The sequence below is a fragment of the Blennius ocellaris genome, assembly GCF_963422515.1.
Source record: "Blennius ocellaris genome assembly, chromosome: 11".
NCBI lineage: Eukaryota > Metazoa > Chordata > Actinopteri > Blenniiformes > Blenniidae > Blennius > Blennius ocellaris.
In genome coordinates this window covers 15,675,468-15,816,737 of record NC_137660.1, presented here as the reverse complement: position 1 = coordinate 15,816,737, position 141,270 = coordinate 15,675,468, and the positions used below count along the sequence as shown (strand labels likewise).

Here is a 141,270-nt window from a genome sequence, read left to right as displayed (position 1 = left end):
TTACTGCATTATTGCAAACAGCCCCAGTGGGAAGCCCGACAAGAGTGGCAAACTGCAGAGAGGAGATAATGCAAACCGACGCGTGTGCCCCCCCCCCCTTTTTGCTTCGGAAACACAAGGAACAGAAACACGAGTCGTAGGATCGCAAAAAATGAAGACTTGGCGCTCTTATATCCTTTAAAGCCATCCCATAAGATCGCCATCGAATGACAAATCCTCAAATCAATCTCACGCAGGTGCTAGTGGGAATCGTGACGAGGGGAGGGGAGGAAAGGGTGGATAAGAAAACCACACGACCATGAAAATTCAAATCAGGTCTCATCTCAAATGACATGCAGACACACAAACTGGAAAAATGTGGTGTCACACATCCACACACACGTATAGATAGAGAGAAAGACCCACACGAGCTGAGACTTAATAAAATATGTAGAACAAGGAGGCATTTTCAAAAACAGCTTGCGGACTGCAAGGCTCAGGCAGACATCCAGGTAGCACGCACTCGCCGTTTCTGGTGTGTGTGTGTGTGTGTGGTGTCCACAGACGTGTACTGCTCGTCAGCCAGGCTGCATAGGTTGCTATGCAACCTCTAAACCATCCATCCATACTTAGGCATCCAACAGCAGTCATGAGATACCAGTAATAGAAAGGACCAAGGGAAGGTGTGGCAGCTTTCCTTTTGAATGATGGAAACAGCAAAAGACATGACTGACACACTGCTGCTGCTGCTGCTAAAGGGATGGACATCTGGGGCTCATTTATGCCTCCATCATGTTCAAGACATTTTTGCATGAGTGCCCACCACATTCAAATGAGCGCCCTCATGCTTTACCCCTGAACATCCTCCCAGCAGCAACTAATGGCTGTTTCAGTTACTGAATCATGAATTAATCCTGAGTAAAAATTTAAAAATGGTTACAGTATTTTAGTTTTCCCACTAATAATAAAACCATTTAAAAATTTTGAATTTCTTTCTCAATAGATGTTAAAGGTTGTTCATGTCGATATGATTTGTTGTGGTGACAATATATTCAGATGTTGCTCAGGATCTGATGAAACACAGTTTAAAAGGCCCAAACAATCGATCATCTCGTCAATTAGTAAATATTACGAATCGGTAGTCGAGGTCCCATTTCACCACCAGTATTGCAATATGATGTCATTTTGTAGAAAACTGTGCCAAAGAAAATATTGTGCAGAACGTCCCAGAAATGGGACGAAGACATGTTTTGCACGGCAGAAGCCGGGAGGCATCCAGACTTGTTTAGCAGCATAGTTCGTCAAGTTATCTCCAATCCCACCCGTTTAAAAACGGACACACATTCTGGCTAATATCAACACAAAGCATTCATTTAAGCTTGTATTTTTATTTTTATTTTTATAAATCTTTTTCCTGTGTAAACTCACTGGGTTTAGTCAATATGGCAGATTGGCGTTAATCGGCCCCAAGAAATACTTCCAACTTTACGCTTGTTTTCCACGCGATAAAATGCAACTGGTCAACGGCCGTACGTAAAATTAAAGCCAATAAATGTGGCCCGCCGAGCATGTGTTGATAGTTTGATAGCGCCGACGGGGAGGGGGGGGGAGAGATTTTGTTGAGACCGTGATGTGAGACGTTGTTGAGGCTAATCCCGGGCTAGCCAGCCGAGCTAAAGTAGCACAGAAGCTAATTACTGATTTAAATGAGCTCGCTGACTCACCGCGGGACTCGAGCGGAGCTCTTCGCCCACTTCCTGCCGACTCACCCGACTTTAAACTCGAAGGGACGTGAAGAAATGGAAGGGCAGAAACTTTTTTTTTTTTTTTTGGGTGCTAACCAACTGCACACACACACACACACAAAAACGCCGAGCCATTCAAAATGTTTAGCGTCCGAAACTCCGCCGCCCCGCGACAGGAGCAAACTTTCATTTTTTTTTTTTTTTTTTTTACCGCATTTCGACACACACACACACACACACCGCGGTTAATAGTTTATACGAATGCGAGGCGGCTCGGGAGCCTTTTCCCCGGCCGACAGAGCCGACACCCCGAGCCTCCCGCGGTCCCCCCCTCACCCAGCAGCAGCAGCTTGACCTCCCGGGCTGCCTTCTCCCCGTCGTCCCGCAGGTTCCTGTCGATCATCTTGCTCCGCTCCTGCGCCGCCTTGTCGTCCGTGCTCAGCGTACACCCCATCTTCTTCTTTTACCTCCTCCGAATAAATAAAAGACACGCAGACTACACCACAACTTTAACTACCAGGGCAACGACATGCAAAGGGCTACCGACGGAGCTAGCATCCAGTGAGGAGGAGGAGGAGGAGGAGGAGGAGGAAGAGGAGGAGGAGGAGGAGGAGGGCACTCTGTCTCTCCAACACGCCCTAAAAAAACCTCGAAGCGACTTCACGGCCAACACTCCTCCGAGGCTGGGCTCAACCACAGTGTGCGGATTCGGCGGGATCTGCTGATCCGTGGACCGTGGAGAGACGCAGGCGGAGACCGGAGAGGAGTCGGCGGCAGAGGAGGAGGAAGCAGGAGGCGAGCAGGAGGAACGGGCAGCATCTGACTCCGAACGAAGAAATGTTTCGCTTCCTGCTCCTCGCGCAGCTCGGCACTGCGCATGCGCGGTGCATCAACAAGCGTCTCCCCAGTGTGAGCTTCAGAAGGTTTATTTTGGCCCCTTCACCCCTTTTTTTTTAACGGATAGTGTCGTAAGATATTCCCTTATTTAGAAAAGGAACCTTCACTCATCCGCTTGGTGGTCTTGTATTTAATCTGTCCTATTCGGGGTTAACCTTTAACTACACATGTGCAGTGCTGTAGTCCAAGACCACCGCATCCGAAAAGAGACCGATTCAAAACAAAGACTTTGAAAATGTTGTCTTAAGATCAGCAAACTCCAAACTCACATTCCTGACTCAAACACACATAATTTATCACTATGATGTCATGATGACATGCACACCATTATGGTGAATATGCTATGGCATCCTAATTCTTCCATTAAAATATTTATTTCTATATCTTCAAAGACTCAAATCTTCATAATATACATTTTTCCATTGGAATTTTAGATATTGAAATGGGGGGGGGGGGGGGATTGGTCAAGTGATTGTTAAATCCCTGAAAATATGGATTCTGCATGATATTTATATTAAGAAATGTATTTTGAAATTCATCGATGACAACACTGTTACAGTTTTCAACTGATTTTTCTGTTCACAGTTGTTTCAAATAAAATGGAGGGAAAGTAATTACCAGTGTTCTCCTCTCTTGCCAGTAAATTCATAAATACTGTAATTTATTAGACATTTCAATTGCAATAAAAACAAGCACAATCTCCACCCGACTGTAAAATCCAAATATTATAGTTCCAAAAATATTACATTTGCACTGGAATAACTTTGTTTTAGAAACTGAAAACATATTAATCTTTCATTGCTGTAATCGGTTCTGATTTTGCTCTTGTCTTTGAATAAAATCATAAATTAAATGGCAAAAAGTGAGATTCAGCCTTGAGGTGTCGTAAATTAAATGATCAATCTCATATTTGTGATATTACAGGTGACGGGATTGTGTTTAAAACCCATAATTTGAAGCCTTGGACTTAATAATTGCTGAGTTAGTTAATGCAGCTGCGTGAATTGGTGGTGGGTTGTTCTCTCACATCACAGTCCAGTCCAGTTGGAGACGTTTCTGTGGGGAGTTTCCGCGGTCTCTCTGCGCTCGCGTGGGGATTTCACCAAACACTGCATTTTACTTCCACGGTTCAAACACATGCATTTGAGGTTGTTTACTTTGTGTGTTTGAATTATGCAAAGATGTGAATCTTTTGTGGGGAGCTCCACTGCCATGATCTCTTACACTGTAATTTGACATACAAGTTTTGTCTTGTTCAATGCAAAGCTTTAAAAAAAAAAAAAAAAAAGACTCAAATATCTCAGGCATGTGCAGACAGTCTGACAGCAACTACAGATAAATCAGCTCAAATTGTTATACGGGGGGGGCTTACTTTATCACTGCTGTCAGCACTGATTTGCATCGCAGGCATCTGCCATGAGTTTCCAGGCTCAGTCACATTTAAGCCTTTTAAGTTAACATATTTGAGAAACACGATAAAGAATAGCAGTGTGTCTTTACACTGTACGCAAAATATTTTATTTATAAGGGGTCTATTTCACGGCAGATACTGGTATAAATGGCGGTGGCGGCGGCGTTCCACTGAGAGGAGGCCCGAGTTTGCATGCTGGGTCACTGTCGGGGCTTGTTTTCACACATGATGGAACCGAGCCATCTGTGGTTTCTCACCACTGACAAGTTTGCTGTGACTCAATTAAACAATGAATTCAGTCATTTCATAAGCATGAGAGCGTAACAAACTGACAAAGAAACACACACCCATCAAAACAAAACCCAAAAAAAAACCACACAATAGACTGGGTTAATTCTTCTAATAGCTTTTAACCTCCAAAAGTGAAGAATATGACACCAGTAAATAAGACCGTTTTTATGGACAATCATGTGTCAGGAAGACACAGGAACAATCGTGAAAATGATTGAAGCAACTCTGAACTAAAGCTTTTCTTCAATAATGAGTTATTGAATGGAGTCTGAATGATATTGGTGGACCTGGTGGGGAGGACCGGGGCTCAGAGGCGAGGACTACACCCTGTGGTTGAGTTTTGCCAGTGACCACATCCAGGAAATCAGGTGAGCTCGAGAGACGAAGCACCGTCAGTCTGAACTGCTGAATATGAAAACGTCCTTCACAACTGATGGAGGACTTCTACTTACTGTATATGGGCCATTTTTACCACTCCAGCGGTGTCAGAGTGCATGTACAGGCGCTCAAATTCTCTAATTCTCAATCCATGGATAAGGCGAGATGGTTTCAGCCTTGGTCGACTGAGAGATGAGTTGTTCTACCAACTAAGCCTGAGACAAAATATTGTTATTGAACTTGTTTGTTAAGTATTTTTACTGGCTTTATGAGACTGAGGCATGCATCCTCGGTACTAATATGAAGAGAGTTGGAAGAAAAAAAAAATCTGAATCTATAAGTTTTCATGCTTTCTCCCAATGATCAGAAACCTTTTAACCTGGAGTGACCCGTCTAAATTCTAAATTGTTTCATGTTGGCACAGGATGAGAGAGGGTTTTGCAGTGTGGTCAGAATTCATCTCCTCACTTTACATACAATTTCCTTTGCAGATGGCCCCAACATTATGCAAAGCATGGCCATAATTTTCCCAGTCTGCCCTAAGTGAACATGGAAAGATTTCACCTTTGCATGCAGTTTACACAGCCATTTTTTTTTATAAATAACCAGCAGCAAAACTCCAACCAGCCATTGTTCTAAATGGGCAATAATGTGTATTGTTGCTGCCATGGCGGCACCACGTCAGCGCGTCCCCCGAGCAACAGAAAATGTGTCGAGTCTTTTAAGCGACGGGGCCTCACGAACGTCGGATGAACGACGAGTGGACAGAAAAGCACGTCAGCACTCTGATGTTCCCGGAGAGATCACAGCCCCCACGTGGGACCTATTATTGTGGCGCGTGTGTGTGTGTGTGTGTGTGTGTGTGTGTGTGTGTGTGTGTGTGTGTGTGTGTGTGTGTGTGTGTGTGTGTGTGTGTGTGTGTGTGTGTGTGTGTGTGTTCCTGCTTTAGAGATTGTTGGACACAGAAACTGGTCCCACACTGCGCTGCTCTCTGGGACCCAGAAATGCAAAGCCCGGCACTGATTTACATGTGTGTGAGGAATGTGATGTGGTTTTATGGCTCCAGCCCTCAGTTGTAATGGTTCGGGTCACAAGTGGAAGGAGTCAAAGCTGGGCAGGGCGGGGTAGGGGGGGTGGGTGGTAATTCAGGGCTGACAGATGTCCCCTACCCCCGACCTGGCGTCCAGCCCCCTAAGGACTCCCTCTGGGATTGTTTGGCCCGAATTGGTTTTGGGTGACAATGTTGGTGATTCATTTGTAAATTTTGCTTGTTGTAAATTAACTAGACAATCAAGGTACAAGACATGTTTAGCTTTACAAAATAAGCATTGTTTAGATTCACAGAGAACAGAACGTGTCTAATGGGACGGAACAGGCGCCACCATACATATCCAAATATATGTATTTTAAAACAAGTTGGTAAAAGCCTGTTTAGACAAGTAATTTTCTAAGCACACTGAACTCATGTTTACTTTCTGTTGTTTAACATCATCTAATCTTTGGTCAGTTGATCCAAGTTGAATCAACACTTTACATGATCTTTTCTACCAAAAAAAATAAAAAATAAAATACAAAAACAAACAAAATAACAACCAACCACCAATCACTAGAACAGCAGAAGTATTTCAGGACAAGAGATGAGCAACATACTGGAGAATTGTCAGAGTGTTGGCTGAGAACGTCAAAGCAATCAAAAGGATGGTGACAAAGGCTGGCCAACAATCATGATGTCAAAAGTCAATCTTTCTTCCTGTCACTTCCCTCGTCTTCAGTGAAATGATGAACGCACGACTGCCTCCATGACAACAGAGTGACGGTTCGGTTGAAATGCCTCAAAAGTGCACGTAAAGTCAAGGTTTCGTCAATGAATATGCCCCGCGTCAGTGATGTGTTATACAATATGCTCACTTAAAGTGAGTATTTCAATCAAGGCACCGCACCCTAATTTTCCCTGTGCCAACTCCGGCTTTGAAGTTATTTGCAACGTGTGGATCAAGACCTCCAGAGAGCTTCAGCAGGACAAATCTGAAAATGCCTTTTTTCATGTCAGGATTTCACTTCTACTCAATCTAAAGCAACCCAAGATGAAATAAATAAATGAATAGTAAAACTATTATTCTTTAAATGCACATGCTGGATCTGTTGTAACCATAGTGAAGACTTTCTCATAGTACAGAATATGTTTTGACGTCGAGCATCAGCGACAGAACGGCAGCGGAGGATATAATAAAAACTGAATCTAAATAAAAGCGCAGAGATTTCAGATCAAAAGCCTCTGACAAACACGAGACGAGCGAAAGGGATCTCAACAAAACCTCGAGTTGGAAGGAAGGCACAACGTGGCCTGTTGAGATCAATTCAGCGTTTGAATTCTTGTAAGAGGAGCCCGACTTTAGTCCTGCAGGTGGCGGCAGAGTCATGAAGCAGCCAGGCGACAGGACACATGACTTGGTGTCACAGATATCCCCACTGGCTCGAAAAGAAACATTCGAAGAAATTAATTAAAGGAAATGTTTCACGTGATTCTGACCAAATGTTAACCTTTTTACCAGGCAACTGACCTTTTTCGCTAAGTTAACCATTTCTTCTTTATCCTTTCACACTAATAATTTCACATTGAAGGTAATAATGTAATACGTGACTAAACTGTTATGTAGTATAAACCTTGGCAAAGGTGCTGGTTGGGTTTGCCCCCAATGCTCTGGTAAAGCGCTTTTCAGTTCCATCCTGTTCGGCTGAATGCGTTTATCTTCTTGTTTCCTATTTATCTTTCTTGGAAATCATACATCATTCTGCAGGACAGCGGTGCTCAATAACATATGCCTAATCCATTAAACTCAATGAGAAATCTATCTTAGTTAGAGACTCTTTTTCCAGCTTGAAATGATGAAACACATTAAGAATAATGCTTTTTTACTGGAACATAATGGTGTTGATTTACAAAAGTTGTTTTTTTTCCAAGTATCAAATTTTCCTGAGAAAACACCTTCAATTATCATGAGCGAGGGCCGTATGAAGGGTTTAGAGTCCTCTAACACTTGGTTTTGAGGACAGTGTTTGCAAAAGCCATCTGTTCTTTCCTCGTCAAAAATTTATGTTAAGCATTAATTAATAAAATGAAAAGATTTATTGCTCCTTGTATCTGCCTATTTGATCAAATATCTAATATGAGGTACCCTCAGTGCCGATACCTGACCAGAGTCCAAATGGTCCAAACTCCAAATGGAACCCTGAACCCTATGATGAATTACAGCCGGTCCTTAATGAATCATCGCAAGAGATTATAAAGTCACGACTAGCTCCAGGCTGGATAAGGACACAGTAAACGTCTGTGGCTAATCAGAGTTATTATATCATTACATGATGCAGTATGTAATTATAGAGACGTCAACAGCATAGGAGGAAAATTGCAGTCGGCCTTCAAAGCCCCCCCCCCCCCCACACTCTACCTCTCACATTTTCATTGAGTCCACATTGTGCATCTTCGCGGATGCACCAGTAACGCTTGGGAAAATGCACTGCTGCCCTGTGAAAAGTGTTGGCATTGTGCGTGGCCCTTCTCCATTCAAATGGCTGCTGGGTGCTCCAACCAGATGACCTGATTTCTGTGCAGCTGCGGGGCTTTTCCCATACGAGGAGGAGAGAGCTTCATTGTTTGCTGTTATTTTTCTCGTACGGGTGGCGGTCGGAAAAGTTCTGAATGAGGCTGTTTGTCTTATTTTTTATTTTTTTTTGTAAAGACACTGAAATATGTAATTTCAAAGAAGAGAAATGTGGAGGGCCGTTTGGTGGGAGGGATGAAGACAGATATTTCCCCCTGTATGTCAAAGGGACAAGCGACAACATAAGGGCTTTATGTTAATGGTTGCGCCGTATGTGCGCAAAAGGGTTACGGCTTCCATCACTCATGGTGTTATGCAATAATATACACCGCATATGGCCTAAAGCAGTGCATCCATTATGACTCTATATGTCCTGCTTTCCACCCTGAACACTTTTATGAATGCACGTATATCAGTCTGTGTTGGTGTTGCTTTGAATGAAGGTCAGCCTGTGTGTAACTCCTCCAGAAAAAAAAAAAAAACGTATTCCGTGTGACTCCATAGCAGAGAAGACGAGGCGTCTGATGAAATCCAAGACGTTTGTAGCTCATTCACACATGTAGATGCGAGTTTACTGTTGGCAGAAGGAAACCTTTATGTGATGTTGCCACGTAAAGCATTTAGCAGTTGAGCGACGGGCCCTTATAAATGATACATTTAGTATCAAGCTTTAAAACCACACAAGTCATCGCCGAGAGGAAGAATCATGACAGCCGTCTTCTGCTTTTGGTTTGGCATTTCATGCAAAATGACGTGAACCATAAATAACGTCTTCACACAATCCACATGGACTAATTGCTATGATAAGGCCACACATCCACAGGAGAACCACGCAGTAAAAACAAGAGTTATCTCAGTTTGTAAATGGCAAAGAGACACAATTAATTTTTTTTCCTAATCAAAATGTATTTGTATCATATCTTTCTAGCAATGTTTTATTCAAATTGTCACTTTTCATTGGTTTTCTTGCAACCAAACTAAAGAACACAGAAGAGTCTTGGCTTTGTAGTGGTTCTTCATCTACGTGCTGTTATAGTTGCTTTATTTGAGTTAGGACATACACACACACACACACACTCACACACACACATTCACGCACACACACACACACACACACACACACACACACACACACACACACACACACACACACACACACACACACACACACACACACACACACACACACACACACACACACACACACACACACACACACACTATACAGACACAAATACAGATTCACCAATGAACTTGATATGCACCTTTACCTGGACAAAACCTGTTTGCACAGGGAAAAAACATTGAAACTTCACACACGTACTGTGAAAAAGTGTGCAAAATCTTCAACAAAGTTTGCTAATTAATTTGTTTGACTTAAGCGTGCATAATGAACAAAATGCCACAGACACAACGCTCTCAACTTCATGATTGCTGTTTTTAATATTTAAGTTCTGTTGTTCCTCTTCAACGCTCAGCATGAGGGCACACATGCGTCTCGTCCAAAAAATCATCAAATGAACTTATTTTGCCAGCCTCATCAGAGCCTTTTGTCAGTCTGGTTTAATCAGAGTAAGTATCACTTGCTCTGATTAATATAGATACTATTTCTATCATTTGAAAAACAAAACAAAAACAAAAACAAATGTAATTACTCCAAACAACAGAGCATATGCCAGACTGTCTGGGAAACTGAGATTAAGGCTTTGACGAGTCAAATGCACACACACACACACACACGCACGCACACACACACGCACACACGCACACACACACACACACATGCAAGCACAGAGAAAGAGAGAGAGAGAGCGAGAGAGAGAGAGAGAGAGAGAGAGAGAGAGAGAGAGAGAGAGAGAGAGAGAGAGAGAGAGAGAGAGAGAGAGAGCGTGGCACCAGTGCAGTCTCATTGGATATTAACTGTGATCACCACAATAAAATACCTCTACAGAGTTATATTATTGTGATTTCACCAAATTTAAGGAAGGAGGAATTAAATTCAGTGAACAGATTATTGTTTATTGGGATATAATTGTTTTTTGGGGTTTTTTTTATGTCTAGACATGCACTTGAAAGACATGTAATTTCTCATAGGGATTCACATTGGCTTCACAATCAGCTCAAGCCAAATTGATGGAATGGTCAATACTAACTTGGCAATATAGTTTTGTGAAGAAGGACCATTATCCTCAGAGGTAATTCCATCAAAGTAAGGTCATCCACCAAGTGGGGCAGACTGCGTCACTGGTTTGGTTGAAAGGTCAAAACAACAGAGTCTGAAAGGTTAACGTCCTGCCGCAAGAGAGAAACAGTGCAACCCCTTTCCTTTTGTCCTCCTTTTTTTTTTAAAGATATTTCTTTAGCGTTATATCTATTCCCATTCAGACTTCTCTCCGCTTGATTGCCCACAGCTTGTGTGATGCAGGAGGATACGGTGTGTTTGTGAAGCAGAGCTCAGAGCTCTCCATGGTCCTGAAACAAACATCTGTGTCTCTCTCTGTCTCTCGCTCTCTCTCTCTCTCTCTCTCTCTCTCTCTCTCTCTTCTCTCTCTCTCTCTCTCTCTCTCTCTCTCTCTGTCTCTCTCTCTCAATCCCTGAGTGTTGCTGTCTCGCTCATCTCTTGCTTATACAAACTCACGACCCTTAGCTTAGGGGATTCAACACACTAATAGCAGCCATAGCCCCTCCCAGTTCTGTCTGTCACACACACACACACACACACACACACACACACACACACACACACACACACACACACACACACACACACACACACACACTGGTTGTGGTCAGAGGCGGAGCAGCATCCACGTCAGGTTACTTTCTGCTTCGCTCTCTGCTCCAGTGCGCAAACAGAGATGACAGTAACATGGAAGAAACTGAAACAGCTCATCCATTTCACTCCCTGCGGACGGGCTGAGACAACTCTCTCTCTCACTCTGTGGATTTCCAGTATGCTGCAGGTAAGAAGACTTGTTTTAGTTTTTTGTTTGTTTTTTTTCCCAGAGAATCACCAAAACTTTTTAAATAACTGTGGACTGATTTTACAGCTTTGGGTGCCAATACAGCAACATATAGCTTGGAATATTGAATAACATAGATGTGATCATTTTCACCACCAACGAGGCTTGAAAGATATTAAATCAATTGAGGAAAACCCAGTAAATCAACATTACACAGCACAAAAAACCATAAATAAAGAAACAAAAATCAAAGGTCACTCTGTGAATTCTTTGTGGCTCTGCAGAAGAAATAATGTAGAAATATAACACTGGGCATCAATGCATTTCAAAGCAGATTTTTGTCAACCAGGCGCTCGCCTTTCTTGATGTGTTTATTTGCATTTCTGACCTGAGCTGAACGCTTTCCATCAGCTCTCAGAATCCGATACGACGAGGAATCCCCCGTTAGTGAAACTGAGCAGCATGTGTGTTTCACCTCTTTCCTGACAACTATACACACCTAAAATATGTACTTTTAATGTTTTCCTGCTCTTGTTTGTGTGAAACCATGGTGTTGTTTTATTTTCTCCATCCCCTCCTCTATATAATATTTCAGTTTTCTAAACAGCGTTCACACTCTCTCTTTTGTTTTGTGCACCCCCCCTTACTTTACTTTAATTTACTTTATTCCGCCGTGGATCAGTTGCAAGGGCTGCTCTGTGCACTTAGTGGGTTTCTCTTCTCCCCGTTACACCGCCGTGTGAGGCCAAAGCTCAGACTCGTGTGAAATTTCCCACTCCTCACATTCAGGACACACTTCTCTGAAATGACAACAAACCCACTTACAGTAACTTGTGCGAAAACAGCACAGGCCTCAACAGCAAAAAAAAAAAGCCCCTTTTAAAACACGTCTTTTCAGTGTTACTTTAAGAAATGACATGGCGCACGACCCCATTTGAAACTCAGCTTACTTTACCGTTCATTTCATCGCGCTCATTCTATGTTTACATGCTTTGGAGTCGGCGATCTGTTCAAACACCGAAACTGATTTACAACCCGCAGCGTGTTTGTCTTGAAAACCCGCAGTAATCTATTGAGCACATTCATGAGGTAACAGTGCACTAATTACAAACTCCAACACTTTGATCCAGCAACTTTTAAAAATCCTCCTGCTGCCCTCGCCTATGTGTCTCCGTAACCTGCTTTTTGTCCCTTCACAAACAAGCCCAGCAGTTACTACTGACCGCCGCTCCTTTCATGATATCAAACACGACGCAGAGTTTTTGAAGGCGAGCTCATCCAGTCAGAGGAGTGCTACTATACCCTAGAAGCATATTACCGGTACAGCTGTTGCAGGCAGAATCTGCTGGATCTAATTACTATGTTTCTGTGCCTGTCAAAGAAATGCTGTTTGCCTCTGTGACTCTCTCCAGTTGCCCTGAATGCCAATTAGGGAGGTCCAGTAATGTAGGTCTTATTAGTGTGAACGGAGAGAAGAAGTGAGGACAGGCATCGGTCTCGTGCCTTCTTCCCGTTGGGAACATCGGAGGACCGAGTCATACTTGTGATTCCAACCGGCAGACTCACCGACCAAGATGTTGCGGTTGTGATTGTCGAGACAGAGCTGTTGTGGAACAAAAGGGTTCGGTCGTCTCGCCACCAAACACACGAAAGGAAATCCTCCCGCAGCAGAGATTGGGACAACATATATATACCAGGTTCACCTCAAACCCCTCCGTCTGAACTCCACCCGCCACTCAGCGACGAGGACGGCCTGATCACTGAGGACCATTGTCATGCCCTCCCGCGCTGCTTCACATCACTGCCATCAGGCAGGTGCCGCAGAGCACTGCCAGCCTAAGACAATGCGTTTGCTAACAGTCTTTTATTCCATTCGCTAGAATCCACTGAGTCGGAAACTGAAACCTGTCGCTGCTGCATTGGTTCTCTTTCTCTTGAACGTCTTTAATTGTGTTTTGAAAGATTAAGAAAAAAATCCCTTTATTTTGGGAAATATGCACAGCAGTCGAGTGAGATTTGCCCTCTGCATGTAACCCCTCCTGAAGGGGCAGTGGGCAGCCTCGGTGCAGTGCCTGAGGAACATTCAGGGGCTTAATGGCCTTGCTCAAGGGGTCACAGTAGTGGCATCGAGAGTAAGGGCAAGTGCTTTTCCCCCCCGACCAAAATGTCTTGACAGTCCATTTACCTACTGACCCATCTCCCCCTCCTCAGTATAAACAGGTAGAAAAAGATACGCAGCCTTGATTTAAACAGACTTGACATAGTGACGTGAAGGTTTCGTGACCGACGCTCCTTCGAGGTTTCCACTTCCATCGCTCGTCTCCCACCGTGCCAAATCACCTGAGGTTCAGTGTCTTGGTGGGACGATGGAAATATGTAACAGTGGAAGGCACTTTATAAGTGAAATCCATTAAGTCTGAAACAGGGATGATAATAATACAGATTCACATTCACACAGTCAACATTTCTACAGCCTGCTGGCCACATACGGCCCTATGGTTTGCCCCTGACCAGCCAGCATAAGGTTAATGAGATATTATGAATCAAATTCAAATTAGTTTACATGATACATGCACTTCAACAGCTTTACTTTTACTTTGATGATGTCCGTTACATATGTTTTCTTAATATGTTTAGTTTGTTGGCCAAAATAATCAAAACAATTTGTCCTCCCCTAAAGCTGTCAGCTCATAGTGAAAAAGAAAAGATGTATGTATATAGAGGTTTTCAACCATACATGAATCGAAGCACATAAATACAAGTGGCCACTGGACAAAAACTGGCCTCGTGATGGCGATACGGGTGCAGAAGACTGGCGGCTCTCTCAAATGACTTAATGCCAGATTTTATCTGTTGGAGCCGTTTCTCACAAATTGTTGTGCCTCTATCTGGAACCGCGATCAAAATTTATAGTACAGATTTTTCAACATGCAGGGATAAACCACGCAGCATATAAGCTGACTTTAATGTATACTGTGCTTTTTGATATTATGTGGATCATGCCAAACCTGGTATGGTAACAATTATGTAAGTAGTTTGTATAGGTCTCCCACAGCTACAGGAATAAGATATTTACCGCATTTTAAAAGCACCGACAAAGTGATTCCGAGAAGCTTTCCTTGGTATTAGACATTACTGATGTATGTCTCACTGTGATCTTAAGCCTGACCTGAACATTTCACTAAGGATCAACCTTTACCTACACAACACAGACCTCAATTCAGTCCCTCGGTGTGCAGTTGTTCCCTTTAATGTAACTGTGGCAACACATTGATGCTTTATCCACGTGATTAATGCAGGCTCGCGCCTACAATCTGACTCCTCCACCAACCTTAACCTCACCCTCAATTCCTGCATCGACACAAATCTTACCAATAACTGATGTTATGAGCTGTTTGAACTTGAGTTCTGACCACGACAAGACACACAAACCCAAACGCACAACAGCTCCTCCGCGTCCGTGACAGAAAAAGCCCAGAAAGGGGGTTTGATGAGTAAGTGATGGGGTTACCGACGCTCTAATGAAGTTTCATCTGGCTGTAAGAGCAGGAAGGAAACATCTCTCAGGTACAGTATGATGTTATCATGTGGCCTAATGGAGTCACTTACAAGGTTCGAGCAGTTCGTAATGACCCTCGTGGTCCCAACTGAATGTCTTCACATCGATTTTTTTTCTAATCTGAATACATTGCTAAATCACATTGTTATGCTGAGAGTCGGGTCCTGATGTTCCCAGGCCTTTTGAAGCATCTAGTGTTTGTAAAGACGATGTACAGAACAGTAATTATGGTGTTACGCATTCAGGAGGCATCTCGAGCACAAAATCCTGTGTGAGAGAACAGATATTTTCATGTACATGTCAGATGGTGTTTGGTGGATATTTATATCTAAATGCCAGCGTTGAGTACCTGGATTTTGAGCGTGGGTGGCCTCAGCGGGAAAATCTGTTTGCACTTTCAGCAAAACATGCTGTAATAAAATAGTACAAACATCCCACATACACTGAAGAACAAATAGTAATTATAACCAAGCAAATTATCAATAAAATATGTAAATAGCGACGGGTAATGGAAAGGGTGTGCTTTTCCTTTTTCAATATATCTCGTAGTACATGAATGTTGAGGTATTTCTGGTCATGGTTATATCCATCGGGTATTTACTAGAGTGAATCAGTAGTTCAAACCAATTTCTTTCAAAGGAAATAAAACACTGTTGCTTCCACTGGCATGTCAGCACGTCATTCCAAGCATTCCAAGCATTCCAAACATGTAAATAGCAATATAAGCACAGGAGATGGTTTCAACTGTAAAAATACTAATGAATCTGTGGAAAATTAGGCATTCTTAATGTTGCAGTTATTCCATATATATATATAAATGTGTGTGTGTGTGTGTGTGTGTGTGTGTGTGTGTGTGTGTGTGTGTGTGTGTGTGTGTGTATATATATATAAATATATATGTGTGTGTGTGTGTGTGTGTGTGTGTGTGTGTGTGTGTGTGTGTGTATACCCATATATATATGTATATATATATATATATATATACATATATATATATACATGTGTGTGTGTATTTTTTCATGTCATTTGATTGTGTGAAGAAGCCAGAAAAAGTTGCAGAGGTAGAACATGCAAACTTCATGCAAAAAACAAATAAAATCAATGGTTTTGTTTTGTTTTTGCTGTGATAGACGGGTTGAAAACCACGACACCAACGTGGTGCATCACAGGATGCAAATTTCACACTAAGCCTATTTTGATGTGTCTTTACTGACAGGAGGATGTGGAAAGCTGCTGTGTGTTTGTGAGCACAGCTGCTGCAGCCTTTATTTGTTCACCTGTCTACTTTTAACACCTGATCCGAGCCATTAGCCCAAACACCTGCAAGCTGTTTATACATTTTAAAATCACTCATGATTTTGCATGTGCGCGATAAATGCACCGACAAATAAAACCCAGAGCCGCCACGTCAACGACGAGGGAGAAGTCACGACGCTGATGCTTTCGTAATTGTCGTCATCTTCAGGTCGACATGTACGGGTTGAGACATCTGTGACAAGGATCTCAGACAGGATGGAGACTCTGAATTCATCCCACACTCCGAACAGCAATGGAACCGATAACGGCAGCCTCTTCTCTGGGAGCCCGTACACGACGGTGGAGATTGTGCTCATCATCCTCGTGGCCGGATCTCTGAGTCTAATCACAGTCATCGGCAACATCCTGGTCATGCTCTCCATAAAGGTTTGATTTTCTTGTTTATTCCCTGTTTCGGTGAGACAGATAAAAGCAACTGTCCGTGGGCTCCTTGAAAACTTTACGGCTTGAGGATAAGAATGTCACATGTGCTTCTCCGTGTGAACTGATGACCTAATCAGAAAAGAGAACGCGCATCACATCGCAAAACATCAGCATCTGACAGCCTGCTCTGTGTCGTTCTTTTAAAGGTAAACAGGAACCTGCAGACCGTCAACAACTACTTCCTGTTCAGCCTGGCCTGTGCGGACCTGATTATTGGCATCTGCTCCATGAACCTCTACACGGTCTACATCGTGATCGGTTACTGGCCCCTGGGAGCCGTAGTGTGTGACCTGTGGCTGGCCGTTGATTACGTCGTCAGCAACGCCTCCGTCATGAACCTGCTCATCATCAGCTTCGACCGGTACTTCTGCGTCACCAAGCCGCTCACCTACCCGGTGCGCCGCAGCACCAAGATGGCCGGCCTGATGATCGCGGCGGCCTGGGTCTTATCCTTCATCCTCTGGGCCCCCGCCATCTTGTTCTGGCAGTTCATCGTGGGAGGCAGAACCGTGCCGCCCGACGAGTGCTACATCCAGTTCTTCTCCAACCCGGCCGTGACCTTTGGGACGGCCATAGCAGCTTTCTACCTGCCGGTGGCCATCATGATCCACCTTTACTGGCGCATTTCCAAAGCCAGCCGCAGCCGCGTGCGGCGCGACAGCAGGAAAGCGTCGGGCACCAGCCTGGGAGAAGGTCCCTCCCACAGCCAGGACGAGGGATGTGACAACAACTGCACTGCAGCAAAGAAAGTCCAGGGGGCGGCCAGAGACGTGAAGGAAAAGGAAAAGCGGCCGGTGCAGAAGCCCCAGCAGAATGGAAGCGGCCCCTGCAAAGAAGAGAAAGCGGCCCAGGTGGACTCTGCCCAGGACAACGTTCACGCTTCAACGTCCAAGGCGGCTGCTTCTTCGCGAAAGAGCTCGAGCTTCGGCAAAGATTCAACACAGCCTCCTTCTCCTGAGAACTCAGCTGCTGACCGACAAACTCTGGTCACAAAGACACTGCTGAAGGTCAGTTTGATCGTTAACGTTATGAAAATGGCTTTAGATAACAAAATGTTGGACTCAAATTAGACCACATTCATCCCCATCAGTGTTTTCGGTCACAATAGAGGAGCAAGAAAATAATGCAACTATTGTGAAGAGACTGATGGTCTGAAAGTGTCACATATATTTGAATTTATAAGGTGGTCAGAAACAGGACTCCTAAACCAAAGCCAGAAAGCCACTCTCTGTCCGAAAGACGCATGTGGGTTGTAAGTTGGACGATACGGAAAAGAGCGTGTCCATCGTGTCGCCCTTCAACAGACGAGAGAACTCTTAGTTTCTTCCCCTCGTCTCTATTCTGCTTGGCATCCCACTCAGGCAAAATAACTGAAGGTCCAACCCCTGCTGCATGATAGGTAAAAAAAAGGGTTAATGAGACGTTCTTCCCCTCCTCTCGCGTTCCAGGTCACGAAGCGTGCAGTGAGCGAGAGCGCCGTGGCCAGGTGGAAGAAGAAGGGCATTTCCTCCAGGGAGAAGAAGGTGACGCGCACCATCATGGCCATCCTGGTGGCCTTCGTGGTCACCTGGACGCCGTACAACGTGATGGTCCTGATCAACACCTTCTGCTCCGTCTGCATCCCGAACACCCTGTGGACCATCGGCTACTGGCTCTGCTACATCAACAGCACCATCAACCCGGCCTGCTACGCCCTCTGCAACACCACCTTCAAGAACACCTTCAAACATCTGCTGCTGTGCCAGTACAAGAAGATACGAACGGCGCGGTGAGGGGGGGGGGGGGGGGGGGGGGACACAGACTCGGTGTGACGCGTCTCGTGGGGAAAGATAGCAAAAATCAGAAACGTGTAGTTGTAAGTAGAATAGCTGTGGTTGCTGTGCACTTACTCGGTTTCTTTTTCCCGATGGCAGAAATGATCCCACGTCCATTAAAATGAGTGTTTTTCATTATTTGGCCCATAAACATATCTTTCAATAACTTTAATGGCGACGTAGCATTGTATATAAATATATAGATATTTATTGAGCTCAATCGACTCATTATTGTAAAAAAAAACCAAAACAAAACAAAGATAAAGACTGTCTTTGTATTATTTTTTTTTCCCTTCTGGATGTTTTCTTTTTCCCTCCTCGCAGATAGATTCGTGCAGTTTGTTGTTCATAGTCTTTGTGATTTTGATGGTTTCGTGTCAAGAAATGAAGTCGGTACAAGAAAAAAAGACATTTAGTGCATAGAGGGGACAACGTAATGGTACTGCTCAAGGAGAGATGCAGAGTAAATCAGAAGAAAAAAAAACACACATCAGCCAATGTGAAAAATCTGTCTGAATGAAGCCCGGACTTCAAATTGAATTAAGGAGAGAAAAGAGAATTAGCAGCTGTAAACTGATACGTGTGTGTGTGTGTGTGTGTGTGTGTGTGTGTGTGTGTGTGTGTGTGTGTGTGTGTGTGTGTGTGTGTGTGTGTGTGTGTGTGTGTGTGTGTGTGTGTGTGTGTGTGTGTGTGTGTGCGCGTGCGTGCGTGCGTGCGTGCGCACGTTAGATTTATTCAGTTGTATTAATCTGATGTCTGACATTAATGGCGCCTGTAATCTTTGCTCTTGTGAAATGAGTCTAAATGTGATTTTTATCTCTGTCTGCTTTTTCTGTAAATAAAATGACAGATCATTTAGTTTGGTGGTGATATTCCGGCTGCCCTGCTTGTTCATTTCTAAGAAATATTTACTCAGACAGATAGCTATTTTGTTACATGACCTTGAAGGGTAATACAAAAAAATTTAAATTACAAACAAACACAACTTGCGAACTGATTCCCTCCAACACTTAGTTGTCCTTTTTTTTTTTTCTGTGACACATAATACCAAAACAGACCTACGTCAAAAAAGAAAGAAAGAACACACACACACACAAATTAAAACATGTAAATGATGTTCCTTAACCTAAAAGCCAGACCTGATCTGGAGCACAACTTTTAACTGGACACTTTACAGGCCATTTTTACACCCGAATAAACTTAACACCGTCTTCTGACATTCCTGCGGCTCACAGAAACGACAGACTGGATGGGTCCTGTCCCTGAATCCCCTTTGAAGCGACTGCCACATAACATCCACACACAGTCTTCACACTGGATAGTGAGGGCAGGTCTGGTTGTCTGGGCTGCAGGAGGAGTCCTCTGTGTGCCTGCAGGGCTGGCAGGCCCTCTAGTGGATCATGAAGTGTGTCATTACCTGAAATGAGTAACTTTTAAGAATGAATGGATGCAACATGCATTACAATGACATTTAGAGTATATAAAAGGCTTTTATCTTTGTTTATTTCATTAACTATTGTTGATTAAGACTCTAACTTTATCATAGTGTCACAGTGGATAAACGATATGTGATTCCACTTGTCATAATTTAGTTTTATCTACCATTTAGAGCAGCATTGCCAGTTCAAGACAAGTGAACCTGACCAGTGAATGTTCTGTTCATATCCAGATATCAAACGGCGACACGAGGAATATTCCAGCGTCTCGTCTTCATCATACGAACAAACAAAACGCAGAGTTGAGGGGTTGTCTGAGCCAGCCAGCCACCAGCAGTGAAGTGTGGTTGAACATGGTTACAATAGTAAACCAAAACAACTTATCCACTTTTTTTTTTTATTCAGCATAAAGGAATTTTATGCATATGTGGTTTGTAATTCATTCATCCAGTTGATAATGGCGCTAAAACGTCCCCAGCACAATGAGCTTTTAATGAAAATAAACTAACGGGAGACACAAAAAACATTCCGAAAGTCATTAAAGTGTTTCATGAAAATACATTATATATATAATCTATTATTATCTATATTTTATATATATAACCAAAACCATTGATTTTATTTGTTTTTTGCATGAAGTTTGCATGTTATATACACACACACACACACACACACACACACACACACACACACACACACACACATATATATATATATATATATATATATATATATATATATACACACACACAAAAAGTGAAAACATGAGCGTCACGTATTCAGTCTGTACATTCATGTCCATCTAAAAATAAAGCCTTTAAAGCCAGAGCAAATTAGAATTAAAAAAATGGGATCACTTTGAGTGAGGTCACTTTTTGGCAACGCGATGCCGATGAGACATGTCATCTGGCACACACACACACACACACACACACACACACACACACACACACACACACACACACACACACACACACACACACACACACACACACACACACACACACACACACACACACACACATACACACACACACACACACCAGACTTCTCATGTTTCAGCTGGCATCAGACGAGCGTGGTGGTCTGTCACCGTGGTGCCGGCGCTGGCCGTCGGAAGGTTTAATGTAAACATGCTAATGCGCGTGTTTGTTTATGTAACTGTGTGTTCATGTTGCAGTGGTGCCTTTGTTCTCACTGTGATCCGAGCCACTGTTGTCAGACAAACATGACAAAACAAGTTGGCTCTGCGAGGTCTCGGATGAAAGTGTCTCTTTACAGGAATAACAGGAGCCTCTGTTTTGACAGGAGACCGTATGAGGGAAGATGTTGACGTCGAGCTCTGATGGAGGTAAGTAACATTCCTACAGCTCCCGGGTTCCAGTGCTCGCTTCAGTGTTTACTCTACACACACCGCATCCAGGACTTCAATCGTCCGCTTTTACATTTAGTCAAAGTAGCAGAAGCCCCCGCTGCTGTTTTGGAGTAAATATTCTCCCCCGCTAGAGGAAATTAGACGTATGCGGGCAACGGATGGCCGAGTCACACCTGGGCATGAATGTAATTCACTTCATTGCGAGCTGTCAGATGAGTTATGGCCGAGGAAAAGGAGCAGCCAGGAGCCTCCTGGGAGGACTTGGCGGGGCAGTGTCCTGAGCCACGAGAGACCTGCAGAGCTGGGATGAATGGAGAGCCGGCCGATGGAGGATCTGCCACCTCTGGGAAAAGCTGTAAAGATCAGGCCACAAAATTCAGCCCGGTGCTGCAGATGTTGAAGGCGGCAGAGAGCAGGAGCGCCGCTCAGGACCAAGACGGGGCGGAACCGTCCGAGGCCGGAAAGGGAGAGCCGGTACCCGAAGGTCTGAAGACGGACATGGTGAGGAAAAAGTCAATAGGACAAGGTGTAACTTTAAGAGTGTCACCTTCATCTGTATGGGAGAATGTGACTCTGCATCTAATCAGGCTGTTAATGATTTTCTGCTGCAATGTACAGACCTACTGAAATGAGTAACAGCACTGGTAACAGCACACACACACACACACACACACACACACACACACACACACGCGCGCGCGCGCACACACACTGTTTCGTCTCGCTGAAAATATGTTACTCGTTGGATTAAAGGACACCAAGTGTGAAGAAGTGGTGTGTGAAATGTGTCGAACTCACTTGAGAAGTTTCACCCCGATGCAGTTTGAATCCATTTTCGAAAAAAAAAAACTGAACAATTTCTTCAGCCGAGTAAGAATGTTTCACCCGTGAAGCAGAAACTGCAGAAGGTTGTCGCGAAAAAAGAAATGTTTGAACTCACACTAAACTGCTGTGGGTGAAAGAGCCATGTAAATTTGGGCTGCTGCATAACAGAGGACACATTTCACGTCACATTAAAATGATTAAATCTGAATTGAAGGCTTTGAAATATCTTAAATTCAAAAGTTAATGTTAGTTTTAACTTTTGATTTTTATATTTTGATGATTTTCATTGGTTCACGTGGACACGATCGGTCAGTAACCAGAAGTAAAAGAGTTTACCGGTTGTTTATTGAAGTGGCGCTTAGACATTCAGAACTGAGGACTGACAAACAAGGGTGTGGTTAAAATAGTTCTGACATTAAAATTTCTCTTCTTATGCTTTGTACTTGTTTGCCTAAATGGACATAAATAACTCCTTGTTGCATTTATATTGTTCTTGAAATGTGTTCAAAAGTCCTTTTCAAGCTTGTTTTATTCCATAAAAGACTATAACATCCGTCTATATAGTTCATTTTCTGCAATATTTTGATTCGTCGGTTTAAGTGAATTGAACATAGTATGTGATGAAAGGAGCACTTTCTTTACATCATTGCATTAAAATAAAGGTGACAGAATTATGTATTATTTGGATGCATTTTTTTTTTTCTGAGGATGCTGCCTCCTACTGCCAAGAAATTCTTTGTTTAAATCTGGTGGTTTTGAGTCTGATGGTGTTTAGTTGCTGGATTTTTCTTTTTGGGGTTGTAAGGGTTCTGGATGGATCTGCTGATGATTTTTTTCCTTCAACGCTGTAATATTCATTTGTGTGGTTTTTCCATATTGACGTAAGGCCTTGTTCAAGATATATGCGTCCCTTGAAGATTGTGTTGTTTCGAAGTTAAATTGAGTTGGATTTAAAAATTATTCACACAAAGTGAAGTCCGATGGGCTGTCGGTAAGTCCGCAGAGCCGTTTCCATCCTTCATTGTTCAGAAAACGACATGTTCAAGACCTTTTGTACGCTCATCTTGCAGGAACATACGCTTACGTCCTGTGTCCTTGAAAGAAATAGAACCTTGTGGGTTTTCTTTTTTCACTTGGCTGGTTCCTCGACAGCTCTTCTTTCTGTCCCGCTAACATGTTCTGTCATGAGTGTGTGTCCATGTATGTAGGCATGTCTCCCCACAGCCTGTTTAATGCATCGCCCGAGAGCAGAGTGCACTTTGCCGTGCACCACATTCACGTGTGGCCTCACGTAAGCGCTCAGCCCGTTTCTCTCTCCTTTGTCTTCAAAGTGTCGCGTCCCCCCCCCTCTCTTTCCCAGAGTTCACAGTCGCAAGGCGTCACTCAAAGGTCCCATTATTTATTTCCACTTTCCCCTGTTTACCTGTTGAAGCGAGGGCGTGGTGTCGAGCGTTGCCCTGTGAACAGTAATCAGTTCAGCAGTGTCAGCTTACAGCTCCGCCGGGCAGTGGGAGCGCTCTGCCGCCATGAAGAAAGTGTACAGTCTAGTGAACATGACAAAGGCCAAGGACCAGGAGGCTGTGCAGTCCATCTGTATAAAGGTAGCCCTGCTTTTGCTTTTTTTTTTTTTTATCAGTGAAGCACAGCAAGTCAGGACTTCAAAATTCAAAATTCAAAATCAGACCTAAATTTTTTTTTATAAAAAGCAGTTCTTATGGAGTTCACGGGGTTGATTCATTTAGACTATTTTAAGTAAATCACAAATGATTTAATAAAAATCTTTGTGCATGAACTCTCACGACTGCTCTGATTAAAGTAAATATGAGTCCTTTAGTGTAGGACTTTCACAGTGCCTGGCTTCAATTCAGTGGTATATTCTGATCTCTGTTTGAGAACATCACGTTTCATTTTCACACTGCTCGCGGTCAAAGCTTAATGTCCTTTTGTGTTAAAGATTAAGCAGCTGCTCCACTGAGCGCCAACTGGTTTTTAAAGGTTGGATTCAAATGATCATTATCCTACAGCAGTCCATCTTTGAACGGTCATTGGAGATTCAAAATGCAGCTTTATTTAAGCTGGAGGTGTGTGAATATTCACTGTGGGGGTTTTTTTTTTTCCATAGATCACGATGCAATTTTTTTTTTTTTTTAACGTTTTAGTTAACATTTCAGTCAAGACGACCATTACGATTACAAGATTTGTATAAGATTTCCCATGGCAAAATTAATCTCTTCATATAGGTCAGAAGGAGCCAATCCCAGCTGATTATGCATGTGTGTGTGTGTGTGTGTGTGTGTGTGTGTGTGTGTGTGTGTGTGTGTGTGTGTGTGTGTGTGTGACGTGTGATGGACTGGTGACCTGTCCAGGATGTTCCCTACATTCACCAATGATCAAAGTTAAAGCGAAAGCAGTACATAGTTCATAAGAGAAAGAAAAAAAAGATAAAGACATCTGATTGGCATTTAAAGTAAGCCTTTAGTTGGATTTGTAAACTATTGGCTTTTTTTAAATCCATGAAAGTCCAGAATAATTCTCTGTGGTCTGATATCTGATGAAAAAGTCATTAGCGAGGACTGTGCTGGGAAAAACACTGAGGGGAAATAAACAGATAGCCTTCTTCCCAGCACACATTTTGACCAGTTGTATGAAAAGCAGCAATACACCAGACCTGTCAAACAAACTTTTTTTTAGATTAAATTAAGGGATTACATTAAGATTATGAATATGTGTCTGTCAAATGCTGTAAAAGCAAAGCATAAAAAAAGAAAAAAGAAATGGTGTGGGTATAAGGACAAGAGTCCAACCTATTACACTGGAATATATGATGGAAATATGACGTTTGTGTTTATTAGTAATCTGAAGATGCCTACAGAGTTCTCATATCAATACAATGCTTCATGTGTAGAGTGGGGACATTTCCTCTCGCATGAGTTCCATTAAATTCAGTCCTCCACGTTTTTATTTTCATCACCACAAATATATCGGCTTCATCCAAGCATCCATCTTATGTCCAGAATCTGATTTTAATTGCTCCTAACGAGGATTCAATCAGCCGAATCACATGAAAGAAGCCTCCCTTAATACTCACTGATGCTTCCCAGCACTCATCTCACTAATCCACATGTTCAGCTGTTAGTCACCTGGGTCAAAGGTCATTTTTAGCCTGGTTGGAAAATATCTTGGATGACTCCAGTTCTTGTATTTGTTTGTCATTGTCTGATGTGATCTCATTTACTACATGGAGCTGAGATCAGTTCTTTGTGCAGTCAAAACTACCTTGTTGAACATTATTTTTGCTGTCTTGCAATCTCAAATGTATTGTATTAATGTAATTTAGAACTATAGAAAACTCTAGAGGCCTTTAGACTCTGGGCAGAGGCGGTTCGGGTTAGACAATAAGACAATTAGAGGGCGTTAGCAGCCAAAACAAAATAGCCGAGGTTTGGCAGGAGCAGTACTCGGTCTCTCTGTCGACATGATAGATAGGGCAGCATATATTTATGATGTCATTAATGTGTTGGAGAATAATAAAGCCTGTTGTATGGAATGCATTAGTGCAGAACATCTAAAATATGCCAGTTGTTGTCCATGGTGTTCTGCCTAACTCTATTATATCTATACTGTTAGTGACTGTGCTTAAAGACAAGACTGGTTATCTGAATAAGCTACATGATGTTAGTTAGAAACATTGGGGAAAAGAATTCCAGTTTTCCTCTGAGGAAATCAGATACCTCGGCCATGTCTTAAGCTATTAATGTTAAACATACTCGAGTGTTACAATAGGTGAGTTTTGAGTGTGGGTGTGTCTGCTCTGTGTTAGTGGGCGTGCACATGCATCTATGTAGTAATGGGAGAGGAAGAACAAAAGAAAAAAAAATACTGGAGAGAATCAAAGCTCGAGGCAGTAAGCCCTCAGTAAGACTGAGCCTCAGGTTGAGGCAGCGTCAAAGCCAGCAGGCGTGAAGAAGGGGGACATGGCCAAGTGGGACTCCGGTGGCGGCGGCCCAGCTTTCAGGCAGCCTCACTGGATGGTGAGACAGCATCAGACACAGGGGTGAGAATGGAGAAGAGAGAGACGTGTGACTCTGAACCGCTGTGAGCTGAGAGGTGTAACAAAAATCCGCCGCGACTGGAAGCTCAGGTTCAAATTTAACAACTGCGACGACGCCAGAAAAGTCTAGCAAAGTTCAAGAGAATGTGTGTTTTTGTCGCTGTGATGTAACAAAGATTGTTTTTTTGTGTGTTTTTTTTCTTACCCTTCTGCACCTCTTACCCTTCTAAACCTTCCTTTCTTTTCTTCAATGTCGTTTCTAACTTTTCCAGCAAATACAGCTGAGTCAGCAAAATCAAGAATTCAACAAGCGTCCTCCAAAGACTGGCCGTCGCTCTCTGTCTCGGTCCACCTCGCAGTCGTCGACAGACAGTTACAGTTCAGGTTTGGAAGCAAGAAAACACGCGCACACGCCGTTAAGTCTCCTCACATGTCTCTGATATATAGACAAAGCTGGTTTTTTTTGTGGTTTTTTTTAACCCAGCAGCACGTACAACAGGCTATGAGGATTAGCCCCTGTGCGTTCTCCTGCGGCTAAACGTTAATTAAAAAGAAAAGTCTTCTGAAGAATTAGGCCTCTTTAATTTGGTCCTAATCGGCTCAAGCATGTCAATCGCTGCCGGAGTTTCTGCAGACTTCAAAGGCTCAGAGCGAAAGACGCACGGATGCTGAAGTCTGACTCCTGGCGCTGTGTGAGGGGGCACGGCGACGGGCGGGTTGTTTTTTCACCGTGCCTGGCTTCCGTGTTGCAGTGTGCAGCGACAGCTCCGAGGACGACACTTCTCCCCGGGACAAACTCCAGAGGAACTCCAGGGGCCACTTTGACTTCTGCATCAAAAACATCAAGCAGGCCGAGTTCGGACGCAAGGAGATTGAAGTGGCCCAGCAAGGTGTGGCGGCGGCAGCAAAACCTCAGTTTGTAGCCGAAAGGGGTGCAGGGTGTCAATATGACCTGTCTCATGTCTTGTGGTTCTTGTTTAGAAATGGTGGCGCTGATGGTCTTGAGGAAAAGAGCCGGTGGGGAGAAACCTCTGACCGGCGCCAAGGTGGTGGGATGCACACACATCACTGCACAGACAGCGGTCCGTACAACACCTACCTACCCTACCGATTTACCTACAGGTGGTATCTTAAACCTTGTGTCTTTGAACGTAGACGCCTCTGAGCCTTGTTCCGCCTGCTCTTGCAGGTGTTGATTGAGACCCTGGTTGCGTTGGGGGCTCAGTGTCGCTGGGCAGCCTGCAACATCTTCTCCACCCAGAACGCTGTGGCTGCGGCGCTGGCTGAAGCAGGTACGGACCGGACCCGTCGACCTCTTCCTCAATTCCCGTTTGGATCGCCGCTCTCTCTTCCTGCCTCTCTCTCTCGCTCTCACTTTTTACAGGCGTCTCAGTATTTGCGTGGAGAGGAGAGTCGGAGGAGGATTTCTGGTGGTGCATTGAGCGCAGCGTCTCTTCTGACGCTTGGCAGCCCAACATGGTACATCAGTCGAACACCCCACTCTCTTAATTTCTTACTCTAGACATGGAAACTTGTATTATTTTCTGCATAAACTGAAATTGTTCGATCACATTTTAATGTACCAAAACAATTTTCTTAAATGAAAAACATAGGTCTTTTGGAGCACTTAAAAACTGAGGATATCCTTCTTCTTCTTCTCCTTCGCCATACAATAAGACGGAGGCTTAGTTGTGCTCCCAAAGTTGGTAGACAAGTATTAAAAGTAGAAACAACTATGAAGCCGGACTGGCTCCAGCACAGAAGCAGCAGCTGTTTCTATGGATTAAATGTGATACCAGGAGGTCAGATGTAGACGAAATGGAAAAGTACTGAAACAAAGGGGAAGTGAAACAGACAGAAACATAACAAGACACCGGAGCACAAACGACACCAGGCATGAAGGGATTTACAGCAGAAACATTGGGAACAAAGTTAACCACGAAGATGAGGAATAGCAAACTCAAACATCGGACTGAGTGCCAGGGTTGGAATAATCCGTCTTATTTTGTTTCACTCATCAGATTCTGGACGATGGCGGCGACCTCACTCACTGGATTTACAAGAAGTATCCCAGCCTATTCAAGAGGATCAAAGGGATCGTGGAGGAAAGTGTTACAGGCGTCTTTCGGTCAGTTTTACAACAAACCTCACTCGATGTTAACGTGTTAACAGTAACCGTAACCCCCGCAGTGTCCATTGTGCATGTTCATATCTGCATCTCAGGCTGTACCAGCTCTCAAAGGCGGGCAAACTGTGCGTTCCTGCGATGAACGTCAATGACTCCGTGACCAAGCAGAAATTTGACAACCTTTACTGCTGCAAGGAGTCCATCCTGGACGGGTAATGACGCACAGCGGCAAACAGGTTAGACGTGTGCCGTGTTGTCAAAGTGGCGGCGTTGAACTCTCTCTCTCTCTCTCTCTCCAGGTTGAAACGGACCACCGACGTAATGTTTGGAGGAAAACAGGTGGTGGTGTGCGGGTACGGCGAGGTCAGTGTATGGGACTGCAGGGCTCCGATGAAGCAGCGTATTTCAGCAGCTCCATCAGCCTATTTTCTCGCTCTCTTCCCCACCGTAGGTTGGCAAGGGTTGCTGCGCTGCCCTGAAAGCGCTGGGCGCCATTGTGTACGCCACAGAAGTGGATCCCATTTGTGCCCTTCAGGCCTGGTATGAATGGGGGGGGGGGGAGCTTTTATCGGCGCAGACGTGAAGAGCGTTCGCTCCTTCCAAAAGCGACGCCGCAACAAAATATTGTGAGACTCGGGTTTTTGACTCGATTCTCTCGTCCTCTCAGCATGGACGGCTTCAGAGTGATCAAACTGGGCGACGTCATCAGACAGGCAGACGTGGTGATCACCTGCACAGGTAACTGCTGCCTGGGGAAAAAGTAATACCGGCACCGTTATCAAGAGTGGCAAGAGATTATATACAAAGCTTGTGTTTATTTTGATGATGTGATTGTTTTTACGAGCCCAATTCCAAAAATGCTATCGTGTCAAATGTGAATAAAGTTCGGGGGAAAACTCCCAGCAGTCGAAACCTACAGCAGCTTTACGAGACAATGATCCAGGGTGACCTGATCCTGTTGTAAATACAAGTTTCATTGGGCAGGAACGTTTTAAGGCTATTCATATAGGCACTGATTCCACAATGAGGAATAAAAGATCTGTCTACCATAATATAACCAGGACAACATATCAGATACTGAAAGTAGTTGTTTTTTTTGTTTGTTTTTTTTACTGGTTCATGAAAAATACCAGCTTAGTTTTGACAACAGTCACAAATCTACAAAAGATGAATGCCATGTTTACCATTGTGTCGACGTTTACACCTGTTTCTGAAGGCGTGAAGGTCACAAGCATCCAGTATTGACCTTTGACCTCAAGCCTTAGCGACGAATATTATCATTGTCAATGATGGGATCTTCAGTGTTAAAAATGCCACAATTAATTTGTATATTTTCACAGAATAAACAAAATAAAAAGTAATTTACGGACACCCTTCATGTCATATACACAAATCTGGGGAAATATATAGTAAAATACTAAATATACAAGAAAACACCCTGAAAAAAAACAGCATCAACCCAACAGGACAACATGAGCTCAAGCTGACCCTCTGAGAGAGTTTTTAGTGATAAAGTTCATCAGTAATAGGCTAAATGCCACTTTAAAACGCTCTTCTTATATTTGCCCTGTAATATTACATATTACTCGTTGCCAAAAAACTTACCAGGTTTTTCAACCTACTATTAGTATGTGTGTGTAAAACCTTGTCATCAAACTCATTTCATACAACACTGAAATATTTCAGTTTTAACTCCTTCCAATTATAGTTATGCTATATTGTTAATGACATAAAGCTTTATGAGAAGTAATGTTTCACCTCACCTCAACCCTTTTTTTTTACAACTGAGAGTGAAATGTCTGTGTTTCTCTGGAGGAAATAAAAACGTGGTGGCGAGGGAACATCTGGATCGGATGAAGAACGGCTGCATCGTCTGCAACATGGGACACTCAAATACTGAGATAGATCTGGTAAATAATTTTTTTTTTTTTTTAAACAAGCTGTGCATAATGTGTCTGTGCTTCGTTTGCTGCATGTTTCGGTCATTTGCTCTTCAGGGGAGTCTGCAGGCGGCGGAGCTGAGGTGGGAGCGAGTGAGGCCCCAGGTGGACCACATCATCTGGCCCGATGGGAAGAGAATCGTCCTGCTGGCTCAGGTGACGACAATTTTAAGACGCGTAAGATCCTGTGTGCAGGTAAAGAGTGGAGAGCCACGAGCAGGACGTCACCTGAGGTCTGAAGTTGAAGTTTACTATAGATGATTTGGACCTGAAGCAGTAGGGTTCAGTCCATTTTATGATCCGTGTTCTTGGAAGATGCTCCAAGAGACGACTGGCAATTGTCTCTGAGCCGGAGGAGACGTGCCGCTTGTCTTGGGATGGCCGGCCATGATTCAATAAAACGATCTGGGTTCTCCCAGCAGGCTTTGATAAGAAAGCACAAAGACATTTCCTCCATTTTTTCTGATTATGTCACAGGCCTTTTTTTTTCCACTTTTTAACTGTACTTAACAATTTAATGTCTTGCTCAACTTTTGGATGCGTCACACTAAATCACACACACTCATCTGTTTTTCCATAAATTAAATAAATCAAGCCTGGACAGAACAAGACAAAGAAAAACACATTTATATAGTCAAATATTCTTTTGAAGGTATTAATTAAAAAAAATGTGAAATAAAATTACTTTGTATACTTAATTCTCTGGATGAAGGATTAATAAATGAATTAAGTATTTGGAAATCTGTTCTTCACTCTAATGACCACCGTCCTTTTTTTTAACTTTTACACAGGAACAAAACTTTCTGTATTTTTCATTCCTTAAATTTTCCAGACTGGTTTGTTGTTTCAGATTAAAGATGGAACAATAGCACTGCAAACACAATACTGCCATACACAATAGATTGGAGAGAAAAAAGGCACTCCAAGGTTTTGCAGTTGTCTCAGCAGAGATGAGGCCTCTTCGTCCCTGTGCCAAAGTGCCTTTTGGCAAATACTGAACGTCGCGTGTGAGAGTGACTTAATGTGTAAATGTGACTGATTATGTGAAGCACTGCATCACTGCTGCAGATGCAGATCTAAAGCCAAACAAGAGGAGAAAACATAATGTCACATTATTCAAACCGTTATATAAACAAGGGAAAGGAGCAAACGCTGGAAATGGAGGCAACTTGCTTGAATATTCTAACGAGTTTCAGGTATTTTCTTGTTCTTCCAGGGCCGCCTGCTGAATCTGAGCTGCTCCACTGTGCCCTCGTGTGTTCTCTCCATCACAGCCACCACTCAGGTGTGAAACCCTATTCTATTCTATTGCAGGTGTCCATTTTTTGGCACTTTCTCTAATTAAACCGCAGATGAAGTGTCAGTTATCAGATCTGTTTTTCTTTGTTTCTCTTATTTTAATTTAAAAGTTTTTGATCGTTAACCTCCACTGCTGTGATTCAGGCCTTAGCTCTCATTGAGCTGTTCAACGCCCCAGACGGACGATACAAGCAGGACGTCTACTTGCTGCCAAAGAAAATGGGTAATCCATCCATGACAAACAACTTCATCTGTACAATTTATTGATTATATGTTTCGAAGCCAGTGAGAGTTATTTACACATCCATGTGCGTGTTTACAGATGAGTATGTGGCCAGTCTTCACCTGCCGACGTTTGAGGCCCACCTCACTGAGCTGACTGAGGATCAGGCCAAATACCTGGGCATCAGCAAACACGGACCCTTCAAACCCAACTACTACAGGTACACACACACACACACACACACACACACACACACACACACACACACACACGAAACTCATAGATACCTTCTCTTCAACAGGTACTGAGGCCTCCAGAACTCTTGTTCCAGGTCAGAGGATCACTACCGCCACCTGCAGTCTAAAGAGAAAACAAGAAGGAGACGTTCACTGATTTTCTTCAGCGTGTCTGAGTAGAGACTGCATCTGTTTTAGGTATGAAATAGTTTTTGACGTCCTCTCTAGAATTGATTCCAAAAAAAGATTATAATGAAAAGAATTAATCATTAAAGTATGTCACACCGACAAAACCACTGTTCACAGATTATAACTGAGGATAATAAAAACGTGTTTTTACATGTGCAGTTACGTTGATGTCTAATTATTTACAACAGAGGTGGTAAAGTCATTTTAGACCATGAGCAATATGCAAAAAAAATTTAGGACTTGCTTTGGTGCCAAAATCAGCTCAAAGATCTAACGTCACCTCTGTATTCATGGCTTTCTCTTGGCCAAACAGTGTGTCACATCTGAGGTTGCACAATCTGTGCAGTATGTAGCATGTCTTAATGCTGGGGTTCCTTTTGCAATCAGGAAGCTTTCACAGCTGCATCGCTGACTTCTCTTATCTGTAGTGAATTAAAGACAGCAAAGGCATTTATTGAAGAAAAGATGTTAATGAATTTGATTTGTTTTGTTTTGTTTTGTTTTGTATTGTTTTGCGGACCAACATTTGATTTTAAGTTAAAGTTTTAGTTAAAGAATCCAAAATTAAGACACTCTCCAAAACGTAAAGCAGTTTTATTTCATTTTATTGTTTTCCTTCTTTTACACTTTTTTTGGGGGGAGGGTGTCCACAGCTCTTATTACAGGCACGTTTTAGGGGTAGCAGTCAAAAACTTACCAACAATTGTTGTCTGATAATATACAATACTAGATCAAGAACTGCAGATCCGTTTGATCTTTCTCAAAAGCAGGTTTGATAATCAAAAGCAGTATTTCACTGACCAGGAATTTCAAATTCATCCAAAATGCGCACAAGTCAGTGTTTTATGTTTAGCTTCATCAAAGGCTGGTTTTAATGAGCAAAGATAAATGGCAAGATCTGAGCAGGATTTTGTGTTTGTTCACAGCTCTAAAAAAAAAAAAGAAGAAAATATTGTGTTGTACTTGGCTTTAACCGATAGAGGGCGAAAGAGAGCTATGATGTACCAGCCATAAAGGCAGATCGTCAAGAGACTTGACCCTCAAGTATGATTTCTATTTTTATTTTGTTTTATTTCATTCTATTCTATTCTATTCTGTTCTGTTCTGTTTTGTTTTGTTTTGTTTTGTTTTGTTTTGTTTTGTTTTGTTTATTTTATTTTGTTTATTTTATTTTATTTTGTTTATTTTATTTTATTTTATTTTATTTTATTTTATTTTGTTTATTTTATTTTATTTTATTTTATTTTATTTTATTTTATTTTATTTTATTTTGTTTATTTTATTTTATTTTATTTTATTTTATTTTATTTTATTGTAAACTGTCGCCTTTTCAAACAAAAACTTTCACCTGTGATTTATTAATATTTATATATAGGCTATACTCTTCCTGTGAGGGTTTTTCCTGTTCTCCCTTTTGCATTGGTGGGTTTTTTTTGTTTTGTTTTGTTTTTTCAGGTACTCTGGTTTCCTCCCACAGTTCACAAACATGCATTTGAAGTTACCTGTTATCTCTAAAACATCCAACGTGTGTGCCTTTCTGTCTCTTGGTGAGTTTCCTCTATTGGACCGTTTCTTTCATGGTATCTCTGCCGAACATGACATTTTGCTGAGGGGACGTGTGACGACTGACGAGGGTCAAGTCATAAGTTTCATAATAAACATCTCTTTTTAAAAAGCAATGTGTTGCATGATTTTGACCATTGCACCTGTCAGATGTTTGCATTTCTAAGCTTGTTTTCACTGATGATGCTGATTGAAATTATGAACCGACAGTGGAAGAGATACACCCGGGATGTGGAACTATTGATCTATTGTGAGGATCCATCTATCTGCTGTCAAATATTGCAATAAATGAAATAAATAAATCTTCCAAATACAAATGCTAATTTCCTTTCCTATAATTTACATCGGTTCTCACTGATACCATTTCTCTTTTTATTTCATTTTTCATGATATTTGAATCAATTTTGGAGTAGTTTTCTTTTTTCTTTTTGGTTTTGTTTCTTTTAAGCATCTTTCAGTGCTTTTTGTCCTTTTTTCTGCCCAGTGGCCATAAGATAAACAAATATGAAGTGCTATCAATCCCTGAAAAACTCTTAAATTAGTTAATCATACAATTGTGGGATTATTGGTATATTGCACGTGTTGATAGCTATGTAATGATTAATGTGGGATGTTTTGTACAGTAGAAAAAGAAATATGCAGGTTCTAAGTTGAAAGCAAAACAGTCATATTGCTTGCAACACAAACACCTAATTTTAATGTCAGTTAATAAGAGTTCATCAACATTACTGTGTTTTTGATAATGCAGAGATGCTCATGTTGTGTATTTATGTGACCTGCTATTGAATCTCTTCTGATTGAATATTCACACTATTGAAGTCCTGGGAGTAACGATAATGAGAAACATATGGGCCTAAAGCTCGCTTTTTTTTTTCTTTGTTTTTGAGTAACTTTTGAATTGTGTAGATATCATGAATTATGTAGGTGTGAAAGGAGGAAAACTCTCAACAGGATGGAGACTTGTTTGGTAGTATAAAAACAGCATTACAAAAATAAATCAAAATCAGATTTCGCATCAGTTGGATGAAATATCCTGTGATAGTTGCCTACACAGGTTTAGAAGCAGAGATACTCGCTTTTGGCGTCAGCATTTGTTCCTACTGGACGCAACATATTTAACTCGGTTCCAAGAAAGTCCAGCTGGACATATGATGGTCATTATCTGTTTTCCTAGATTGTCTGCCTCTGGTCATGAAGTCCTAAAAATACTTCCCTGGATTACTGTAATCCAGTGTGTGTGTGTGTGTGTGTGTGTGTGTGTGTGTGTGTGTGTGTGTGTGTGTGTGTGTGTGTGTGTGTGTGTGTGTGTGTGTGTGAGTGTGTGTGTGTGTGTGTGTGTGTGTGTGTGTGTGTACATCAAGCGATGTCCTGGCTGAAGATCCTTGTACGCTGCGTTTCTTTTGGGCAGCAGACTAAAGATGAGTCATTATTGTGAACTACGTCTTCGGCCTCTTCATATGATGATTAAAACCTCTAATTGACTGATTCACTTCAAAACCTTTCACCCCTCCACTCTATTCCGCTCCCATACTAACAATAAGCCATCGAATCAGCAGATAAATCGTCAGTGCTTCACCTTGAATTCTATCACGTTTCCTCTGCTGACCTCGTGAACTGACGCTCGTATCCAGTTGAGCCTGTTCAGATTAGTGTATCACACCTTCATTGTGACCGACACGTTACGCAATGACGCACAATGTAAAGATGCGTTTGAGACACAGGGCAACTAAACAACCATTGGAGCGCGAGATTAACGAGAGGCCCAGTAAGCCCCACACCCCATCTAATCTAATGAGATCACCCATTCCTCTGTTTTACCTCTGGGGGGCAAGCTGACTGTGTGTGTGTGTGTGTAGAGTAAAGTCTGGTAATCCATTGGTTGGTGATGTATCTGAACAGGACAGATGGCTCGTGCTGACTATATGCTGTTGGACCTGTAAACTCTCTGTGTGTGCGTGTGTGTGTGTGTGTGTGTGTGTGTGTGTGTGTGTGTGTGTGTGTGTGTGTGTGTGTGTGTGTGTCCTTGTCTATTCCCAGTTAGGGATTCTCCCTAAAGAGCTTTGATGCCTCTCCTGCATCACTACAAGGCCTAATCACTCGTACCAGCTGTCAGTGTGTTGGCCTCCTCCTCCTCCTCACACCACTTAACCTCACATCCTCAACACGCGGTCATAACGGACTTCAGAAGCGTTCACACTGAAACACGAAGTTCAAGCTTCAGCTCCTGACTCCGACCCTCGACCACCTTCTTTGTCGTGCACTTTTGCAAGACTTTTAGCTACTTTAAGTTGATCTATGTTTATTCCCGCCGTTTCTCTCTTCTTCATCTTCTTCTTTTCAATCAAGCATACGTTTCGGATTTCAACATTTTCACCAGTTTGCCATTAGCAGACAATCTTCTTCCAATACCCTCGGTCTTCCTCTTTGACTGCATCCCTGAACCTCCTCGTCTTCTCCTCTCGCCTGGAAATGGAAGGAAATGTTTGAATTTAGATTTGTTGAATAAATGTGTTGCATCTATAATTCCATTTCTCGGCTTGCAACAAAGATGTAGCGGCCAAAACTTTTTACTCACTGTGAAAAATATGCCCGGTTCAAATCCAGGCTTCAGATTTTTCTGTCAAGTCTCTGTGTACTCTGTTTTCCTCCTTCAGTCTAAAACCATGTTTTTAGAGAGAGAGAGAGAGAGAGAGAGAGAGAGAGAGAGAGAGAGAGAGAGAGAGAGAGAGAGAGAGAGAGAGAGAGAGAGAGAGAGAGAGAGAGAGAGAGAGAGAGAGAGAGAGAGAGAGAGAGAGAGAGAGAGAGAGAGAGAGAGAGAGAGAGAGGAGAGAGAGAGACTGTCTCTCTGTGTTTACACTGTGCATCACACCATTTACACTCAGACTACTACGACCCGAAAGAAGACACGGCCGTATCGAAGACGGATCGATATTTTTGATGTCGTGTTGCTGGAAATATTTGGACACGTCGTCTCTTTTACATCCTCAAAGTACAAATTAAAGATAGTGGTTCCATGAAGATGAACGTTTGAATCTTTCAGTCACTGGATCCTAAAGAAATTGGACAAAGAAATTTATTTTTGGTATTAATAGCAAACAAACAAACATTCACAGACTCTTGAGAGAAAAATGTCATTGTGTTTACATGTAGGGCTAAAACACATCAGTATGGAGAGGAAAAGCAGGTACTGCAGGTCATCAAGGTCACTCATGACAGCGTTTAGTTTTTCATCTTAGCGTGTTTATTAGCTAGTTTAAGGATCACCAATATACAACTTGACACGAGTTCAATACTCTATAAAGCAAGAAGACAAACGTCAGCATTGCTCGTAAAGCTGCGCCGCCCCTGAACTTTATCGGGCTGCTCCACAAAGTGAACTCCCGTAACTCTGTGATTTGCAGCTACAAGCCTTCAGCTGCAGCTTCTTTTTTTTTTTTTTTTTCACAGCCGAAACACTTGAAGACCATTGATTTATTGATCGGTGTGGGTGATAGTCAACTCGGAGCCTAATGGGCCATGAATGGATTTATGAGTTCGGGTCCAATAGTCACAGGCCTCTTTGGTTGAAGAGATGAGATGAGATTACACATGGGTTTGATGTCATGATCAGCTAACTGTGCAGGACAGAGAGGACTTAAGATCTGCAGGTTCATTGCATTTCTGGACACTCCTGGAAAAAAATTATAATAAAATACAAATCATCTGGGTTCTTGCCTATTTCTAAGGTGCTCTGAGACTGCAGGAACGCTCAGGAGGGGACGGTCAAAATTCCACACCTCACTGCTCCGCCTGCAGTCACTCGCACAGTTTGCGACTCGCCTCACGGCTTTTGCACATAGTCCCCCCCCCTGCAAAGGGCCCCCGGGTCGGCGGATGAGTAAAAGCTCTCGGTCAGTTGTTGGCAAGTCTAGAACCACCGGTACCTTCCAGCCCACCAGAGTGAGTTCTACCATTGCCAAACACTGGGGGAGAGTGTCACCAGCACCTGATCTGTGTGACTGACGGGCGAAGCTCTGGTTGCGCCGTCACAGATGCGTATCAAAATAGTGACTGGTGACGTCTGAGAGGGCGCCGCCACAATCCATCCTCCGCTGTCCTTTGATCTTCCACGCAAAGGACCGTCGGTGGACTGGCCCATGCTTTTGGCATGAAAACACCCAGCCGAGTGTCTCTCTTGTCCCATATTGGCACTACACATGATTGCTCAAACAGGGAGACACAAAGCAAAAATGTGCTAGTGCCAAAATGGGCCAAGAAGATCTGAGGTGTTTAGGAGACGAGGGAACATCCAGGGCGAGGAACCGGATACGGACAGCGTGGTTCTGTCTCTCCTCTGTTTATGGCCCTATGGTAATTCACTGATAAGTCTGTTGTGACAGTGAATTCTACCAGTGCCATACACAGAACAGGAGGAGATGTAAATGCGGTCCAACAACACGGCGAACAAGACAAACAAGAGCTTTGAGTACAAAGTCGGCCTTTGGAACCCCTGCACACCTTTTTTTTTTTTTTTTTTGAATACCAAGACATCTACAAAGGTTTCTTGTGGAACTCATAACACACCGTCACAATTGACGGAGTCGTTCGCTCCTCCCCTTTGGTCTGCCTCACAGGTTTGGAGACTAAATCCAGCTCTGCCATCTGCTGCAGGGCCGGGCAGGCCTGAGTTCCACCCCGTCCCCTCACACCCTCAAAGTTATGTTGAAGGGCTAACGTAAAACCGTCACCACTGCATTTCTGATGGGTTTTAGTTATTTGGGCATGTTTGCGACCTTTCCGTAAAAGCCGTCCCGAACGCGGTGAAGGAGCAGATCTGACGCACACATTGATTCTGGCTGTAGGGAATGATGTGCTAAGTGATTTTTGAGATGCACCAAATGGGTCCCAAAGCAGGGCTCATCTTTCCGTTTCCGGGAGAGATCAATAGAGTAAAAAGGTTGAGAGAGAGAGAGAGAGAGAGAGACAGAGAGAGGGGGGGTGGAGAGATACGGATAGAAAGCTTCAGTCAAAATCCTTTCTGAAGACGCCTTGTTTATTTGGTCATTTCATTTCCTTCTAAATCCTTTTGTTTCATGATAAGGATAATATCTTTCTTTTTAAACTGTGGGCGAATTGCTATCAGGAGGATTAAAAGACCGTCAGATCCTTCAGGTATTACAAAGACAGCATCAGTAAAGATCTAATGTAATACAAATAGAATTGCCATTTTCTTTTTCTTTTTTAAGGAGAGAACTAGTTTTGGCCTTTTCAAAAATCATCTCCACTTCACTTACACGATCTTTAAAATCTGTTCTGGGTATTCTATGTGTATCTAATAAGTTTATCCATAATCCTGACACATTCTCTACTGAATTATATATTTAATCAGGTGAGGTATTGGGTTTCTTACCTTATTTAAAAAAAAATTAAAAAAAAGATCCAATATCCTTATTGCGCATAGCAACTCTGACATTACAAAAACAGACAAGTGGCTTGGTGGCTGAGAAAAAAACCTTCAGGAGCACCGAGCAGCGGATAATCTTCACAAACAAACACACATCATAGAGGATACATAGAGGTTTCCCTGATGTTTCATGCCGGATGAGCTGGCCTCGCCGCTGACAGCTCCACAGAGCCAGTCTCCTCTCCATCCCTCATGGCTCCCTGCTTGTTTGGACTGCAAGAGCAAAGGATTTTCTAGTGGACAGGTAATTAGTCGGTAAGCATCTTAACCCACTGGCAGTATAGTAATCCACGCCGCCTTCCTCCCACTCCTTCTGCCGCCCAGGCCTGCGGAATAATTTCCGCTGCGCCTTTTTTTTTTTTTTTTTACGCACAAGTGGAACGTTGGTCATTTAACACACCGCGCTGTTATTTAAAATACATGTCGAATCAACATTTGTGTTAATAAAACAACTATTCATACCAGTCTTACTAACTCGTGCTTGTCATAATAAACAGGATACAATAATTAATTTTGACTCTCATGTCCTGCTCCAGGTTTTCCAAACACTTTTAGTGCTGCATAGTTTAAAAAATAAACAAACAAACAAAATAAAAACCCAGCCCTACCAACATCCTCCGGGCGTGCCCCCCCTCCTCCCCTCTTGCTGCAGACATGCAGGCCTGGCCGAAGCTCTCCTCTCCGTCCACGTCTCAAAGTTTCTCCAGGCGCAGGCCTCCTGCGCTCCTCGTTTTATGCGCTCCTCTCCGGGGCTCATTTACCTGCTGTCGGTGATTATTAGACAGATTGCAGGTGGAAAAAAAAAAACGGGCGTCATCCTTTCATTCTGATGCGAATCCACCGGAGTCGGACGGGACAGGTTTAGGTTACGGCTCCTTTTCAAAGTTGAAGCTGAAATCCACCCGCGCCCCCTTTGTCCTTCTCCATACATTATGAAGGAGGCGCAGCCGGCCAGCAGCGCCTCGTCTGCGCCTCCTCCTCCTTCTCCTCCTCCTCCTCTTCCTCCTCCCGCTGCTGCACTTATTCTTAAATAACTTCACTCCTCCATCTTCAAAAATATTACTGCTTCAGTACGGAATAAAATCATCCTCTAAGTCACGTTTCCCTCCTTTTAAAGTGGGTTAAAAGAAAGCAAAAAAAATAAATCCCCTGTCAAACAGTTTTCTGAGTACAAAAATGGAATAAACTTCCATTTGAACTTGAAAACAGACCGCACAACCGGATCAGTTTGTGTTGATTCACCATTTGCATTTGACAAAATGACTTTCAGTGGAAAATGCTAAATAATGAACGTCTGATCTCCGTTTCGAATGTGTTCGTCCAACCAAATTATCTTCTGACGCTGGAAACTCGAAACCAGAATATGTGGACAGAAAGATCCTTGCACGCAGTGATGAATATTTAATCACGTCATTATATTCTGGATCTGAGTCAGAGCGTCATCTCCGCACACAGAGAAACCCCATCGTCCATCCATTATTGCAGCAATTTTCATTTGTACAAAAATCACAATAATATGTATGAAAACACAGCAAACGAATAGGTTTTAGACATTTTCAGCGGCTGCGCTTCTGACGCCTCATAAATGAGAAAGTGGAAAAGTTCTAATTAAATTCACCTGTGAAACGGACATATTTTTTTCTATTTATTAAATATAGAAAGAAACATTCAAGGCATTTTATTTTGGTTATATTCTTCTCACAACCTTAGTGTACAAATCATTAAGATTCTAAATATTACAGTTTATCAGGTTTTCTTTTTACAGAAGCTCAGTCAACTACTTTTCAATCTTTATATTGTGTTTGTCGATATTTAGTGTTCGTATTTGAAATGTCTTAAGTGAGTTCAGAAGCTGAAGCTGGACTTCAGAAATAAGTAAAATTAACATTTTACCTCTGCAATTTCAAAGTATTTATCTGTCAACAAACTGACGCACAGTAAAAGCAAAGTATGAAAAAAAAAGTTACCTAAAGCTTTTCAAGCTTTGTTTTACTTTTTTTTTTTTTATAGCAAAAATTACATGGACACTGACGTTGCAATATTATTAAATAAGCTACAGATATTCACAGTGCGTTATATAAGTTTGTATTTTCCTCCTATTTATGTTTCGTAAATGTATTAGTTGTTTGTTTTTCTTTTATTAAGTTTGGACGCAAACTTTTAGGCAGTGAAATAGACACAGTGCCATCTGGTGGACAAAGAGGCTACAACATTATCCCTGTTTCCAAAACCATGCGCACTATTGCAATGCTCAAAGTGCTTGTGTAAAATTAACTTTTTGAACATTAAAACGTCCATATATTTGAGTTATTGTGTACAAATTAATGTGTTTAAAGCCTTTCATGTTTTGCACATCATCTAAAAACGCCATTATTTGTCATGTTTCAGTTGTTATATTGTGACTGTAGAAATAACTGGCATAACTTTGCAAATTTATTTTTTTACCCCCCCATGCACAAGGAGAAAATGCAGGCTTAAAAACAAACTATACATTCTCATGACACCACTCACTGAGCACCATACAACTGTGAGTGAACAAAACAATGGTTAAATGAATCACACAACATTGCAGCATATTTTTTTTGTTGTTTATTTCTCTTTTTTTCATGTTACAAGGGAAGCACATTTATTAATTTTTTTGCTTTTTTTTATTTAAAAAAAAAAAGTCATGGATATCTTGATCTGCATCCGGGACATAAGGGCTTAAAAGATAATAAAAATTAAAAAAAATAAAAATAAAAAGATAATCAAAAACAAATCATAGGCATCAAATATATGTTTTGTTAATAAAAATGCATAATAAAATAAAGGAACCAGATGAAGAGAAAGAAGGGCAGCAGTTTGTTTTTGTTTAAAAAAAAAAAAAGAACACTGGCATCGTGCTCCCTTCAGACTTGAATCATAAAACATTTGGTTACCGAGGCTAATTAGAGTCAGTTAAACTGGTTATCATGACATGGACACATACAACCATGTCAAAACAAACTATGACGGCTATCCTCGCTGACCTACTTCAACGTTTACATGAACGTTAACATCCTCTTGCGCAGCACAATGAAAGAGAAACGGCTTTGTGGTTCCACGAATTAAAACTTGTGATGATGAGAAATTTCTATTCAGACAACAAAAAGATGGGAGATTTCATTCCTTGTGGAAAAAAACCATGTTGGCGGTGCAACGAGAGCGCGTTACAAACCTGTGAACCAGAGCACAGCTCTGGAAGTCCTCGTCCAAAAACAAACTTGTGCCTGAATCAACTCATTTGACCTTTTGAGGAACACTTATGAAGCTTCTCCGTGAATTTTTTACTGTAAACTCTCCAGCGATAAATCCAGTCTTCTTTTCTGGGGGGAGGGAGGGGAGGGGATCTAATGCCTGTAGATCCATGAGTTGGGGTTTTTTTTTGGTCCCATTATATTGGAAAACAACAGTCCATCACCAACAAAGAAAAGTGTTGAGCGTGCTGAAACTACCTGACCATGTGAATCGCTGCCGTTGGGAAAACGCGCGAGAAGAAGGGTGCGACACGTCTCTGGAGGATTTCATTCAACCAGAAGTCATCCCACAGACAATGAGAAGTGTCGTCCCAACGTTTTTCAGAAACTAGTGTATCATAAGATTGAATCAGACATTACCAGAGTATTCACCATCTGCAAAAAAAAAATTTTAAATGAAGAAAAAAAAACGAAAAAACAACCTTACCCCTATGCAAGTCAAACACCTATTATAGTTGAACACAAGCAATAGGCAGAGATGAGAACAACTGAAGGACCTGGACGATCCCCAGCCCAACTCTTCATGTCTACAACTCCACAAAGCCCTACAAACTTCACTTCTGTGTCATGCCACAATATACAAAGGTACTCAGAGAATGACATAAACACTTTCCTAAAACGGAGAGGAGGAGGAGGAGGAGGAGGAGGAGGAGGAGGAGGAGGAGGAGACAGGTGTCAAAGAGAGGGTGGTCTTCTCTGCCGATTCTGACTGAGCATCGGGAGGCAAGAACGACACAGGGTATTAAAGGGTTACATTCATGTATACACACACACACACACACACACACACACACACACACACACACACACACACACACACACACACGCACACGCACGCACGCACGCACGCACACACACTGGTGTGACTTGACCGGGGTGATGCGTCGTCATTTTGGTACGTGTGAGGCGTCTGCACACGCTGGCCGTCAGGTCTCCCTCTCCTCAGAAGTCATGAAAGTGGTTTCATTAAATCAAAAAATAAAGAGGGGTTGTTTAAAAAAAAAAAAAAGAAAGAAAGAAAAAAAAAAAATAGGGATTCTTCAACTCGTCCGACGTTGAAGCCGCACAGAAATCACGGATTGTCATCCTGCCATCTTCTGTCGGTGGGGGGGAGGGGGGCTGACGATGACGACGATGATGAAACCTTCCTTGTGTTACAACAGAAGCTGTTATGAGATGAGTTCTGTGGGAAAACAGTCTTTTTGTTGTTGTTGTTCAGGTTGACCGTCCTCCTGTGCTGGAGCGCTCGCGACGGAGAAGAGGTGGAGGTGGAAGGGGGGGGGGCAAGCAGCGGCGTTAATATTCTGCAATATCGTTACTGCAAATCCTCGCGTGAGCGATAAAAATCCGTGTGTCGCTGTAAAAAAATTGTCTCGTTTAAATATGAATATAGTACTTGAGTTTCTGCTCTTTTAGGAAATGACGAGTCTGTCGCTGAGGCGAAGGGGTGGTGGCGGCGGCGCCGTCACTACAACTCCATGTCCTGAGCCTCGTCCTCCGAAAAGTCCGACATGGAGCTCTCGGAGGAGGAGTCGCCTCCTCCCTCCTCCTGCTCCTTTAGAGCCTCCTCTGTGGCGTATTTCTGGATGTACTCTGGAAGACACACAAGGGAGGGAGAGACACACTGAGCACCGCTGAAAGCCGCCACGCTGACGCGACTCATCATCAATCATCGATTCGAGGTTTGACTCTTTATTTTTCCAAACCCTGCCGCACAGTAAATGATGCTTCAAAGGCATTTCCAGTGGCTTTGTGCTACCTTTGATCTTGTGTTTGTAATCCTCCGGTCGATGCAGGTACATGGCGGCCGCGTCCCCGTTCAGAGGGTCGATGGGGTTTGGGTAAGCGAGCAGCTGAGGGAGGAACGACTCGAAGATGTTGGTGAGGTCTGGTGGACGGAGGGGGTGGGGGGGGAGATGCAATCAGCGCAGGAAACAACAAACAACAAAACCGGTGCGCTTTGATGTTGGACACGGTGCAAAATCGACCGCAATGGTTAAAAACAGAACCCAGGAGAGACGCAAAGCTGATCACTCAAAATAATGGGAGAAACTACTGGTTGACAGGCGCAGGTACAACACCGGCCACGAGGGGACTCTCTTGTACGTTTGATGAATAATTTCACGGCACACAAGTTTCACTAATATCTCATGAATATAATAAAGGCTGTGCATAAAAAGCTGCGCAGTTTTAAGGGCTTAATATATTTAGTTTTTACGTTAGCCGCTCTGTGTATGAAAGGAAAACATGTGCTGAGATTAAACAAGTGAAAGAAAGGTAAATTTTTTCTACACTGCTTTACATAATGAAAACTGTTACTATTATATATATATACATAATTTTGTTCTGTGCAGTTTTAAGCCTTTAGGACATGTTGAAGATCTAACACCCATTTTTAAATACTTGCTAAAGATGAATAAATTCAGTTTTTTTGTTGCTTTGAAGATTTTTTTTTTTTTTTTACATCATGATTTTAGATTTTTGACTGTTTTCTTTGATCGTGTTGAAATGTTCAGTCTGTCCACAGTTGAAAGATTGCCTGGTTCTCGGCACGCTGGTGTCACACCACCCACGCAAAATATGCAGAAACTCATCAGGGTGTTTTCACACATACATCAAAAACAAGAACAAAAATATCTCTCGGCTGACTTTTTCCATCGCGACCGAATCACGGACCTAATCAAAGCAGTGGCGACTAAATGAATGCATATGCGTGTGTGTGTGTGTGTGTGTGTGTGTGTGTGTGTGTGTGTGTGTGTGTGTGTGTGTGTGTGTGTGTGTGTGTGTGTGTGAAGACCTTGCATGACCTCAATACAAGAGGCAGTTATCACTTCAGTGTAAGCCGATTAAACCAAGATGACTCGCACGGAGCTGCACTAAGGAAGAACAGTATGAGCTGCTCGCTTTGTCCATTTTTTTTTCTTTACTGGCTACAACATGTCAATCAGAATGACCAGAGGCAGTGTAAACGGTGACGTGGCGTACCGTAGAGCGCGGTCCACGTCTGGTTAATGACATCTAGACACACGGTTCCTGACCTGAAGTGGGTGGGAAAAAAACAAAAAACCAAACTGAATGAATGAAGCAAAGGGCTTCCAGAGACAAATAAAGAGAATTGTGTAAACATTTCACGTATGTGTGGGTAAAAGCGTCTCCTGTCCACACAAGTAATCAACTAGGAAGAGATCCGAGCGGCTTTAGAAATGCATTCTGCTCCAGAGGACGCAAATCCTCCGACGCAGAGCCGATGTCTCCGTGAACTCCGTTTCGCGTAAAGGAGAAAAGCAGCTCACAGCCGGCTTTCGCCATGTACAGAGCTCAATAACATACGTTGATACAATGCTTGTACTCACGCTTCATCGATGTTGGGATGAAAGATTTTGTTCATGAATCCTGAAAAAAAAATTGTCGGGTTTTTAAAACAATTAGTGGAAAAAAAACCACATTGGATTGTGTAAAAATAAAGGTCAAACATAATTAGTTGCTAATGACCATCTTACTGACTACAATAAATAAAGGTTAAACGGGATGAATTAAATATATCTGATACCTATTGATGGTGATTTGAAGGGGTATTTATCTGGGAGGTCGACTCGAACCTTCCACACGCCTCCTTCGTACGGCGCTGGAACAAACCAAGAAAACCCGACAATAAATGACTTAAGGGGTCAAAATGATATACATATTATCCAGGGCGTGGAACTGGATTTGGCACTGGTGCAATGTTTTGCCAAGTGAACGTATAAAAGTGTCCGTCGGGCTCTTACTTCCAGGTGGGCCGTGGAACTTGACCACGAACTCGTTGAGTCCGCTGAGGATGGTGACCTCGTGTTTGCTCTCAATGCTGACGTGGCCGGTTCAGGAAAAAGGTGCTTGTACAAAAATAACAATCAGCAGCCAGATGGGGGGGAAAAAAGAACTTCAAGAATATATCTAAAAAAACAAACAAACTATGTATACATGTCTGAGTGAAGTGAAAACACTGGATCAATACCATCAGTTGTGGCAATGAGATCAACACGGCGGACGACTGCGTCTGACAGACGTCCGTCACACATTCGTCAACATACAGGAAACACGAGCCGTTCCAAAACAAACACTGGTTGGCTAATAATCACAGCATGTGATGAGCAGAAAGAGACACGAGTGTGAGGAGTCAGCCATCTGACACGATTTCACCTCAAAGGCCGTGTGAGTATGACACAATGACCAAAAAACAAGAAGAAGAAAAAGGGGGTGATCAAATGTCACAAAAGTAGCTTCTTCTCTTGGTTTCAGCGTCCTGATGTAAATCTCTGTCGTCTCTTTTCTAAACGACCTCCCCAAGGTAACGCTCAGGCGCTGGTTTAGTTAAACTACCGGAGCACAAATAACACAAGACGGCTTGTTTACATAACGGTCAGGAAGCAAAAATAAGCGTAAACATCCACCAGCGGGAGGAGAAGGTTTGAAAAGCGCCGGGACCCCCCCCCCGATATGAAAAGGTTTACAAACCACCGACAAAGACGACAATGGGGCTCTGAAGGTGATCCAAGGAAAAGGGTCCTATAAATAACCTTTGGTTGAAGACGGCGACACGAGCAGCAAAACCGTACGCGTCGTTCACCTGCCCCCCCCCCCGGAGGCTTTTCGTCCATCCAAACCTAAAGTCATGCTCCCTCCTTCACACAGCCGCTCGAGGAGAAAACAAGCCTTTAATTCAACCAAACCTCGATGTGAAGAAGAGGTCACGTGGGAAATGAATGCTCAACGGGACGAATGCCAACCCATCGCTTTCATACTTTTGTAGCCATAGAGACATTTTAAGCTAAATGTATATACGATTGGTCTCATGGGTCATGGGAGTAGTAACTGTAACATTAAATATAACTAAGCACAAGCCCAATCTCCTGCATACCGTTGGAGGGTCACATGCTCAGACACTATATAGCTTTCACAATAATCAAACTTGAGTTTGTAATTTAGTGGCAGATTGAGAACTTACTGTGATCTGTCACAGTGGTTCGACCTGGAATGTTTAGATTACAGACGCAACGTGAAAGTATGTGCGGCATCTCCTGTTACACCGGTGTTACACTGAAAGTTTGGGGAACTTGTGGCACGAGAGCAGTGAGAACCGAACGAGACGAAACATCGTTGCTCCCTTCAATTTAATTGTTAACCGATGTGGCTCCATTGAAGGGTTTTGGTATGTTTCCTCACCTGGGATTACCAATCTGCATGAGAGAAACCCTTTGAGGGCGTCTGTGGATTAAATACTGTTTTGTGTCGTATGGACTCTGGATCACAGCTTCTGTTAAATGAAACTTTATTCATCGAGTCCTGTAGCTTTTTGAAATGTCAGAAAATTTAATTCTAAGTAAATCAGTTTCACAGAGACCCAAGACATTTTTATTTTTATATTAATGACTTAATATTTAGCAGTGGATGCACTTCAAATCCTGCAACAGAGAGATGACCACTGTGGGTCCCTGAGCAAGAGCATGGACCCACCCCCCTGGAGAATTGTAAACATTCCCAAGAAACATTGATTTGTTTTAAATTTCTTAAGAGTAGTACTCACAACCCGACACTGAGACCTGAGTTGAGATATCAGTGACGCGGCCCTAAAAGCCACAAAGCCAGGTTGTCAGTGTGAGTTTGTCCAAACACACATAATGCTATAGAAGGGTTTTTGTTTTTTGGGGGGGATTCCACTTTATTTTACACCAGGAGGTATCATTAAAAATGGACTGAGATTGCAGCAATTCCCGGTAGCAGTTGTTTGTTTTTGTGAAAATATAGACATTGTCATCACTTACACACAAGAAAGAAAAAGTTGAAAGATGAAATTTTAAAGGTTATCAAGGCTCTATTTTACAGGTCCGGCCAATTATATTGTATTCATCTGTTGCCGATTATTCTGTTGGGGAATTAAGGTAAAATTAGTCACTTGTGTGACACTGTTCGGTGACAGATTTGAGTATTTTAAAAACAAAAATCCTCCAGATGAGTTCCAGTGTTACAAGACTAGATTTTGGTGCGATCCTGGGGAAACAACATGAGGAGGAGCCCCCCCGTAAGAGGGCTGCAGCCCCCCCACCTCCCCAGCGCGCCTGTTGTTTCCTCGATCAGCTGTGTGTGAAGCCCCGCCCTCTTCCGTGTTCCGGATGGTAACAGGCGGACCAATCAGAGCGCAGCATCTCGCTGCAGGACAAAAACAAAACAATTCAGCTCACGCTGTCAGAAAACCTTTCATGCACAAACTCCAGCTCGCGGCTTCAAATCGCCACGGACAGACACGAAACGTGGCCTTCGCACACATAAATGTGTCTTTAATCGACCGTCAGCGAATAAAAGCGTCACACGGAGTTGCAGCTAAAAAAAAAACCCAAAACAAGACAAAAAAATAAAACAGATGAAAAAAAAAGTTAATGGAGGAAGACGTGAAAAGAGAATTAGGATGCACTCTTTTGTCAGCTTTAAGATAACAAAACTTTTTTGACCTATATTAACGAACGTTTGTTTTTTTTTGCTATTATATGTAAAACTCCTCGTTTCTATTGCAGTCTTGACGACTTGTTAAGAGCAGAACGTGTCCGGTCGGTTGCATTTTTTTTCACGCGTTAATGAATAAACCTGCAGTCGTTATTTGTTCAGGCTCGCCGCTCCATCGACCTTAATTGTTCTCTGCTGGCGATAGCATTGCTACAGCGCTAGCCTCCTCCGCCGCCGCCGCGACGCCACAGAAACACGACTAAACGAGGGTGTCCCTGGTGTCCGGCGGCTCGAAAAATGCCAGCGAGCCCTCGGTGGTGCTCCGTGGCGGGTTGTCAGCCCGGTGGAACCGAGCCCTTTTATCGGGCGCTGACTTCAAAGCTGCGGAGCTAACATGCTAACAAAGCTAGCCCAGAGTTAACAAGCGTTTCACATTGCGACAGTTTCCGCTGATAAACCATCTATTTACAAAAACAGGATGAAGCCCCCCCAGGAATGACGAGCTAATGCCGCATCGCGAGCAGCTTCGTTCAGATTGGCGTCGTTAGATTTTATTAAAAAAAGAGAGGAGAAAGAGAAAAAAGGGGGGGTGGTTTGTTCGCCGTCCTGCTAACTAGCTACACTACATGTTGGACGACAACACCACTTTTCACCAAATAAATCGCCCCCACGCAGCTCGCAGCCGCCTCGAATACATCCTCACGGCGGCGAAACACCCCACTAATCGCCAGTAAACAGCTGACAGATGTTGTTAAAAACGCAGTGATGCGTTGTTTACGTCCTTAGCGAAGGATACAGTTTCACCACGTCGGTATCCATTCTCCTCTTGCCCGGACTTGGAGACGACATGTTTGTATTCCTTCCAAGAAGTGAGCTGAAAAGAAAAAAAAAACCGCTGCGACGGAGCTTTCCTGCGACCTCTCCGCTCGGGGGAAAACAAAAAAACAACAACAACACAAAAAAACAAACCCCCGCGGACTGTGTATCAGCAGCCTTCCCGCAGTGTCCGCACACACGGTCCCGGCTGCACCATGGCACACTTCTTCCTCTCTCTCTCTCCGCTCCGCACTTGGAGGCTCCGGGCCGGGGCTGCTCTCTGCGTCCTGTCCTGGAGACTCCCTCTTGCCAGTGGCATCGAGCTCCGGGACCCAGCCGAGCAGAGGAGGGGCTCTCACACACTTAAAACACTCCCCGATCACTGTGGAGTTTGCATGTTCTCCCTGAGTTTTATTTGTATTTTTTATTTTTTCGCCCATAACATGTACGTGAGGTTGAACTGCACTTAATCTGTCGCCCATAACCCAGAAAAAGGAGCTGGAGGAAGCAGCAACATACACAAGGTGGATTGATTTTTTATTTTTAAATCAGTATTATATTATTATTATTATTATTATTGTTATTATTATTATTATTATTATTATTATTATTATTATTATTATTATTATTATTATTATTACCACCAATGGTTTACACTCTCAGAGCAATTAAGTACTGCGCCTCAAGTGTAGGCCCTTGGACACAGACTACACAGTGAGACATACTGAAAGGAGGCAAATATCAAACATTTAAATAACAAATTACAGTATTAAATACATGTCAAAGTGTTTTGCATTCAGTATCAGATTTCTATTCTTCCATGCTTTTTCTTTTTTTTTTTTTTTGAGTCTGCAGTGTTTCATTCGGTTTTTGCATTGAGTTGGAGTCATTTTTATTTTATTTGGGTTTGTCACTGTGGTCAATAGACAAGTCTTTCAAGTATTTTTGTGTGCCTCTGTAGTTATTTTATACTTTTCATAGTCCTATGTTTGTGTTGTGTCATTTTTATTGGTTTGGATAAGTTAAACTGTGAGTGCATTTTTAAGGCACCATGTTTGTTTTTTTTACAGAGTGACAAAGGTCATGGTGTGCAAGGCATCATTCATAGATTTAGATGACAATGAAAAAGATGTGGATCGTTTGATCTTATCAGACCTCAATCAAGCTGAACATACTGGGAAATGTTTAGGAAGCGTTAGCTTTGTCACACCACTGTACCAGATGGTGAAGTATTAAAAATGGCGAGTTAGGCTGGTGTAGCAGATTGATATGAGGTGATGTTTATGACGCTACTCATCGTTAACTGACTTAGAGAATTATTGTCGAGATGTAAGTCTGTTAGTGGCTCTTTGCAAACGAGTATATTACGAAGGTTCTGACCTGCTTTTACAATGGGTACGTCTGAAAAGTCCCTCCCATCCACTTATTTATTGACTTTAACTTAACCCCGGAAGTGTTTTGTGTTGGCGGCCATGATAAAGACTATCCAAATTCTCAATAAGCAAAGGAAAGGAGGCTTGTTGCTTCCTTTAGAGTCGCCTTTAGCAAAGGAACCACTGATGCACGCTTTCACAAAAGAGGTAGGCTCATGCTGCCCCACAATTCCTTGCGGCAACAACATTTAAAGGGACCCGCTCATCCCGGGTGTTCAGGGAAATTCACAATGTTGGAAAAAGGACGTAGATCATGTAAGTTCAATACCAAATCAATAATCTGCATTGAACAATCCAAAACCCAAATGCACTTTTTTGCAGTCCATTTTAGGAAACTTGTTGTCCTTTCTCCCACCAAGGGACATGCCACTAATTTGCACTGCCGTCGCATAATTATGACATCACTAAGTGAAAGTTCGGTTGGACTGCCACACCAACACCTTTCACTGACTACTTTAGGAAACCTCCTATCTCTTTTCCTTAGCCCCGTGACGTCATCCACGGGGTTAAGTGAAAGTCGAAAGATAAGGAGAAAGGAGGGACACCCGAAGGCTAAAAAAAAAAAAAAAAGTATAGTCGTGGGCGAGTTGTCCGTTCATCATGACTCGTTCAGTAAAGTGACTCGCGCGTTTCGACCGATTCGTTCAAACTCGCACTTCACTAGTCCAGTGGAGCCATGTCTTTATTTATTCCGTGAAGCCGCAGCTTTCGGTCCCATGCCAGGGGCTCTGGTGAGACTGACCGAAGTGGGTCCTGGTCCAGGTCTGGAGGTGAGCCGCCTCCCCGGTTTAAGATGTCGTCTCCCGACCAGGACGGAACCTCCAGCCAGCTCAATAAGTTTGAGAAACTGTCGTGGAGGCCCACCACCCGAGACTCCGGTTTGTAAACAAAGCCAGCCCCTAATGCTAAAGCTAGCGCCGCGATTTAAACCGGACTGAACGTGGCGCCTGATCGCAGCTGGAGTCCACACCAAGTGTTGTTTTACCTCCAGACCACAATAGACTTTGAGCCGCAGGGGTTGTTTGTGTGAGTTTTTGGTGCAGCAGCAGCAGCTAGTTAGCTCACGTTGCTAAGGAAGCAGCCAGATCAGCGACGATCACTGATTCTCTGCAGAACTGTTGTTGTGATTGTGTACTTTAAGATTAATGACAAAGCGAGGAGGATTCCAAGCTGCAGGCAACGGCAGAGATTGATACGGATTAACGCCTAATTAAAAAAAAACAAAAAAAACTCAAAACTATGTAAATACCTTCAACTTGGCTTCATTTGCTTTGTTTTGTCAAAAGATTGCTGCAATTCCAGGGCATCTATGCGAATAAAACAAGATTTAAACATGTGTCTTAAACCATTAGGCCTGATTCAAAGCAATACTAAGGCAATTTATATATATGATAATATGAAAACATGTTTTAAAAAAAAACAATACTGTCTTTGCCTCCACACTTTCATGGTAATAATGCTTAAATAGAAAAGGATAAAACTTGGGATTTAGAAACTGTCATACTTGGCAAATTGTATTGGTTAGTTAACTGAACATTAAAAACAAATTGCACAGCTTCTGAAACCAACGACTGGCACAATGTAATAATTTATTTTCCTCACCAACTACAATGTGTTTACTACCATTGTCATTAAAAGGTGCAAGTAGTCCATGAGAAATGTATGTTTTCTTTTTTTCTGTGTGTGTGGCGGCTCTTTTAGTTTCCAAAAAACGAGCACGGTGGCTTCAGGCTCGACGCATCTTCTCCCCTTCCTGTCCCAACTTGAGGATCCCCAACAGGTTTCTAAGAGAAGGTACTGGATGGGCTGAAGAGGCAACTCTATGTCATATTCATTTCAAATAGGCATTGTGTATCAAAAAAAGTGTGTCATCCTCCCATATATATGTATATTTATTTTTTGCACAGGACACTGTGTCCCCCCTGCCCGCAGTGGACACCGTTGCGTTGCAGACAACAGCAACCTGTACGTGTTCGGGGGTTACAACCCCGACTTTGAGGAAGCGGGCGGTTCGGAGAATGAGGACTACCCGCTCTTCAGAGAGCTGTGGCGGTTTCATTTCGCCACAGCCTCTTGGCAGCAGGTCCGCACCGAGGGCTACATGCCCACAGAGCTCGCTTCCATGTCAGGTGACGACCGCTCCTGCCTTCAAAATGCAATATGATGTGCAAATCGGCCGCTTTTCTTTCATTTTTCTCCGCTCACTATTAATGATTATAACGTCTCTCTCTGTTTCTCCCAGCGGTCTTACATGGGAACAACCTGCTTGTGTTCGGCGGTACCGGGATTCCTTTTGGCGAGAACAACGGCAATGACGTCCACGTTTGCAATGTTCAGTACAAGCGATGGAATCTGCTGAACTGCAGAGGGAAGAAGCCCAACAAGATCTACGGACAGGTAGCAGGCTCTGTACCTGTATGTAAAATATCTGTTTAGTGTTGTTTTCCTGCCGTCAAACATTCATGGGAGTTGTCTGTTCTCAGGCGATGGTCATTATAAATGGATACCTGTATGTGTTTGGAGGCACGACGGGCTACCTTTACAGCACAGACCTACACAGGCTGGACTTGACCACCAGGGAGTGGACCCACCTTAAACCCAACAACGCACCCGCAGACCTGCCCGAAGAGAGGTTGGTCGCACGGGCCGTCATAGTGATACGCAATGGTCTGCAGTTTGCATAAAACCACATTTTTCTTCATATAAAAAAAAAATGCCCCCAAAATCTTCAATGTTGTGTATTTTCATACACACAAATGCACTGCGAACACTGCATACTCTTATTGCGTTAAACTGGGGAATCTGCGATTCATCACGTTCTCCTTTTTAGATCCAGTTTGCATTAAATGCATCGTCCAAGCATTTGTAGAACTGTTTAGAAAAAAAATCTTTCCAACTATTGACGGCCACAGTCGTTTCATTGTCCCATTTATTTTTATTGGATTTGTGATTTGTCAGGTATAGACATGAGCTCGCTCACGACGGACAGAGAATATACATTTTAGGAGGCGGGACGTCCTGGACATCGTATCCGCTGGACAAAGTAAGAGGACATCTTGCAATGAGAAATGTTTTCAGTTTGGGATTTTTTTTTATTAATTCGAGTTCCATTTTTTTCGTTGTCAGATTCACGCATATAACCTGGAGACAAACTACTGGGAAGAAATAGCAACTAAACCTCAAGACAAAATAGGTTTGTGACCAAGCTTCAGAAACAAAAGCAAGTGGGGGGGAAAAAAAACGACATATTAAATCCATTTTCTTCCATGATGATTGCAACAGGATATCCTTCCGCCCGTCGATGTCACAGTTGTGTGCAGGTCAAAGATGGTGAGCGTGTATTTCCACAGCTTGTTGTCTGAACAAAACCTTCTCCTGGAGCGCGTCTTTCTCATGCTGTCCTCCTTCGTTCTTGGATCCAGAGGTGTTTATATGTGGGGGTTATAATGGGGAGCAGATCCTGTCCGACCTGTGGAAGCTGAACCTGCAGACTCACCAGTGGACCAGGCTCCCTGCCGTCATGCCAGAGCCGGCCTACTTTCACTGCGCCGCAGTCACGCCGGTCAGTATCACACACACACACACACACACACACACACACACACACACACACACACACACACACACACACACACACACACACACACACACACACACACACACACACACACACACACACACACACACACACACACACACACACACACACACACACACACACACACACAGGAGACTCAACACTTCAATTATCTTTAAAAAAAAAAAAAAAAAAAACAGTGTGTCGACACGTTTAAAGATGTCGTAACGGGAACTTTGAGAGGCCGTGTGTGGTTTAGGGGAGGAAACGACAACGACACAAAAAAAAAAAAAAAACGTGAAAAAGTTTTTCTTATGATCTCTTGATCCGTCTCCGCGTGTCCCGCTTCCCTCAGGCCGGCTGCATGTACGTCCACGGCGGCGTGGTCAACATGTCCGGGAACAGGAGGACGGGTTCTCTGTACAAGGTGTGGCTGGTGGCGCCCAGCCTGCTGGAACTCACCTGGGAGAAACTCCTGAAGACCTTCCCTCACCTCGCCCACCTGTCCAGCCTGCAGCTGCTCGGCCTGGGACTGACGCACGCCTTCGTCCAGCGTCTCAAATAGACAAACGCGAGACTGAAGGGGGGGCGGCGTGCCAGGCGGCTTGTAAAATGACTTTTGAACAGGCGGGGGGGAAAAAAAAAAAACCTGATGTCACTTAACATTGAATGCCTTTTTTTTTTTTTTACTTTTAGTGCAAATGTGTGCTTTTAAAAAAAAAAACATGTCCGGATGTTGGTTTTTTTCTTTAAAAGCCACAGTTACTTGCGTTGCGTGAGGCGACCGACACTCTAAAGACAACTTGACTGAAAATAGGATGAACGTTACCACTGGTTCTGGAGGTTTTTTTTGCGTTTATTAAAATGCCCTGCACACTGCATGCACTCCTTAAAGACACGGAAAGGGCGCCAAACAACGATGCTTTTCACGTTCTAATTGAAGAAAGCCGGAAGCCTCTGTTAAAACATACAGCAGCATCACTGTGAACTTCCTGCTTCTTGTTACATTAAGAATTTACCCAGCTGGAGCTGCACAGTGACCCTCAAGCCTTTTCTTTCTTCATTTTGTGCCTTCTGAATTGACCAAACATATTCTTTTTTTTAATTTTTTAAACAATCTCTGTGAACCAGTTGTTTTAGAGTTTTTTTTAATGGTTTCATTATTCAAACTGTGCTTCCCCCCCCCCCCCCCCCCCCCCCCCGTATGGTTTACCAGGTGCTCTATTGATCTTTTTTATTGCTGTTTCTTTTCCTGCTATACATATAGAAAAATACTACTTATTTATTTGAATCGCTGTGCTGCTCTTTTATTTTATTACGAATATCTGAGATGTACCTGAACATGTAGCTTTATCCTTAAAGCCCAAACTCCCCATTTTTTTACCATTTTAATAATGTAACATTGGTTTTCTTAAGATGTTACTACAATTTCAAACTTTTTTTTTTGCAGCTTTAATATTGGGCAAAAAAAACTCAAAGCGAAGGTGTGCATGCTGTTCTCAAAATGTGAAGTACTGCAATCAGTTGAAGGAGCCATATTTGGGTACATGAACACTTCCTGTGTACGGTAAAGATTAAACACTGCACGGATGCTCCTGGCTGTTGATACCAAGACACCATGGCCTTTTTTATTTTTCCAGTTTTGTTTGGTTTTTCTTTCTTTCACCCCTCGCCTATTATTATATGAGCATTTTATCCCATGTTAACTGTGTCCATGCAATAACAACCGAAGGCCTTCTGGTAAGAAATTGTACCGCAAAGCCCTTTTTTCTTTTTCTTTTTCTTGACATTCCACCTATTTCCTTTGACACGAGGCCTTATTTCTGGATCGTTTTTGAAGCGTTCTGCGTTACGGCGCGCTGAATTCGGTAAATGTGCCGCATTGCTTAAGATTGACGTGTTTATATTCACATCATTTTTTGATGTTGATGGAAGTTCAACAATCTTTTGCATGTCTGTATGGTGTGCATGTCACTTTACAAAAAATCTCCTGGGAGGAAAATCTTCATGTCTTCTTAAAGGCAAACGTGGCTCGATGGACATTGTTTTGTAATTTCAGTCTGTACCAACAATAAAAACACAGGCAGCTGGGGTTTTTTTCCAAAATGTTTTATTGACTCATTTGTATTTGCTATTGATCATCTTTTCTTGTGAAGCACAGCCAGCCATGCCTCATTTATAACTTCAGGATATAATGATTTAAGAACACGTACCATATTGTTTCAAAGATAAAATGAACACTTTTTTTTTTTTGCTACGACCGCAACTTAAAATCCCATTTGTGCACGTCACGATGTATTCTTTCATTACAAAAATACAGCTTTTCTCTCCTTTAGTTTACAAAGACTATAAGTTAGCAATCTGAATATTTTAGCTTAAAAACTATATATCTTTCATAAGGAGTCATAGGTTCATTTAACAAAGTTCAACCTGAGATGGAAAAACGTATTTTCAATCTTTAGTTAAGGAAAATAAGAAATCGAGTTTAAGATTGACGCGTCAATGTTTTAAGGCGGAAGAAGACCACCGAGGGTGGAGGAGTGTCAACAGCCTGCTGGTGATGGAGCGAAGAAGTACAGAGAGAGGAGGATGAGGTAAACGACCACCAGAGCTGTACCTGAGGAGACACGACCACAAGATCAGTGTCGGCTGCATCGAACTAGCAAACTGGAGCACAAAGTTTTTTGTTCTCACAAAGTCTCATTGATCTGATCTGTCAGCCACTTCGGTTTTATCTTCTTTTTTTATTATCTTTAATGCAAAGTTTATGGAGTCTCTACCTGACCATTTGACACTTGGCTTGGCTACAACAGTACTGTACAGGTGTTGGTTACTGGTGTTAAAGAGAACAGAAGCGTGTAAATTCTGGCTTTGTCAATGTCTAAATTTTGTCCTTGTGTTCGCAACATGCTCAAACAAAAAAAAAAAACATACCTTGAAAATAATCTGACTTCCCGTCCATGAATATGTAGTTGACCAGGATGACGCTGAAGATGCTGGTCCACAGGTGCAGGTCACTGAACAACAGCACGAATCCCACATCCTGAGCAAAAAAAAAAGAGAAAAAGGGACAGATGGTGTCTGATCAGAGAAAATAACATCTGCGACAGGAAAGGCTCTGTATTTGCGTGATCAAATGAAAATGACGACGAGATGAACGACGTCTTACATAAATGGCATTAAAGACAACCAGTATTGGAATCTGGAGCATGCAGACCTGCACGGCAGTAGAGCTTCCGACCTCCAAGCTGAATAAACGAGAGAAACTTTATCAAAACTTGATTTCGTTAATGTGACAGACCACTCGTTCAATCTGTTAAAGCAAGAATGAGAGCAATGACCTCAGGCTAATGTTGTTCTGCAAAGCAAACTGGATCCCGTTAACAATTTCCGGGATTTCGGCGACCATCGCAAGAAGCGTCACGCCGATGAAATACTGGAAGAGGAAAAGGGATTCGTTAACAAGTCGTCAGAAACAAACTCCACCCCGATGCTCCCGACGCTCTCTGGATCCTCACCTGAGAGACGTTGGGCTGACTCAGTATGGGCTGGATGTGCTCGGTGGCCAGGTCGGCACAAGCTGACGTGAGCAGGGTGGCGATGATGAGGATGACCAGCGACTTCAACCGTGACCAGTGGACCACTGCCCCGTGGTGGTCGGCCACTGCGCAGAAAGACAGTTTACACAACTGCGCATCTAGAAGTCAGTAAAAAAACAAACAGCAAAAGTGTGAACGCAGCATGGTGATCAGCTGTGACCTCCAGGGTGTGACTCATACCCTGTCCTTCGCCAACATGGACATCGTAGATGTGGGAGTGTGTCTTGAGTGTAAAGATCAGACCGATGATGTAGGCGGCGGGCAGGAGGGCGGACACGGTGTACACCAGAGGCCTGGAAACGACAAAAAACCAAAGGTATCAAGATGCAAATTTAAAAAAAATCCAGGTAGGCACTAGAGGAACGTGCAAACTCTACACAGAAAACTCTATTCTGGGAGCTTTTGCGACTATGTGAGTGATAAACACAATCCGTGCTGATAAACATTGGGTATTCATAATTCAGATTTTAGCCTTTTTTTTTCAGTTTCAGTTTCCTTCCACATCAAGACTAAGCAGCATGTTGTGTTGGTCTTTCACATAAAATCAAATTACTAGTGACTGTAATGTGACAACATGTGGAAAAGTTTCACACACACACACACACACACACACACACACACACACACACACACACACACACACACACACACACTCTCTCACACACAAACACACACATAAGTAAATCGTAGTGATAATGAAGTCAGTTATTCTTATTTAGCCGAGGAAAACGACGTGAAACGTAAACAATACTTACTCAACGTGGTTGTGAAAGAATGAACCGTTGTTCTGTCAAGCAAAGGTAGAAAAGGAGCGTGTAAATTAATCGTGTGGCGAGGGGGGGGGGGGGGGGGGGGGGTGTTGGGAGGTCTTGCCGCCGCTCCTGGACACTGACCAGATCGTAGTGACAGCTGTGGCAGACGAAGGGCCCGCTGCCGTTGCCCGTGCCATTTCCTCCGGTGGAGTTGGTGCAGGCGTCGCACACCAGGGTGCCGTAGACCTTGGAGAAGAGCGTGGGGGCAAAAACCCCTGGCGAGAGAGGAGAGAACACTGTTCAACTCCCGTACTGTATTATGTTGTCGTTTTTTTACTGGAACACTAATCGAGGCTGTTGGCACCTTTTTTTTTTTTTTTTTAGAAAGTTTCCTAAAACTGTGTTCCCTCTGTCTTTCAAATTCCTGCTTTCAGAGGCGACCTCTGATTCGCTACTTGCCTCCGACGGAGATGAACAGCAGTGCAGAGCTCACTCCTGTACAGCGGCTGCTGAATCTTTGCTCGCTGTGTCTCAGGCCTCCGATGATCATGCAGATGCCCTGAAGGGGAAAAAAATAACAAGAAGTCTCATTCACACTTACCGAATCAATAAAATATCATCGATAAATGTTAAAAGGTGAAAAAACCATTATAGCACTGCATTAAAAAAAACCTACCACAAAATACTTATAGAATTCTTTGTATGACGAAATATAAATCAATATGTGAAGATCTGTAAGAAACCTATTCATTGATGCAATTACCTCGTGTTGCTCTGCAAATTGTTTACATTTGTGCATGTATATTGTGCACACATATACAAAGATATTGGTTTGATATTATTCCACAGCAGTTTGTTAAAAATGATGATCAATGAGAGACTTCTGGCAAAAGTGGAAAGGGTCATTTTTTTCTTCCCCCACTTTAATACACAAACTGAAAAATGTTAAGCTTTTCATTATATATAATTGATATATACTTCATAAGATGTTTCCTATTGTTTTCCAATTCGGGGCCATAATTCTCACAATTAAAGAATATATGAAATATCAAGCCAAAAAGACAATCTTCCACGTTATCAGAAGATTTGGTGTGAATAATGCGGTTTGGCTCACGGGGATGAAGAGGATGCAGCCGAGCAGCGTGCCGGTCAGCGCCGCTTTAACGACCTCTTGCAGACACGGGTTGTCTGCCCGGTGACCTCTGAGAAGGGCAGTGATGTAAAAAGTTAACTCCGTGATGGAGCCGAAGGTGGCATTGACAACGGCGCCCACTGCGAAGTTACTCTGAGCCGAGAGACTATAAATGGAATAAGAAAAAAAAGAATACAACATCAGCATTAGAAGGTCGTAATTAAAATGTTGTGTAGATGAAAAACTGCTCACCTGGCAATGCCCATGCCGATGTAGTAGGACAGAGGGACGATGGAGCTGATGGCGACGGCAAACTTTGCATAAGAGCCGATGTAAACATTTTCTCTGTCAATGTATCCGATTACCAAAGCAATGATTACCAGAGGGAGGAGGTCTGAGCCGGAGGTCAAAGGTGAAAACGGGTTGCAAAGACGACATTGAGAATGAACAGATTTAGAGCAAACTAAACTGAAACATAAGAAAACTGCAAACTCTTTTGGCAGTTTTGATTTTTACTATCATTCAGCAGGTGAGATTTGTAATAGGGAGATCATATCATAGTGATACGGGCCTTTTTTTCCTCATAATCCCCATGAATTGATCCTGTTTAAATAGCCAACCATTCATTTTTATTGCAATTTAAATAAACGCTGACTCAATCGATTTCATTCACAAGAATGAACACTTCTGCCGATGATCAAATCTGCAAATAGCAATAAAAAAAATAACCTGAATATGAGGATGGGTTAAAAAAAAACAAAAAAAACAAAACATATAATACTTTATTAGCAAAGCATGACAAAGTTACTGATGCACTTCGATGGTCAAGGATACTGACAGCAAACACATTGATACCGTCGACAGTGTACTTGTAGTAGTACCAGTTGGCAGCATGGTAGCAGCACAGCAGCGCTCTGCTCTCAGAGCCTTGAGTCTGGGGGAGGGGGGTCAAAAAAGAAATATTCAAACTTGTGTCTTAACGTCTCTCCGGGATCAAAACCAGCGGCGGTTACCGCTCTCGTCGCCGTGGCGGAGATGGCGACGTCTTCCGGCGGCAGGAGGAGAATGACGCCCAGAGTGTGTGCGTTCATCTTGGACACTGGGATGGTAAAGACCAGGATCCAGGATACGAGGCAGGCCAGGGAGTGAACGGCCGCCAGAAGAGGGTAGCCCAGCAGCAGCCAGACGTATGTAGAGAAGCGACGCTGCGCAACAGAAAAAGCGAGGACAAGTTAACTTCCATTTCCCGTTTCGGTTTGACGTCGATTCACGAATCTATCGCTGGACTCTAAACGGACGTAAATATGGACAAGTTACCCAGTAAGGCGTGCGTGCAGGCCGCCCTGCCACCTCCTGCGCTGGCACCTCCATGGCTGAAGGCAGCAGAACGCGTGACGAGTCCTCATCTGGATTGGAGTCGCACCCACAGTCTGGAGCTTGTTCACAACAGGTCCTCACTGCGTCTCCAACCTGGAACGAACAAAACCAAAATCTGCCGCCTCGGGCTTTTTCGCAAAGGCGTCTGCCGACCGTTCACGTTTGGAAACGTATACATTTCCCTGTATAGTAGCTGTGCTGGCAGTTAAAATCGATGGCGCCACTAACTATAAATGCTTGTCACTGTATAAAAGGGCTAAATGAAATCAAACAGACAATAGTGGTCGGTTGACAGTCACGTACAAGAAGAACAAACTGCAAATGGATTCTCAGCAGTCATGGACTGGTACACAATTTCATATTTGCGGTGTATGAAAGCAGAACGCTGCTGGCACGAGTTGAGGAAATGCAGGTGTTACAACGTGGCTATATACTGAGGCGACTGCGCTCGAAGCAACGAGAAACAACCTCGAGTATTGCAGATTTTTTTGTGGCATGAATGAGAAAAGATCAACTTCTGCTTCCGTGACCACAAGTATGCAGAGACTGTGAGGAAATGGCAGGGTCCACTGGTCAGAAACCACACTTCAATTTGCAGAAGTGAAAAGGAGTCGCAACCTGGAACAACGGTACCTCGTGGATGGAGCTGCCAAACGGCCACAGAAAGTAGCGGCACAATTTCCAGCAGAGTTTCCCTGAAGACGATTGGGGAAAACAGACGTGTCAGACGGAAGGCGGGCAATAAAACTAATACCACCCTCTGATGCCGATCGGTTCACCTACCGTATGGCACTCCGGCAACGGTGACGAACATCAGTAGGCTGACCAGAAAGTAAGTCAGAGCGACCCACCAGCCGAAGAGGAACACGTACAGGATGTTTCCAAGTGTGATGAGCTGACCTGACGCGTGAAAACCAAGCAGAATCACGTCATCAACTCTCCACCCGTTTTTTTTTAAATTCCTTAAATGTAACATGTGAATTAAGCTGAGTTCGTGTGTTTCTGAAGCTTTAAAAGAAACACCACCTCTCATGCCAGGGTCTTTGACTGTATTCTACTGGAGCTTCTATTATAGCCTCGTCAGTGGGAATGAAACAGAGTTTAACTCACTTTATGGTCGTCGTTACGTCGTGTGTTACTCATAACTGCTACTTCTAATGAAATGTGTCGTCAGGAGGAGAAGTACTGAGGAAAATGTGTCTCTTCTATCACAAACTGCCCACGTTCACACCCAAAGCCGTACAAAAGGTCAATGTCACAAAGGGGTTCTTCATGTGCAATCAGACTGTACCCATCTTGCTGCAGCAATCACTCAAAGAGATGACATAACGAGAGTGTGGTTTTCTGGGAAGGCGTTTGTGTTTTCCAACCTATTGGTCAATGGATCCTTCCTCTGGTAAGTTGGGGACATTTTTTTTTTTGGGGGGGGGGGGGTGTTCTGTTTATGATCAAATCCATCCTCCTCTCATGGTCACTTATACTACTTTACCAGCAGAACATTACTGGATTATAATCGCTATGATTGTAAGTTTGGTGCCGCAGTTTGAGGGCAATTTATAGAATGTACGGTAAAACAGCCAAGTCCGAAACAGACGTTCAATCCTTGCAATGATCTGAGGAAACTCCAGACATGAGGGTAATCGAACGCAGTCAGACAGACGGTCGTTTCTGAATCAATGTGGTGTAGACAACATATATATATATTTTTCTTTTAAAGAAACTGAAACTCCGTACCTGGACCTGCGTGTGGTTTAACGACGTTCAGTTCGGAGTAGAGCTCCTTCACAACGTCTGACCGGACTTCAAACGGCCGTGCCGTCACGTGGCTTTTCCACTTCCTGAAACCAAACTGAGACCCACCAATACAAAACTTAGACTTTCCTTGGTCTGTCGTCTTCCTCCTCAGCTCAGTCTTCCTCAGTATCGCCGGTGCAGGAGGTGCAGTCGAACTCTCACCCGGTAGTTGTTGACCAGTTTGTTGGCTTCCACCTCGTTTTCGGCCCTGATGGTCCTTTTGCTGGGGATCTCCTCCCAGCTCTCCTCACACACTTGATGGCCCGCGCCTGAATTCAAAAGCGACAAGGACGGCCACGATACGTCATGGAGGTGACGAGATGGAAACCGTACCGTCACTGAGTCGCCACAGTGTACTCACATGCGTGCGCACACATGCATTTTGTTGTAAGACCCAAGGAGTGCAGCGAGGACGGCGGGGAGACGAGCGTCGAAGCAGTTTGAGGGGCGCACAGTTGATCAAAGTCATTTTCTTGGTTAAGACTTTCCTGAAAATCACGTTCGCACGAAGCATCTGCAAAACCAAGCACACAAACAGTGTCGAAAGCGTTTGGGTGTTTTTAAAATGTACAACGGTGCAGCACAAACTTCTTTTGTTTTTTCTCTCCCACCGAGATAATGTAGAATCATAAATCCATTAAAAGACTTTTTGACATAACAGAGCTTAAAATTGTGATTTGCCAGATTGGAAAAAAAATAAAAATTTCAAAACCGCATTCAGTTTTACTAATGTGGAGCTCCTTCCTATATCTGCATTGTTGACCTTTCTTTACCTTTGTGATTGTGATTGAATTTGATTTATTTTTGTCTTTATGGTTGTAGAATTAAAAAGTGAAAAGTGCTGAATTTGTGTCATCAGCAACAGGATAGGATCAACTATTTTATTGTGCACTTGAGTGTACTGAAACGATCTGCAGCTTTCAGAAGAGGCAAAGACGCAGTTTTCAAATCAAACCGGACAGCCTCACGTGTAATATATGTATATATCAACATTGTTTTTTTTATGATTTTCAAATTGTGTTCATCACGTTTGCATCACACCAGGCAGTAAAATGTATTTTTTTAATCAAGATTCATTTCTGACAATTTACAAAAAAAAATCCAATATGCAGAAGAAATCGAGGAATATTTGATAATAGGATAAAGTTGTTGTTATTGTGAGTTCTCCTTTTCAGCAGACCACATACTTACAGGGAGTCTTGTTTTACTTCCTCTTTCCTCATTCCGTTTTGTCTAGGTTTCCCTAATATAGTAACGCTTAAATAACATTAACTATCGCTCCCGTGCAAGGAATGACAATGTGTAAAGGTCAACTTTTAATGGACAATCTTCTTGAAGTGCTTATTAAAGTTACCGTAAGTGCTATTTATACAGTATGCTACCTGAAGTATCCTTCATTTGATGCCTGTATTTTCTAAGCCTGGTTCTCAACAGGCTGAGGTTAACTGGTGACCTCAAAGTACCTATAGGTGTGTTTTCCCTGTGAATCTGATGGATGGATGGATGGATGGATGGATGGATCCATTCATTCATCTTATATCCAACTTATCCAGTTCAGGGTGGTGGGTTGCTGGAGCCAATCCCAGTGAGTGTGGGCGACAGAAAGATACACCCTGGGCAGGTCACGGATGCATGGATGTTACAACTAAATTGTAACAAATGACTTGACTTTAAAACGTTTTAGTTGACCGTTCAAATCGTCCCTCTCAAAAAAACAAAAAAACAAAAACCAAACTGAAATCTTGCCTGTTTCCAAGGAAGGTGAATAAATCAACTGGTTCCTGCCCCCCCTGTTTGTATGTTTTACATTTAGAGGTTGAGTCTAAACTCGTTTTAATAACCCAAATCGTCATAATCAAACCTTAAAACAATTAAATATGTCCCCATGGGTCAGACGACAGCAGGTTGACGCCCCCCACTCGTACTGGAGAACAGGCATATACTCACGCGCACAAACAGTGGTGGACCCCCCTCTATCTACACAACTCATAGGAGCCACCTGACTGTCCCCATGTCTCAGTGACAGCACCCTTCACCCCCCGGCCACAGAGTCCGAATGCACGCAGAATAAAAATGGTAGAATGCATTTACGGCGCCGTTGAAGTTGCGTGTATTATGCACGAGCCGTCACGAGAACAACTGACCGTGCGCGAGTTCGGCCGGCCTCCTCCTCCTCCGGCCGCTCGTGTCAAGGCTCCGTGTGGACGAAAGGGACATCTCCGACGCCTGCACGAGCCTCGCCGGCGGAGTCACGGGGATCGCCTCGAGCCGCTCATCTCCGCGCAGTGGAGACCTGGACGCACGCGCAAGATCTTCGGCGACGTATCTGTGCCGCTCGGACTTGTGGGAAATGTAGGCGTCAGTGTTGGAGCGCAGCAACAGATCAGATAGATAGATAGATAGATAGATAGATAGATAGATAGATAGATAGATAGATAGATAGATAGATAGATAGATAGATAGATAGATAGATAGATAGATAGATAGATAGATAGATAGATAGATAGATAGATAGATAGATAGATAGATGCTATTGAAGTAAAGTTGAACTGATTTCGGTTCAACAGTTTATAAATGAATGTATGTACTTTCTTTTTTTAAATGCTTGTTCAAAGAATTGTGAATAATAATTATATATTTTCACACACACACACACACACACACACACACACACACACACACACACACACACACACACACACACACACACACACACACACACACACACACACACACACACAGCGGCGCTGTTGTGAATTTGTGAACTTTTTGTAAATGTGTGGGTTAAGATAAATAGCGCCACACTCTGGTCAAATTGACATTGGCATTTTTTTTGTTTTGTTTTGTTTCAGTTCTGCAATAACAAAGCATAAGAAATATGGACACCTCTCTAAACGCATGGCTTTGTCATTTGACCAACAAAATTCCTTTTGTGGTTTTTCCGAATGCTGGCTGGTAAAATAGTTGAACAGATCATCAAGGTCTGAAAAAGTGCACACAGTTGGAAAAATGCCAAGCATTGTTTATTCATACTGGATACTCAACTATCTTCTGATGGAGTCGTCTGTGGGAGTGGGCTGAGGTGGTGAGCAGTGAGATCCCTGGATTGTTTCTGGTGTTGGAGAAGTTCTCTGTGTGAAGACCTCCTCATCTCGTTTCTCCAGGGAGTCGGACCTCCTTACTGAAGCTCAAAAGGTTCCCTGTGTATTATTTAACTCAGGGATGTGAAATGCTGATGCTGTGTTGCCCATGCCGCGCCTCCCAATAAACAGCAGTCACAACTATTTTATTGACATTTCTTTTTCACATTATTACCCGGGGCCAAGATTATTTTCACTCCACATTATCTGCAGCAGTTGCCATTCTATCACAGCGGGTGAGTTAAAGAGCCCCTAGTTTCATAGTCGGACAGATCTATCCACATACCCCTGTGATTTGACTTTTTCCAAGTCAGATTAATGACTAACCAAGCCAAATCCGAGAAAGCCTGAATAGTGTGTGCTTGCAAAATAAACAGACTCCCAAACTGTTTTTTTGACCTCAAACCGGACTTGTAAATAGAGAGTTAAAGTCAAATAAGTTAATCCGACCTGTTAGTTTTATCTTGAGGCAACAGATTTTGCGACATTGGGAATTCTTATGTAATTCTCTTTTTGAATGGTCAAAACCAATCAAAACATATCCCCCTGGAAAAGTAAGAGATTGTTTAACAATAAGAGCCTCTAATGGGAAGTTAATTGATTCTGAGAGTTTGTTATATCTAAAATGCAAGTTCTTGGACATGTAAATGTAAAAAAACAAACAAAAAAAAGGTCACATTGTTGTTCGTCATGAAGTTGGAGAGACACCGCTTGAGTGACATGTGCTCTGCTCAGCTGTTGGTTGGACAGAAATTAAAGGTCAGAACTCATTGCATTGCAAGCTTGCATCACCAATGTCACCAATGTGCACCTTATGTTGGTCAACCTCGTTCACCGCCACAGTCTTCATTCTGACTGAGGGTCAACCTCCCTCTTACATAAAAAACATTTCTGGAGACATAGTTTCTCTCTTCAATGTTTAACATGTCTTCTTTGTCATCTCCTGCTCCATTTCATCCTATCACCAGCTCTCCTCTTGGGCCTTTCACAACATCCCTGAGTCTTCTCAAGGGTCTTTCCTTTCTTCTCCTGCCTGGCAGCTCCATGTCCAACATCATTTGTCCAGTATATCCACCATCTCGTGTCAGCACTCTGTAGCCCTAGCTCTCCCTCTGATGTGTACATAACCATTTATCAATTTTAAAGTTAATTATTGGGTCATGTTTTTGATCCTTTTCTTCCATTGTTTTCCTTCTTTTTGATGCTTCACCATACTTAACAATCCTGTTTACCTCTCATTTTGCATGCGGCTTTTAACAACTGCTTTCACAAAAGGAAGAGTCATGAAAATTAAAAAGCAAACAATGTCCTATCTTTGACTCAACTCAAAAGAGAAACACTAGATTAAAGTCAAACAGTCGAAGTAAACAGATATATTTCTGAGCAAATCAACTCTTATTTGTGGGTTTGTATAATATAAAGTATCCATCCACATGAACAAATTTCGTTCCTTGCGTTACCTGCCTGATCATGACATATAAAGCCTCCAAAAATAAGCCTGAGCAATGAAGATTTGAATATGATCAGTGAAAAATGAGGTGAAAAAAACCTTTTGGAGATATTTAATAATTCTGCATATAGGATAAGAGTAAAAGTTCGACAGCAACAGAGTGACATTTTTACATTTTGATGCTTGAGGGTGCAACAGTATTACACAATAGCCAGTCCACATTATTAATTTTGTGCATCCGCCGATATAAAAGCTTTTCTTTAAATCCTTTTAGAAGTCACAGTTCAAAAAGTCCCATTTTTTTCAGACATACCTCATCTTAGATAAACAATTGCAAGTCATGTGAGGTGTGGTCACAGAAGAATCATGTTTGAACACTTTCATATGCAACTAAAATAGTATGATATTGAAACTATGCCATCATAACAGTGTTTCAGTGCAAAATCACTACAGTGCTCCTATTCACTACATACACTAGAAATAGCTTGAGGGTATATTTGGTTGCATGTTTGCACCAGTATGAGTCACAAACTATATACCTTCCAAAGAAAGTGGTCTGACCATATTTTGGTGGAAGCATACTTTAGTAAAATCTGTTGCAAATTTAAAGTAAAAGAACTAGTGTATATTGATTGCTATCAAAATTTTATATTTAGTGACCCAAGGTTGCAGGGACCTTAATAAAATGTTTTTGTGACCCATATTTTGGACTTTTGGACAGATAGCTGATGTCACACGGTCACCATGCACATGCTGACCTGCTCTGATAACAAGTTCACTCCCCTTTTATCTTGTATAACTAAACACATAAGATACCATTAACAGTTTAGTTGTCTGTCAAAAGATGGGAACCATCGATTGGTGGTTATTTGGCCACTTGGGTGGCGTTTCAAGCATGGTAACATATAAATGTTGCAGCACACACAAATTGAATACTTGGAGGACTGTCCATGTCAGACGGCCCTGACACCATGGCAACAAGATGGAGCATCACTTCTTTCGTGGTACTAGCTCTGCTAGGCTGCTTGGTGGAAATGGATGTAGAGGCTGCACCTCAATCTGACTCAACAGCAAAGACGCCTTGGAGACAACAAAATCCATCTCAAAATCCTTGGGCGTCAAACCATCCGAATCCTCAGAGTCCACCTCTAAATGTGTTGTTATCAAAGCTTTCCAACACTCAGAATCCTTCAAATCCATCTTCAAATATTTGGGTTCCAAACCCTCCGAGCCCTCAGAATCCATCTCCAAATGCTTGGGTTCCAAACCCTCCGAGCCCTCAGAATCCATCTCCAAATGTTTGGGTACCAAAGCCTCAGAATCCTTCAATTCCTTCAAATCCATCTCCTAATCCTTGGGTACCAAAGCCTCAGAATCCTTCAATTCCTTCAAATCCATCTCCTAATCCTTGGGTACCAAAGCCTCAGAATCCTTCAATTCCTTCAAATCCATCTCCTAATCCTTGGGTACCAAATCCTCAGAATCCTTCAATGCCTTCGAATCCATCTCCAAATGTTTGGGTACCAAAGCCTCAGAATCCTTCAATTCCTTCAAATCCATCTCCTAATCCCTGGGTACCAAAGCCTCAGAATCCTTCAATTCCTTCAAATCCATCTCCTAATCCTTGGGTACCAAAGCCTCAGAATCCTTCAATGCCTTTGAATCCATCTCCAAATGTTTGGTTACCAACGTCTCAGAACCCTGGGAACCCTCAGAACCCTCAGCAACCCTCACAGTCAATGAATACGATGCATGATACCCCACAATCTTGGCCTCCTGGAAACCAAAAACTGCCTCAGAATCCATCACGTTGGGTGCATACAAAGCCTCAGAACCCTTCAACTCATCCTTCAAATCCACTGGGCAGTTCAGTGTCTGTGCACCCTCAGACTCCTTGGATCAATCCCAAGAAGCCCGAGAACCCTCAGATTCCAAAGAAGACTCCATTTACTCATACAGCTGGAGATCAATCTGCCAACCGTCCTCAGATTTCTCAGCAACCACAAGTGCTACCATCATATGAGGACAAGTGTAATGTGGACTACAGTGTGAGAGTTCCATGTGGAGTTTCCGGCATAAATGCTGATGATTGTCATGGATTAGGCTGCTGTTACAATAGCCAACAGTGCTATTTTGGAAATGCAGGTGAGTTTATAAAAAGGCAATGAAAACATGTTTGCAGACAAAAATGAAAAAGGTTTTATAGTATAATGTCTATGTTATTTACAGTGGATGGACAGTGTATAATCTTTTGTTTTGCTTCTGCCAGTGACTGTCCAGTGCACCAAGGATGGCCTGTTCATTGTTGTAGTTGGCAAAGATGCCACAGTCCCCAGAGTTGATACTGACACAATCACCATGCAGGGACAAGGTCCAGACTGTTCATGTGTTGCCTCAAACTCAGCCTTTGCCATTTACCAATTCCCCGTCACTGCCTGTGGGACTCTCGTCATGGTAGGATTTCCCCCACTTTGAACAAATGAGATGAAGTCTGAAATACTTTTTTTTCTCAGTGTGTCTTTCAATCTTCTGTAGGAGGAATCTGGTGCTATAGTATATGAGAACAGAATGTCTTCTTCATTTGAAGTGGTAACTGGGCCCCATGGAACCATCACCAGAGACACCATATATGAGTAAGAGGCCATTTTTAGAGTGTTGTGGTATAGAATTGAAAATGTTGACGATGCCAGTTAAAGCCAGATCTCTTTTATAGATTGCAGTTCCAGTGCAGGTATCGTGGCGAATCTACTCATGTTGTGATTCAAGAGACTATAAGAGATGACGATCTCGTACAGTCAGTCGCTGCTTATGGGCCTTTCCGTGTAGCCATGAGGCTGGGCAATGGCCAGTGCCATTCGAAGGGTTGCAATCCAGGTAAGTGCACGACAGGCTGTCAAGGTTGCCTTGTTTGGATTTTATGTTTGGGTGTCAGCTGTCATAATGCCTGGGTTGTTTTATTTTCACAGTGAACGCGGCCTACAATTCGTTTTATTCAGAAGCTGACTACCCCGTGTCTATAGTACTGAAGGATCCTGTATATGTTGATGTTCTCATCGTTGATAAGAGTAATCCAAATTATGTCTTGACACTCGATCGCTGCTGGGCGACGACGTGCGCTGACGCTCACAGCATGCCTCAATGGGACATTCTCATAAATGGGTAAGTAAAAGACAAATTCATACCACCTTGGATTTGTGAGAACCCGCACTCAGGTGATAACACCAAGTAAAGTAGTAGAAGCTAAACTGAATTTAACATTGAAGACAATATTTTAGATCAAATTATGAATAAGTGAACCTATAACTTCAAACTGGATTTTATTTTTCAAAACGTTTTCACCAAGATACTTCCTCAGCAGTACATTTTGGTGTTGAAATTCTGATAAACTATGGTTAGGTAGTATCAAAAATATTTCTGGCATTTCTTTTTTTTTCTTTTCTTTTTTTTGCAATGGCTTGTTGGCATTAGCCAATTAGGTTGATACTTGCCAATGTATTCTGCCCTGTTAATGGCAATTAGTTTATTTTGACCATTTTCCTCATTGTTTTATTTGTTCTCCATCCAGATGTCCAAACGTTGACGACAATCACTGGGCTTCATTGGTTTCAGTTCCAGCTAACCTTGAATTAGCAGGTCACTGCAGACGTTTCGTTTTCAAAATGTTTAGGTTCGTGGAGCAAACTACAAAGCACCTGAAGCAAGAAGTAAGGCACAACACACTAGCTGTATGTCATACGTTCTTCACAGATGAGACTCCAGTTTTAACACATTACTGTATCTTGCTTCCGCCTCTGTGTTTTTTTTCTACAGCTGTACATTCACTGTACTGCAGCTGTGTGTGTGCCTTCATCCCACACAAGCTGTGAACCTGTTTGCATGTCAAGAAGTGAGGGCTGATTTTTATCAATCAAGTCAATATTGAAGAGGACGTGCATTCTTGTTTCCATCTGACAATGTCCATGTCTGTCTGCAGGGAGGAGAGACGTCTCAGGTGTGGAACAGAACAGGACTGACATAAAGATGGTGGCTTCTTCTGGACCACTGATCATATCCGCTCCTCCTGAGGAATAAACAGAGCCGAGCTCATGTGAACATAACCTTGTTCAGTTGTTATGAGAATAAAATTACATGTATGGTTAAAAAAACAAACAAACATAAAAGTCCAAAGTTGGGTGCAGCAAGAATCAAGTGGATTGGATCAAATTATTGTACTGAGATTTATATTAAAAAAATATATTGTCTCTGATATATCTTCTATATATTTTCCATTACTTTAGTTAGTATTATTTCAGATTTTTTTTAAAAATGAGACCCTTTTAATGGATGTTTTGTTTACATATGGGGCAGATGTTTCACAAGGAATTCCAATGCTTTCCATGATGTCATCATCAGTTTTATGAAATATGTGAAAGTTAATTAGAGCCACTGCTGTGAGGCTGCTGTGAGCTTTGTCGCCCCTTCAAGTGCCTTATGCTTTCTCACTGTTTTGTCATTTAGGCAATGTTTGAAGACATATTAGCGTCACTAAAATAGCAATGGAAAAGCAGGCGTGCAGCACCTCTGCCTTACATTTGATATGCACGAAGCAGTTCGGAGCAGACGGGTTATCTTTATTCCAAAGTAAAGGTAAAAAATCATTCACTGCAGCTCATGGTTTATGTGTTCTGAGTATTTTCTGTAATAAAAATAACCACTCTGACTCTGAGTCAGTGTCTTATCAGCTACAAAGCTCACTGTATGTCATCAAGTTTTGACAAGGTTTCTAAATTTCTCTTTTAGATTACCGGTACATCAGTCCCGTCATCTTATCTGAAATCTTACTAAGACCTCCTTAACAACAAGGGGTTGACAAATTGAATCAATAAAGTAAATATGTGACTTTAACCGTAACCTTAACTTTAGGGTAAATTGTTTATTTCTACCGCTGTTTAAAAGCCGCTGTTTTACTTACAAATACATTTTAATAAATTTTCTTAACAAGAAGAGTCAATGGTGTGAAAAGCTAAACATTCCTTATTAACAACAAAGTTACATCTCTGAGTAGCACTAATGTGACTCAGTATTGAAAACCACAAAAGATTAAAGACGTTAAGCCCTGGTTTTTACGTAAAATGATTTTTCCTATGACTAAATGCTGTACTTTCATTGAGGATCATAAAAGATTTTTCCAAAACAGCCAATCAGGTTCCGAAATGAAGTGTCTACACATGTTAATGAACATGTACCAAACCTTTAAAAAAAAGTATTTTCAGACCAAATACAAGAGTTTTCATCGAACGCAACATTGTTTTTGTTTACTCGTGACTGTATCTGCAATTGTTTGTGTGTGAACTGAATATAGTCCTTCCTCGTGGAATCTTCAGGCTGCTGTTGGCACCACCAGCACCCCCTACTGTTCTCCTCTGCCAATTACATCCTCGTTATCCGTGTTCTCGAAACTAAACTTTCTTCCTGCGGCCTCCTCACCCTCCAACACCCAAATCTTTCATGTGGAGACTGTCTTTTTCCACGACCATTTGAATCCCACAGGAGAGGAGTTAAACATAGCAATCTCATAAAAATTCAAAACTGCTTCCGAAAGGTAAACAAAATCCCACAACAATCATATGTGGACTGTTAAATATTCGCCCACTATCGTCTAAATCTTTACTTGTGATTTAATAATGGATCACAAATTTGATTTATTTATCCTCACTGAAAGCTGGAATATCTCAGCCTCAGTGGGGCTGTTTCCTATTATTTTGGTGCTATACAAATAAAGTTGAATTGAATATCAAATGTTGCATTACACGGGCAGGTGGGCTTTTCTCTGCTGCTGAACACTTGTGTTGTTTATCACAGCATGCAGCAGCGACATCACTTTCCCTAGTGATTATACTGAGCACATTACATTCTTTTAATCATTTGATAGAGAATTTACTCCAAGTTAAAGGTTTTTCTTTCCAATGCACCGTTGTCCAGCTCATGAGCGAAAACAGAAAACAAACTTCATCTCCTTTATTCAAACACGTTCTAAATACACTGTTGCTGTTTCGGTAACGTTCCACCACTTTGCAACACTCATCAACCAAAAAGCTTTCAAACCTTAGTTCTGCACGATACACACCTCGTGTGTATCACAAGCGTTTAGGAGCATTTTCTATAATAAAAATGCACTTTTGCCAGAATTCAACTTGAAAAATGTACACTTGAAATTCACAATGTGTGTCAATAAAACCAGCCATCAGACTCTGCACAATCGAAAACAAAACGGCCAACGACAGAGGAGTGTTAACGGAATAAGGCAGAGAATGTAACAGTTTGTGCCACAAGGGAAATGTAGAAGTTTCAAATTGGCCGAGAGGATCATTACTATAATCCATATCATTAATAGTCAATGAATAGTCAATAGTCAATGAATAGTCAATGAAGTAAAGGTGATCAAAATTAGATATCGCCTGGAGACGAACTGAGGAAAACACAAGTATTAATTTAACAGGAAAAGAAAAAGAAAAAACACCCGACATTCTTATGAGTCAGGAAAGAACAGAAACTTCACTGTAACTATTTGTAGCTCCATCTTGCAGTCGGTTTAAGGACCAGTGATTGTCTTGCAAGCAAACTCTTTCTTTTTTTCTCTCACTCTGCATGATTTTGCCACAATAATATACATAATGCGACAAATATAAGCCCCCCCGACTGTGAAAGCAACGTTGCGACTTATAATGAAATGGCGAATTAACACTTTTCTGAGGCAATTTCACAGACGCTAATAGTTTGGGCGTGTTTCTGCTCCAATAAGTCGTTTAGTCGACCCGAGCGGAGTCTTTGTTGCGCTTTTTGAGAATTCTGCCACGTATTTCTGGTAACAATGAATTCACAATTCCATAAAACAACATACAGGTAACAATGCAAAACGAGCACGGGACCGACACCACGTGTGCGCCGAGTCCCCCGTTGCTCTTTCACTTGCTTCAACAGGCACACGCAGGAGGCACCGAGCCACGGCAGCGGAGGTCGCCGCTCCCCCATCAGTCGGACTTGTCCTTCTTTTTGCCGCCCCCGATGGGAACTCTGCTGGCCACCGCCGAGCCGACCGCACCCACTCCTCCGGCCACGGCACACACTCCCCCTTTCACCAGCCCGACCCCCATGGCGGGCACCGCGGCGACGGAGCCCGCCGCGGTCTTGGTGAGGTCCAGGCTCTTCCCTCCGATCCAGGCCACGCCGCCCAACGTCGCCCCCACGGCTCCCCTGGTGACGCCGTACAAGCCCCCGGCCAGTCTGCCCAGCATGCCCGGCTGCGTCTGTGGGTGGTCCTTGTCATCTACGAATACATCGACAAACACAGTTTTTGTTTGTTTGTTTGTTTTTAACGCCACGTTACGGGACGGCACTTTGCTTTTCAATGAAATCGAGTAGCAGTCTAACAATTTCACATCGCCATGAAAGTACTTAAAAACACGCAGAAACACAAAATTTGGTAATGTGTTGATGTCTTTCAAAATCAGAATCCCTAAAAGCCGTATATTGTGGGACAGAAACTCATTTTGACACCCTCAAGAGGCATGTATATATCCGTTAACGTCAAACTATCAGACTGCAATTATTATTAGTACTTTTTCCACCTTTGGGTCTGAAAAATAAAACATTTTCTAAAATTGTATTCAAACACCGCATCGTCATGTGAGTCACAGTAATCAGAAAGACGGCTTTGAGATCATTCAGGGACTTACCACTACATAAGTGGTTACACAAATAACATACTTTATAAATTAGGTATGAACTGGAATAATTGGAAAAGAAGCGAATAAGCCACAATTAACTGTGAGCAATCTCACCTGTGGGTATTGTGTCATCGTTGAGGCATTCAGGCCTGTCCTCAGGTACCTGCTCCGCCTGACTCATCTCTCTGGGACAACAAACGAGAGTTAATGATATGACATAATATACACATTTATACAGCTTTTTCTTTTTAAAACAAAAAAAGAGGCACATCGATAACTCATTGTATTTCAGGTTTGCTCTCCTCCATTTCTCTGTGTTAATTTATGATTTGTACTATTTTCAGGGCAATTGGCAGAAACGACTTCCTGGATTTTTCAGTTTTTAATCCCCAGAAATGACGCAAAGACACGTGACGCATGGCAATAAATACAGTGCTGACGTGCTCTGTAACAATACGCGTTTGTGACGAGACAGTTGCATAGGAGAGAGGCTACGAGCTGAACGTCAGCGTTATAAATGGAGGCCGCCGTAGGCGTTTAGCGCGCTAGGGATATAAAGCTGCTTGCGTTGGGTGTGCTTCTGATCGTAGAACAAGGCCGACCTGTTCGCAGTCTGCCGTACAGCTGAACAAGTTTAAAAAAACAAACAGTGCGCAGATGATTTCTAAAACGGGAACAGCTGGTCCCGAAGAACTTTACTCAGGCTTCAGAGCAAAGTCAAAATCACATGAATAAAGACTTGTCAACTGTTTCGAAGGGAGCGATTCCTGCTCCGAGCCAAGAGATCTGAAGTAATGCAGCTTTTAAAAGATAGCACTTATTGAATATCTTCATAATACAATATCAAAACAAAACAAAAAAAGTGGAATATCTCTCTGTCGAAGCAACACGTTTCCCAGACCATGCATAAACAAGCTTATCTTCCAGATTTGGGGAAACTGATTACAGGAGCATTAAAGTAGTTAGTAATGTAATCAGGAACCAGTACAAAACTCTACATCATGAGCCCCGAGGAGACGGCATTACTCAGTCAGGGCATTCCATGCTAAATCTGTACATTTCATGACTTTTTTTTTTTTGTTTTTTTGTGCAACTGACCATCTTGGTTTTCCATCACACGCTGTCTAAATATAGACGTATAGCACGACACATTTTGGACTGTTTTCTGAGATGACGAGTTTAGTAAACTGGGTGGTTTGAGGTATGTACCGGTATGTGGAGATTATTCATACTCGGGGTTGTTTCATATTAAAGAAAAAAAATGTGTCAAATATAATTTGCAATTAACCCTCGTGTGTGTGTTGTTTTTTTTTCCAAGTTCACCGGTTTCCTCCCACTGTCCAAAATCAAACAGCTGACTACATTGGTACATAAGACGGATGGACCATAACTGTGCTTGGGCTGCTCCCTCCTGTCCTGAGAGTGCCATGGCAGACCAGGCGATCTGCATATTTGATTTTTGCAGTTTTACAGGGAACAGCCTTCTTGACACAACAGGTCAGCTGTGGGATTCAAACCGGAGGCCCCATTGTGCCCCGATTATGGGCAAAGGCAGGATATTGGACAGGTTGACCTATTGTTCACAAGGCACACAAACACGGAAAGAGAGAGAGACAGAAGACAACATCCACACACTGCAACCAATACAGTGTCATTGACTATCTTAAAACTAATGAAGAAAGCGAGAGTGCCAACAAGCAGTTCAATGTATTGAATGACCTTGTCCTCCTTGTTATAAAAAACAAATACCCCCCCCTCGAAATAAATTTGTGTTTTGTTGTGTCACATTGCAGGCCGGTTCTGGCCATACGGGCTTTATGTTTGACACCCTCGATTTAAGCGTCTATACTTATTTCTGCAACCATAACATAAGGAATCGTTAAACCTGATTGAAAGTAGAAATTTTAGACTTGGGGTGGGGTGGTGGGTGTTGTTATGTAAGCTATGACAAATGGGTAAAGCCCAATTTACATAATACATGGAAAGTGTTGTAGCTTCAGAAACAACATGGTCGTCCCGAGTGGCGTCACGGATGCTGACGTCAAAGTGCAAAATCAGCACTCGCTGAAAAAGAGTTTGAAACAGTTCGCGGAAAGCGTGAGCCCTCAGGTCGGTGGTTCGAGTGTTTGTGATGACGTCTCTGACGCTCATCTCAACGGTCATTGACGTCACTCCCCAACCCCCCTCCTCTCCCCTCCCCGAGAACAAACGGCACTTTTAGCTCCTTCTTAGCGGCTAAACGCCACAAATGTGTCGGCTCTCTTTTCAAACTGTCGACGGAGACCCCCTCCCTCCTCCGCAAACTCCATTTCTTCCTGTCCACTCAGAGAAAACGCGGTTGTTTCCCCGCTCTGCGTGTAACTGACGTGGTGGTGGTGGTGGTGCAGAAGTTTCCATGGCTGACGGTGGTTCAGACAAAGTGAACCGTCCCCAGCCGCTCGAGCTGCAGCCTCGGCTCCAGCTCTTACCTCGCTTCAACGTCACGGCTCGCGCGCAGCTCCCGCAGCGACTCTGTTCTGCGACTTTAGTGTGAATTTCAACCTCCCGGAGCCTGGAAAACAGGAAAGTGACGCCGCTGATGGTGGAGGTGGTGGTGGAGCCCGCTTGTTGTCTGTCTGTACTTTTTTTTGGGGAGGAGGACCTCCTGTCTCCACCCACACACACACACGCACACGCACACACGCACACACACACATTCATCCCCCTTTAATATCCATTTCACTAAACACCAGAAAAAAAAAAGGAAAATAGAAACAGGATTATTTTTATACAGATCCACTCATGCGACGGACTTCTTCAAAATATACTAAATAGTCAACGAATTATTTTGTTTGCACCATTTTCCACCCTGTGTTAAAAAAGATATGTTGCTTCTTCCATCAAAATGGACTTCATTAAAACTTCATTTTTTAGCAAATAAAAAAAAGTCTTGCATGTTCTTCTTCTTCTTCTTCTTCTTCTTCTTATTATTATTATTATTAGTAGTAGTAGTAGTATATTATTATTATTATTAGTAGTAGTAGTAGTAGTAGTAGTAGTAGTAGTAGTAGTAGTAGTATATTATTATTATTATTGTTGTTGGTGTTACAGTTGTTGTTCCAGAAATGTCAAAATATACACAAAATACAAACACACAAATGAAAATAAATAGATATCTATCTATCTAGCGCGCGCGCACGCACGCACGCACACACACACACACACACACACACACACACACACACACACACACAAAGGACTGGCGTTTAATTGCAAATTCCTTTTGAAATTCTTTGTGACCCATGAAGAAACTTTAGCATATTTACACACAATCGCATTCTGGGCAAAATAGAAACTGAAGGTTGACGTTTGTAGAAATGTTTAAATAAATAAAAGGAATGGTTGATGGATGGATGGATGGATGGAGGAGCGTGTTTTTCGTGTTCATTATTATTGTTCCTTTTGGAGCGTTTTATGTCATACGTTAAACATAGTTGTGATATTAATAATATTAAAGTAATATAAAGTGACTAAAAAGAATTATCTTGATGGTAAAAAATACATTTAAAGTTCAGATAAGAGAAGAACTAGTATGCATCATTTAAATTAGCATTAAACTTTCAGAGTTTTTGCAGAGTCGCGGGCTGCAAAGGGTTAAAGGTTCATCTGAATGAGCGGAAGCGCGCGTCACGTGACCGCAGCTCTGTTTCCCGCCTGTATTCATAATGCCTGATTCGGTGTCCAGCCGCGCGCGCACACAGTGACAGCTCGCCCCTGTAAATAAATACCAGGCTGCATGTGCACATAGCGCAGGTATTTCTGAACAAAGGGGGGGGGCTGAGGTGCAGTTTACTGGGGCTGCCGCAGGATTACACCCTCGGAGGGAGAGGGAGTTTCCTCCTGGATCCAAAACATCCCGATCGGCCCTCCGGAGCCTGCAGCCTGCAGCCTGCAGCCTACCGTCCTCTGGCCGTCCTCCAAGGAGCTCCGACCGGCTGCACTCAAGACACACAGGTATGGTCATCATGACACAGCCAAGGTTTTCCGTGACCCCGTTCTGGACCTGGAGCTCGTCCAGGCTCCTATCGTCTTCTACCCCGCATCAACAACAACTTCAGTATGACTGCAGGCCCGTACCTCTATTTTAATGTGACAGATGTGCAGTGGTTTAAATAATTCCAAAGGACAATTGATTCATGCAGTGAATTATAGCTACACCTTGTAATAGTATGCCCTTTTTCAAATTTTATGAAATAAAATATGCTAATCACATTTAACAATCGTCTAATTTAAATGCAGTATAAAACCATAATGTTTCCTCCCACCCTGTAAGTATTAAATGCAGAAGTTCCTTTTCCCTATAAGTTAATTCCAACAACAGTTTGTTATATTTTTCAATTATTCCACTAACAGTGAGACTGAAAATTGTTCAGACACCTGAATTTCTTGTTTTTATTTAATAGGAATACTTCTGATTGGGCCCCATGATTCATATCTATAATAGCAAATAACCTAAACAAGCACGTTTTGACTGTCTTTACGTGAAAAAAAAACCCCAAAATATTGCACTGAACTTTGAAAATGCGTGAAATCTGTGAAACAAAAATGATTCAAATGCTTCAGTGTGTGGTGTGTATTTACTTTATTTGTTATTACATTCTTTGGTCTTGGACAATATGGACATTTTTCTCCTGACATGAATGCATCCACGCTAAAGGGCCATTAAACAGGTAGTGCTCACAGAGACACCTCAACTTTCTACTCCTGAAATCTTCTATACTTGTTCTCCTGTGTCAACAAAGGATGTGATGACGTCACTACACTTCCTCTCTAATACATGTACAACTTCAGCTGGGTCATCAGAGAACGCCTATAGCTGTCTTGAGTTGTGGCGTGCCGGTTTTGTAAAACTGATGTGACGTGACAGGATCGATGAGGGAAACTCCACTGCAGAGGAAGTCACGAGATTGTGTGTGAGGAATCGTTGCAATAGCCTCTCATGCATTGGTTTATTTATTGCTGCTGCATCAGCGTGGCAGCCATCTTGGATGGGTAAAATGCCATTTCCATTGCGCTCACTTCTTTAAGGGAAGGACGTCTTTACCAAATTAAAACAATCGTGATTCACAGAATTTTTCAGCCCATTTCCACTGAGTTGGGTTTCTGAGAAAAAATAAAACTAACCGTGGACACATGGTAAGGATCCAGGATGCTTCTGTACGTTAAATATGTGGCTTTTCAGACGTCTTTTCTCAATAGAAGTGAATTCACTGGGAGCATAGCGGGACCCATCCAAGATGGCAGCCTCACCGATACGTCAGTTCCAAAACCCTGCAGCTCCCCTGATGCTTGCGTTTGCTTCACAGCTGGTAAATGATCATAACCAAGCATGTTAATTTCAGGTCCACTAACTTCAGACTGTTTAAATGCACCTTATGAATTAAACTTTCCCACAATGATCATAGCAATTGGACGCTTAAGCCTTACGTTTTAGTCAGAAACAGTTTGTAAAGACCCAAAACGGCAACAATTGAATCGTTGTTACTTGTACTTTAATACATACTAATGCTTTCTTTCTCATTCCAGAAAATAATGATGAACAATGACATGAACAAACCCCTTATTTATTATTTTCGACTGTGGGCTGACTGACGATTTCCTTCTGTAATGAATGCTAATGTCCAGCAGGTGGCAGCGTAGCCCCACTGTGAGCCTTTTAATGGGCGCAGCGCCTTCAACCAAGTTTATCAGTTCTTCTGGCTCTTGAGGAAAACAGTTGTGTGCGTGCAGCCAAACAAGTTCCTACATTACTACACCTTTTGTGTTTTTATTTAAAGTTGTGACACATTTACTTTTCTAGAAGATTACATTAAAAGTTACCATTTCAAACATTTGGTGCAGAAAGGAAGTGGGTGTCCTGTTTAATGTAAATTTCTAATAGAACTAATATATTTTTTTAACAGTAATCATATGTCACTGTGATAGTTGCATAAATATTCAGATTACATGTAATCTCCCTGACCTTGGTCTTCACCAAGAGTAAAGCATGGGCCACAACTGAATGCATTCTTCAATGTATGTAATGTAAAATACAGCCTAAACAGTCAAAATATAATTGATTTTCAATTGTTAGAATTTGTCCAGAACTGTTTTAGTACCAATCAGGATATACTATCTTTAATTTATCTTTTTGCAGTGGCCATAACAGACTGAAATATTACTCAATTAATTGGAAAGTTAATTGAAAATGTCAGTGACAGAAATGGCTCCTTACAGCCACATTATGTAGGTGACCTTATTTTATTATAACCCTGTGTCTTGAGCTGAAGGATAGTGTGTCCAGTAAAAAAGTAATGGCCTCACATTTCATTTTTAGACACTGTATATAGTCGAAATGTGTTTTCCATTGGAGATGAGTGTCTGATTTTATATATTACTCTTTAAAAAACAAAAAAGTAGTGGAGTTAAAAAAAAAAAAGTGCACTTGGAGTGACACATAAGCGAATTGACTCTTTAAAGAATGACAGGTCCAAATTTTCTTTGTTTTAGTACCTCTACATTGTGAAAACGTCTCCATTTATTAAAAATGTCTTTTAAGACAAGTTGACCATTATAAACATTTTAAAGAAAATTAACATTCACTTTTTTTTTTTTTTAAACAATGCCTCCTGACACAGTAAAGATTACCTCCATGTTTTTGTTTGTTGCGTCTGAAAATCTGAAATATAATGACTTTATTTCACAAATCTACTAGGGTACACCTGAAATCCACGCAGGCGAGCTTCACGTTTCCACAAATTCACCAACAGCGTGACTTTTAAAGCTCAACGTTTAAAACACGTTTGCAGGATGAAGCCTTCGTTATATCGTGGCTCGGAGCCGCTGAAAGCAAACTTTTTGAAAAACGAACCCCGACCAAAGTAAATACTTCCTCTGTGTGTGAGACAATAACAACAGTGGTGGCTCCCAAAAGTTGTCATGAGCGAAACGGCGGGATTTAACTTGGGAGTTTTTTTTTGGGGGGGGGGGGGGGGATCTGACACATGTGGCCCCGACCACTTTGACCCGCCGGCCGCACAGTTTGACAACCTCCGCTCCTGAACGCCTGGGTTTTTCTAAAGGGACGACTTGAATTTCCCGGTGAGGCCTGATTAGTTTTTAATTCAGTACCGGTGGGTGTGCGGAGGAGTAAACGGGACAACGGAGTCATTACTTAGCCATACAGCCGCTGGGTAAAATGTGGCTTTCCACCACCCACCTTCCTCTCTGTGTGAGCAAACAATATACCAACACAAATTGGGACTCGCTGCTTTGTGTCAATGGAGGACCCAACAAAGATGCTACACAGAGTGATATGTCATTAGTGAGCAGGTGGGGAGGGAGAAACACTGCGCGACCCCTCTCCAGCTAAGTAATGAAGAGGTTTCCATGGTGACCGTGGCAGGCCGGTCGTCCGGGGGAGGGGAGGGGGGAGGAGGGGATCAAAGCCGGCCGTGCTCGACTCTGCTGTAAGTGGAGGGTTAAATGCAGGGGGTTGTAGGGGGTAAAGCCCCCCCCCCCCCCCTCCTCCCCCCACATTAAACTTAACCCAGTCCCAGCGGCGTGTTTGTTAACCGCTCAGACAGACGTTTAGCCACCACGGCATCAGGTGGACGTCCACGAGCCATAACCTGTGGAAGCTGACGTAAACGCGCTGACGTAGCGGTGACGTCATTACGGCCTGGATGATGATGATGATTATTATTATTAGCAGTAGTAGTAGTGGTATAATTCTTCTGATGAAAAAAAGTATATATATATATATCACTTGAACTGTTTCGGAAATGACTGCCACTTGTTAATAAAAATCAGGTCATGAAAAGCCAAAAAAAAACCCGGCATGAATACTTTTGAAGATGAAATAATTAATCATTTAATCCCAGCGTTTAAATCACAGTGACGGTGGCTGCTCACTTAAAATCAACTTACACAAGCGAGGATTCATATCTTTCTACCGGGTCCTGGTTTGTCCTACGACTTGTGTCCATTTCGAACGATGACATATTCAGATATTGACTTCTGTTTTCTCCCTGAGGAATGTGTTTTTTTTTTTAGTTTTCCAAAAGTTTTTGTCCTCTTCCCCTTTTACTGTTTGTTTTGATGTTTAACTCTCAGAATGAAGCTGAGTCCACAGGATTATCAATCAGGCCCCGACTGCTTGCTCGGATGGTTTGTCGTGATCGCCGGTGTTGTGGGACATCCCTAATTAATTAGATAACTGTAACACTCAGATGAGCAGCCACACTCCTGGTGGTCCGACGGGAGGGGGTTTGACTGAAGAGCTGCGAGAACAAGTTGTGTTGAAAGGCAAAAGGCAAGGAGGGGGTAGAGGAGGGGGCTCTCAAATCCTGTTAAAGCCTTTTGTCATTTATACAGGGATTTATTTGTCATTAAAGAATAATAACGGCATCTGTGGCACATTTGGGCCGTCATCGGGCAGAAAGGGGGAAACGTTTTTTAAAAGCACAGAGTTGCAGCAATTCCGTCACATTCGCAAAGTCTTTCTGGTTTACGCGCGTGACGTCTCCCGCAACGTCTCCGACGTGAGACCGCATCGCCGGTTGGGTTATGATTACGTGCTGCCATCTGTGTGAGACCTTAATAACCCGGCTGCTGATTTATTGGCTGTACTCAGCAGTGTCTCTTTTTTTTTTTGAGAGGAGTCCAGACAAAGGCAAAGACTCTTGGCCTCCCGCTGCTTTTAATAGCTCTTTAGGATGTGCAGGGGGGTAAAGAAAAAAAAAAAAGCTGCAGTAATGTGGGAGCTTCATCCTTTAAGGAGGCAGAGTGAAAGAGGACTGAGTGACCAAAATAAAAGTTTAGAAGAAGGGCGATTGGAAATTGTTGTCGGGGGGGGAATAGATTTTTAAAGAGATTAGTTCACATGGGTTCTACCTTTGCTCGTGCCTGACTTTCTATTAAATATTTATATATGTGGTCAAGTGGTCACTTTGTACATAAAAGGCTGATCTTTCCCCACCATGTTGCTGCTCGGTCAGCTTGAAGAGATGCATCTTGGTCCTGCAGGTCCCCTCCGGAGGGTGATAAGGTGCCTTTTAGAGTAAAAAACAAAACAAAAAACCCCTCTTATCTCCCTACTGTCCTTTAAAGCTGTTGTGTTTTATAGGTTGTCGCTCTTTTGTCTTGTTGTTCGCCGCCTCTCACTGATCGCTCACACTCATTGCTCATGGAAGTTGTTTGAAGGCCGAGAATAGCTTTGGAGGAGAATCTCCTCCTCCTCCTCCTCCTCCTCCTCCACTCTTCATCTCCCTCTTTATTGAATCCCGCCTCCGTATCATTTATCTCCGTGCAGGACCCCCCCCCAAGCCCCCCCTCGCTGTATTTCTCAGTTTGTGGGGCCGTTAGGGGGCATCCTCTTTTCTCTCCCAGCTGGGTTTGTTGACACACAGTCAATCTACGGTTCTCTTTCACCTCGGCCACCTCTCTTCTCCACTCTCATTCCCCTCCTCTCGGCTCTTCCCCTTTGCCTTGCCTGAACAGTAAAGCTGCCACAGCTGTGGACTGTATTAGCATAGCTGCGGGTGTGTGTGTGTGTGTGTGGGGGGGGGGTTAAATATATAGCAGCCATTACCTTTTGTTGAACAGTTGACAGTTTTAAACCATGTTGGCCTCTCTCTGTGGACACGGGCTGAAGAGAAAAAAAGGATGGCCTGATGATTTCGTTGTAAAAGCTTTTTAAATATGGGGCCAACAAGGATGGAACTTTTCACAAAACAAAAGTCCATATCTAATTAGGGAGCGTTGAAAAACAGATTAATTGAAAATCAACTAAACAAGGCTTCAAGCTGGGGATTTTTTTGTTTAGTTTTTTTAACCACCGTTTAGGAAACCAGTGTTCATGGACGAGGTGTTATTGTTATTGTCTTATTGTCGTTGTTTGCTGTCAGCAGGTGGCGTTTAATGATGAACCGGTCCAGGTCGAGCTGTGATAGGAAAGCCCTCCAGGCGGCGGTCACCAGGATGACCCGCAGCTCCACGTCTCAGGGGAAACACAACGGCCACGCGGGGCGTCGGGGCCCGGGACCCGGTCCGTACGGGAGGCAGCGGAGGAAGCAGACGGACTCGGCTCTGGCCCAGGACCTGAGCCGCGTGAGCGGACAGGAGGCCTTGTGTGCCAGGTGAGGAGGTATAAGGTGGAGGGAAACGTGATGAGAAAACACACACGCAAAAGCTGTTAGATGCATCTGTCGAACATGTGTATTTCAATACCGGCAGCGGCTGATTAATGTTTATTTTATCACTTTATTATTGTTGGATTCTACGTTTTAAATTGGTTCTTCTTGTTTGGAGCTCCTGGAACATGAGTAATAGTTCTCCAGGGATCCGATTCTACACATTTGTAATATGACATCTAAAATATAGCTTCTTTTCAGTTTTATTGTCCATTTCAACAGTGACCACAGAATCTCCCTCTGGCCTGTATGTGGCCTACTTTCGTCCATTTGTGACCTGAAGTACCTCAACTGTGTGACGTAAAATCACTTATATGCATTGCTGCTTTGCAGCGTCAGCTCCTTCCAAAAAAAATAAAAGAGAGGGCGCTTGTATCGGAGACATGCATGTCCACCTTGTCCTCTCCAGCGAAGTAAAGACGTGCAGCACCGCGGGTCAGACCTCGGCCTCCACGCCTGATCAGAGGGGCTCGTCCGCGTTTCCCGGGAAGCTTCCGTCCCGGGGCGGCGTGGCCTCCGTGGCTCGGCTGGTGAAGCTCGGCCGCTGTAAGAACGTGGTGGTGGTGGCCGGAGCGGGAATCAGCACCGCCAGCGGCATCCCAGACTTCAGGCTGGTGTCATTTATCTTCCTTTTTTTCTGCGTGTCACCCTATCGTATGAAGATCTGAAATTAACACGGGAGTCTCTGCACCTATATATATATATATATATATATATATATATATATATATATTTCCAGGACTCCAGGAACTGGTCTTTATGCCAACTTGGAGAAGTACAACATCCCTTACCCAGAAGCCATTTTCAACATCGACTACTTCTCCAGTGACCCGCAGCCCTTCTTCTCCTTGGCCAAGGCTCTTTACCCTGGAGGCCACCGGCCCAACTACATTCACTACTTCATCCGCATGCTTCACCACAAAGGACTGCTGCTCCGCATGTACACGCAGAACATCGATGGACTAGAGAAAGGTGAGAAAGTGAGCTCCCAAATAACTGCAGTGACAATACATCTTGGGTGGGATGGAGATGGAACACGATTAAAAAGTCACTTTTTTGTTTTTTTTCTTGGCTGATGGATCAATTTTGGTAGTTTATCAGGAGAAAAAGGCACATTTTGAGACGAGGGGGTTGTTTTGTAGAGTATTTATCAATTTTCTATGGTTATTTGAGAGCGCAAAATGAAAGATTTGCATATACCTGAGTACTAATGATTGAAAGACCTTTTTTTTTTTTGTTCTTCCACCCCGAGAATAATAAATTCTGCCGTTTCCTTTATAATCTCACGTGCAAAGTTTGCGGCATCCCGGACGACAAACTTGTTGAGGCCCACGGTAGTTTTTGCCAGCGCGTCCTGCCACCTGTGCTACACTCCGTATCCCGCCGAGGAGGCCAAGGTTCGGCCGGCCTCCGTCTGCTCCCCCGCACGGTCATTTCCCCCACCGTTGCGGCGGTATCACTTCATGCATGTATAAATGCGTCCCGACAGGTTGCCATAATGAACGACAAAGTCCCCGTCTGCACTTTCTGCGCCGCGACGGTCAAACCTGACGTGGTGTTTTTCGGCGAGGACCTTCCTCAGAAGTATTTCCTCAGCGCCGAAGACTTCCCGAAAGCCGACCTGCTGATCATCATGGGCACGTCTTTGAAGGTTCAGCGTACTCCACAGTTTAAAAAGAGACTGAAACGTTTTGCGCAGCTGGTAGCCTTATTAATTCTTTTTTTTTTTTTTTTCCTTTTTAAAATTTCAGATCGAACCATTTGCCAGCCTGGTGAACACGGTGCGCTCCACTGTTCCACGTCTCCTCCTGAACCGGCACGCGGTCGGTCCCTTCGAAAAGGTCCCGCTGCGGAGGGGAGACCACATGGAGCTGGGCGACCTGGAGGACACGGTCCGGGGGTTTGCGCAGACGCTCGGCTGGTGCAGTGAGATCGAAGAGCTGATGAGGACTCAGGAATCACTGGTGGGTTTTTTTGTTTACATGGTAACAACGCAAACGGTAAATAGAATTTTTTTTTTTTTTTTTTTTAACCTTGCGGGTTTATCGGCAATACAGTTGAAACTAAAATCTGGTTTAAAAACACAATTTTGTGTTCGCAGAGCGTCCCTGTACTGGTGAGCAGCCCGTCCTCACAGAGCGGTCAGATGTCTTTCAGGGGAGCCAGACCGGGGGTCAAGAGAATGCCAAGCAGCGGCGGCGAGGAGACGGATTCAGAGACGGATAGCAAAAGCTCGTCGTCCAGCCCAAACAACTTGATTTTGCATTATTAACGGGGGAAGTTGGAGAAAGTTCCTCTTCCCCCTCCCCCCCGAATGTCACACTGGAACTGTTCTGCAAACCACACGTATATATTTCTTCTCGGTTCTCACGGCGGCATCTAAAAGGTGTCCCGTTAGCATTCATGGGCACAGACGGAAACGGTTCCCGACGTTTAAAAGAGTTCAGGGCGACGTCCGTTGAGAACGGATTTAAATGTTTTGTCTCGTCGGTCACAACTGAATGTTTTATATCTGCACTGCATTTTAATCAGTATTTAATAAAGGTGTCCTTTTCGCAGCGTTTTGTTTAGTTGTTGTTTAAGTGTGTGGGTTTCAAAAGCAGACACAATGTTTTTATTCTCCAGTTTATTAACTCTCAGTGGAAGCCTCACGAACATAAAATAACTGGTGATATTTACATTAACAATGTGCAAAAGTAACAATAGTTTCAGCACTTTCTCAGATGGAAAGAAGTGATCAACATGCAGGATTAAAAAAACAGAAACACAACTAATGGCCACTGAATGTTGTTGGTAAAAAGGTTTGTGAATTTTTTGAATGTCTTCTAACCACTTGTGGGTCTGTTTGGGCGGCATGCGAGAGCCGAGCACCTCTTTAAAGACACTTCGATTTGGTCGCTTATCACTGATCGGTCACATGAAATCAGAAAAGTGACTTGGATCTCTTGAAGCTGTTTAAAAGTAAATTCTCATGTGAACAGGCAGAGCTGGTGATTCACGTCTCGGGTGAAAAGCGTACAAGTGATTCTACGATAGACCTGTTGTGTTTTAGGATTGTAATCGGCAATTTTGCATCAGAGTCGAATTTTAGACTGGGGGGGGGGGGGGTCAAATTGTGACTAACTGCAGATGTAACAAATTCAATTTCCCCAAAGAAACAAACAAAAAAAAAATCCTTCAGTTCATACATAGAAAATTTTATATAAAATCAGCATAATGGTTTTTCTCAAAACCCGGAAGAAAAAAAAAAACATGCAAATTTGGCAAATAAGGATTAAAAAAAAACAATCAATGTTGACACATTTCATTATCAAGTGTCTACAACAGACACAATCGGTTTACTATCTTCTAACGCAGGAAAATTGTTGCATCTACTTAATGCTATAAATAAAAAATAAGTTTTTGTGAGGATCGATAAGCCGACAAGCTCTGAATTCATAAAGTCTCCTTGGTAAATATTTGTGTGTAACATTCATGATGAAACTACCAAACCAAATATAGAGACTGAACTGCATGTTTAAACTACCACACAGACCTTGCCTGACTTTTTTTTTTAAGTACACGTCCTCCAATCGCCTCACAAATTCAAAGGTATGCTTACATCTGTGTGTATATTATGTATTTTAGCAAAACAAAGCAAAAAAATTAAGTACAAGTGAAGGAATGATTATTCAGTCCCAGTTACACTTTTCAAACCGTTTCAGCGTGAGAAACAATCTGGCAGAAATTAAAAAGACACCCTCGACATTCTCCACTCGAGGAGCAATAAAGCATAACGGAGAAACCACAGAGGCCTCCGGTGCGTCTCGGCGCCTCGGCAGAGTCTTCCTGCCACACATCATGTCCACTTCTCAGTTGGAGACCCGAGTGACGGCTACGACGGGGGGGTGGGGGGGGGGCCTCGAGCCCTCGAGCCTCCGGGGAAATGTTCAGCTGTGTCTCACTTCAGAACTCGATCGAAGGGTTCGAATAACGCAGGTCAGCCATTGTCTATCGAGAGCTTTTCTTTTCCAGATTACAAAATGCTTCTTACTCATGTGACACCGATCAAGACTTAAAGTGGTCACCGGTGGAATATCGCAGGAAGCGGCAGCGCGGCGACTCATCCTGGGACTTTTAGGCAAATCAATGCTACGACACGGTGACAGAATAAAGTTAAAAAGCCAAAGTTGATCAGGATTATTTATTTGCCCGCGATTTATGCGAACAGTGATTTAGTTTGTCGTTTGCATTACGTTTGATTGGGTGGGGTCGTTATTTTTTGACGGACTCCGTCACGGGATCCAGCTTTTGAAAGTGAGACACAGCTTCAGGGGTGTTTGTGGAGGATCCCGGTGAGCAGATGTGTGGGAAAACGTGGCCCGGGAGCTGCTGTGCGTTTTAGTCCGAGTCCGACCCCGAGTTGTATTCGGATTGATCGCGGAGGGTGTCTTCGAGAGGCGCTAGCGTCCCGTCCGGCCTGACGCCCATGGGCCGGATCACGTTCTGCCTGCGGACGGCAAAAAAACAAAAAGAATGAAGAAAGAGCGGTCACGTGACAAAGCTGCAGACCTCACAAACATCTGAACATCTTCCTCCAAATCTCTTTGAGGTAAACAAAAATGTGCAGACCGAACGACTCGGGATCGGTCTGAAAGGAGGCTTTCACTTTGTACGCGTTTACTCTTGAGGACCCTCACCCAACAACGCCCCCCCCCCCCCCCCCTTTTCATGGACACTCGCCCCCGTCTGGCCATCCACCCCCACCTCCTCCTCCTCCTCCTCCTCCTCCTGTGGCAGTTTAATTACAGGATCAGTCCTCAGACTAATCTCCTCAAAGCCACGGCTGCCCCCTTCACCCTAATCCAATTATACCTGCACTGTGTCACCGCGGCCTCGGAGATGATTCATCGGAGAATCATCCCTCAAAGATTTAAGAAGGACCCATTCACATGTCGTCGAACGGATTCAAACGCAAATGGCCCAAGTAATTAAACGCAATTTGTCCGGGAAACACTACGGGTCAAGTTCTTTAAAAAAAAAAAAAAAAAGGGAGATCTGGGGGATCGTGTCAACAAGCGACAGTCAGGCTGCGTCGGTCCACATCCTCACGTGTGTCAAGGTCAGAGCAGGTAAAATGGAAGAACAAACCAAAAAACCTGCAACAAAATTCTGTCCTAATTGGGAGCGTGGAAACTCATCGACATTGACGGGGGTCTGGCAGGTGGAAAGGTGGGTGGGGGGGGGGGGGGGGGGGGGTGCAGAATATGTGCTAATTGGAGGACCAGTTTACCACTTCGAGGGGGACATTCTTGCCGAGGTCTGAACGATCTCCTGAGAGGAAGCACCTCTCCACCGTCGCCTCGTCTCTCTCTCTCGCCGAGAAGAAAGACGGCGGAGCCTTCGAAGAAGGAATCCTCCTCTTCGGGGGCGCACGTGCCTCATTACAGCTCAACGCTCGCCCTCCAGCCCAACAATGACTCGGTCGGCCTTTCTTACGTCTTGCACATTTATCCACCCCGTGTCTCTTCGTCCTCCATCCACGTTCCACCCAAATTGCTTTGTCTCGCCGAGCCTCTGTCTCAGTCAATGACCGGCCCCTCAAACGCGGGAAGAACAAAGTCAGGACGGGTTATTAAAAACCTGAATGCGGCACATAAAGGAAGGGGGGGGAGAAACCAACAAGTCCGACCGTGTGCCAATTAGGTGATAATTAACGGAGCAGAGGTAAGGACGCTGCAGCGACGTGCCGCCGGCTCCCAATTTACTGGGGCTGAATGCTGCGGCGTGCAGGAAGTCCGGGCCCTAATTGAAGCCGCATCCGACAGCAAGAGATTCTTCCGACGATGAAGCGGTTGGCAGGCAGCGGGCGTGCCGTTACCTTTGTTGCGAACCGACGTCGGCCTCGGCTCACTAAGAAAAGGTCAACACAAACAACAGCCGGACCCTCGGCTGAGGACACACTGAATTAAATATGAATAATCTGAGCGGCAGAAAAGTTGGTCCTCTTTGTCGAAAGCTCGATGGAAAGTTCACCGCATTGTGGCAAAGTGCCGTGACTTCTTACGTTCGTTAATGTTGGATGTGTACGAAGACAGACGCTCGTTATTCACGTAGAACATGGATAACGTCACAGATCTTCACATTGCATTAAACGACAACTGAAACTCGATCTTTCCGAAACTACTCGTGAGCTTTTTGTCACAGAAATGTCATCAAGTACTTACTGATTAAAAACTACAGCCGTTTTAAAATGCAGACGCACTAAGGTCTGGCGCCAGATCACAAAATCTGCACTTCAAACCAGATTTGTTAAATATATGGGCCAAATTTTTAAACAAAACAAAAATCAGCATGCCTGTTTTAGTGGCATGTCCTTTGAATTAACTACTTTTTTGTTTCTCCTCCCGTCCAATCCCAGTATCAGTAGTAGTTTTACTTGGCATCAGATTACATCATCGTCTAATTACCGCCTCACGAAGGTCTTCCAGCTCATATTTACAGGCGAGTGTGTGGAAAAGGTTGTACGGGTCGTAGAACGAAGAGAAAGTTTACAAGTTGGGTAAATCAGTTTCTACGACGCGTGTAATACAACTGCTTCTTCTTCTGTGGTTTTGATTAACGTAGCCGATTGTCACTGTGTTCAGTCCAGACGGTTCTGCAGCAGTTACCTGGACAGCTTGTCGAACATGTTGACGAGCTTCTGGGCTTCGTACTCCTTCTGCTCCTCGGTCATCTCCTCGATGGGGTTCGGCATGGGCTCCTCCACGTGGCCGGTGATTGGGTTGATGCTGGGGAGGCGCACAGAAAAAAAAAAACAAAAACAGCTCAACGTTCAGCTGGCGACTCGACTCAAACGTCGTCAAGGTACGATCGCTCGTGAGACAAGCTGCCAATGATTGCCGAGAGCTTCGGTCGGAGATTTGTTCACAGCACTAACAAAGGTTTGGCAGATTTGTACTCCTCTGTGTCGGAATCTTCATCCTCAGAGTACTGAGTCTCTCCTCGCCCTCCCGCCAGCAGCCCTCGAGCCACGAGGAGCCCGGCGGCGTTTCCGTATCCGGTGTACTTCAGCAGGTTGTCCACTGGAAGACCAGGCCACGGATAGAGAGGTCAAGGCGTGAGACGAGTGAAAGCGTGTAGGAGACGCAGAGTTGCCTTTCCCCCGCCGTTCGCCTCCACTCACCGCTTTCTTTGCAGAGGACGAAGAGAAACTCCGCGGCCATCTGCTTCACGCCCATGTCCACGTGTGTCATGAGGCGGACCAGCTTGTTTCTGGTGGTGGTGCCAATCTCTGGCCTGATCTTCACGTCCTTCAGCGGAGGGAGAACCTGAGGGGGAAAACACCGACTTGTTAACGTTTACCACATCATACCCCATTCAGTCATTCCTTCAACCACGGAGTAACATTCTGCTAATAATATGAACACATTGATACGGTTTGGATGATAGAAATAAACCATTTCGACCCCGTTTCTGTTTCATGGAGTGTCTCACCTGGGCTTTGATGTATCTGCGGATCTCTCTGTGGTGTCTGGAGCCTTTAGTCAGGAGGCTGAGGACCGGAGTCAAACCCTCTTTGTAGTTGGAGCCCTGCTTGGAGAGACAAGAGACACCTTCAGATTTTGCAATAACTCTCACACACGGGTCAAAAGAACGATCAACATGTGGTTAAACTCCCTGTAAGAGACCTGCGTACCAAGTCCTGAAATGTCATCGTAGATTTCTCAGAATATGTTTTCTGCTGTTCTGCAGGGTGATGTTTTAGGCATTTCATACAATGCGATGTATTGAATAATTGAGTCTTTACGTACCACCTCTACAAACATCCCGGAGGATGAACTTTACCTTGTCGATTCTTTTCTCCATGAAGTCTATTAGCACCTGGACGGCGTCCATGTTTTTCCCGCCATAGTCTTCTTGTCCTCCCTGGACCGGCGCGTCGATCAACACGTCCAGACAGGACACTGGCAGGTTGTTGAGCAGATTGACGGCGTGGCTGAAGCGACAGAGCAAAGTGGATTCGACAACCATTCTCGGGACGCATTCGGCAGTTTCTACCATTTAAATGACTTCAGGTCTGCGGAGTGAGACGATGAGTCTCAGGGTTCTGGGTTTGAAGCGGTTCAAAGGGCATTCTGTCTAAAAACTAGCAAAACGTCAACAGTGCAACATATAATAATGATGATTTCTGATGAATCCAGAAGATGCTTGTCAATATGAAGAGGACAATTGTTTTTACAGCCTAACTGGACATCATAAACAAACACGTGGATGTGTAGCAGTTAGCGCGCTCGCCTCATGAGCGGAGGTCTTACTGTGTTTTCTTTGTGCGTTCTCCCCTCGCCTGAGTTGGACACCATAAGAAGAGCTTGTGTAAACTTAAGAAGCTTCATATTTCCACTGCTTCAAAGCTCATTAGTCTTAACATTTGAAGTAAAAAGTAATAATCCTACAGTATAAATACTATAATGCTGAAAGAACTGAAGGCAGGTGATCAAATCTCTTTTCTGTACAGAGGAGCCATTATTCTTTTGTATCGTTTCTATTTAAAGTTATTTTTATACCACTGACAAATAGAAGAGACTCTATTTTAGGCATAATAAAGCATGTTGAGTAACATCTGAGAAGCCGGTCCAAATTTTTTTATGTCATTTTATTGGATTACAAATATTTATACATAGGTGGTATACATTGAATATATAAAGATTGCAAGACTCATTCGAGTATCATTTAATGATCTCGATGCAGGCCCACCTGTCCTCTGTGTTAGAAATCAAACATGGCCACCGACTATAAACATTCCTGTTAACTTTTGAGCACTGAGTCAGTTTGAAGGCGTAAACAAAGGTCCAGTAAACAAAAATGAACTGACTTTTTGCTTTACACATTGCATTAATTTACTTTTCTCACTGATGTTCTATGTTACAGACGGTTCCCTTTTTTCTCACCAAACAAGCAAGTGAGCAAGGAACGGTCTCCCATGGTTCCACTCATCTCCCCCCGTCTCGCCACTCAATAGCTTCATCAGTCACTTTTACACGACACCGTTTGAATTTCAAGCTATGGCCACAAATTCTTGGCATTCTTGCATAAAATTACCTTAAGAAGATACGGCTGTTGCATCGAGACAGCCGTGACAGAGCACCGAGAACCCCCCCAGAAATTGGTGGGGATACATTTCTACTCCAATGGGATCAGAGCAGGTTGTATTCTGGTGGACCTGCTTCCATTATCCCATTATTTGCACCCGATGCAAATAACATTTGAGGGCAAGTCACACAGAGACTCACTCAGTATAACAGAGCACAGAGGCATCATGGGCGTGACCCTATACTTCTTTTAGCACCGTTTCCCAGACTGAAGCCAAGAGAAGCAGACGAAGGCATCGCCACGACAACGCCGTTTCATGTATCCGCCTTGTTTTTGGCTGATCGTCGACATGCAGGGGTTGTTTTGAAAACGGGTTCCTTATGTGGAGACACTTATAAACCTTCGACGTGTGGACGGGCAAGACGCGGATTTGCTGAAAACGATGAGGTCGCCGCCCCACCACCCTCTCTGTGACGTCACTTAACGAGAACAACAATGGCGGACTAAAGGCGAGATTTCTCGAATGCAAGGACTTTTGCTTGCTGTCTTCTTCTCTGTTTTTTGGAGTATTTCTGTGGCAAAGTTACAGCACCCCCTAAAGGCCTGGCATATGCACTACATCAGTTTGAGTCATTTTTACGGTGCCTTGTGGATTGTTTTGGACTAATATATGAAGAGCGTTGAGGAACTGGTTCCCACCTTTGTGTTTCCTCCATCTTCTCCTCCGTCTCAGTCTTCAACATCAGCAGGTGACGCAGGAGGCCAGCGATCAACCGGAACTGGTGGTCATCCTCCTGTCAAGCACAAATATACAGTTATTAGAAAGCGGCTATAGGACTGAACAATACATTTCATGAGCATTAAAATCTATCTAAAGAGGCACGGACAGCACGGGGTGAAAACCTGAGGTGGAGGAGTTTTGATATCTAAGGAGAGGATGAGAGACTCGGGCTGCACAATATCAGATAAACATGCAATAGTGTTGAGCAATTCCATAATTTGTGATAAATACAGTTATTGTTAATATTTTTGTGCTCTAGGATTTGTAGCGTTTTCTATTAATTACACCAACTGACTGAGTTGTTTGTTTTGTTATTGTGTGGTTTCTCTCTGTAAAGAGCACCGAGAAATGACCGTGTTGTATTTGTATAAATAAAGTTGAATATGAATCACTTGTTATTTTCAATCACTGTGCATCAATAACAACATATTTTCTCCCACCGAAGTAACTTCAGAGTTAACCCTGGATTTTCCGTACTACAACGATATTCACTTCTTTACTGGGGTAAATCACCATGGTAACTTGCGCTGTACACCGGAGCAGGTCATGTTCTGGATACAAGGTCGAGTATAAAGGCCTTCGCCTTCTGACCAATCAGATCTCTTAGATAAATGACCTGCCCACTCATAGAAGATCCTGATAGGTGCACAGATCACGAGGAGCACCGAGGAGAGAAAGGAGCATCAAAAGAACTTAATGGTAAACGTAAACTAAAGGCTCTGCCCGACACGTTTGTGCCATTATAAAGTGAAATTGAGTGTTCAGAGTCTTTATATTGTCCGATTAATTAATATTCTACGATCTCACTTGGATGAAGTCTTTGAATTTTTCATATTTCTGATACCTGGTCTGCGGCCTTCAACTTTAAAATGGTTTAGGTTGTTAATCAATTACATTTTTTAATATTTGTTAACTACGGTCTTCTTTTATAAATGCAATTTTGGCATTTTGAATCTGCATCCCATAAATGCACAGTACATGGAACTATCGTTTATCTCACTGGAATCAGTCTTTTTACGTAACATTACGCATGTTGATGTTATGATTTAAAAATTTTAATAAAAACAGTGCTATATTGTGCAGCCCTAGAGGGGACAAACCTCAGGTTAAATACTACCGGAAGCATCCCTACAACTTACACCATGATGGAAGTGGCCTTTGCAGCAACAACACAAGAAAAAAACAAAAAACAAAAGAAGAGTGGAGCAGTTTTGTAAGTGTTCAAAAGATTTTCAGTGATTATATTATTCCACTCAAACTGAGTAAATGAGTTCACACCCCCCCGAGTGTCATGCTGAGAGGTGACCGGTGGTTGATGACGGGTATAATTTGAGGCTCAGACGTGGCGTTTTGGTGACGTAACGCGCTCTTGCTCACCTCGCCACCGGCTTCGGACAGCGTCAGGTTGAACAAGACCTTCAGGGCCTCCTTTGCTCGCTCGTTGTCCTCCGTGGGCTTGGGCAGCTCCCGCGGATCCGGACAGGCGGCCTCGTAGGGGCCGACCCAACGCACGTCCAGGGTGTGCTCCAGGACCTCCGTCAGCATTCGCACGGCGTGCCACTCCCTCCGCAGGACGCCCCTCACGTCAGACCGCAGGGCGGACAGCAGGAAGAGGAGGCGCAGCGTGAACAGGCCCACCTCGTGGCGCCACGTCCGGGCGCCGCGCAGGCTGGAACACAGGCCGTGGGCCAGCTGCACGTCCACGCTGACCTGCTGGGCCGCGGGGCTGTTGTACACCACGTTGCACAGGCACTTCAAGGCCTCCACCACAACCCTCACCTCCTCCTCCTCCTCCTCCTCCTCCTCCTCTGATTGTGTCTGTTCCCGAAAGCTCCTCTGGTTGTCTCCTTCCTCCTCGCCGACCTGCAGCCCCGCCAGCCGTCCCAGAATGAGCATGCCCTCCTTGGTGGCCACGGGGGACAGGACGCGCTTGTCTCTGGACAGGATGCGGAGGGTTTCCAGACACGTCTTCTGACAGCTGGCCTGCACCTGCCTCCCCAGGACCGTCAGGACACTCTGGCACAGCTTCTGAAAGGACACAACGTGGAGAAAGACGGGAGATTATGGCCCATGTAGGACCGAGTTGATCACGTGCGAGCAGCCTGGTGATGAGGAGGAGGAGGAGGAAGGACTCACACTCCGCAGGGCTTCTTCCTTCTGCTCAAAAGTGAAGGTATGGGTGTTCTGCAAAACAAGAGAGAGAATGCTCACCGTGAACACCAGAGCACCGATAGCCAACACACACCAACTACACACAAACACGTCTGTTTGTTTATCACAGCGCCTCAAAGTTGCAATAAAGTTTACATTTTGAATGGATGTAGCGGAGAAGGTGCTGAGCACGCGTTAGCCCGACTGGGCTCCGCATCAGCGGCTTTAACAACGTCACCGCGGCACGGTCGGTCTCATTCACAGACTTAGAAGACAGAGTGTCGCACCACGGCGTCGGGCGACATCACACGGCCACAACGTGAGCTCCATTCCGGCTCCTCCGGGTCGTCCGAGCTCGCGCAGAGCTCGGCGTGTAGCCCGCTGGCTAACGTTAGCATGGCGGTTTGTTTTGGTTTGAGAAGCGGCGACTCACCTCCCGATTAAACCTCCGCAGCAGCTCCTCCGTCCCCTGCTCGTCCGCCGTGTCCAGCTGCGTTAAGACGTTGTTCACATCCATGGCGGGTCTCCGCGGGGCGCCGGGCGTTTGGGCTCAGATTTGAGGGAGTTTTCCCGGCGAGTGCGCTGCTGCAGCTAGCCGGCTAAGCTAACTGGTTGGTGTGTGTGTGTGTGTGTGTGTGTGTGTGTGTGTGTGTGTGTGTGCGTGCGCGTGAGAGCTGTCAACAGGGACACTCCCATTACTGTCTCCATCACACTGCGCTCGCGCTCTCGCTCTCTCTCTCTCTCTCTCTAAATATGTCTACATGCTTAAATTCATTGGTTTTAATTGTATGTTTGTAGGTGAGTGTCTTTTATGGAAGCCCATTTCTGCATCTTCAAAAAAAAATGATAAGAAAACTCACACTTGAATAAAAAAAATTAAAAAATAAAATAAAACATCCTCTGTTAATTCATAATTACGAGATAGTAAGTCATAATTATGAGATAAAAAGTCGGAAAAAATTAGATTCTATTGCAAAAGACACAAATATATTTCCTATGTAAACAGCATTTTTTTTAATGCACTCATTTGTAACGATGGGTCTGACCAGAGGTTTCCAGTAGTTCAATGTAAGTTGCCATTTCAGCCACGTCAGTTTTATTCTGCCTACGCCAGAGACGCTTCTTGCATAAAATCCTTTCCAAGTTGCCTTTGTTTAACACAATCCCATGTGAATTAGCAAGCAAAGTGTTTTTTTTTTATTTATAAAGCCACATTTAAGGTAGTCCTCAATGTACTGATAATCTATTTCTGTGTCCAACAAAGAGCTACTATAGTTGACTTGTGATTTATTATCTCATATTTATGACTTACTATCTTATAATTCTGAATTCCTTTCTCATAATTTTGAGTTACCATGAGATTTTTGTTTAAACTCGCATGTAGGTTTTCTTTTTTAATTTCTTGTAATGCTTACAATATCTGGCAATAAACATCTTTCTGATTCGGATTAAATATCCCAGCTCAATTCAGTTCTACCCAAATGGAGCCATTTGCAGCAAAGCTATTGCATATACTGCGAAAATGTATGGTGGGAAGGAAAAAGAACATTTATAAGGACAATAAGCAAGTAAACAAGTTGACACCAGACAGCAAGTTGATCAAGTTAATCCACTTGCTGCAACCTTGACGGCGTTGCGCCACCAGAGATCCTGCAGGAAGGTACAGAGTGCTGAAGACTGAATGTTATTGACTTGTAATGGCCACATATAAATGTATGTAGATTGACAAAGAAGAGAAGCTCAGTGTGGTTTAAAAAAAAAAAAAAAAAAAAAGTACGATTACTAGAAGTAGCCAGTGGATGGATTATCTTCAATATGTTCCTAATTTCAGTCCAACTGCATGTGTGTGAACGCAGCTCCGCCCTCATCACCAGTCCATCCGGTTTGAAACTATGACATTAAAATGAGGAGTTTTTTTTTTGTTTCTTTTTCTTCCAGGTAATCTTACTTGTACATAATATTCCTGATCCCCAAAAGATCATTGATCACAGACAAGACAAATGTGATTATGTTTGAAAGATTTTTTTTTAAAACAAAAAAAAGGATAAAGGATGAGCCTGCTGTGACCCGTGTGAAAGATGATTTGGTTGATATCAGATGAAAGTGCCTAATGTGGCAGCGCGTTCCTCACAGACGACCAGATCTCTGATCCGATTCTGCAGTTTTCAGCGGATATTGATATTGACACTCGGGGGTCAGGTGATTAAATCTCCATGAACAGCAGACTTTTTTTTTTTGTGCGTGTGTGTCTTAAACACGTCTTCTGAATCTGAATCCTGCAGGACTTTCAAAGGATGTAACACGAAGGTTCTACATTCTCATAAAATACAAACCTCAGCTGGGGGTCGGAGGTCAGAGGTCACGGGACTGAGGTGCAATGACCCCAACACAGCAGGACATTCTCCCTATAGAAATCTAATTCTTTATGCAGCGTGGCCCTTCGGCCCGCGGCCCAACCCCCCGCCATGTGCTGTCACATCAGAGTTGAACGATCAGCTCAGAGAGAAGCCCAGGAAAACATCTCTGCTCCTTTTAAAAGAAGCAAAACACGAGGAGACGTGAAGGATCGTTGCAATGAAAAACGAGTCACTTCCAGAAAACATTTGTAAACATATAAGGGAAATGTGTGAATTTTTTACTTGAAATCATTCTATGGAAAATTAAAAAAAATATGACTAAAAATGGTAAGTGAGAGTGTGAATATTATTAAAGAATGATGATATTGGGTTCATTATTTTCATGATATTAATCATTCCATGCAAGTAGTTTTCTAGATTCCTCCACAGACTGACTAAACAAGGTAAAAAAAAAAAAAAAACCCATATGGGAAAAAAAAAATGACGTCACGTGTTAAATTGTGAAATTATTTATGTGGCAACACCCCCCCCCCCCAAACATACACATCAAATTCAACTGTGATAGTTTGACAGTCACCACAGATGGTCTCCAGTGCTTTCATTTACAGAAAAGTGACTAGATTTTATGTTACTGTACACTTTGATATCTTCCCTTCTTATAAATACCCATAGGGTAATAGGTCCTCAGTAGCTTTGAGTGCATTATAAAGCACACAACCCTAGGTTAATGCATCTTTTACTAACCATACAAAACAGAGAACAAAGTACCAATTGTAACATAGAAAATAAAGGATACACCATGTTACAAAGTTACAGAAAATATATAGTCACAGGAAAAACAGCAGAGAAGCTTGCAACAGAATACACTTGTTCTTGAGTTACAGCGTTCAATCATTAGAAACAAACTATCCAAGATGGCGACACCTTAACGCACCAGTTTTTTCTGAGTTCACATCTGTAACCGAGGATGTTTTGGCTTCATGCTGCTGTGGGCGACTGGCACCCCACCAGAGGGTTAAGGCAGTGCAGTTTACATCATCACACCGACGCATCAGCGGCACGAGTGCTGAGCCACAGCAGGGGGGCGGACGGCGTCACTGAGGTCGTCCATCGCGGCTTCCAGACGACTGTAGGTGTGTGTGTGTGTGTGTAACACTGACGCAGGAAAACTCTTGCAGAGGTGTACATTCCTTAAAACAAAGGCACAGCTTGGCAGCAGCATTGCACTCTTTAAATGATTTTGCTGCAAGTTTGGACTCTATATGTCTTTTGGAAAAAAAAAAAAAAAAAAAAAAAAAAACAACTTCTCCCGTCAACGGCTGAAGAAATTCTGATAAACCTCTGCGCAAGTCACACCACGATTGATGTAGTGAGTTTCTACTAATTGTCAGATCGTCCCTACCTTGATTCCTATAACCTCAGATTGGCACTTTTGACCCTTTGCTCCCTTTTTCTTTTTTTTTTTCTCTCTTTCTCGTCAATGCACGCGATTGGAAGTGTTCGGAGCCGTTTCATCCGACTGGCTCGGAGGGTTTTTTTTTTTGGAGCTCGTCTAGAATGTCCAGAGTGATGTTTGGGAGGCTATTTGGCCCAGCCCGTGGTGGCTTCCCCGTTGATGTAGGCGAAGCCGGGGAAATGCTGCGAGTGTTCGTACTCCGAGTTCCTGCGGGGGCCGAGGGGAGAGTACATGTCCCCGGAGGTGGAGTAGCGGGAAGAATGCATAGGTGGGCTTGTGTAACAGCTGTTGGCGGGCGACACGTCGGGCCACCTGGGGGCGCCGGGCGCCGGGTGCAACCGAGGAGTGCTGCCCATCAAGCAAGGCTCCATTCGGGACATTTGGCCGTTGAGTTGATACTGTGGAGGAGAAAAATAAACGATGAGAGAGCCTTCAGCATAGCTGCACAATCACCATTGAAACAATATGAAGAAGGTGGATTTTTTATTTATTTTTTATAGCAGCAGGAATTTTCTTAAAAGTTTTTTAAAGTGTATCACACGTTTTTTTTTTTTGCTCAGCAAATGAAAGGCATCCCTCCTAAGGATTGTTACTATGATTATATTAAGGTGTGGGACGTCGTTTTAAACAAATCAAAACAAAAATCAATGTGGAAGAAAGAAAGTAACATTTACTTTCATAAAAACATTTTTTTTTTTTTTTAGAACTAAATGCAAATCAAAATCAAATGAAAGCATATTAAAACAAGTTATTCGTGACGCAAATGGACCACGAACTAGTAGGAATCGATAATCCTTCGATCCGTAAGAGTTTTCTTTTTAAAATACAGTTATTGGATTTGCTTAGTTTGCAAGTTAAGTATCTTTAATTATTGTGAAAAGGAGACAGCTTTTTATCCATGTGTCCCAGAAGACACATAATTCAACCGGAAGGGGGGGGGGGGTAACCAGAGTGGGGTGGAGTCCTCGCTATCCCTCGCAAAATCAAATCACGCCCAGGATTTTATAGCTGCTTCGTCCACACACCGGGGTTGTATGGAAATTCACCCGGCTGACATTGGTGAAGAGATTACATCCTGGACAGACTTCCAACACCGAGAGGAGACTTGCTGTAACGCAGATGCTATTTAAAGCGAAGCCACAATCACTACAAAGTGTCTTTCTTTTACTATACAAGATAATAGTACGATGTTTCTGACATTTTAAGGTAACATAAGTGTCAAATGTGAGAAAAAAAATTTGACTATAAGACTAGTAAATGAAAGTAATCGTTAATCTGGGACACCTCGTGGGATAGATTGGGATTATCTACTATCTGCAATGTTGGGTAGCATTCAAATCCATTTTGTTATTACTCTTTTTTTTTTTTTTTTAGTTTAATTAAATTTATCTTGACTGTAAATATGTATGGTAATAATTAGCATAAAACTTAGATGTATAAAGAGATCATTACTGTTTAGGAATATTTAGGAATATATAAGTTTTACTCGACTCATTTTTGACATCTTGTTCTGTCTTTATGCTTTTAATCTGTACATGTTCAGGGTTTCCCCCATTCTGGGCCCCGAGGGCCGGCGTCCCTGCATGTTTTAGGTTTCTCCCAGTTGCAACACACCTGATATGGGGCTTGTTACTTCGCTTTCTTTTTTTACAAGTTTGACAATGACATCAGCATCAGACCGACATGTGCTGAAGCTGGGAGAGAGATATAATGTACAGGACAGCAGCCCCCCGAGGCCTGGAATAGGAGGCCCCTGGTATGGATAGATATTTAATGTCTGTTTTTTTATTTTGTTTAGAGCTTAAGAAAACAAAGACGACAGTAAAACTAGTTTAAAAGAATAATAATAATAAGAAGTGTGTATCTTCTATAGTAACAGGTTAAAACATCTAAATGCTTATATTTTCCAGCCGTCCTGTGCAGAAATAAACAAAGGGATTTGATAAAGGCCACAAAGACGTGACCTCGGTGTCCCCAGAGGCGGCTGTGGCCTTGATGACATCATATTTGATGCGGTATTAAGTATGTGGCAGCGGGTGTGAACTGACCCTGCCGATGGTAATTTCCTGTCAGGGGAAATTGCTTCACAAGTTGTGCCACAGTGGTTCAAAATAGAAAATTAACCCACTTAAGAAAATTAGGGTTTTCATACTGAAAGTGGCTTTCCTGTGTTATTTTTGTTGCCTGTGGAGACCAAACGCACTGACTGCATCAGTCTGTTGACGGAAAAAATGTGTGGAACAGATGGGAGATCTGACTTTTTTTTTTTTTTTTTACTCCATCTTCAACCTCTCACACTGACAAAGTGCAGGCATTGTGCCTGATTTGAGCGCAGACGGGTCGATAAAAAAAGAAGTGGAAGTAGGGACCCTTTTCCTTTTTGTCACTAAATATAAACACGACAGTCGACTCCATTATGAGGGATCGCGGCATGGAAAAAGACGGTCAGCGCGCAGGGCCGACGGCTCAGCCGCCTCTTGTTCACAAGCAGAAAAGAGACCATTGAATAACAATATTTTAATAAACGCCCCCTTTGCCCCGCTCGGCGGCCACTGGCTCGCACAGATGAAGAGACTATTGAGAGCTGGAAAGAGGAGTAACAGAGCAGGGCCCCTCTTGGCCCCATCATCCGGGCCACCTTTCACATGTCTGCTTCCGCTGCGTGTGGAGGGAGAATTCTGGGACTTTAAGAAACACAGGCGAGCGCCGAGGCCCGGCTGGTCTCCTCCCACCATAGAGGCGGCGGAGGCTGGAGGGCCCTTGACAGGAAATTACCACCAGTAAGGGTGAACTCACACCACTCACGGCAACAGCAGCGGCTGCGTCTCGTCCCTTAATAACCTCTCTCCACTCACATTTGAATCTTCAGTTGCCTGTTTTATTCCCCCTGGAGGCCCGGCTCAGACGCTGTGAGGCCCGTCTGATCGGTCCACGGTGCTACTCTTGAGACTAAATCCCGGATTTCCACCATTTTGCGCGTGCGTGTTTACGCAAACGTTTTACTGCTGCTCTCACTGATCTGCTTGGTTGTCAGTCGTTGCTCGTGTTGCACTGCTAAACCGGTGCGGATGCACAACAGGTTCTGCACACATTTGATTAGTTCCATTAAAAAAAATTCAAGCATTTGCGCAAATATTCTTATTCATGTTGGTAGAACTACTAATATGTTGCCGCAGGTCTATGTCAGCAGTTTGTGTCAGATTTTTACAAAAACATGGATCCTTTTTGACTTTAACTTTTACTGAATGAGTTCATTTAGTTGGCTCACGTGGATCGTTCAATAGAAAGCGAGCGGGACTGACCTGTGCGGAGGAGCGGTGGTAGGCGGAGTAGTGGAGTGGGGCTGGGATGGCAGGCTCGTGGGACAGACTGGGGTACTGGCTCTGAATGGAGTGCGGGTGCTGGTTGGTGTAGCTGCCGTAGTTGTAGCTACCAGTGTACCTGAACCGAAGGTAAAAAAAACAAAAAAAAACGGGTGTTTTGAATGGAAATAAGGCCTCCGAAGAAAACCCGGAGAGTGAGATTTCCGGCAGCAGCGGTAGTTTACCCATGCTCCTCCCTGTGGGTGTAAACTGGCATCCTGTGGGCCGAGGATGAAGGGGGGGCCGGAGCGCTGCTCCTCATGCAGGACAGCTGCGGTCCGGCCTCGGGAGCGGAGCCTCCTGCTGTTGTCACTGTGTATGTAAGGGACCAGGTATATGACTGAACAGCGCCTGGTAGACGACATATACGAACACAGGGACAAACGTTTTGGCGCAGGGGAACTACGTGCAGTGAGACCTGTCAAAAACTCCGCATGGGTGTGCGCGTCCCGAACTCACCTGTGGTGGCCGGCACTCCCGTGTACTCCGGGGACACGGCCGCCGTTGGGGAGCTGGCGGAGGACACGCCCACCGAGTGGACGGAGCGAGCGGGGGAGAAGGACCCCGGGGAGGGAGGGGTGGCCGTCGTCTCCGTCAAGGTGAATTCCTCCTCTCGTTCTGCTGGGAGGCATCAGGTGGAGGAAGAGAGGAGGTTTTTAGTCGACAAAACCTGAAGTTAGTTTGACGGCAAACTGCGCTTTTTTTCCCTTTCTTTTTCATACCTACAATCAGACGGCCGAACTTACAGTGCTTTACAAAGAACAAACAAAAAACACTTTAGGGAAATATAGATGCAAACATGCACGTTTAGTGTGCAAAGCTACGAAAATACATACTGGATTCAGTATATGTGGAGACTAACAAGGCACCTGAAAGGAATTTGTGATAATTTACTTAAATTATGTTATTATTATTTGATAGGTAACTGTAAACAAAAAAAAATTATTCAAAATACTATGAGGCACAGCTGAAAGACAAATTTATATTTTTCAGTACAAAGTTGTTGTTTTTTTAAGAAAGCAAACCAGTTTTAATGTGAATACAGACAAAGTTTAATTTGTTGGGCTGTAATTTCACTTCAATTGAATTCAATGGAGCAACTCAACACTATAAAAACTTTTTTTTTGGGGGGGGGGGGGGGGGCTGTTCTGTAAGGCATCATTTCGACTTGATATATTTTATTAGGTCTAAATTCGGTTTATATTGTATTTTGAAAATAATTTGTATAGCTGATTAATCTGCTCATTGTTTTTTTTTCATGACCTAAAACACAAATTCTTCAAAACAAGTCAACATGTACGCAAAAAAAAACCCCATTATTTCTCCAACATCAATGTGAAGCTGTAAAGTTTTTTTTTTATCTTATCTCCCTAAAGCATATCATACAGTCCCAAAAACTAAAGCATCTGAGTATATTTTCACCAGAAATAGTGGTTAAAGTAGCATATATTCTCAACAGGAGATAAAATGCATACGCGGGCAAATTTCCATTGGTCTTATCAGACGTTTGAATTTGTCGCATCCCAGCGAGTCCCCCCACCTTTCATGGCCCTCATGAGGTCGTTGGCTCTCTCCTGACAGTGCAGGGACTCCAGCAGGTAAAGAACATAATCATCGAACATGAGGTGGATCAGGTGGAAAGAGCCTGTGGACACACACAAAATAGGGTAAGCATGTGTGTGTGTGTGTGTGTGTGTGTGTGTGTGTGTGTGTGTGTGTGTGTGTGTGTGGTTGTACTAAAAACTGAGTTTATACACTAACTCTCCACATTTAGTTTCGCTTGAGATCATTTCGATTCGCTTTTTTTTTTTTTTTTCGTGTGTGGTTGGAGTATTTAACCCCCCCAGTGAGCACATATGAGAGAATAATGGGAACATAATAAGTCTGACGTGATGCTCGTGTCACGGGCGCGCGGCGTGAATGAAACCTGGGTTTACGAGGCATTTCCAATGTGACGGGATGACGTCACATCCCGCGCGGTGACAGGACGGACGTTTGGCCATTTGCAAGGAAGCGGGTTGCTGCTTGGTCTCGGGTGCCAGAAAATATGTCGGCTGACCCCGGGGGTCGCACGCAGGGACGAGTTCGCAGCGTGTCACAATTGTGTCATTGTGCCGGGGCGCTCCGACCGCCGCGTGCATAATAAACACTTGCGACCATTCAGGGGAAGGGGAGGTGGGGGGGTGTCGTACTGACCGGTCATAAAATGGAAAAGACAGGCAAACACGTCGGGAGAGGGGAGGGCCGCGCTTTTGTTAATTAGCTGTTTGTGCACAGAGACCTGCTTTATCAAAACTCTGCAACCAGCTGTGTCTTTGATATTCACAGACAGGCCGAAAGACATTGCTGCAAAAAAAAAAGAAGAAGAAGCCATTTTCTTTTCTTGAATTTTTACTGCTCGCAAACCTTGGTTGTGCACGACAAGCTGTTAAAGCAGCGGCTGCTTCATTTGTTCTTCCTCTCTTCGTGTTACTAACTAAACGCTGCACACGACGCCTGAAATGTTGACTTGGTGTTCGGAAATGATGTATTGACACGACAAATAAAGTCAAACGAAGCAGGGCTGTAACTGAACGCCGGATCTGCTGTACATATGATGGTTTCTTTTTTTTTGTTTTTTTTTAAATCACTAAATATAACTGTTTGTTGAGGAATGAGTTTTGGGTACTTGGGAGGAAAAACTAAATATTCTAAAATAAATATGAAGCCGTAAGGAGACTTATACAGAATCTGGTAAGGCATATTATATCTGGTAAGGTACATTATCTCCACAAAAAACTACTTTTGACAGAAGGGAAATAAATCATTGTTCTCAAAGTAAAAATATTTCTTTGAAGTTGTGCTTTTATGTAGAAATGTTTAATAGCTCAAAATTACTTTTGAATACTGAATTAATTTGATCTGCAAAACTGCATATTATACACACACATTCTTTTTTTTATGTAGTTGAAAAGTTACTTCTGCACTCACAAAATATAAACTAAAGCGCTTTATTCACTTTCTTTTTTTGTGTGTGAACAAATACAACTGATTTTATGAAATATCAAACATCGCTTTTGGGGATAAGCTTATTTTTTCTGAATGGACAATCAACTCAACATGAGTTGTGTGTTTCCCCCCCCCCCCCCATCTCAAACGACGGCAAGGCACCGGCGGCTCACCAAAGCTGGGCGCACTGTGGAGGGTCATGTCCCGGATGACTCTGGTACCAAAACATGACCACATCAGCAGGAACTGTTGGGCCACCTTCTTCAGGCACCCGGGCCTCTTCCCCGCCACCTAGAGAGAACATTTCCATGAGAAAAGAGGGGGTGTGGGGTGGGTGGGTGGGTGGGTGGGGGGGGTTTGTGGCAATGCCGGGGTAGAATTAACCCCTGGGTCCGTATTGGGGCTTAACCCTCAGGAACGAAAAACATGTCAACAAGTCAACTATTTAATTTGCCCCCGGGGACACGCCTTCCTATTGAACTATTGTCTGGGCGGTCCGCGACGTTGCCGGGGCAACCACATTTTACAAGCCCATATCTGGCACATAATGGGACGCAAATGGGAAGCTTGAAGACATCATTAACTTGGGAGGATTGCAACGTAAGTGCCCGGGGTCTAAGGAAGACGTGCAGAGGAGAAGGGGGCTTTCAGCTGCAGGTGTCTGGGGGGGGGGGGGGGGGGAGATTACCAGAGTGCTGCTCTGCAGGCACTTCAGATATTTAGTTAAAATCACTCCTAAACTCCTACTTCCTCTTCCATCTGTGGGGCCTGACACTCGCAAAATCTGCTGAGTCGCATGAATTTTAAAAGCGTGTTTTTTTTTGTCGTCGTTTTTTTAACCGCGAGAGAGGAAAGTATCCAGTTTCTGACCTTGACGACACAACGATCCACCATAGAGTCCAACCACTCGATATAGGCCTCGATCGGAGACTGCTCCTCCAAAAGCCGGTCAAACTCCTGATACACTGTGACAACAAGGGCAAACGTCGGGTCAGGTGAAGCTTTACATGGCTTGAGTGAAGAAGAAAAAAAACAACAACAACAAAGATTTAGATGCAAACATCAGCTCCAACATGACGGTGACCTCTGAACCTGTCAGGCCGGACTCGGGGGGGGGGGGGGGGGGGGGGGGCGGCGAGGCCGCGGGGACTTGAGGACGCTCTGCAGGGTGTTTGAAAAGGAAAGTGAACTTGTTTAACCTTTCGCTCTCCATCGTTAACACTTTGACTCTGCTGGTCGTGGGAAGGATCGTCCCTCGGTCGTGCCGCTGCGGCGCGAAAGTAGAGTGGCCGCTCGCGTCTGCGTTTGTGAAAGTGGAGTCAGCCCAACCGCGAGGACTTACGGTTGATAATAAGCTGCCTGTGCTCCTCCTGAGAGTCCTCCATGGTGTAAAGTGTCTGCTTTGTGATGCTGTTCAAGTCCACATTCCTCCAGTCCTCCAGCATTTGAAAAGTGATGTCTGCACTGTTTATCACCGTCCGCGATGCCTGCGGACAGATAAATCCACAATATGATGCACCCAGGCTTATCAGCTTTGCTTTTTCATATGGATTTTTTTTTATTAAAAAAAAAAAAACATTCAGTCCACGACAGGCACCTGACATAGATGGTTTAAAGACGTTTGCCGCTTCAGAATCTGAGAAAATCTCCTCGATACTGGAAATATAAAAAAAAGGGAGAAAGCGCACACGGTTAATTTCGTAAGGGCCCCGACGACGAGAGAAGAAAAAAAAGGCGTACGGACGATCATGTTTGAGTGACTTTTGTACTCACGTTCAAATTTGATATTCCTCAAGTTTTCCGGGAGGTCGTGAAGTGCTATTTTGAGCCACTCGTCGAGCTGTTTGGCGAATTTTCGTATAACCTGAGTCAAACTGTGGACGAAAGAGCAGAACCGTCGGGTTGGAATCTGGAGGAACGTTCAAGCTAAAAAGTATCACACTGATGAATTTCTCCTTGTCGGGACTTGCATCCGCTCTGGAGCTGGCGAGTCAATATTTATTCTTAACATTACAACGTGCCTGCTTCTATTACGACATTTAATTTTTTGCTCTTGTGTTGGTCGTGCATTTCGTTTCGCCGTCCAAACAGCAGCTGCTCACCTATCAGGCAGTGCTTGCAGTACGGTGGGCATCAGCACCCCGGAGATGGCCTTGTAGAGGATGGAGTCGCAAACGCCCACGATGTTCACCACGGTGGGGGAGCCGAGGACAGGGAGCATGTGAGGGGGCATGCCCTGCCAGAAGTGCAGCAGGAAGCTTTGGACCTGCGGGAGTCGAGGAGTTTGGTTTTTTTGTTGTTGTTTTTTTTTTTTTGCATTCAGTCACAGAAAGCTCGCGAGAGAGCGAGGACGGACGGACGAACAGCTTAAACGCTTGCCTCGTCAAAGTTGGCCCGAATCACCGTGTCCAGGATCCTCTGACAGTGCGTCCTGTACATCATGATGAAGGTTGACACCTGTAGAAAACAACACGGAATTAAATCTAATTGCATCACAAAGCTAAACAGCTTTTCTCCCCCTCTTTGGGTGGAAAAACATTCCAAAAAAGAAGAAAAAAAAAAAGTTGCAAAAACAAGAAAATAAATCTTGAACAAAGCATGTGGAGCAATAAATACATGTTACAGGTCTAGGCCGGAGTAATATAAAACGAGCTTTAGAGATCAGCAAAACACAAACCATTTAAAATCATGGCGCCCCCCCCCCTCCCCTCCTTTTTAAAAGCCGGGACAGCTAGTGCCTGTCCTTTGTCCGCTGCTAGATCTTATTATCTCCCCCAAAAGATTAAGAGTTAGTGAGGAGCCAGCATATAAATCCTCAAGGTCCTTCTCTAAACGCAGGAGCCAGTGAAGGTCCCGGGGCAGATAAAAGAGCCGGAGGGGGGCGCGGGGATGGCGAGGCGGCCCCGGAGAGTTGAGAGGGGGCTAAAAGGGGAGGGGCACTTGTAAGGATGGACTTTAAAAAAAAAAAAAAAACTCCTGTTTACCCTCTCTTCTGGCAGGCTGGCAGGCAAATTTAGGTCTTTGACATTTGGAAACTCTGGCAGGAGCGTCCCCAGCTTGGAGCGCGGTGAATACGCCACTGTCTGCTTCGTGACCTCTTTCTTCCCGTCTCGTTCACCCCACGCCGCTCCTTTTTGGAGTACATCACGTCGTAATACTGGGAGGTCTCCTTCACCGCGATGCCGTAGTAGTGATACCTGAGAGAGGCAGGGGGGGGGGAGAAGAAAAAAAAAGGCAGATGAATAAAGAGCAAATTCAAAGAGGACGTTTACTGTGATCAGGTGTTTGTTGAGAAACCGCCAGGAAGGATTTGATTTCTCTTTTTGCTTTTATTTGATGTTTTTACGTTTTCGTCAGACCGACATCATCAACAGGTCACTGATGCAACAAAATCTGACGTCAAAGTTAGAAAAATAACACACACAAGAAAAAGACCATGAAACACAAATGTGCTCAGTGTTTTCACCCAGTTTGTTTGTATCACGAGGCTTAATTGGTTTTTTCTTTAGATAATTGTTGTACTGCACTGTTACACCATTACAAATGTGACTGTTTTATTACTTCAGAAAACATTAATAAGCATTAGGAATCCATTAAACAGAAACAGAAACCTTGACTGAGTTCAGTGATGAAGTCTTTTGTTGTTTGAGCATTTCTGTTGACTTCTTTTTTTTTATCCATATTGGTGCCAATAAGAGAAGTTTGAGAAGTCAGTAAAGAAAACAAACTGACAGAACTTACTTGGACTGGCCTCGTGTCCCCAGCCTTCTGGTAGTTAGTGCCGGAAACTGTTGCCTGATGATCTATTTATTGAAGAAAGTGAAAATCTGTGAGTGCGCTACAAGTACAGGGAGACGTGTAGTTTTAAAATCTAATATTGGTCCCCCCCCCCCCCCCCCCCCCCCCCCCCCCCCCCCCCCCACTCAACTTCCCACCGTATAGTTGAAGAAAAAGAAAAGTTCTTTTTTAAAGCATAAACAAAAAAAGTGTGGTTTATTTAAGCTTAAAAGTGATCAACAGTGGATGCAGTAGAGATAAATAACACTTGCACTGTATTTTCAGTACGTTGTGAGCAAGTATAAATAAAGTTTGCGTCGCAGTGTAATCCGTGTTGAAGCGAATGGCGAGAGAAAGCTTGAGAGTCAACCATTTATGACGTCCGGGTGGGGGAGGGGGGGGTATTACCGACATCCACCCACCCATCCTTTACTCCTTCTGTCTCTCTTTCCTTTTTTTTTTTTTTTTCCTTGTCCAAAAAGAGATTGGCTCCTCCATCCAGCTCCTGGTGCAGAAACTTTAGCAACAGTGTAGCTCTCCATTGTGTGGGATGAAAAAAGAGGCCAAGCTGTGAAGTTCTGTCAGGCCCCGCTTGATAAATGAGCAGACAGGGAGGCAGTCCGGGCCCTCTCTCATTTTTTTGTCCCGAATCAATGAAGCCTTCCTAAAGGACACCCACACTGCTCCAGCCACTGATCTAACATTCCGCAACATCTCACCCTTCCAAATTTCCTTTAATTACACATTAATCCAGGCCCCTTCTCTTTTTCAATATCTTCCGACAGGAGCTGCGGCGGCGGGGGCGGGGGTGGCCGAGGGGGGGGGGGTGACTCTGTGGGTACAGGGGGAAGGCTGAGGAACTTCTCGGGGTTGTGGGAACAGACGAAAGCACATCTCCTTTGGCTCTGAGATTATGTGTTCAGTGAGCGAGCTTTGCTTCACACTGAGTCCAGATAGCTTCCAATGCGGCCAGGAGCCGCAGCGCCGGACCAGGCCGGCCACGCCGTGGTCAGACTGACGCTCACGCGGCCGCCCGAGTGCAGAACATTACCGCTTGTCTTTTTTTTGTCGAGTCGTTCCAAAAACACTTTAACCTTCCCGCCAACGGCAAAATCCCGACGAGGAAGAGCTCGAATCGAAGGTTTTCAGCTTCGCCCGGTTTTCGATTCTCACCTTTCCGAAGCTGGCCGCGTTCACCGGCTGCGTGTCGTGCTTCTCGCTGAAATCGAGGTAATGCATGTACAGAGCACTTCGGGGGATGCACACACCTTCGGCTATCTCGTAGTTTTCTTCTAGCCTGTCAACGACAGCGACAACTGTCAGTCAACAACGAGACGATACGATTAAGAAGGTCGGCATCAAGCAGGACCTCCTTAAAATCAAGGTGTGTCTCGAGAAAAACATAAAACAAAGTACAAAATATACAGAATAAAAGTGTGAAAATGTATTCTGAATGTTTATCCACAGGACTAACATACAAGATGCACAAGCACATGTCTGAATAAAAGCACACCTATATTTGCACATTGCAAACAACACATATAACAAATGTGTCTAAATTGAGCATAAATGATCTCTTTAGACATTAAACAGTAAGAAATGTCATCATAAACAAAGCATCTTATACATCGTAAACCACTAGGAATACATGATAAATAGTATTATTAATAGAGACATAATCAGTTACCTATGTCATTGTTATGTATTCTGAAATGTTTGAATGTATTTTGATTTTCTGCAAACACATAAAAATGTTTGGTGACGTCTCACATCACTATTTGATGAGGATTAAATTTTTTTTTAACCAACTCAGTAAATAGTTTGTAATCCACACAGGAGACTTGTACAATGGATTTTCTCTTAAAAAAGTATACATGTGAATTATTTTAAATCTCTATAAAGCAACAGAACTTCCATCTCTCAACCAAATAATACCAAAACAAAAGTGTGTAGCCGTTTGTATATTTTGTGCGCCACGACTGCTGTACTTTAGCAGTTGTTTCTTCAACTCAAAGAAACCTGGAATGTGTTTCTTTGACTTTGCTGTGGTGATCATTTGCCCCCTAATTGTCCAACTTGAAAATGTATCAACTTTAATGCAGCTGTGGAGCTGCTGCCTTAAGAAAAACAACAACAACAACAACAACAACAACAACAACAACAAAAACCACAAAAACCATCTAAGTTTTGGGTGTTTTTTTTGTTGTACTAAACTCTAATATGCTAAAGTCTCCATCGGTCCATCTTACAAGTAACAAAATGGAAACGACTGAATGACATCGGGCCCCAAACTGAACCATGAGGAACACCAGCATCATCACATCAGTGATTATTGTTGAATTCCTGTTTAGATTTTCACAGATTTTTCATTTACAACGTGATATCACGAGTAAGAAGAATTACATTAAAATGGATTTGGTCCCATTACTGACACTTGTTAACTTTTTAACTCTCAGTGAAGCAACGTCCATGTAAATCAATTAACCCAGAGAATAATTAGAATTGTGCAGCTGTATGTAGACGTGAGAAGTCAATGGTTTGTTTTTGTGAGCAGAACACCAGTAATGCGCTTCTTTGAGTTGGTTTGGGAAATAATCTGCTGCCTAATGGTTTAACTTGTTTAAATGTTACTGAAGTGCTTCTTCTATAATATAAAACATATAAAAAAAAAGGTTTTCACCAAAGTACTTTGACCAACCTGTACATCACACAAGTAACAATTAAAAAAATAGTAAATGACAAAGCACCCAAAACTGGAAGGAGTGACAGATTGATCATTGAAATGTATATTGGGAATCTGTTGCTTTTCATAGAATACCTTTACTATGTTCATTAGTTGACACACTGATTTATACGTGCATGTTTCATTTGTTAGTTGGATAATAAAGCCTCTAAAAATGACTTCACTGTTGTATACCTGTACGATTACTGTATTTAAAAGTTACACGTCTTTCTGAGCTTTTGTGGTTATTTTGTTGTTTTTGAATGAAATCAACATAAATACCCATTTAAAAAAACACATTACGCCTTGTGGACACAATCTATTGCACAATATTGTATATGTACAGTTTAATCCTGTTTTTATTTTTAATCTGCAGCTCTGGTTACAAATGAAGTTGTGACGTGTGCTTTGAATTTTAATTAATGACGAAAATATTGCAGTCATTGTAAAAATGGAGAAAACAAACAGCAACACAAACACTGAGAGAAAAACTTTAGTTAGATGGGTGAAATTTATGTTTTAATAATTAAAGAAACTGTGACTTGAATCTATAAAATCGCACTATGAGGGATTATAGAAATACCATTAGTTTAAGTTTAAGTTGCGCAAAGAACACAATATTTGTGTGTGTGTGTGTGTGTGTGTGTGTGTGTGTGTGTGTGTGTGTGTGTGTGTGTGTGTGTGTGTGTCAGACATAAACCACAAGTCATTTTGGAGTTTGAAGGTTTGACACAAAAGCTGCTGTTTTCCTATTGCTGATCTGACTTTAAAAATAATTTCCTCACACAACATATAAAAGTTTACATCAATATATTTTGTTATTTGATTGAATATTTTAATATTAAGTCATGAAATAAACACTTTTTTTAGTTAAAAAAGGGGTAACTGCTGTAACTGCTAATACAAAAGATTCACAATAATTCAGAAATGTCTTGACACGAGACGTAAATCATTAAGAGAATGTTTTCTGTGCACGTTATTACTGCAGAGTGACATTATGACAATAAATAAATCATGCTGCGATGTGAGTATCAGTTATAATGAGGCTGACTTGATGTCTGCGATGAGGCTGTACATATAAACACATCTATACTGAATGATTTGGGGGTTTTTTTCATACACATTTCTGAGATCTGCTGAAGCAATTTAGATGCATTTCATACAATTCTACACAATAATTATAAACCTTTTTAAATAACTCACCATTCCAGAGTAGCTGGTGTCGAATGAGGTTTGGAGGCTCTGTTATTTTCCTTTTCTTCATCTGAAATGTGCAACAACACGCAAACAGCTGAATTCAGTTGAGAGCTCAAAATCAACAAAAGTGTAGCAGAAACACAAAGAGACACTGTCTAAAGAGAATCCGAGTCATTCTGTGAAATAATAATGAATGAGTATATAATTCATGAAGTGATTTAAACACGTTTGTGTGTGTGTGTGTGTGTGTGTGTGTGTGTGTGTGTGTGTGTGTGTGTGTGTGTGTGTGTGTGTGTGTGTGTGTGTGTGTGTGTGTGTGTGTGGCTGCGCTGGTTCCTGCTTACGTTCGTCGTTGGACATGTTCCCCAGAGACGTGTGGTTGGAGTATCGCTTGCTCTCGCTCTCATTGAGGCACCTTTCAATCCAGCTCTCTATCGAAAGACACGAAGGACGACACCGTCACCTCTCAGTCCGACGCCAAACACCGAATGCATCTCGTGTTATTTGTTTTCAAGTGATGGTAAAAAAAAAAAAGTGAAACTTCACAATGTCGAATTTCAATCATCTTACAATTGGGCGTGAATAAATGTAATTTGGCTACGGCGCCAACTAAAACATGCTTAAAAAACAACCCCAAACCCCCTCCCAAAAAAAAAAGTTCACAGTGAGACTGAGAATGTCCATTTAACATTTTTTTTTTTCCTTCTCTGGAGTGACCTCATGTCCACCTGCAGCAGAAAAGAGCCAAAGCTGTATTTACATAAACAGCGCAAATCACTGGCTATACAGGACACTTTAAATGTCACTAATGTGACAGGCCTAGCTGACAACAATCGATTGTATGGGCTAGCAGTGCAGCCATGGCTCTATTTGAGAGGTTTTCACCAGGACGGCAGGAATCCAGCATTGTTCCCAGGAGACTACGAGCGTACACACTCGCTTAAAAGAGCCCGTGCGCATTACTGAAGCAGCCTGGTGGAATAGAGGCCATTGTCCCGTTTTAATTTCGACTTAGAAATAGCTCAACTGGTGTGCTTTCTGTGAGCGGGCAGCAGCCAAAATCACCCAACGCTTTCATGTTGACACGGCCTGAGATAGTGGAAGCCCATAATGCATATCCTGAGGGAAATTCTGTTTTATTTAACAGGGTTAAAGTCATTTCGGATTTCATCTGGCAGCTTAGAAACTGAGAGATCTTTCAAAAAAAAAAAAAAAAAAATATGTGGCCACAGAAATGTCATAAAAAGAACAAGTAAATAAATAAAAAAAAGTTTTCTTTTGCATCCTGAGATTTAAAAGAGCTGTTATGTAACCTGAAATGGAAACGAGCAGGAAAAACTCCCTCAACACTTCTTGCAGCACTGAAGTGAAACAAGTCAGTTATTTCAAAAACCTTTTGATGCACTTTTTTTTTTTTTAATGTTTTTTTTTTTTTTTTATTCACATTCTGTAAACAAACTGACAACCTTCCCAGAAGCTGCTGTCAGCGGCAGGACGACCTGTTGCTGCAGCTTTTCCGAGGCGACTCAGAGGAGAAAAGTTTTCAAAAGTTAACACCCGACGAGGAATCTGCACCTCCACGACGACGACGACAGACTTTGAGCCCCGTGAAAGAAACAAAAAGCCCCCAAAACACAACACCGGGCTGTTGACGCTTCGCATCATGTCGTCCTTTGTTTTTGAAAGATATGTCCTTTAACCGTCGTGTTGCTGCACCAATAAAGGTTTCTACTTGTTTTTCCACTTAGAAACATTTGCATTTTAACGAAGCATTTACAACCACTAACATGTCACACACAGTAGTGTTCGGACATCTTTCAACATTTATCATCGGTTTTTGTTTCCGTAACTAAAAAGAGTAGTAAAATAAAAAAAAATAAAAAAGCTGGTAAATCAAAAAAGAAAAAAAAGAAATTGTGAATCTATTGAAGTGGAGCTAATTCTCCTCAGAGGCTCAGATCTTAAGCTTCATTTGCCACAAGAAGAGATAAGTTGGGGCTCTAAATAATTGGATTAAATCTGATGAACAAGTGAAACGAAGGTTCACTCGTTTACTGACACCACATTCATGAATAAAATACACCAAGCCACAAACTATGAATGCTTAATATAACTATTCAATTTAATTTTTAAAAGCCACTTTTTGCACTAAAACGACATATAAATGAGTCAGTCCAGTTTGCTCATCAATCACAAATGAGTCCTCACCGCTAAGTAAATCCCGTCGAAAAAAAATATCTTAATCAATGCCTTTTGATCAAAGTTCAGTTTTAAAGTTGACTTCATGGCTTTGTTTGCCAGTTTTCATCACAACATAAGTGAAAAGCAGGTGCACATGATGTGCACTTGTTTTTTTTTTCCTCCACAACCCTAATGATTTGTGCCCGGTTCGACTATAAAAACTGAAAAAAGCAGCGAGAAACATCTCGTCTGAGTCACTTTTAGTTTTTAAAGATATTCTCTTCGATAAGTGGACATCGTGTCCTGTGACACAGCTTCTCACATCGGGTGCAGACATAAAAAACACTCCTGTCCCGACCACTTCACAAGTGTAAAAGGTTCAAACGAGCATAGAAGCAGTCAGACGGTGGCCCTGAACCACTGAGGGGAAAGTTTGAGGACTTTATAGGGGTGCAGCAGCAGCAGCAGCAGTACAACTTCTCACAGTTTCTGCACGGACGCAGATTTTTCTGCAAAAAAACATCCACACGAGGAGAGTTTCAGAGGACTGACCTGTGGAATCCATATCAGGCTCCTCCAGCAGCCCGCAATGCATCCTCTTCCCATCAACGACACCGGCTCCTCCAAGTAAAATGGCTTAGTGCACGTTTCCCCCTCCTCGGCCGCTCTCCCCTCGTCTCGCTCTGTGTTTTCCGTGACCACTGCCCGTCACAGGAGATGTTGAGGATCTGAGGTTTGCCCAGAGAGGGGTGGTGTTGGCGAAGGAGAGGAGAGAGAGAGAGAGAGGGGGGGGGTGGGAATAAGGGTGAAAGGGAGGGAGGGTGGGGTAGAGGAGGAGAGGGGGGGGGGGGGGGGGGGGGGGGGGGGGGTAAAGACTCCAGAAATCCAGCGGGGGGAAAGCCAGACCGTCAAAATGTTTGCTGATGTTTCATGGGAAAGGGGCTGATTTTATAGGAGCCCTGATGGGGACATGTCATTGATAGGCTTGGAAGGCTGATGAATGGCCCCAAGTCAGATGGGGATGTGGCAAGGCTCACTGGAAGTCTTTTGTGGGGCTGTTTTGAATAAGAAAAGCTCCCTCCCAACGAAAAAAAAAAAAAAAAAAAAAAAAAGAGGCTTAGATCTACGCAGTCCTAACACTGTGGCCTCCCCATCTTCCATTATGGCATCGAATACGTTTTTATACACCCCCCACCCCCCCACACCCGAGCTCCAAATAAACATATCTACACAACCACTGGTCCTGATCTCACTTAAGTTTGAAACTCCAAATGCATATTCTGCAGCTACTTGTCGGCATGTTTGAGCCGCTTCAAACTTCACGCCGTCACCGAGTCGACTTCGCGGCAAGTTTTGTCCTTGCGAGTCGACGCGCTCACGCTCTCACCAAACGCGTTGCGAGCGTGAATTTTTTTTGGGGGGGGGGTGTTCGGTGGAGTTCTCGCCTCTCTTCGCGGCGGCAACCTTATTTTTGGTTGTGCCTCTGAGAAGAGGGAACGGTCACAAAGGGGGGGAAGTAAAAGTGCAAAGCCGAGGCTGGGAGGGCTCTGATGGAGTGCCTGAGAGCTGGAGAAGGAAAGCTGTGATTAGAATATGAATGGAACTGCAGGAGAGGGGGAGAGGAGAGGGGACAGAAAGAGGGAGAGGAGAAAGGAGGATTATGGCTGAATTACTCACCACACCATGGGCCGCGGAGCAGGACTTTCTCCCACCAGTGCGCAGGCGTGGGGCACCACCGCCGCCCGGTACTCACCGACACTCGGCGTGCAGCCACCTGGAAGCACGGGGGGGGGGGGGGGGGGTGTGGGACGGGACGGCACAGCCACCGCATCACGTGTGAGGTCACACTCGGAGAAAGCTGCAGAATGTGGAACATGTGCGGCGATCGTCAGAAGAGTAAACATGTGAGAGGTCAAAGGCCAGCCGTGAGGGTTTCATTCATTTCGGTGTCGTCAGACGAAGGTGGCTTCTGTACCTCCGTCATCCTCCGCATCCTGTTCCTCTTATCTGCTTGTTAGAGCGTCATCAAATAGGACAGGTGCAGAGCCACCAGAGCAGCTCTTCCATTCTTCCCATCCTCACACACTTGGCTCACACAAACGGATGTGTTTGGCTTTTGTTCACTGAAAAGGCCCCAATTGAGTTGTTGTGTGTATATGTGCGGGTGTGGGGGGTGTGTGTGTGGGGGGGGTGTATGGCCACGCCAAAGACCGTGCATGTCGGTGGCATTAAGGCTTCGCTTTAAAGAGGAAGCCGCATGACTTGAGGCAGCTTTTTTGTGTTGAGTGACGCCAGCAAAGGCTGCTGCTGCTTCAATTCCTGTTTGGATGTTCGTCCACCAAACCTTCAGCCGTCCCACAGCCGCAAAAAAAAAAAAAAAAAACCCTCCTCAAACAGCAAACGACTTCCAAAAACAATGATTCCATCCTCCTACGTCATAATGTCACATAATGTCGTCAAACTGGTATATTTATTTAGTACACTGTAATTTAAACGACACAAGAAAGTAACCATATGTACATCTCTGCTGCTCATCCCACAAAAAAAATCCAATAGTATGATAATTAGTCAATAAGCATTGTAAAAAATAAAAATAAAAATAAAAATATACAAAAAAAATGTCCTTACTGCATGTGTGCATTTTATATTTTGAGATATTCTGAGATGTGAGGATTTTATTTTCAGGTCATTATGCTGTAAATTTGACCAGAGATCAAACAGTCCTCTATGTGTTAAATAAGACATTCCTTTCTTAAATGTAACATCTGACCCCAGAGTTTGTACCGCGTGTGTATTTCCATTTTCAATAAAAAAAACTTTTTTATTTTTTTCTACATGTATTGTCGGCTCTACTGCTCCCTGTGATTACAGCTTTTATTGCTGCGAGTTGGGGAGGAAGTGAACAAAAAACTTTGTAACAAGTGATCTTGAAGAGAAGCTTTGATGAAAGAAGTCAAGTCTCGGCCGTCGGATTGGAAAAGTGAACAGGAAGGCGGCAATAATCTAAAATGCTAAAGAATAAAGTGCTCAAACACATTTGAGCACTTGTGTCATTTCTGCTGAATTAAAAAGAGTCTGGATGAAATCAAAAGAAATCAAGCAGACTGTCAAAAAAGGTCATTCTGTGTTTATTATATACACATACAAAAAAAGACGGTGAGAAAGTATCAACATAAAGAAAAAAACAACCGGGGTAAACAAACATGTCAGAGCAGTTTCATACTCCATCCCCGGCTGCTTCTTTAAAGCTCGACTGCCTTTTACAAATGAAATGACGTAAAGTAAAATCTAACCCTAAACCTTGTCAAGTCACTCCCGTGTCTCTGTCCCTGACCTGCTCACTCATTGTAGCGCGACAGTTTGAGGCGGGGGATGATGTTCATGGACTGCAGCTCCTGGAACAGCAGCTTGCAGGCGTACGGGATGCGCAGCGAGGACACGTGGCAGGACGACTTGCAGTAATGACACCTGAGAGGCGGAAAAGACACAACGTGGACATTTTAACAGAGCCGCCTGGTTCAGCCATGCAATGATTGTTTGGTTTTTTTTAATCAGGAAAAGCGTTTACTCTCTGCACATCTGATGGTCTGTGGTTCTTCCAAGGCGTTTTAAGCCATAACGATCATATAAATAAGTGCCCAGAGCTCAATGCTCCAGATTTACAGTTGGATTATTTGAGGCTTAACCTTTCCAACACCTTCAGAGCGCCAGTCGTTTGACGTACCATCCGGAATATCCGAGCAGGCCGCACTGTCCACACACATCCACCTCGAAGGCGTCGCTGGAGATCATGAGGCGCTCCAGCAGCAACATGCTGGCTCCGTAACCGATCAGACAGTCGCGCTCCATCTCTCCCAGACGCAGCCCTCCATCTCGGGATCGGCCCTCGGTGGGCTGCCTGTCGAGGAATGCAGAGAAATTAAGCACAGCAGAAAAGTTGGTATCATCCTGGTCGTCGGCTGACCAGCTTAAAAAAAATGTCTTTGTGGATAGAAATGTAAATAAAACAACAGGTTGTTGACTTCACCTGGTGAGGACGGCTCGGGGACCTCGAGCTCTGGCGTGCATTTTGTCCAGAACCATGTGCTTGAGTTTCTGATAATACACCGGTCCAAAGTAGATATAAGCCTCCAGAGGCTCTCTGAGGAAAACACAATAGTCTGTAAAGGCTGAGCTCAACAAGTGCAATCATCCAACAATATACAACAAGAAAAAAGTAATGTATTTCATGAATTGCAAGATAAAATGAAGATATATCACGTATCTTAGTGAAATTATTGGTTTTTAGTCAGTTGAAGGTGCATAGAAATGGTATAGAAGGTGGATGGAAGATGCTGTTCTGTTGGTGTAGCAGGGTGGGGGAGTATATAAAAACGCGAGATTGATACTGAAAGCATTGACGGAAGTGGATTCAAATGTCCGTTAAAAGCCAGACATCTTGCTTTTACCTTGAAGAGGCTGCATTCACCTCACCAACGATGACGGTGGGAAAGTCAAACCCAGGCGGAGGAGCAGGCAGCTCCGGTTATTTGAATGAATGTGATAAACAATGCAAAGTGCTATGGTGCTGCTGAAGCAGTGGAAAATGTTTGGAAAGGCAAGTCTTTGTTGTTGTTTTTGGTTCGGTTACACCGATTGCAGAAGTTTTATGTGTATTGTGTACTGGGTTAGGCAAAATAAGTGGAACTTCAGCCTGTTTGTTTGCTTTCTGCTTTTGGTAAATGGACCTCAAACATCCCTGGGCATGAAAACTATTAACATTTATTTGCCGTATCAAACAAGCCGATTGATTATTGCGTGAATGAGGGACTTTTTGAAAGAGTGGAGACACTCGAGTGTGACAGAAAACAGAAGTGAATGTCACCTACATACTTTTTTTTTTTTTATTTATTGAAACCATATTAGATTCATGATGTGAGAAAAACGTTAAGTTGAAGTGAAGATCTCGTAATCACAAGCTGTGTTTTTTTTTTTTTAATGGAGGAAAGAGAACTCAACCTAAACACATGAATCATATTATCAGACATTATCTTATGATCTGTGATTATTACCCGGTAATCCCCGAGGTGACGTAGTCTTTGCCCTGGTAGTTGTATCCGTAACGGATGAGATCCTCGCACACGTCCTTCACTTTGCTTCCTCCAAACGCCGTGCCGTAGTGGAAGCGTCCGTCCAGGACGCCCGCCTTCCCAGCCAGCAGCTCGATCAGCTTCCCCACCTGATGGAAGTCCACAAAATAAAACAACAGGGTCGCATCTTCGGTGATTTACGCCGCCGCCTCCTCGGACCAAAGTGTGATATTAAGTGCGAGATTAGATTACACATGTACCCCCTCGGGGTCGGGGACGGCCGGTCTCAGGATGACTGATTTTAACAATTCCGCTGGGGGTCGCGCCCACATGACCTCTGACCCCCGCCACATAAAAGGAGACACCTACTCTCATATCACTCTCGGGCCACAGCAACATCCTCCCCGAGCCAAACATTTCTGAGTCTTTGCCCTGGAAACCGCGGTCGGCAGACGCACTGGCACGGACGACTTCAGCAGTAAAGATGCTTCAGGTTTTTACAGCGTTGGGGGGGACAAAATTAAAAAAAAAAAAAAGCAGCCAGTGACGGGGGCCAAGTCTCATTTCATTCACATTCAGCACCATCCCACAGTTCAGATGTACTGGCCATGCTTGATAAAACTTGCACACCCTGCTACAGGCGGCGCCCTCGCTGGCAGCCGTCTCCCGCAGCAACAAATATCTGTTTGTGAACAGTAAGATTGCTGCTTAACGGCATCAATGGACGTGTGCTCTGGAAGCCAATGATAACCCAGGGAGAAGAGGAGCGCGGATAATGAGGGTTTTGTCTCAGAAGAGGCCGACACAAACTTATGAAGAGCGACAGTCAACACAGCGGCGGAGGTGATTCGGACAAATTCGCCGCCAAGAATCGCAACCGACAATGGAAATCACGTGTCCGTAATAAATGTGTCACATAAATGTTGGAACTGAAATGATTGAACAGATAAAATCGCCAAAAAAAAAAAAAAAAGAATTCTTATAAGTCTCAATATTCATACATTTTGCTTCTTTTTTTTTTTTTTTTTGACAGAATAAGATGCTTAAGAAGAGCTCATTTGCAATATGTCACTTATTTCAGAGACTAAACTGTCTTTTATTCAGCCAATCAAACAGAATCTGAATCCCGGTTGCAGAAGGAAGAGGATTCAAGGCAAATTCAAGGTTCCCACAGTTGGACGTAATATCATTACAAGGTAATGCATCTGTTATACAGCTACATCTAGGAGTATGGGAGTTCATTACTTGCTAATTTGTTGTACATTTAAACCAGTTAGCAGTGCAGAGCAGCTGCCTCTCTGTCCTGCTCATTAGATTTACATCTAGAATAAGCAGATGACACCATTTACCGTTTCAGCAAACTCCTGTTTACCATCTACATGTGGTTGTTTTTTTCTCAGCTGCATTTTTTTAAAAATTGTTTTAAAGAAACAGATCTTAAATAGGTGGTGCAACTCGAAGCAATAATAAATGCTTCACTGATCCACAGTGCTGCTGGACCTGGTAATGTGTAACCACAATAAGACAAGTTCGCTCCACGTTATTAAGACAGACAGGAAGAGGAAACTAAGTTAAAACACTGTGTGCAGGACCAAAGGAAAAAAAAGTGTTTTTGTCAAACATGTATGGAGCCTTACAGTCATTCTGGAGGGGTAACCGTGAGGGTTCATGATGATGTCTGGACAGATGCCGGTGTCACAGAAAGGCATGTCCTCCTGAGGGACGATGAGGCCACAAACACCTGAAACACACGCAATAAACATGTCACAGTGCATAATTACATGTGTCAAAACAAAAAAAGAGAGCGAGAAACATCTGCGACAGAAGCTGCAGCTGACATATGAATAGCACTTTGTCCATGTGTTTGAAATTTAAGATATCAATTAAGTTTAGAATATGAATAAAAGTTGCAGTTTTGGACAAAATACCCAACTGGAAGATGCAAGTTTCACAAGAGTTATTTAAATTGAGGCACAAATAAAATAAATCTGTATTATACTCTCATCTCACTGACCATCTTGATTTTTAAAAAAAAAACGGCGAGCTGGCAATTTTGTTGTCCTTGTTTGTGCTGGGGGGGGGGCTCTGGCTGAGCCTGACATTTCCATACTGCATGTGGACAGACAGGGTCCCCCTTTTGACTCGCATGATGTGGGGGGGGGACGAGCACCCTGGTAGCCAGGACTTTAAGTGTGAGTGCAAATGTTTGCGGAGGGGCCGAAGCACTCTTCATTGGCCAGGGTAAACAGATTGTAGGCCCATTTGCAAATGAAAAAAAAAAAGAAAAAGAAAAAAAAACAACCTAGGAGTGAAGAGAAGGAGAGCAGGAAGTGGAGAAAGGTGCTTAGCTGGACAGGGAGACCCGGGATTACACAGCCATGACTTTCAGTTTAGCCCGGAGGAAGTGGAGGGATCAGCTCGGGGAGAAATTGATTCAGCGCACGTGGGAAAAATTCGCCATTGAGCCGAAGGAGCCGGCGACGCAGCGGACTGCTGATGCCTTTACAGGATGTTGCGACAGGATGTGGGGACTGGGAACAAGTGCGGCGATTTACTGGAAAGTCATCCAACAGCAGGAAGAGGGTGAAAAGGGAGGGGAGAAAAGTCGAGTAAAGCGGAGCCAGGAGAAAATATAAAGAGCGAAAGAAGCGGCAGGAAAAAAGGCTGAATATCGGGGTAGAAGTAGGGTGAAAGGAGGAACGAGAGGAGGAGGAAATAAGTGGAAAACGGTGCAGAACTTGCTCGGAGATGCCAGAGGGGAATAGAGAGGGAGAGGGAGAGAGAGAGAGAGCGAGAGAGAGAGCGAGAGAGCGAGAGAGAGAGAGAGAGAGAGAGAGAGAGACAAGCTCCAACAGTAGACATCCTCTGTGTTGTTTGTTTTGTGTGAAAGTGAATGATAAAAGAGGCATGAAATCAGCGGAGAAAGGCAAGACAACAGCGAGGGTCCAGAGCCCTCCATCACGGCTCTTACAGCTCCGTGCTGGCGGCTTGCACAATGGGCCCCTACTACTGACAACCACTCCACCTCCTCCCCCCCCCCCCCCCCCCCCCCCCCAACCTTCACAGCTGTGTGTATGTGTGTGTGACCGGTAAATAATTAACTTATTCTGCTCTGCTGACCAGGACTTATGAGACTAGTCACGAGGAGCTCGGAGAGCCACCGCTGAAGCCAAATTCACTTATAAATACTAACAAAAGAGGTTAATTTAGGAATCGCTGAAAGTTTTCTATGAAAAATGTGAAGACAAACGCAGGACTAATTGCGAGCTGGACTTTGTTCTTGAAAGCAGCGGTGAGGAGCCGTGATGACGAGTGCCGTCCGCTCATTGGCCGCACATCTGGCCGTTTCCATCCAGGTCTCCCTCCGGCTAACCCCACAGCGACCCCTCTTCCCTCCGTCACTATCCGAGACAGGAGACATTGTCCCACCCTGAGCTGACCGCCCAGTGCCCACCGTGTTAATGAAGAGAGTAAATTATGCATGGCGCCAGTTAGCTTTTTTGATTAAAACATCATACAAGCCCTCTATAGGGGAGGTGCTGCAAGACAATGGAGGTTGTAAACACTTTTTTGCCCAGTAGCAGCAGAATACTGCTGGGGTGTAATAAATTTGCATAGTCTGGCACAGGACAAAGAGCCAATTAATTGAAAGGAGCTCTTGAAAGATGAGGATGGGGGGGGGGGGGCAGTGACGGAGCAACAGCCACTGGGACTTGACTCAACAAATGCTGCATGTCTGAAACAACCAGATTTTTTTTTCTCTGTCCAGCCGTTTACAATCCTTCACAACAGGTTCAGACCTCACCTTCAAGGTGAATATAAATAATAATCATAATAAAAAATGACATATTTTAGTTCCCTTCACGGAGTTAAGCTTCAATATGCCGCTCTCGTGTCATAAAGCGACTTATGCTGAGGTCGGCACCTTTCTGTCCATGTCTGCTGCTGAACTTGTCTCCTATTTCTGGCCTCCTGGTCTGCCTCAGGAGGATCTTGATGAGGAAGGCGTCTTCGGCGTTGGATGAGATCATGACTTTCTCTATGTAGGAGTCTGTTGAGCCCTTATAGCTGCAGAGAGAAAGGATTTACCACATCAAGCTATTGCAAGAGCAACAAGTTACAAAAGTGCCGGTGGGTGAATGTGGGAGTGTGGGAGGCGGGACTTCACTCACCTGATGGGCACGTCTCTGTACTGGGGCTGTCCCGGCTGGGCACTGCCCTCCAGTGGCGTCTGGGTGACAGTTGGCATGGATTTGTTGATGAGCACCTGCTTGTTCTCCACCCGCTCACCTGAGGCACACGTCACCGCAGTTAGAAAGGCCTGCCTGCACACGGTTAAAGGCCACGACGCCTGTTGTGAACCGGTTGTTGCAAGTCATTGAAAATGTCTCATAAGTTTACTGTTTCAAGTGACGTCTTAGATAGATAGATAGATAGATAGATAGATAGATAGATAGATAGATAGATAAATACTTTAATGATCTCCAAGAGAAATTCACAGTTCCAGCAGCAGTCTTACAAAAGCAGAGGGGGTTACTGAAAATAAAGCTACTTGTCAGGTGTTACCCTTCATTTAACTTTAGTCTTGTTCAGGTCGGGAGCCCTGATGATACAGAGACGTGGATTTTTTTTCCCCTGTGGTGTTGCTGCGACACATTAATAGAGCTGCCGGGACTGTGTGGGTCAGTCTAATGAAGGATTCACTCATTAAATTCAGATGAAATTATATCAGTCAGACAAAGGAAGATGCTGCCGTCTGGTGCTTCTCTTCCAGTCAAAAAAAAAACAAATGTGAAATATCGGTATGTTCGACAACGGCTTAAACCAACATAAAGTCTTGCATGTTCTCAATGCAGGTATGAAGTTTCCCCTCAGCTGTGCCGGCGCTCACCAGGGGAACAGATTCCATCGGCATCCAGGATATTGTGCCTCCAGATGGGCTTGCGTGTGGCAGCGTCCAGCATGGGGCCCATCACCTTGTCAAAGGTCTGATTGGTGTAACGCCGGAGAATGCACTTTGCGTTTTTATAGACGAGGCATCTGCCAAATCCTGAAGACGTGAAACCACATTCATGTTTTCACATCGTGTTCGGGTTGGGTTGATCAGCTCATACATTCAACAGCCAGTGGTTTTGTCAACAATTGATCCATGAGCATACATTAAAAGGGTGATTATGGGTACAATATTAGGTCCTTTACATCACAGTGTTAACTGAATAGTACAAGCTACAAGATATGCATGATCAAGTTGAAAAGATTCTAGTTACGCCCGACAAGCTGACACTTGCAGCTTGAAATCACAGAAAACCTTCAGCTCGCAGCTCTCACCTCTGTCGAGTGACGCTTTATTGAGGACCAGTGCGTCCTCAATATCATAACCACTGTAGCTCATGACTGCGACGGTGGCATTCTGACCAGCCGGCAGCTTCTCGAAGTCAATCAGCTCGATGGTTTTCGTTTTGACCATCGGCCGCTGAGGATACGCCAGCAGATACATCAAGGTGTCGATGCGGTTCCTCTGGTTGTAGCCGATGGTTCCTAAAAAGACATGACGAATTGAGTTATAAGACTTGACACTTACAAAATAAGAATTAAAAAAACCCAAAACAAACATGCCGACTGTACAGCTGTAATATGAGCATTAACAACGCCCTCATTCTGTGAAGCATTTCTTTCCCCAGAGGATTACAGATATTAAGTCCTCTAATTTGGCCGGGTTCGGTTCGCGGCTTCTCAAAGCGGCGCGGCGGAGGAACGGGTCGAGTTATGGCATAAAGCCTGGCCTCCCTGCGAGCCTTGACATTTGTCAGATGCTATTACTTCACAAATAGGCTACAAGCGCCGAAGTCTGTGATAATGGGCCAGGGCCACACAGCCAGATTTGCACATGTATAGGGCTGTCCACACAAAACAGACAAGGCAGAGGATATTGGGCCAAATATAGTTCCAGTCTGTGTTTTTGTAAAGATGAGAAGGGGGAAAGGGGGGGGGGAAGCGGTGGACAGAGGTAAAGCAGTGGGGCGGGGATGCGGTGGGGGTTAGGGGTGACCGCGGCTCTTACGAATGTTAGCAGGGCTGTTTGGGGAAGTTTTGGTTACCAAGGAGCTGCGGGTGCACACTCTGTGGTCTTTTGCAGCTGAGCACACTGACCCCCTGAGCACAGCCAGAGCAGACACAATGAATTGCTAATGACACTCTGGGTGACTGGCAGGGAAAGGGCCTCCGCACACACGGCACAATGGAGAACCTACGCAAGCGCCCCATGTTTGATGTCCATGCGCATACACACACACACACACTCACACGCACACACACACATAAGACAAACACTCAATCACATATACAAATGTATTCTGACAAGAAGTAGCACAGGAACAGAGTTGTTGTTTTTTTTTTTTTTTTTTAAGGGGGGGGGGGGGGGGGGGGAGAACCAGCAGGCTGCTTGTAACTATACTTTTTGTTATTCTAATGTGCTTTTGTATGATTTTAACTTGTGCAAATAAAACTTTAAACTCTGAACCAGCAGATTTAGGAGGCTTAAGAACAGTGTTCATGGGAGATTAAATTACTGTAAGTGTCCGTGTTTGTTGGTGTGTGTGCGCACAGAAAAGCAACTGTGTGGAGGATGTTTGAGAAAGATTTGGAGATCTTCTGTCTGAAGACTTATTGATGTGAAATTAAATTTTTTTCATCTAATTCTGAATTTCTATCCATATTATTGACCAATATTGGTCACCGATATTGATGTTCAAGGCACAAAGATTTTTCAGACCAAATTCATATTTTCTATTTTGTTTATGTATGGAAATCCTCACAAAGTATGGTGTCATAAGACACGGCCATAATAGATGGGTTTTTGACTCCAAATGCTAAATATTTTCTCAATGTCCAAATATGTATGATGCATCCAGTGTCACCCTGACATTCTTTTCATGGGGTCTTTATGGACCGAGTTCTTACCCATGGCCTGCTTGCCCATAGCACACTGGTAGGTGTTCCTGGGCGACTGGTTGTGGTGGGGGTAGGGAATGAGACCGGCACACACTCCGAGCAGTGTGAAGGGCTCAATCTCCAAGTGGGTTGTGTCTCTAGAGAAAATAGAAGAAAAAAGAGAGGGGAAAAAAAAAAGGTTTATGATTTGACACGACGCCGGCGGATCTTTGCCCATTTATTTGAATGCCACTGACTTGTAAATCATGTGTTCATAGAGGGCGATCTGACAGTCGTTTTCCTCATTGACATCCAGATACTCCACCAGCCCCTCGTGCAGGAAATCCTCAAATGTTCTGGAGTCGAGAAAAAGTGATCAGACCGAAGAAAACACGGCAAACTACTGGAAAACTCTCTTGCCATCGCTTATATTCGAGAGAGCGTGCGTTGTGTATGAATAAATGCCACTCGTAAAAACGATGAAAATGAAATACCATCTTCATAAAGGAAGAGAACAAATATCACCTGTAGCCCTGAGAAAGATCTTCAATATGCTTGTTCTTCACCATCGGCACTCCTTTCTTCACAATTATGTATGGCCTGCAGGGAAAAGGAATACCCCAGAGCAAACGTTACTCGTTCATTGAGCATTACTGACAGATTAAATCATTCACAGATCCGTGAACGGAAGTGTTGAAGTCACACAATTGAGAGAATGAAATGAGAGAGGCTGATCTGTTTTTTAAATGATGAAAACGCGACGTCATGTTGACAAAAACATTGTATTAAGTAAACTAAATCAAATGGTATCTGGACAGTAAATGTAAAAAACTAGTTATGTCATAGGCCCATTTACACATTGTGGTCCATGAAAAGCTCTTCACTACTTTCAGGAATATGTCTTAAAGTGCCTTTAGTCCCACACCAGCACACCTCAACAGAGTGCAAATCTGTGTTTTTTAAAATACAGAATATTCATGGTTCATCTCTGAGCATGTTCAATATTTTTCAGCGTCCCGACCTGCAGAGTCGTCCCCCGTCAGAGGAGATGTAGACGCAGCGGTCAGTCAGGTTGGTGGAGATGGACACGAACTCGTTGATGAAGCCCGCCCTGCGCATGAGGCGGAAGGTGCTGACCAGTTTAGGGTGGTCGCGAATGACCCCGAGAATGTTTCCTAATGGATAGACAAACGTCAGAGACAAAGTGACAAAGCTGGTTTTAAAAGTAGATTAGAGATTACGACTGTTATTTATCAAACATTTAACTATTTTCAACAGCTCGAGTGGGGCAACACAGGGGCTTTCTCCTCATTTGAGGAACAATAATCAGAGTTTTGAGAAGACAGGGCTCAAACAGGCTGTACTAAATCCTTTAAGCCAACCTCAAACGACTAAGGACGACAACCTGAACAAGCCCATCATAATGAGGCCACGTATACACGTACCCAGTTTTTTTTTTTAAACGTATATTTCTCCATGTTGAAAAAAAAAACAAAAAACCTTAATTTACACTGACCCACATATAGACTTGATTCAGAGCTGCTATGAGCATGGCAAACCTGTAGGGGGCAGTGTAGCAAGCAGCATGAAGCCATGATAGCCAATCAGAATCCTGGAAAAAAGCAGGACGGTAAATATAAAATAATATGCAAACGGAGACGTGGATTTTATCCAGATCTCCACCGTGGCCAGAGTTTTCAGGAAGCGTTGTTTGTGGCGAGTCGTAGCTGCGTTTGTGTGTAAATGTGCAAACGCAGAGAAATGTCATGCTTTTTTTTCCCAGATACCCAGGTACGTGTAAACGTGGCCTCAGATACATGCTTTTGGACTGGAGCACCTGGAGAAAACCCACACACGCACAAGGAAAAACAATACAAACGGCAAATATCTGAACTGGGAATATTCTCACTGACCTGAGGAGGGACAACATAGAACACAAAGGTGGACAGATCAACCTCATTTACTGACTGCTACAAAATATTACTGGAACATATCTCACAGGGATTACCTTCATCAATATGTAGAAGCGATTTCTTAGACGTGTCAATGTTATTTTATCTGGAGCAGACATTTAAAAGCTGCCCTTCAGGGTTTCTTTCAGACTAAATCTCTCAAGGTATTTATTTTACTTTCCTTTTTGAATCACTGAATGATTGTGTCAGATTCGGTTTGGAATTTGACTTTTATTTTTTTTTTTAACATGCATCAGAATTTAAATGTTGCAGATTGTGAAGTAGTGGTTGGTACCGAGGTGGTGTAGTGGATAAGTGGTGCACGCTGTTGTCATAACAAAAAAACAAAAATAGTTCTGTATAAGACGAGTTTGCATGTTTGGTTGGTTGTAAAGTCTAATATTCAGTGACAATGTGTATGTGGCTCTGAGGCAGCAGCATTGTCTTCTTAACTTCTTATGCCTGTTGCTGTTATAAAGAATAAAACAAAAATAAAATCACGCGTCACTCCTTCCCAGGAATTCTTCAGGATTTTGTGTGAGTTCAGAAGCAGCATCAAAGATTTCAGGAAAAAGGACATTTGTGACGTTCGGTGATGGAAAAATGTGACATTTCAGCTCATTTCAAGTATAAAACCTCACCTTCGTGAAATTTGATGGAGAACAAAAGTGTGAAACGGGCAGCTTGGGTACACAGCAGTGTGCTGTGAACCTCGCCGGTGGGAGAAAGCAGAGCTCAAACTGCCTGCAGGGGTTTGTTCATATCAAGTCTGACAGACAAATGAGTGGAGAACAGAGGAGACACTGTGCTCTGCCTCTGTGTGAGGGCACATTCGCACTGAACACACTCTGAAGGGCTTTGACACCTGCTGCTACCAACTAATTAAATGGTATGGCAGCTAATATAATTTGACAGTTATCAGTGGCAAGACAAACATATATAGTAATTAAGGGGCCAAGTTTAGACTCAAGAATAATACCTACTGCTGCCATGAAATTAATGACTTATCAGCCCTGGCTGCAAAACACAAAATTACTTTCTGTAAACTAAACAGAATATTTGTCCCTTCATGTTCATAAGCAATGCATTCAAAACAGAGGGGGGATTAAACCTCCTTTTCAAGTGATCTGAGGCAACCGCAGCCAGCGTTAATTCTCTCGGTGGTTACTTGTGAAGCGCTTGCAGGGGGGTTCGTACCGTTGAGGAAGACGAGGAAGACGCTCGGGTAGGAGAGCTCCTCGCCGCACAGCAGGTTCACGTCCTCCACGCCGAGGTTGAAGGCCAGTTTGATGATGGGGCCGTCCTCCATGTCGGTCGTGATGTGCGTCATCAAAGCCAGGTTCTTCACCAGACCGCAGGCCTGCAGACGCGCACATTTAATCCGCGCGTCAAAAGCGCGCGAATCATTGAGAAAACTACACCGAGATCAGAGAGGAGCAATATTGAATGGACATTAAAGGAAGTGTTTCTGCCCAATTAGCTGCGGGGATGAAAGTGTGTCTCTCTTTGCTCAGGATTGTAACGGCATTTTTGAAACGCCGCGGATCCAGGTTGTAGTACCCCATATAGAAATAAACAGTTTTTGCACTCGTGAGAAAGTCAGAACTGCTTACTGGTAATATTTTTCTTTTTTCGATGTCCGATAGTAAATAGGTTTGTATTCATAAGTTGCATTTTTCAGGACACTCACCTCCCCCTCGGGGGTGTCGGAGGGACACAGCATGCCCCACTGCGACGGCTGCAGGGAGCGCGGCCCGCTGACTTTCCTGGTCTTCTCAAACTGGGAGGAGATCCTGGTCATCATGCCCAGGGCCGAGATGAAGGAGAGCCGGGACAGGACCTGCGTGACGCCCTGACGGTCCATCTTGAACCTCTTCAAAGACCAGTTACCCTGAGACAAGCAAACACAGCACGAGGTTCCACCGACAGGAATGGTAACGCATCCGATTTGCAAAAGAATATTTGTTTTTTGATTCTCGACTGACAAAACCAACAATAACGAACCTAAATAACCTGAATTGGCAAGAGAATGTCAAATATGCATTCATTGATCTTTATGCAGTTGTCTGACTAGAAAATGAGTACTTGTCTAAAAAAAATGAAGAACAGGCCTTGAATTAAGAGAATAGCTTTAAATATTATAATAGAGAGTATTCTCGTAATTATTGCCACTGAACATTTTATTGTTCGAGTTTTTGCTTATATTCAGAAAGTTTAATAATGTTGCACTCTTTAGCAGTGCGAGGCTCTGCTTCCCTGTGAACTGTGTTTTAGTCTTTATTGTAAAGCCATTCTCAAATATGTTAACTTGCACATATTAATATTACTTATTCGCTACAAATTGATATTGTAACATTCATTTCTAGATAACGGTGTGTGAAGTAACACTGTGAAATAATTTCATTCTAGGATTAATAATAATCTTTATAAAATATCAATAAAGTATTTTCAAAATCTATTCCATCTCTATCTACAAAGGATCAAACACTCCAGATCAGATGTTTGTCGCCCATCACGTATGAACCAGGCACACCGGGTCGCTGCATCCATGGTGCCGCTGTTTTCTTTAGACCTGAGCGTTCTGCATAAACTCACAGTGGATATGGCGTTGACCATGCCGTTGGTGATCTGGTCCTGCCTCATGTGTTTGACCACGTCAAATTGCGCCGCTCTCTGCTTGGGGATGATCTGGTCGGCGATCTTCTTCAGCTCGGAGTTGAACTTCTTGAACAGATCTTCGAACAGCAGAGACAGGAGCTGGAAAAGAGGTCAGTGACGACGCAATGTCATTCGCTCGTCACGTCTCGGGAACCCGATGCTGGGAGCAAAGCGTCGGTCACAGAGGCGGAGTTGTCATTTCGTCTCCACGCAGCCCTACGCCTCCTGGCACGCCGCGTCTTCATGACTCTAATCAACACCGAGGTGCGTTTACTGTCAGATTTATTAACCAGGTGTGCCGGCTTACGAATAAGCCCGACCTGGCCTCGGTCCCGGGTCCCTGTCCTCCTCCCGTCAGGCCTACGGGTTGAGGCAGCGTCTCACACAGCCCCCACCCGCCCATTGCATTAGCATACATCAAAATAAACAGGCTGCGCTGCTTGAAATTAATAAAGAAATTAAGCTTCCGTTGCGCAGCCAGGCCAATTAGTTGAATGTCAGGGAACCATAATTGGAGAGTGAGGAGATTGCCGGCGTTGTTAGTGTGTAAGCCCCCTATTGAAAGAGGGCTCTGTGCCCCCTCCTCCTCCCATCTCCCACTCCTTATACAGAGCAGGCTAGGGGGGTGTGGGGGGGAGAATTAAAGGCCTTAAGACAGCAGTAATTACATTATCAGAGCCGGGCCTGCGGATTAGCTCAATCGCTCCAGTCAAGGCACCGTTTCTATTGTCACGGTGCTGAAAAATCCCCATGCTTCCACAGCCTCGGGATTTTGGTGCCACCGCATATCTCTCTCCTGACAAAGCCAAGCTGAAATACAGGGGGGGGGGGGGGGGGGGGGGAGGCGGAGGGGGTGAAAACAAAACACGGAAAAACAAAGCGGAGGGAAAATAATGAGAGTCTTATTAAAAAAAAAAAAAAAGTGGCAGGAACAAAGATGCAGGTGAGAGATCAGGCCCGGCGCTGCGGCTGCAGCGCTGTGATCCATTCGCTTTGAGACATGCCAGCCTTATTCCGCGGACGCGTTATTAATAAGCATTAATAAAAGCATTTGGCTTTCTAGTTGCTCGGTGAGTCAAGAACATGCAGTTAACACCTTTCTGCTAGGAAGTATGAATGAAATGAATGCAACAAGGGAGCTTTTAGCCGCCCATTCATTGCACAACACAGAGGGAGTCACGTCTTTGTCGTGGACATAAAACAAAAACTCATAATGAGAGAAGGATTTTATACCAAGGCGTTAAAAGGAGGAAGAGTGTGTTGAGGTTTTACCTGTCCAGCCAACTCAAGACGTTTGTTGCCATAATAATCCCTGTCGTCCACCTTGTTGTCCCCCTGAGCCAGAATCACCCTGCGGACCATCACAGCCAGGTAGATGCACTTGGCCCGAAAGTTAAACTCTTTGACCTGAAGACAAAACACCATTAGAAATCAGCTGGGAAACAACTGAACGAGAAGAACCTGGGGGGGGGGGGGGGGGGGGTTAGGGGTGCGTACGGGAACGTGTGTCAGGATGAGGGATGCTAAGAGCTCTCTGGCCTCCTCCATCTTCGTCTTTTTCGGTCCGCCCCACATTCGCTGTCTGCGCACTTTATTCCCGAGATACCGGAGAGCCTGAAACACACAGCGGGGGTCAGAGAGCAGGAGTGGGGTGTATGTGTGTGTTCAGATTTTATTTAATATAGTTCACAATTATAGAATTTCCTCTAATTATAAAATACAAATCCATCATTTTTTTGGTTCCCCAATGAATCTGAAGGCGTCCAGACTTGGTCTGATGATCGGTGGGGAAAAAAGAGAAACACTTTGATTGATCCAGTTCACAAACTAAACTCTAAAGCAAGAACTGACTTCAAGCAGACACATTCAATGACTCTGATATTATGATACGCGTTAGATAGAAAAGTTAGAAAGTTATGCCAGAGTCCAACCAGCAGAACTGAATCTTGTACATTCACAGAGCTATGATGTCGGGAATCAACCACGTGGGCGTTCTGACCTCCGAGCTGTGAGCATTTCTACCACATGACGAGAAAGTTCACAATTTCTCCATGAAAATATCTGCAGATAAACTAACACCCAAATAAAATGCTGATTTTAAAGATAATATTATGCCGGCACAAAAAGGTATTTGTTTTTAGGAGCCTGTAAAGATTGTATGCTGAGGTAATGGAGTCGATATTGAAAAGGTTGGATTTTTACACAGGAGATCATTAAAACCTAGTATTTCCCACGTCGATGCAAAAATGTCCTTGAGGCCAAGTGTGCTCAAATTTTTCTTATATGTAGTTCCTGAAAATTTTGCAGTCCTCAGACACCTGCAACCTCATCAAGTTTCTGACACACGCATCATTTGCTAACGGCGGCCATAGCACCAGAAGACTATCTGTGCTGGTCGACGGTGACAAAAGCAATCCGTCACTGAAACGAGCTGCATTCAAAGGCGTTTGGACGCTGACGTGAAAAATAAAACGGCACATGTCAATTTTTTTCCGGCAAAAGAGCAGAGTCGGCCTCGTGGTCGGCCAAGTGAATCGCAGAGGGCGTGAAGCACGCATTACAACGCCCGCACACCTGAGTCAGTGTTCAGCTGGAGTCGGCGACACAACCACAGGGGAGGTCAAAGGTTAATGAGGCTGAGCACTTTCTGCAGGACCACCCACCCAGCCAGCCAGCCAGCCAGCCAGCCAGCCAGCCAGCCAGCCAGCCAGCCAGCCAGCCAGCCAGCCAGCCAGCCAGCCAGCCCTCCACGGAATGAAATATTTTAAAATACATACATGAAAATAACACTTAAAAGATAAACTTTGCAGGGAAAAGCAATGTATTGTTTTCCGTTTAATAATCTACAGATCTGATGAAATGAGCCATCTTGAGTTGTTTTGGTCTTAAAATGCACGTTAGTGAAGCCAAAAAAAAAAAAAAATGACAGATTTGCTTCGGACAGATTACTGATAACAATGTTTCTTAAGCCTTATCTGCCTTTAATTATATAGATTTAGGCCTCATTGTGCACAATACAATGACCCAATGAATACCATGAAAAGACATGGCGGAGGCTGGCAGACAGGGGGACAGGAGAGCTGCAGCGGCCAGTTGCTAGGAAGCAAATATGGCCTCATCAATGCATCAGCGGTTCCTCTAACAACATAATCTTTATGAAAAACAAATTGGCCGATTGCATTCATCTGTAGATGTCAAAGAAAACACGTGGGCCCAGCCTCCCGAATAACCCACGAAGAGCATTACTTAACTGGCTGGTAAGACAAAACCGTCGTCATCGGATCCGAGCGACACAAAGGGAATACCTCCCGTCATCAGACGACAGCCAGAGAGAGTTAATGGGCACATTAGCGCCAAAGGGAGATTGGATGTATCGTTCCCCATGGACCTCAAGATCAATATTATCATGTTGTAGAAACGATTAATGCAAACAAACAAAGGCTTGAAAGCCAAAAACATGAAGTAGTTGAATATTTCTGTTACACAAAACAGCTGTTTGAGCATTTTATGTGATTACAATTTGACACTATTCATTATGAAATGTGTATTTGTTAAATTACGGCAAACACTTCTCAGTCGTATATCTCCACTGTTAGAAAACCTGGTTCAGAGTTCAGAAAGATTATCATTGATTTCGCCCAAATGACGACCAAACCTTTAGTGTCAAAAACGACCAGAATAGAGCTTTGTGCCCATATATGCGGCTCATTATGGTGGATTTCTTCTACAATCGCACAAAAAACACAAAAATGTGCCACATATATTAATATAATGATCAAATATTGAAAGTTTAAATGATCACCACACATGTTTTGACCATTAATGAGCCATAAAATCTAAATAAGTTCTGGCAGATTGAATATAATTAGTCATAACAGGGTTAAAGGAAGGGGCAGCGTGGTGGTACAGTGGCAATGCCCTACCCCGTCACAACTTACCGCATTTGTTTGATGTCCTTGTATTTTACTCTTAAGTGAGCCGACTATATCACAGTTGGGAGTAATCAACTACGTGATGCGAGTTAAGATATGTGCTTAAAATGTAGCACGTATTAATAGTATAGTTGCTATTTAAGTGTACTCGCTATTGCATCGAGATCCATTTTCCTCACTCGGCATATTAAATGTCTTTTATGGACCCGTCAGTAGGACTTCCTGACACCGGGTGAAGCGACCTACGTCCCCCCCCCCCCCCCCCCCCCCCCATCGGGTCAACAGTAATGAGTTCTAACAGTATCGCTCATCTCTGGTCGGGGGGAGTGTGGAAACACGGGAGCACCTGAGTCTGAGTGAAGATCTGTGCCTTCTGGCACTCCTCCAGGCTCGGAGCGAAGCTGGCCATGACGTGCTCCTCCGTGCCGATCATCTGCACGATCTCCTGGTCGCTCTCCACGCCCATCCCCTGGCGGGACCACATGCAAAGAGGGGCTGAAGTCAACTGATAAAACGTGCAAAAAAAACATGGTCCTAGAAATAATTCTTGTCCATTTATAGCTAAACTAAATGTAATAAAAAAAAAAAAAAAAAGAAGAAAAAAAAGGGGACATTCGCAGCTATTCAGAGTTTAAAGGAGGAGGCAGGAGGAGAGTGTATTCAGAGTGAGCGAGAGGTGAACTGGGAGTCATTAGGTTGTCTGACATTTGCTTATGGAAATGTGAGGCTGTGGGAACTGATCTGCGCGTCCCACAATGGGCCCGAGGTCGCCTCTGCAGACGGTGCCAAACACAGTCCGGGGCCGGCGGACGGAGTCACACGGGGGGTGTTTTATACAAGAGCACGGCAAACAGAGCAAAGTGTGTCAAACGGTGGATAGTGACACTTCACGCTCACATAGGTAGCATGTTTGAGGAGGTTCGGTCCTCGGAGGGGAGAGAAGTTCATCACACCGCCTGCCAACTGACATTTCCATTGCGGGCAAATAGCAGGAAAAAGTGCAATCTGACGAAGAGCCGTTGAAATTAAAGCCTTCGCCGCTGCGCCGGCGCCACTATTTAAATACATGTGTGGAGCTTTGCTTTTCAATAAGTACTAAAAAAACTGAAAACAAATATACATTCAAATATAAAACATTCCTGAGTCAAATTAAATGTCATTGGAAACGTCAAAAAAATTAAACAGTAAGCCTGTGTTGTAGCACCACCTGCTGGACAGAGAGAATTGTCCCACGATACCTTGAAGATGATGGCGATGGGAGCGTCTTCAGACAGAGTGTTGTGTCTCAGGTAGAATCGGCCTTGTTTAACAATCATATTAGTTCTGCTCTTTTTCTCATGAGTGGAGCTGGAATTTAAAAAGGGAGAGAGAGAGATGGAGCAGAAAGAGGATGAGCAAAGAATGAAGCACGAGCGAAAAGGCATCAAGTGTATTGACCTCCCTGTGATGATCAAAATCATATGAACTTACCGCGACAGTTCACATTTACTAACTTACACCCAGTCTGTGTCTGAAAAATGCTTGCAGTAGAAAATCAAAAAACAAAAACAAACCATAAAGGCAATTTTGATCGTATACATTGTTCACATTAAACTAGCAACAGTGACAGCATGCCCATTAAAAAAAAAAGAAATATGGCTGTATACCAATTACACCAGCAACTTTCACACGTTTTCAAAACACAACCTCATGTAGCATCATTGAGCTGATTGATGGACGAGATTTAAAAAAAGCAGTAACGCATGTTTGACCTGACCAAGACTCACTGAGGATCAAAACCTGATCAATAAATATTTAATGTGGATTCGACATGTGTGCGTATCTTCAATAAGAAGTCATCCAGGTGATGTGTACTCAATTCTATATCTTTATGCTTTTTTTTTCTTTTAATTCTTGTTTTTTTTTTTTTTTTTTTTACTGCAACATATAAACTGACACTCAAATTTAGCTTAATTGCCTTTGGTAAAAGTACTTCAACTTAGAAAAACCCCCAAAACAAAATAAAAAAACGACTTCTATATATAATATAATTATCCATAGTAAAACATTATATGATCGACCTACACCAGCAATTTTTAATTTTTTTTTCATAGATGCTTAATAAAATACGTGTCAACAAATGAAGTTTTTATCCTTATTGGTTTTTTCTTTGCATCACTACAGGCCAAGTGAAATGCTTGAATGTAGGATTGTAAAAGGTCTCATTCCAGCGACTTTCTAATCGGAGAATATTAAATTGAATTAATATTCATCTAACTTCTGTCAAATTAAGTTTTTCCCTTTTCATTTTCTGTGTAGAAATTGGAAAAAAAGAAACCAATTAAATAAAAAAAAGAACAAAGTAAAAGTCCGCCTTAAATATCAAGATTGATTGAGTGCGTCTGATTCGCTCATTGACATTGTGGTGAAATGATAAGACTGTTAAGAGGAACCTGGTGACTGAAGCGCCGACTGCACCCTTCCTGTCCTGCTCCACAATGATTCGATTCTTGGACAGCTGCTCTTGGATAAGGATCACTTTCTCCTGACCTTTCACAATGAAATAACCACCTGCGAAGGAAAAAAAAAAAAAAAAAAAAAGCCAGAGCGCTGAAAGACTAAAATAATTATCTACGGGTATGACGCATCACTGCTACGTTGAAGATTGCCTGGTGAACTTTTAAGGGCTGTAACACAATGTTGTACCTGGATCAAGTGGACATTCATTAAGTTTGGAAAACTCCATGGGCGTCTTGCCAGTGAGGACGCAGTTGGAGCTCCGCAGCATGATCGGCATCCTGAAAAACAAGAGGCAAAAGCATTAATAGTAAAAAAAAAAACCAACCAATATCGCTGTATAAAATAAGAAGAAAACACAGT

General features: G+C 43.5%; 12 protein-coding genes across 15 annotated transcripts in view; 5 read left to right on the top strand and 7 right to left on the bottom strand.

Moving 5' to 3' along the window:
• Positions 1-2,486, bottom strand: part of LOC308136691 (guanine nucleotide-binding protein G(i) subunit alpha-1) — an 11,846-nt gene extending 9,360 nt beyond the window's left edge. The window contains exon 1 of the mRNA XM_080505141.1: positions 2,061-2,486. Coding sequence (XP_080361267.1) covers positions 2,061-2,178 — 118 coding nt within the window. The 5' untranslated portion in view covers positions 2,179-2,486. The remainder of the gene's footprint in view (positions 1-2,060) is intronic.
• Positions 2,487-16,337: 13,851 nt separating this feature from the next.
• LOC308136740 (muscarinic acetylcholine receptor M2-like) lies at positions 16,338-18,337 on the top strand (the record flags this gene model as incomplete). The annotated part of the gene is made up of 3 exons (XM_080505210.1): positions 16,338-16,508; positions 16,712-17,572; positions 18,014-18,337. 3 exons carry the CDS (start codon positions 16,338-16,340, stop codon positions 18,335-18,337), a joined length of 1,356 nt encoding a protein of 451 aa, XP_080361336.1.
• A 5,204-nt stretch (positions 18,338-23,541) lies between these two features.
• Positions 23,542-32,156, top strand: LOC308136050 (S-adenosylhomocysteine hydrolase-like protein 1; the record flags this gene model as incomplete). The annotated part of the gene is made up of 17 exons (XM_080504256.1): positions 23,542-23,616; positions 26,339-26,450; positions 26,819-26,956; positions 27,048-27,148; positions 27,256-27,358; positions 27,451-27,545; positions 28,088-28,194; positions 28,290-28,406; positions 28,494-28,557; positions 28,646-28,734; positions 28,862-28,932; positions 30,010-30,104; positions 30,192-30,290; positions 31,351-31,419; positions 31,578-31,656; positions 31,756-31,876; positions 31,958-32,156. 17 exons carry the CDS (start codon positions 23,542-23,544, stop codon positions 31,962-31,964), a joined length of 1,542 nt encoding a protein of 513 aa, XP_080360382.1. The 3' UTR covers positions 31,965-32,156.
• Positions 32,157-41,685: 9,529 nt separating this feature from the next.
• On the bottom strand, positions 41,686-49,880 carry LOC308136748 (ubiquitin-conjugating enzyme E2 H). The gene is made up of 7 exons (XM_080505222.1): positions 49,636-49,880; positions 46,130-46,206; positions 45,913-45,987; positions 45,716-45,755; positions 45,348-45,400; positions 44,122-44,250; positions 41,686-43,955 (listed from the first exon to the last, which is right to left on the bottom strand). Exons 1-7 carry the CDS (start codon positions 49,686-49,688, stop codon positions 43,831-43,833), a joined length of 552 nt encoding a protein of 183 aa, XP_080361348.1. The 5' UTR covers positions 49,689-49,880; the 3' UTR covers positions 41,686-43,830.
• A 1,978-nt stretch (positions 49,881-51,858) lies between these two features.
• On the top strand, positions 51,859-56,751 carry LOC308136268 (kelch domain-containing protein 10-like). The gene is made up of 10 exons (XM_080504534.1): positions 51,859-51,966; positions 52,790-52,882; positions 52,996-53,217; positions 53,331-53,485; positions 53,572-53,720; positions 54,047-54,131; positions 54,215-54,281; positions 54,371-54,418; positions 54,511-54,650; positions 55,021-56,751. The coding sequence occupies exons 1-10, from the start codon at positions 51,882-51,884 to the stop codon at positions 55,228-55,230; spliced, it is 1,254 nt and encodes a 417-aa protein (XP_080360660.1). The 5' UTR covers positions 51,859-51,881; the 3' UTR covers positions 55,231-56,751.
• A 36-nt stretch (positions 56,752-56,787) lies between these two features.
• On the bottom strand, positions 56,788-65,591 carry cax2 (cation/H+ exchanger protein 2). Of its 3 annotated transcripts, none has more exons than XM_080504571.1 (20): positions 65,464-65,591; positions 63,681-63,833; positions 63,482-63,588; positions 63,260-63,374; positions 62,309-62,425; positions 62,159-62,220; positions 61,466-61,618; positions 61,162-61,353; positions 60,983-61,082; positions 60,401-60,542; positions 60,131-60,314; positions 59,476-59,575; positions 59,158-59,291; positions 59,020-59,051; positions 58,445-58,557; positions 58,184-58,362; positions 58,007-58,101; positions 57,835-57,913; positions 57,600-57,708; positions 56,788-57,282 (listed from the first exon to the last, which is right to left on the bottom strand). In XM_080504571.1, the coding sequence occupies exons 1-20, from the start codon at positions 65,534-65,536 to the stop codon at positions 57,209-57,211; spliced, it is 2,313 nt and encodes a 770-aa protein (XP_080360697.1). In that variant the 5' UTR covers positions 65,537-65,591; the 3' UTR covers positions 56,788-57,208. The 3 variants fall into 3 exon arrangements, with proteins under 3 accessions (XP_080360697.1, XP_080360698.1, XP_080360699.1); XM_080504572.1 differs by having other exon boundaries at positions 58,184-58,329; XM_080504573.1 differs by lacking the exon at positions 63,681-63,833 and having other exon boundaries at positions 65,464-65,576.
• A 4,490-nt stretch (positions 65,592-70,081) lies between these two features.
• Positions 70,082-71,775, top strand: LOC308137011 (zona pellucida sperm-binding protein 1-like; the record flags this gene model as incomplete). The annotated part of the gene is made up of 5 exons (XM_080505567.1): positions 70,082-70,106; positions 70,179-70,363; positions 70,445-70,542; positions 70,623-70,783; positions 71,720-71,775. The coding sequence occupies 5 exons, from the start codon at positions 70,082-70,084 to the stop codon at positions 71,773-71,775; spliced, it is 525 nt and encodes a 174-aa protein (XP_080361693.1).
• Positions 71,776-73,891: 2,116 nt separating this feature from the next.
• tmem263 (transmembrane protein 263) lies at positions 73,892-78,235 on the bottom strand. Its single transcript, XM_080505259.1, has 3 exons — positions 78,084-78,235; positions 75,730-75,800; positions 73,892-75,215 (listed from the first exon to the last, which is right to left on the bottom strand). The coding sequence occupies exons 2-3, from the start codon at positions 75,794-75,796 to the stop codon at positions 74,920-74,922; spliced, it is 363 nt and encodes a 120-aa protein (XP_080361385.1). The 5' UTR covers positions 75,797-75,800; positions 78,084-78,235; the 3' UTR covers positions 73,892-74,919.
• A 7,322-nt stretch (positions 78,236-85,557) lies between these two features.
• On the top strand, positions 85,558-88,274 carry LOC308136087 (NAD-dependent protein deacetylase sirtuin-3; the record flags this gene model as incomplete). Its single annotated transcript, XM_080504301.1, is given in 8 exon segments — positions 85,558-85,772; positions 86,254-86,436; positions 86,566-86,798; positions 87,122-87,165; positions 87,167-87,223; positions 87,316-87,477; positions 87,578-87,790; positions 87,928-88,274. Coding segments are annotated over 8 exon segments (1,278 nt in total). The 3' UTR covers positions 88,099-88,274.
• A 177-nt stretch (positions 88,275-88,451) lies between these two features.
• On the bottom strand, positions 88,452-98,436 carry ric8b (RIC8 guanine nucleotide exchange factor B). Of its 2 annotated transcripts, none has more exons than XM_080504335.1 (10): positions 98,264-98,436; positions 97,816-97,863; positions 97,057-97,707; positions 95,598-95,692; positions 93,654-93,804; positions 93,303-93,398; positions 92,992-93,136; positions 92,746-92,890; positions 92,477-92,596; positions 88,452-90,315 (listed from the first exon to the last, which is right to left on the bottom strand). In XM_080504335.1, exons 1-10 carry the CDS (start codon positions 98,345-98,347, stop codon positions 90,207-90,209), a joined length of 1,644 nt encoding a protein of 547 aa, XP_080360461.1. In that variant the 5' UTR covers positions 98,348-98,436; the 3' UTR covers positions 88,452-90,206. The 2 variants fall into 2 exon arrangements, with proteins under 2 accessions (XP_080360461.1, XP_080360462.1); XM_080504336.1 differs by having other exon boundaries at positions 92,767-92,890.
• Positions 98,437-101,665: 3,229 nt separating this feature from the next.
• On the bottom strand, positions 101,666-118,465 carry rfx4 (regulatory factor X, 4; the record flags this gene model as incomplete). Its single annotated transcript, XM_080504647.1, is given in 19 exon segments — positions 101,666-102,041; positions 104,946-105,084; positions 105,191-105,356; positions 105,465-105,626; positions 106,546-106,650; positions 108,167-108,284; positions 108,864-108,958; positions 109,336-109,480; positions 109,591-109,649; positions 109,767-109,867; positions 110,096-110,259; positions 110,373-110,450; positions 110,978-111,127; positions 111,133-111,190; positions 111,735-111,796; positions 112,944-113,067; positions 115,696-115,756; positions 116,034-116,120; positions 118,423-118,465. Coding segments are annotated over 19 exon segments (2,190 nt in total). The 3' UTR covers positions 101,666-101,768.
• Positions 118,466-121,089: 2,624 nt separating this feature from the next.
• Positions 121,090-141,270, bottom strand: part of polr3b (polymerase (RNA) III (DNA directed) polypeptide B) — a 22,115-nt gene continuing 1,934 nt past the window's right edge. Inside the window, exons 7-28 of the mRNA XM_080505142.1 lie at positions 141,097-141,188; positions 140,844-140,961; positions 139,650-139,758; positions 138,758-138,880; positions 135,977-136,093; positions 135,752-135,886; positions 134,417-134,578; positions 133,512-133,712; positions 133,019-133,181; positions 130,891-131,044; positions 130,395-130,469; positions 130,127-130,225; positions 129,900-130,027; positions 128,268-128,477; positions 127,831-127,989; positions 127,112-127,229; positions 126,865-127,007; positions 124,577-124,680; positions 122,922-123,088; positions 121,898-122,011; positions 121,595-121,768; positions 121,090-121,338 (exon numbers count right to left, since the gene is read on the bottom strand). Coding sequence (XP_080361268.1) covers positions 121,209-121,338; positions 121,595-121,768; positions 121,898-122,011; positions 122,922-123,088; positions 124,577-124,680; positions 126,865-127,007; positions 127,112-127,229; positions 127,831-127,989; positions 128,268-128,477; positions 129,900-130,027; positions 130,127-130,225; positions 130,395-130,469; positions 130,891-131,044; positions 133,019-133,181; positions 133,512-133,712; positions 134,417-134,578; positions 135,752-135,886; positions 135,977-136,093; positions 138,758-138,880; positions 139,650-139,758; positions 140,844-140,961; positions 141,097-141,188 — 2,995 coding nt within the window. The 3' untranslated portion in view covers positions 121,090-121,208. The remainder of the gene's footprint in view (positions 121,339-121,594; positions 121,769-121,897; positions 122,012-122,921; positions 123,089-124,576; positions 124,681-126,864; positions 127,008-127,111; positions 127,230-127,830; positions 127,990-128,267; positions 128,478-129,899; positions 130,028-130,126; positions 130,226-130,394; positions 130,470-130,890; positions 131,045-133,018; positions 133,182-133,511; positions 133,713-134,416; positions 134,579-135,751; positions 135,887-135,976; positions 136,094-138,757; positions 138,881-139,649; positions 139,759-140,843; positions 140,962-141,096; positions 141,189-141,270) is intronic.

Excerpts from the sequence above, each read along its gene's own strand:
- LOC308136748 (XM_080505222.1), bottom strand. The coding sequence starts at position 49,688 with ATGTCGTCTCCAAGTCCGGGCAAGAGGAGAATGGATACCGACGTGGTG. Across the intron at positions 45,988-46,129 it reads GTTCCACGGCCCACCTGGAA|CGCCGTACGAAGGAGGCGTG; the intron begins GTAAGAGCCCGA and ends GGTTTGTTCCAG. Across the intron at positions 45,756-45,912 it reads CTTCAAATCACCATCAATAG|GATTCATGAACAAAATCTTT; the intron begins GTATCAGATATA and ends TTTTTTTTTCAG.
- LOC308136268 (XM_080504534.1), top strand. The coding sequence starts at position 51,882 with ATGTCGTCTCCCGACCAGGACGGAACCTCCAGCCAGCTCAATAAGTTT. Across the intron at positions 53,218-53,330 it reads AGAGCTCGCTTCCATGTCAG|CGGTCTTACATGGGAACAAC; the intron begins GTGACGACCGCT and ends TGTTTCTCCCAG. Across the intron at positions 54,651-55,020 it reads ACTGCGCCGCAGTCACGCCG|GCCGGCTGCATGTACGTCCA; the intron begins GTCAGTATCACA and ends CGCTTCCCTCAG.
- cax2 (XM_080504571.1), bottom strand. The coding sequence starts at position 65,536 with ATGTCCCTTTCGTCCACACGGAGCCTTGACACGAGCGGCCGGAGGAGG. Across the intron at positions 63,834-65,463 it reads GCCGGCCGAACTCGCGCACG|ATGCTTCGTGCGAACGTGAT; the intron begins GTCAGTTGTTCT and ends TTGGTTTTGCAG. Across the intron at positions 58,363-58,444 it reads CCATGTTGGCGAAGGACAGG|ATGCGCAGTTGTGTAAACTG; the intron begins GTATGAGTCACA and ends ACTGACTTCTAG.
- tmem263 (XM_080505259.1), bottom strand. The coding sequence starts at position 75,796 with ATGAGTCAGGCGGAGCAGGTACCTGAGGACAGGCCTGAATGCCTCAAC. Across the intron at positions 75,216-75,729 it reads CGATGACACAATACCCACAG|ATGACAAGGACCACCCACAG; the intron begins GTGAGATTGCTC and ends ATGTATTCGTAG.
- ric8b (XM_080504335.1), bottom strand. The coding sequence starts at position 98,347 with ATGGATGTGAACAACGTCTTAACGCAGCTGGACACGGCGGACGAGCAG. Across the intron at positions 97,864-98,263 it reads TGCGGAGGTTTAATCGGGAG|AACACCCATACCTTCACTTT; the intron begins GTGAGTCGCCGC and ends CTTGTTTTGCAG. Across the intron at positions 92,597-92,745 it reads TACAAATCTGCCAAACCTTT|CATCAACCCAATCACCGGCC; the intron begins GTTAGTGCTGTG and ends GCGCCTCCCCAG.